The sequence below is a fragment of the Carettochelys insculpta genome, chromosome 29, assembly GCF_033958435.1.
Source record: "Carettochelys insculpta isolate YL-2023 chromosome 29, ASM3395843v1, whole genome shotgun sequence".
Classification (NCBI taxonomy): Eukaryota; Metazoa; Chordata; order Testudines; family Carettochelyidae; genus Carettochelys; species Carettochelys insculpta.
This window is the reverse complement of record NC_134165.1, coordinates 15,394,570-15,505,924: the sequence shown is the minus strand read 5'-3', so window position 1 is coordinate 15,505,924 and position 111,355 is coordinate 15,394,570. Positions and strand designations below refer to the sequence as shown.

The 111,355-nt window shown below is 66.5% G+C and overlaps 6 protein-coding genes across 6 annotated transcripts; 1 reads left to right on the top strand and 5 right to left on the bottom strand.

Annotated features, from left to right (window-relative positions):
• Window positions 1-2,869: 2,869 nt before the first annotated feature.
• Window positions 2,870-8,322, bottom strand: ARF3 (ARF GTPase 3). The gene is made up of 5 exons (XM_074979985.1): window positions 8,222-8,322; window positions 6,276-6,489; window positions 5,520-5,630; window positions 5,184-5,308; window positions 2,870-4,340 (listed from the first exon to the last, which is right to left on the bottom strand). The coding sequence occupies exons 2-5, from the start codon at window positions 6,421-6,423 to the stop codon at window positions 4,179-4,181; spliced, it is 546 nt and encodes a 181-aa protein (XP_074836086.1). The 5' UTR covers window positions 6,424-6,489; window positions 8,222-8,322; the 3' UTR covers window positions 2,870-4,178.
• A 5,866-nt stretch (window positions 8,323-14,188) lies between these two features.
• Window positions 14,189-18,211, bottom strand: WNT10B (Wnt family member 10B). The gene is made up of 4 exons (XM_074979987.1): window positions 18,154-18,211; window positions 17,118-17,380; window positions 15,207-15,568; window positions 14,189-14,870 (listed from the first exon to the last, which is right to left on the bottom strand). The coding sequence occupies exons 1-4, from the start codon at window positions 18,192-18,194 to the stop codon at window positions 14,412-14,414; spliced, it is 1,125 nt and encodes a 374-aa protein (XP_074836088.1). The 5' UTR covers window positions 18,195-18,211; the 3' UTR covers window positions 14,189-14,411.
• Window positions 18,212-31,057: 12,846 nt separating this feature from the next.
• WNT1 (Wnt family member 1) lies at window positions 31,058-37,051 on the top strand. The gene is made up of 4 exons (XM_074979637.1): window positions 31,058-31,140; window positions 33,189-33,442; window positions 34,991-35,256; window positions 36,447-37,051. Exons 1-4 carry the CDS (start codon window positions 31,058-31,060, stop codon window positions 36,933-36,935), a joined length of 1,092 nt encoding a protein of 363 aa, XP_074835738.1. The 3' UTR covers window positions 36,936-37,051.
• Window positions 37,052-48,278: 11,227 nt separating this feature from the next.
• DDN (dendrin) lies at window positions 48,279-51,169 on the bottom strand. The gene is made up of 2 exons (XM_074980096.1): window positions 51,093-51,169; window positions 48,279-50,756 (listed from the first exon to the last, which is right to left on the bottom strand). Exons 1-2 carry the CDS (start codon window positions 51,164-51,166, stop codon window positions 48,875-48,877), a joined length of 1,956 nt encoding a protein of 651 aa, XP_074836197.1. The 5' UTR covers window positions 51,167-51,169; the 3' UTR covers window positions 48,279-48,874.
• A 6,296-nt stretch (window positions 51,170-57,465) lies between these two features.
• On the bottom strand, window positions 57,466-66,040 carry PRKAG1 (protein kinase AMP-activated non-catalytic subunit gamma 1). The gene is made up of 12 exons (XM_074979501.1): window positions 65,951-66,040; window positions 64,341-64,389; window positions 63,979-64,085; window positions 61,484-61,565; window positions 61,354-61,412; window positions 61,111-61,156; window positions 60,859-60,913; window positions 60,234-60,360; window positions 60,005-60,170; window positions 59,512-59,549; window positions 59,099-59,245; window positions 57,466-58,208 (listed from the first exon to the last, which is right to left on the bottom strand). The coding sequence occupies exons 1-12, from the start codon at window positions 65,957-65,959 to the stop codon at window positions 58,104-58,106; spliced, it is 990 nt and encodes a 329-aa protein (XP_074835602.1). The 5' UTR covers window positions 65,960-66,040; the 3' UTR covers window positions 57,466-58,103.
• Window positions 66,041-66,561: 521 nt separating this feature from the next.
• Window positions 66,562-108,513, bottom strand: KMT2D (lysine methyltransferase 2D). Its single transcript, XM_074979556.1, has 55 exons — window positions 107,648-108,513; window positions 103,040-103,118; window positions 102,176-102,293; window positions 101,644-101,864; window positions 101,205-101,314; window positions 100,564-100,726; window positions 100,065-100,230; window positions 99,627-99,741; window positions 98,896-99,056; window positions 98,628-98,764; window positions 98,125-98,205; window positions 97,078-97,982; window positions 96,767-96,880; window positions 96,273-96,383; window positions 96,058-96,162; window positions 95,761-95,942; window positions 95,525-95,689; window positions 94,927-95,036; window positions 94,786-94,833; window positions 93,909-94,124; window positions 93,325-93,468; window positions 93,108-93,224; window positions 92,748-92,872; window positions 92,400-92,589; window positions 92,155-92,235; window positions 91,132-91,236; window positions 90,231-90,395; window positions 89,675-89,756; window positions 89,273-89,517; window positions 88,857-88,930; window positions 88,708-88,758; window positions 86,912-88,576; window positions 83,099-83,272; window positions 82,584-82,732; window positions 80,154-82,105; window positions 79,868-79,991; window positions 79,696-79,783; window positions 79,334-79,400; window positions 78,976-79,208; window positions 75,810-78,638; window positions 75,454-75,597; window positions 75,085-75,249; window positions 74,730-74,886; window positions 74,426-74,507; window positions 74,112-74,287; window positions 73,691-73,824; window positions 73,457-73,577; window positions 73,232-73,359; window positions 71,975-73,112; window positions 71,381-71,517; window positions 71,089-71,219; window positions 70,610-70,895; window positions 70,429-70,502; window positions 69,789-69,897; window positions 66,562-69,479 (listed from the first exon to the last, which is right to left on the bottom strand). The coding sequence occupies exons 2-55, from the start codon at window positions 103,086-103,088 to the stop codon at window positions 69,387-69,389; spliced, it is 15,012 nt and encodes a 5,003-aa protein (XP_074835657.1). The 5' UTR covers window positions 103,089-103,118; window positions 107,648-108,513; the 3' UTR covers window positions 66,562-69,386.
• Window positions 108,514-111,355: the final 2,842 nt, after the last annotated feature.

The window sequence follows — 111,355 nt, the reverse complement described above, 5'->3', positions numbered from 1 at the left end:
CAGTGCCAGGCCCTGCCAACAAGGGTGCTAGGAGCTGTACGAACTGCTGCCCCCCTCACCAGGGACAGCTCCGCCGCCCCACGCCCAGTCGGCTCACTCAGCAGTGCCCATCCCAGGTGGAGTGCGGCTCTGGGGGGGCACCTGGGCTCAGCTGAGGCGGAGGACTGGCACTCCAGCCTGTGGGCGTGTCGCCTTTGCCAGGCCAAGCAGCGTGGGGCTGGGCCAGCAGCTGGCTGGGAGCCTGCCCCTCTGCCCACAGCACGAGGACCCGGGCCCAGCAGGGGACAGATTGCTCCTGGGAGTGTGGTCTGAGCTGCGGTGCCGGCTCCCAGGGCGACGGGATCGGCATGCCGGCTATTCCCCCGCCAGGAGGCTGCTCCCATTGTCTGGGCTGCGCCTGTCATTCCCCAGCCACGGCCCCGCCGCCTGCACCCACATACCAGCCCCGGTTGCCGTGATGTGCCGAAGACGGGCTGGCGGCTCAGGCCGTGGGGCTGTAATGGGATTACGGGTGTCAGAGCGGCTTGGGCTGGGCCCCCTCCCCTCCCTGCCCCGGGACAATTGGAACTGGACGGGCTGGTGGGAAACCAGACCCAGCCTGGGGCAGGGTGGGGGAGACTCCAGCTGTAGGGGCCCAACAGCCCCCGAGCAAACCTGGGACCAGGCAGGGAAACAGGATTGGGCCCTGTCACATCACAGTGGCTGCAGCCAGCGTTGATACTACAGTGCTATCAGGAAAGCAGGAGTCCGGGCTCCCCACCCCCTGAGCTCACTCCTCTCCCAGAGAGCAGCAGAGCGAACCCAGGAGTCCAGGCTCCCCACCCCCTGAGCTCACTCCGCTCACAGGGCAGGGCAGAGAATAGCAGTAGCTCTGGTGAGCGTGTGAGGGGAGCACAACAGCCCCCAGCCTGTCTCCAGGCACACGACTTCTTAAGAGACCATCTGCTGCCCCCTCCTAGCCCCCATCCTCACCACTCACCCCATGAGTCCCCCCCACATGGCATGATGCTGCTTGTATCAGGTACAGCCCCTGCCCCAGCAAGCATGCAGCAGGACAGGACCCCAGGCAGCTGCAGGGCTCCCCCTGCCCTGCCTTCAGGGGAGGGAGCCGTCTGTCTTTCACACCATACAGTGCTCCGCATCCCCGGCTGCCTCCTTGACACCCGCCACCCTGCCTCATGCACCAGCCCTGCGCAGGAGAACCCAGGGGCCATGCGCTGGGCAGGGTCAGAACTGCTGGGCCCTCATGCTACTGGGGCGGGGCTGGGCTGGGCCCCAGGAGGAGCTTGGCCAAGGCCCTTTGGTCTCCCCAGCCCCGGTGCAGCAAGGCCCTGCTGCCGATCCCTTGCACAGGAGCTGGCCTAGGGCAGGCTGGTGCGGTGGGACACAAACCCCTTGCCCCAGGGCTGCTCTTGCGCTTTGGTGGGGAGGGAGGTGGCTTCCTCAGCCATGGCAAAGCAGTAAGAGTCCTAGAGCAGACACAGCTCAGCGGCCGGAGCGGGGTCTGGCCCAGCAGAGCCGAGAGCGGGTGCGGGACGTCCTGGTCTCCAGCTGGGCCCCGTCAGAGGGTTCTCTGGTCAGATCCGACTGGCAGAACCCAGGGCTGGTCCCACAGCCCCCTGCAGCACCGTCTCAACGAGAAACAGCTGGGACAGAGGTCAGTGGCAGGGGGCCACAGCACCCACCCATAGGGTGCAGGCAGCAAGCCCCTGTGAGTGCCTGGGGGGCGGGGACCAGCTCTCCCTTCTGTGCACCACCTCTGTCCCGGCTCCTGGGCCAGGCTGGTCTCACCAGCACCTCTGTCCAGGCTCCTGGGCCAGGCCCGGCTGGTCTCTCCCTGCCTGGGAGCCCTCATGCCACTGGTGGTTTTCATTTACCCACTGCCTGCTGTCCCACGACCACCGGGGCTCTCGGGCCCAGCAGTGCAGCCTCACCCGGGGCCAGCCAGGGAAGGTCCCTCCTGTCCCACGGACAGGCCTGAGGCGCACCGCTGCAGGGGGCAGCAGGACAGGGAACGGGGCAAGTGAATGCCCGAACCTCCCCCAGCCCAGCTCAGGATCCCACAGGCAGCAGGGGGCAGAGCTGGAGTCCTGCACCAAGAGCTGTGGGGCTGGCTGCCAGACCCTGTGCTGCAGAGGCAGCCCCCCAACCCCCAGGGCTGGGCTGGGCACTCAGTGCCTGCCCCCACTTGTTTCAAATCAGCATGTGGAACGGCTCCGCCTGCTCCCCCAGCCAGGATTAGAGCTAATGGGATTTACCATCTCAGCCAAGATCCCCTTCAAAACGGGCCGGGGCGGGGGCTGAGCGAGCCGAGGCACCAGATTTCCCTGCCCCTTCTGCGCCCCTAAGCTCTTTCTAATTAAAGTCAGCCCCAGCCTGTCCATCAGGCGGCCCAGCCGCTGGTGCTGGAGGCTTGCGTGGCTTGGGCTCAGTTTACGCCAGATCCGGGCCCTCGCCGGTTCAGCCCAGCTGGGAAGGGAGACACATCACACAGCTGGTTTGGGGCTAAAACCCAGGGGTCCCAGTGACCCCACCCCCGCTCTAACCTGCTTGATCCCCCGCTGGCCTCCAGAGCTGGGGAGAGAAGCTGGGGTCCCAGCAACCCCCACATTGCCCCTGTTCTAACCCGCTGGCTCCCCCCTCCCTACCCAGAGCGGGGGGGGGGTGGGACCTAGCTCCCTCCCCCACTTTTACCTGCCAGCCCCCTCTCCGAGCCAAGACTAAAACCCAGGGATCCCAGCTCCCCCCCACTTCCCTCCCAGGGCTGGGGAGAGAAGCCAGGAGCCTGGGCTCCTGCCCCCAGAGCAGCACTTGGGGCGGCCGTTTCTCTGGCAGCCAGCGGAGGTGCAGGAAGCGAGGGGACCAGCACTACATAAAACATGTTTAATATTCAATGGGGTACAGGAGTCCTCGTGTGGCCAAGAGCTCGAGAGCAGGGCCAGGGCACTCGACACATGGGCCACGTCCCAGGGCGACACGTCACACCGAGCACAGACCGGGGTAGAAACACGTGCTGGGGAGGAGCTGACAGTACGAGGCTCTGCACCCAGCAGCCCCCGGGGCAGACCTCTTGGTACAATCACTGCGCTGCCCGCGGGGAGTGGGGGCTCTAAGGGCCGCCCCTGCTGGCCGGGGAGGCGGCTGCCCGTGCGGGGGAAGGAGCATGCATGGCTAGTGGGGTGAGCGCACTCCTCGCTAAGCAGCCTGCCAACCACCACCACCACCCCCACGGGCCCAGCCTGAGCTCAGGCTCCCGCCGCCAGGCCTGCGCACGCCCCGCGGGAGGTCCCCCGCAGGTCCTGCTCAGCCAGACAGAGCCCACTGCCGCCAGGCGGGAGAAGGGGGAGCCCCCCACTGCTGGGGGCACAAGGGGGTGCTGCTCTGGAAGTGACATGGTGGTGGAGGGGCACGAACCTCAGGCCCCGCTGAGGTTGTTCGCTCTGGGGCACCACCCAGCAGCTGCAGAGGCTGTCGGGGGAGCCGGGGCAGCGCAGGGGCCTGAGGTCAGGCTGCATTAAGCAGTTGGCAGCTTCTGAGGCCGTAGGGAACGGGGCAATTTACCATGCTCCTAATTCTGCCGCTCCCCCCCTCCAGCAGGGACTGCGTGAGCCAGCCCCAGCGACTGGCGTCTGGGGGAGGCCACGCAGCAGTGGGGCTGGGACAGAGCCAAGCTGCCAGCAGGGGGTGATGCTCCAGCAAGCGATTCCAGGCCCCCGCCCCTGGGGGGTTGGAAGATGGAATGTGATGAGCCGCCCCCCCCAGCACAGGCCCGGGAGCCCCCACCTCCCAGAAAGCTTAAAGCTGCCTTGAGGAATTCACCTCCGTGTTTAGAGTCACATCACAGGGCACCAAGAACAACATAAAAACAACACAAAAGAAAGGCCACGGCCACGTGTGGGGCAGCCGTGGCCCCCCAGCTGCAGCCCCAGGCAGCAGGGAACCTGCCCCACACGGCAGCAGACACCCCTGCCCCCATATATATTTATATATCTATATAGTCATCACACGCGCACACACACTGAGATCCGTGCAAACCCCAGGGGGACCAGAACCCAGACCCCAAATCAAACCCACAGCAACCGGTGCCAGACAGAAAGCAAAACCCAACGAGAGGGGGAGGGGAAGAGACCCCACAGGTCCTGCCAGCCTGAGAGGGGGTGGGGACGGGCAGCTCTCGCTCACTTCTTGTTCTTCAGCTGGTTGGCCAGCCAGTCTAGGCCCTCGTAGAGCCCGTCCCCGCTGGTGGCGCAGGTGGCCTGGATGTACCAGTTGCGGTGGCGCAGGGAGTGCAGGCCCAGCTTGTCCGTGATCTCTGCCGCGTTCATGGCATTGGGCAGGTCCTGGGGAGGGGGCAGAGTGTGTGTGGAGGTTTATGAGCCAGCCCGACAGGACTCCATGGTGAGGGGCACCCTGCCTAGAGAGAGTTCAGCTCTGCCCCTCCCCGTGATAGGGGGCCAGCCAAGGGCAGGGGGGTTACACGCCAGACTGCCCCACAGGACTCCACAGCACTGGTCACTTTACAGCAGAATGGCCAGGTGGGCTCAACCCAAAGGCCCGTCCAGCCCAGCCGCCCGGCTGCCGACAGCGGACAGTGCCAGGAGCCGGCAGGAAGGGAACAGCACATGTCGATCCCTCTCCTGACACCCATTCCCAGCCCAACAAGCAGAGGCCAGGGACTCCATTCCTGCCCAGCCTGGCTAACAGCCACCGACGGACCCACCCGCCCTGAATCCATCTGGTTCTCGTCCGAACCCCAACACAGTCCTGCTCTGCCAACCCCCTCTGGCGAGAGTTCCACAGGCGCCCGACCGCGCCCCGCGCGAAGGGAAACTCCCTTTGCTTTGTTTTAACCCGGCTGCCGTCCGTGTCATTGGTGACCCTCCTTCTTAGGCCCTGGGAGCACGTACGTAACGGTCCCGTTTGCTTCCTCCACACCTGTCATGACTTTACAGGCCTCTGTCGCCCCCCGAGCCTCCTCTTTTCTAAGCTGAACAGTCCCCGTCCTTGCACTCTCACTGCATACGGCACCCAGCCCAAACCCCTCGCCATTTCTGTTGCCCTTTTCTGAACCTTTACCGACGCCAAGCTCTCTTCTGGAGATGGTGGGTCACTGCCTACGGAGAGTTGAGCTCTGCCCTCCACGCTAGGCGCAGCTGGGGGCCGGGGCTGGGTGGGGAACCCACCTGCTTGTTGGCGAAAACAAGGAGCACAGCGTCCCGCAGCTCGTCCTCGGCCAGCATCCGCATCAACTCCTCACGCGCCTCGTTCACCCGCTCCCGGTCATTGCTGTCCACCACGAAGATCAGCCCTGGGGGAAGGGGTGGGACTCACTGACCCCCAGCTGAGAAGTTCTACCCCACGGCAGGGCAGCACGTGCCAGGCATGCTCCCCTACCCAGCCCATCCCCCCTTGCCCCCGCAGACTCAGCCAGCTGGAGCTCACTGCTGGGCAGGGGAGGGGCACAGGACACCCCCCCACCCCGGGTGCATGCTGGGAGTCGAGGGGGGTGCCCACAGTACCCTGGGTGTTCTGGAAGTAGTGCCGCCACAGGGGCCGGATCTTGTCCTGGCCTCCCACGTCCCACACGGTGAAGCTGATGTTTTTGTACTCGACCGTCTCCACATTGAACCCTGCGGGGGGTGGGGGAGAGAAGAGTTAACCACAGACTGGCCCTGCCTGTTTGGCCCAAGGATTTCTGCCGGTGAAGGGCCCTGCTCAGCACCAGCCAACGCAGGGTCTCTAGGCTCTGGTCTCAGATGCAGCATGGGAAGAGGGGTGGGGTGGGGGGCATGTTTCAGGGGCCAGAGGAAAAACAGGCAGGGCCATTGTACAGATGGGGATACTAAGGCACAGATCAGCAACTTGCTTCCAAAAGGGCAGCGCAGCTGAGCAAAAACACAGGAGTTCGGGCTCCAAACTTCCCACCCCTGTCCCCACACTAGCCACTAGACCCCACTCCCTGCCCAGAGCCAGGGACAGAAATCAGGCATCTGGGCTCCCACCCTCACTGCCCTAACCACCAGACCCCCATCCAGTTCTATGAGATGGGATATGGACATCTCCATGTTTCCCTCCCTAGAGCCGGGAGTCCTGGCTCCCAGCCTTATCCTATTCTAGCCACCAGCCCCCACTCCCACCCCCCGCACCGCAGACAGGACGCAAGAGCCCTGATGAATGTTCTGTGGGGAGCCAGACACCCCAAGAAACCAGGCAGAGCATGGGGGCAGGGCTGGCAGGTCCGAGCCCCCAGCGCCTGGCCCCACTCCCAGCCCTACCTATAGTGGGGATGGTTGTGACGATCTCGCCCAGCTTGAGCTTGTAGAGGATGGTGGTCTTCCCAGCTGCATCCAGCCCCACCATCAGGATGCGCATCTCCTTCTTGCCAATGAGGCTCTTCAGCAGGGTCCCAAAGATGTTGCCCATGGCGACAGCAGGGTGCAGGGGCTGTGGGGCTGGCTGGAGGTGCGCTCCTGGCTTCGAGGCCGGTTCCTGGGCAGTGGGAAGGGCAAGGCCAGCTGGCATCAGGTGCATGCAGGGATGACACCTCCCAGTGCACCTGGCTGCAGGGGGCGCACGCCCCAGGAGCCTGGCTCCATGACATGGTGGGTCAAGCCCGACTCCACATGGATCGCTAGGGCTAAGCTGCCAGGGTGGGGCCCTGCTGGCCACAGGCTATGCCAGCCCAGCCCCACAGCCAGAGCAAGCAGGGAGAACTCCAGGCAACTTCTGAGAAGGATCGGTCCAGACGCCAGGCCAGGGCCGCAGTCCCACAAGGGGGCTTTCTGCCTGTGGCACAATACTGAAAGACAGAGCTGGGGGTCGGCCGTGCCAGGTTACACCCAGCGCCCACCAGGGCCAGCTGGATCAGCCGCCCATTGAGTGTCAGCCCCAAGGACCCTAGGAGCAGGGTCACAGCCATGCTGCCAGCACAGGTGGGCTGGGGAGGGTTCCTGGGGGGGGGGGGGAAGAGGGGCCCATCACACAGGGGGTGCAAAGGCAGCTCCCACTCCTACCACTGCACACCAGCCAATCAAAGCACATCTCCTCCCAGCGTGTGCAGACCTGAGCCCCCAGGAGGTGGGTGCAGCCCAGGCACAACACGCTGCACGGATGGGGAAAATGAGGCATGGAGGCAAGGGCTTGTCCAAAGCCATGGAGTCAGCAGGAGAATGCCCCACCTCCTGGCCCCGGCAGAGCTAGGAATAGAACCCCGGAGTCCTGGCTCCTACTTCCCGTCCTTGTATCCAGAACACTAGGCCTTTATGTGGGGCACTAGTGATAAGGGCAGGGGCGCCTCTCACTCTTCCAGGGCATTTTCCTCTTGGTGTTGCAGGTCACCCCATACTCTCAGGATACCAGCTCCCCCTGCCCCACTCAGGTTCCCTCAAACCCTGGTACCCCTTTGCCAGCCACCTGATCCTTCCCTTCTGCCTGTCTGCATCTCAAGCCAACCCTGGGCAGGTGCTGCCAGGGCCCCCTCAGATGCCCCCTGTGCCCGTGAGCTCCCAGCAGCCCCACGCTAAGGCAGGGCCTCTCCAACATGACTAATACCGAAGCATGATACAGGTCCCTGCCTTCCACCCCCAGCTCTTCACACGGGATAATGGAAGGAAGCCCCCCAGGGCCTCACTCACTGAGCCGCCTGGGGGCAAGAGTGCAGCTCTCTCGGCCTCCCCACTGGCCCCCCTGCCCCTCACCGGGGAAAGGAAGGACCCCAGGAGGAAGGCAGCCCCCAAGCCTCCAGAGAATGGGGCAGTCCCCGCCTCTCAGGCTCCTCCATTCGGGGGGTCTGCAAACAAGACCCCAAGAGCAGCCTGCCCAGCAGCAGGGGGGAGGCCTGTGGCCCCCACTGAGGTGCTGAGCTCCCCCCTCCCCCATGGACGCTGCCCCGACACCCAGCTCCGGAGATGAGGGACGACTGGGCCCAGTTCCTCTGCTGGGTACGGGACACCCCCGCTCCCAGGGCCCCATGGGCAGTGACATGGGCAGGCCCGTTCCCCCCGCGCTTCAGCCCACAGGCTCCCCGCCCCGTACGGGCCCCACTGCAGCGCGTGCGCCCCCCACCTGCCCCCCCCCGGTACGGGCCCCACTGCAGCGCGTGCGCCCCCCACCTGCCCCCCCCCGCTACGGGCCCCACTGCAGCGCGTGCGCCCCCCGCTACGGGCCCCACTGCAGCGCGTGCGCCCCCCACCTGCCCCCCCGCTACGGGCCCCGCACCTACCTGTGCCGGCTCCGGCTCCGGCTCGCGCTTTTGCTCTTCCTCCCGCCCCCTCCTCCTCCCCAGCTGACTCCGCAGCCCACCCCCCGGCCGGAAGCAGCAGGCCCCGGGCACGCACCCGCTGATCTCGCGAGAGCTTCGCCAGGCCCTGGGGAGGGGGGGCGGCAAACCTCGCGAGACCTGCAGCCCGTCGCCATGGCAGCGGCTGCAGCAAGGCGCGGGGGGCGCTGCGCACGCGGGGGCCGATTGCATTGGCAGGAGGGTGCGTGGGGGGGGGTCCTGCAGCACGAGCAGCTGCGGGGGGTGACCCCTGGCGGGGGCGACGCACACGGGGTGACGCAGTACAGCGGGGCTGGCGGGGGCCCTCCGAGGTCACCGAGTCCGGACCCCTGCGCTCCCAGCGCCATCCGGCAGCTTTAGTCCAGGGGGGGCTGTTCGCCCCCCATCCCAAACGGCCCCTCAAGGATTGAACTCACGACCCCGGGCTTAGCAGGCAGCGAGCCGCCCGCCCCCCATGCTGCATTAGCGGGGTGAGGTGCACGGGGGCTGTGGTGCATTAGTGGGGGTGACGTGCACGGGGGCTGTGGTGCATTAGCAGGGGGTGTGCACGGGGCTGTGGTGCATTAGCCGGGGTGACGTGCATGGGGGCTGTGGTGCATTAGCAGGGGGACGTGCACGGGGGCTGTGGTGCATTAGCGGGGTGAGGTGCACGGGGGCTGTGCTGCATTAGCGGTGACGTGCACGGGGGCTGTGGTGCATTAGTGGGGGGACATGCACGGGGGCTGTGGTGCATTAGCAGGGGGTGTGCACGGGGCTGTGGTGCATTAGCCGGGGTGACGTGCACGGGGGCTGTGGTGCATTAGCAGCGGGACGTGCATGGGGGCTGTGGTGCATTAGCAGGGGGACATGCACGGGGGCTGTGGTGCATTAGCAGGCTGTGTGTGTGGTAGGGTCTTGGTGCATTAGCAGGGAGCGATGTGCATGGGGTGGGGTGGATTGAAGCAAGCAGGGAGGGGCCAGGGTGCCTCTTGGAGGTGGGTTGAAGCAAGCTAGGAGCAGGCTGTCCTGCAGTATAAGCAAGGGAGGAGGCCTGGCCCCCTTGCTGTGTACACACAGGTTCATCCCCTGGGTGCTGCTCACCAGGACAGGGCCCCAGCCTGGGCAGGTAGCTTGCCCCAGCTCGCTCTGACAGGCCCATGAGGCACCGCAGAGCCAGAGTTCCCCCGGCTCCTCTGGGAAGTGTTGCAGCAGGCAGCGTGGCCTCGTGCAGGAGTGAGCAAACTGTTTACTTTGGGCCCCACTTTTCGTCCCTGCTATTTACAGCTCCCCCCCACCATCTAATGTCATCCAAACCGAGGGGACTGTTGGGTACGTTCATGTGAAATAAATAAACAACTAGCCTTTCCAGCAGGCGTAAGAAAATAAGTCTGTAGAATGTGACGTGTTAACGGTGTCGAGCCCTGACTACAGCAGCATCGAACCAGTAACTTACTTCAACGTTTTTAATGAGATGAATGAGTCTGAGCCCCACCAGCTGACCATGCTGCACCCCCCCCTTATGAAATTTCATGCCCCCCACTTTGTGCACCCTGACCTAGTGCCCAGGGCATTGGACTAGCAAGCTGGATTCTAGTCCTGTGTCTGCTGAATAGTAACAGAGAGGGAGCCCTCTTAGTCTGTATGCCAACAAAACCAAACCGCAGTCAGGTTCCTAAATCTAAGCCAGCCTTTTTAGGTGACAAATCTGAGGAACTCACTCAGATTGAAGTGACATTAGAGGAGGTTTTGGAGTTAATTGATAAGCTGAATAGTAACAAGTCTCCAGGACCAGACGGCATTCACCCAAGGGTTCTGAAAGAACTCAAATGTGAAATTGCGGAGTTAACAACAGTGGTTTGTAACCTATCCTTTAAATCCACTTTGGTACCAAATGACTGGAAGACGGCCAATATAACACCAATATTTAAAAAAGGCTCTAGAGGAGATCCTGGCAATTATAGACCGATAAGTATAACATCAGTACCAGGCAAATTAGTAGAAACACTAGTAAAGAATAAAATTGCAAGGCACGTAGAAGAGCACGAATTGTTGGGCAAAAGTCAGCATGGTTTCTGCAGAGGGAAGTCTTGTCTAACTAATCTATTAGAATTCTTTGAAGGGGTTAATAAACATGCGGACAAGGGGCACCCAGTGGACATAATATACCTAGATTTCCAGAAAGCCTTTGACACGGTCCCACACCAAAGGCTTTTATGTAAATTAGGTGGTCATGGGATAGGAGGAAAGGTCCTTTCATGGATCGGGAATTGGTTAAAAGACAGAAAACAAAGGGTGGGAATAAATGGTAAATTTTCACAATGGAGGAGGGTAACTAGTGGTGTTCCCCAGGGGTCAGTCCTGGGACCGATCCTGTTCAACTTGTTCATCAATGATCTAGAAAATGAGGTAAGCAGTGAGGTGGCAATGTTTGCAGATGACACCAAGTTCAGGACAGTCAAAACCAAAAGGGATTGTGAAGAACTACAAAAAGATCTCAGCAAACTGAGTGATTGGGCAGCAAAATGGCAAATGAAATTTAATGTGGGTAAGTGTAAGGTAATGCATGTTGGAAAAAATAACCCAAATTACACGTACTACATGATGGGGTCAAATTTAGCTACGACAGATCAGGAAAGGGATCTTGGAGTTATAGTGGATAGTTCTCTGAAGACATCCACGCAGTGTGCAGCGGCAGTTAGTAAGGCAAATAGGATGTTAGGAATTATTAAAAAAGGGATCGATAATAAGACAAAAGATATCATACTTCCCCTATATAAAACTATGGTATGCCCACATCTTGAGTACTGCGTGCAGATGTGGTCTCCTCACCTCAAAAAAGATATATTGGCATTAGAAAAGGTTCAGAAAAGGGCAACTAAGATGATTAGGGGCTTGGAAAGGGTCCCATATGGGGAGAGGCTAGAGAGACTGGGACTTTTCAGTCTGGAAAAGAGGCGATTGAGGGGCGATATGATAGAGGTATATAAAATCATGAATGGTGTGGAGAAAGTGAATATAGAAAAATTATTTACCTTTTCCCATAATACAAGAACTAGGGGACACCAAATGAAATTGATGGGTAGTAGGTTCAAAACTAATAAAAGGAAATTTTTCTTCACACAGCGCACAGTCAACCTGTGGAACTCCTTGCCCGAGGAGGCTGTGAAGGCCAGGACTCTATTAGGGTTTAAAAAAGAGCTTGATAAATTTTTGCAGGTTAGGTCCATAAATGGCTATTAGCCAGGGATAAAGTATGGTGCCCTAGCCTTCATAACAAGGGCAGGAGATGGATGGCAGGAGATAAATCACTTGATCATTGTCTTCTGTTCTCCTTCTCTGGGGCACCTGGCATTGGCCACCGTCGGCAGATGGGATGCTGGGCTGGATGGACCTTTGGTCTGACCCAGTATGGCCGTTCTTATGTCCTTATGTTCTTAGGTAGCACTTTAAAGACGAACAAAATAATGTATTAGGTGACGAGCTGTCGTGGGACAGACACGTGATCTGCAGAAGTGGGTCTGTCCCACAAAAGCTCATCACCTAGTAAATTATTTTGTTCGTCTTTAAAGTGCTCCCTGACTGCTGGTTTGCTCTGTTCTGCTGGGGAACCTGGGGCAAGCATCAGGCCCACCTGTGTGCCTCAGTTTCCCCACATGTAAAAGGGCCAGGTAAGAGCTGGGTGTTGATTGGGTGTTGCCCTCCTCCCCTGGCTCTGCCGTGCCCCTCAGGGCTGCACTGCCATAACACAATGCCCTCACCGTCGCAGGGCCGTGGAATGGTTAATGCACGTTGCTGGGGACTAGGACTCCTTGGTTCTCTCCCAGCTCGGGGACGGGGGGGCCTAGAGGGTTCAAGCAAGGGGGCAGGCGGCCAGGACTCCTGGGTTCTCTACCCAGTTTGCGGACCGGGGCTAGTGGTTTGGAGCTGGGGGACAGGACTCCTGGGTTCTGTGCTGGCTCTGCTGCGCCTCGGAGGGAATCGGCCGCACCTCCCTACTCAGAGGCCCCGGCCTTGCGTGTGCCCCTGTGCCCCGGCGGGACGGTGGGGGCCGGGGAGCTGCCTGTGCAGCTCTCCCCCAGCAGGTGGCGCACTGCACTTGGCCGTGAGGTGCAGGCGCACGGGGGAGCCGCAGGGTCCGGCCACGCGCCCCCACGGCCGGGTCGGGGCACAGGGCGCCGCGGGGAGAGGCGGGGCGCAGCAGGGGCTGGGAGCCAGGCTGCCGGGGTTGTTTCGGTGTAAGGGGGGGCGCCACAGCTGCAGCCTGGGAGGCAGGCTCTGGGGGTGCCCCCCCCCGCTGCATGGGAGCCCCCACGCCCCACTTGCTGCATGTGAGTGTGTGCACAGCCCGGCACGCGCGCGCACACACACCCCTCAGCTCACCCCGTATACGCCTACACACACAGAGCCTGTGAGCCCCACTCACTGCAAGTGTGCACACAGCCTGGTACATTGCACACACAGCGCCATGCACACACAGCCCCCTGCACGCCAGTCACTACATGTGTGCACAAAGCCCCCCCCCACTGTACGCGTGCACACACAGCTGTGCTCCCTGCACGGGTGCCTGCCCCCAGCCTCGCACGCTGTTTGCACGCACGCAGGGCCCTTCTCAATGCAAACACACACACACACCTCAGCTCACCCCATATACACCTACACACACAGAGCCTGTGAGCCCCACTCACGGCAAGTGTGCACACAGCCTGGTACATTGCACACACAGCCCCCGCACGCCAGTCACTACATGTGTGCACAAAGCCCCCCCACCCCACACTGTACATGCGTGCGCGCGCGCACGCACACGCACACACACACAGAGCCCAGCACACTGTGCGTGCACACACAGCTGTGCTCCCTGCACGGGTGCCTGCCCCCAGCCTTGCATGCTGTTTGCACGCAGGCAGGGCCCTTCTCAATGCGCGCGCGCACGCACACACACGCACACGCACACGCACACAGAGACACTGCTCCCCCAGCGGCCGGCGGCCGTGCTGTGTGGCTGGCGGCTGGGCTGGGCTGCAGGGCAGGCTGAGGTCAGGGCAGGGCCCGTGTGTTTGCAGCGTGAGTCAGAGCGTGGGGCTCCCAAGGAGCGGCCCAGCTCGCCTGCTAGTAGAGAAAGATGCTGGCGAATGGGGCCTCCCCAGGGTGGGTGCAGCTGCCCAGCACCCCCAGCCCTGCTCTGGGGGTGGGGGGAGCACAGGGCAACGTCCTGGCAGCATGGGTTGCGCCCCCCCAAAACCTTACAGCATGGCGGGGTTCAGCCCCAGCCCTGCCAGTCTTTCACTCTTACTGACCCACCAGCCTGTTGGCCAAGGACCTAGCCTGCCTGGCTCACCTGCCCCAGATCCAGCTCTCAGGAGTGTGACGGCGCGTTGGGGAGCCTCCCCCACCCCCCAGCACCCCATCTGCAGGCAGATGTCACTCAGCCGGCCAGCGGAGCAGGAGGTTTTATTTCCACATGTAGCACAGGAGCAGCACTAGCTCAGGGCCAGGGCAGGCAGCCATACGCCTCTCGGGGGAAGGGCTCACAGGCCCCAACCCCCCTTTCCTGCCCCCGGCCCGCTGGCCTCATGCACCCCGCAAGACTGACTCCACTGCCAGCCCCCCCACCCAGTGGCACCTCTCATCTCTCGCTGGGACTGGGGGTCTGAGGGGTGAATCAGCGAGAACCAAACCGAGCCATGGAGCTCAGAGCTGAGAACCAGCCATGCCCAAGCAAGGCACTGCCACTAGGGAACTCACAGTGCTGGGGGAGGGAGGTCCAGGCACTGCTGGGAGGAAGCTCGCAGCCCCATCCAGAGCACTGCCCTAATGAGATGTGCAAGGAGGGCTGGGGTTACTGCTGGGAGGTAGGGTGCAGCGCTTGGCAACATGGAGCCCTGCCTGGGGGTTCCCAAGGAAGCCCTGTGACTGCCCTGGCACCAACTTTCCACTGCAGCCCCTCGCTGCACCCTGGACCCCAGCCCAGCCCAGACACAGGGCACGTGTGGGCCCATTCGGCTTCTTCCATGCAGGCCTTGGCGCTGACCCACATCAGGCGACTTGCAGGGACCCCTGTGCCGAGACCCCAGGCGGCGCCCAGCCAGCCCCACCACGGCGCATGGCAGCAGGTCGCCGCGGCTGGGGGCTAGCTCCACTCCTGCCCGCAGGAGGCTCACTTGCACACGCCGACCCAGTGGCTGAGCCGGCACTCCTCGCACAGCACGGCGCAGCACCAGTGGAAGCGGCAGCGGCAGCGCTCACGCAGGGCCTGGTGCAGCAGGTTGTGGCCGCGGCCACAGCAGAGGCTGGCGCAGCCGTCCGGGCCGGGGCTGGTGAGGTTGCAGGCGCGGCCGTGGGTGCCGGGGGAGTCCAGCGCCGGGTCCGGCTCGCAGAAGTCGGGCGACAGCTCGAAGTAGACCAGCTGGCGGGCCAGGCGGCGCTGGCCCAGGCGCGGCCCAAGGACGCCCGAGTTGCGGTTGTGGGGGTTGACGAAGACCGCCTGCTGCAGCCGCTCCCGCAGTGCCGAGCCCACCAGCCGGAAGTCGGGCGCCACCAGCCAGCACGTCCGCAACTGGCAGCTGCCCGACGGGCCATGGCACCTGCATTTGCGCTGCATGTGCTCCGCCACCTCCTGGCCGGGGACAAGCCGGGCACTGTGAACTGGCTGCACCCCCTGGCCTGGGCACTGGGCGGCTGCTTGGCCCTGGCTGCTCCTGCGCGGGCTGGCCCTAGGCATCTGCCAGTGGCCTCAGCAGCTGTGCCCTGCCCCCAGCCCCCACCCCCCTGCTCTGCTGGCACCTTCCTGTCATCTCAGCTCCCCCTGCGCCCCTCCCCCCATGCCCTGGAGCCACCGGGCCCCTCCCCCCGCGCCCCTCCCCCCATGCCTTGTGCACCCTGGCCCTGCCCCCCCCCCCCCCGAGTGCCTGTGCTCCAGCCCCCGCCCTGCCCTGCCCTGCAGACGCCGTACCTGCCGGCCCACCCAGTTGTTGTGGAGCCTCATGCGGGCCTGGATGTCACGCGATGCCTTGCGGGCGTCCAGAAAGTGCCGGGAGAAGCGCTCCCCGAAGCTCACGTCAGGGCCGCAGCCGCCCCACTGCCAGGTGTCCTGTGGGCTGGGCTCCTCCAGGGCCGAGGCCAGGGGAGTGGGGAGCCCCTGCCCTCGGGACAGCGCCTGCAGCTGGCTCAGCTTCAGCCGTGGCTGCTCCTGGCCGCCGCGCCCCGCCCACGTGCAGCCACAGCCCTGCAGCTTGCCCAGGCTACAGGCTGTGGCCACCGAGTGCATCACGCCGGCAGCCAGCAGGGAGAAGGCGAAGGCGCTTTCCCGGAAGCCTGCGGAGCACAGGGGAGGGGTGAGCTCCCAGGACACAGGGAGGGAGCCAGCACCCGAGCGGAAGTGCAGCTGCTTCTGGGGTGGAGCATGGGGCAGCTTCATAGGCCAGGGCCCAAGGGGACACAAAAAACCGGATGGAGTCTGACGAGGGGAGGGGAGGGTGCCGGCGTCACCAGAACCCGATTTCACCAGGGCGCTTTCCAGGCGCATCACAGGAGCTGGACCGCCCCTGCAGGCAGCTCAGCTGGTCCTGAGTTCTGGGACCCCCTGGCCATGGTGCAGCATCCCCCTCACTGCACCCCCTTCGCTGCTCTGGGATCCCTCCTGCCCTCACTGCATTCACTGCACCCCTCCACTGCTCTGGGACCCCTCCTGCCCTCACTGCATTCACTGCACCGCCCCCCACTTCTGGGACCCCTCCTGCCCTCACTGCACCACTCCACTGCTCTGGGACCCCTCCCGCCCTCACTGCATTCACTGCACTGCTCCATCCTTCTGGAACTCCTCCTGCCTCCTGTCCTCACTGCACCGCTCTGCCACTCTGGGACCCCTCCCACCCTCACTGCATTCACTGCGCTGCTCCACCCTTCTGGGACCACCTCCTGTCCTCACTGCACCCCTCTGCCCTGAACGACCCCCTACAGCTCTGCTGGTGCCTCTCGCTCCCGAACTGCAGCCCCCATTATCCCTCTTCTCATTTTGCCCCGTCAGAAACCACTAACTGCGCTGAGCCAGCTGCACTCACTTCACTGGCGACCACAGCAGGTGTTTGAGGCAGGCCCCCAGAGTCGCTGGCCTCAATACCCCCATTGCTCATGCTCTGCTCCTGAAACCTGCCCCCCCCAGCCCAGCTGCCATAGGCCACAGGCATGAAAGTGTTACAGGTGTCAAGGACCCCTCCCCTGGGCTGCCCTTGCAGCCCCAGGGGCCCCTCTATTGTGCAGAGCTGACTGGGAGCTTTTCCTGCCAGCCCCACCAGCCATGCACTTGGCACCCTGGGGTGCCTCTGCTGAAGCTGCCCCATTAGCACCAGCTGGGACTGGGGCTGAGACCCACAAAACTCACTGTGCCCTGGGAGCTGCCCCACCCCTGCAGGAGCAGGCATGCCGGGGCTGGCTCCAGCTCCCTCGCTTTGATCCTGGGTTTATTCTTAGCTCCTCTCCCCTTAGGCAGAGGCCAGGCAGCAGCAGAGGCTGCTCCAAGGTGCAGAGGAGCAGGGAGCCGGCAAGCGGCAGTGGAGGGGACAGCAGGGTCTGCACAGAGGGGAGCAGGACAGATTGGAAGGTGGGATGTGGCTGCTGCCAAGGCGGTGAGAGGCCAGGGAGCAGCACAGAGCAGAGGGGAGAGCAGGTACCTGGGGGGCAGCACAGTCCCCCCCCCAGTTCCCCGGCCGCTGGCCCCTGCCCTGGCCCAGAACAGCCTCCTAGGCCCTGTCTAGGCAGGCCAGAGCATGAGGGGCACTGGGCTCCCCACCTCCGGTGCCCCGTGTGGGTCCTGGCACAAGTGCCACAGGGCACAGAGCCGCTGCAGGGAGGGGGGGTCCCTTACCTCTCCGGAGGATGGCACTGCCTTGCAGCACTCTGCCCACGCCCTGAAGGCTGGAGCAGTCCCAGCGCTGGTCCCGCAGCTGGTGCTGGCACTCATGGATGGCAATGAGGATGCCCTGCAGGGCTGAGGCCATCACGTCGGGGCTGCGCACGCACAGCCCCAGCTGGTGCTTGCTGAGCCCTGGCAGCGTCAGGCACACGGCGTTGGGGGTCAGGACAGGGTCGCTCGGCATCTTAGGACCTGGCAGGTCGTCACCCAGGGCCCTGGCAGGGAGCAAAGCATGGGAGAGTGGAGGAGAGAGAACCCAGGAGTCCCGCCCCCACCCCACCCCCGCATCCTGCTCCAGCCCAGCAGACCCCCCTCCCCTCCCAGAGCTGGGGAGCGAACCCAGGAGTCCCGCCCCACCCCACCCCCGCATCCTGCTCCAGCCCAGCAGACCCCTCCCCTCCCCTCCTGGACCTGGACCTGGGGAGCAAGCCCAGGAGTTCAGTGCTCCAGGCACACACCAGCCCAGTGGAGGGTGCACAGGTCCAGGACCTCCGCCCCACAAGCGCTGCCCTGGCCCCTTTTGCAGGGGAAATTCCCTCTGCTGTTGGGACCCAGCTGAAAGGGGTTTGAGGATTAGGTGCCTCAGCCTGGGAGGGGGCACGGGAATTCCCCAGGGGACCTGACATCCCCCTGCCCCCCAGGTCTAGCACAGGGGTTTCCATGGCAATGGAGGGAGGGGCACAAATAACCCAGGAGGCCACAGAGAACAACCTGCAGGAGAACTAGCAAAGGGGGAGCATGACCCGCACAGGCCCCGCCCCCCAGAACCGCCAGCTCCCCTGAGATCCAGTCCATGGCTGTCTCCTGGCTCCCAGCCCCACTCCCTTCTAACCGCTAGGCCCCAGTGCCTCTACAGCTGGGTTGGAACCCAGGCCCCTGGCGGTGGATAACCGGCTGTACGCCCGTAGGCAGCCCCCTGGACTGAGACAGCCTGGGGCCCTGCAGTGTCTGCCCCCACTGCCCCCCCGGCCTGGTACCCCCCCCTTACCGGCTCCAGAGGCAGAGGGCGAGGAGCGGGGTGAGCCCCATACTGTGCTGTGGTGGGGCTGCTGAGGTGGGCCGGGCAGCACCTCCTCCCTCATGTCCCCCTGGGGTGGGGTGGGGGGGACAGCTCCTGCTTGGGGCAGCCGTGGGCTGGGGCAGGAAGGGGGAGTGTTAGTGGTGGGAGGATGTTCCATACCCCCCCCACCCCGCTTCTCCTGCAGCCTCCTGTCATTCCAGGGCCTCAGCCCCTCAATGTTAGGGAAACTGAGGCTGACCAGGGGATTGGGCCCCGCCCTCCCCAGTGCGCTTCTAGGGGGGGGATACCCCACCCCAGTCTGCCTATGGGCTCACAGGAGCAGTAAGGTGGCCCAGAACCCAGCACCGAGAGCTCCTGACCCCACCCCCCTCAGTCGGGGTCACCACCCTAGGGTGGTCTGCTGTGGGGAAGGGCCAGCTTGGTCCTGCCGTGCTGTTCTGGGTGGGCCTGGCAACATGTCTCCCCCCAACCCCCAGGCAGCGGGGCCTGGACTGTGTCTGCTAAGCTGGGCAGGTGCAGAGCCTGCCCCACCTTGCGCTGGGGCCAGGACACTGCACCTCACTGTACACACTCCCAGCATGCACACTCCACCATACAGCCACAGCTCATAGTGTATAGACACTGCACACACACTCCGGCTCTGTATGTCACTGCACCCACATTGTACACACACACACACACACTGCACCCTTTCACTGCACCACACCTCTCCTAACTTATATTGTATATGCACTGCACACACAGTCCAGCTCTGTATGTCACTGCACCCACATTGTACACACACTGCGCCCTTTCACTGCACCACCCCACCCCAACTTGTATGCGCATTGCGCACTTGCAGATCAACACTGCATGTCACTGCACACACAGTATGTACACTGCCCTGCACCCCACCTTGGCTTATAGTGAATAATCACTGCACACACATCTTCCCCCTTGCAGCAAGTTCCACACACATTGAACGCACATTGCACCCCCCCCACAGTGTGTATTGTGTACACACTGCAGGCACAAGCCAGCACTGCGCAGCACTGCAGCCACATTGCACACACGCTCTGCTCCACGCAGTGTACCTGGTCTGTGCACTGCACAACACTGCGCTTCCTCCTCTCCGCCCCCCGACCCAGTGCGCTGTCTGGGCTGCGCCCCCCCACACCACCACTTCTTCTCCAGAACTTCAGGGCTTCCCCTCCCGCTCCCGGCTCCCTTCTGGCCCACTTGTGTCACCCGCCCGCCCCCAACACCCCTGCGGGTCTGTCTGTCCGGCCACCCGCCCCCAGACACCCCCTGGCGGCCTCCTGCCAAACGGGGCGCGGCGGACCCGCTCCTCCCCCGGCCCGCAGCTCACTCCGCCTGGCCCAGCCGGGCTCTCCGCTCGGCCGCCGCGCTCCGCAGCTGGGCGATGCGGTTCTGGGTCCCCGCCCCGGCTCGGCGGGGGGCAGAGGCTCGTACGCGCCGGCAGAGCCGCCCGTAAGTTATACTTGGGCCGCAGGGAGACTCAGCCACTCCCTGCGCCGCGCGGCTCCGCTCCCTGCCGGTGCCCACCCAGCCCAGAGGCCCGAGCCAGCCCCGTGCGCCCACACGCTCCCTCCCCGTGCGCCCCAGCCGGCCGCCCCGCGCCCCATACATCCCCCCCCTCCCCGTGCGCCCCAGCTGACACTGCCCCGCCCCATAGATCCCCCTCCCAGAGCGCTCCCGCCGGCCACCCCTCGCCCCATAGACCCCCCTCCTCGTGCTCCCCGCCTGACACTCCCCCGCCCCATAGACCCCCCTCCCCGTGCACCCCAGCTGACACCCCCCCGCCTCATAGACCCACCACCCCGTGCGCCCCAGCCGGCCACCCCCCGCCCCATAGACCCTCCCTCCCCGTGCTCCCCACCTGACACTCCCCCACCCCATAGACCCCCCGTGCGCCCCAGCTGACATCCCCCCGCCCCATAGACCCCCCTCCCCGTGCACCACAGCCGGCCACCCCCCGCCCCATAGACCCCCTCCCCGTGAGCCCCAGCCGGCCACCCCCCGCCCCATAGACCCCCTCCCCGTGCACCCCAGCCAGCCACCCCCCGCCCCATAGACCTCCCCTCCCCGTGCTCTCCAACTGACACCCACCTGCCCCATAGACCCCCCCCCGTCCCCGTACGCCCCAGCCGGCCACCCCGCGCCCCATAGACCCCCTCCCCGTGCGCCATAGCTGACACCCCTCGCCCTAGACCCCCTCCCCACGCGCCCCAGCTGACACTCCCCGCCCCACAGACGTTCTCTCCCCGTGCGCCCCAGCTTATACCCCCACGCCCCATAGACCCCCTCCCCGTGCGCCTCAGCCGGCCGTCCCGCGCCCCATAGACCCCCCCTCCCCATGTGCTCCCCCCCGTCCCTACCCTCGCCTGGGCAGTGGGCGCTGGGGCGGGGACGCAGCTCTCGGTTAGTGAAGACGGGGACCCCAGTGCCTGCGCTCCCTAGAAATCGGGGGCTGCAGTATGGGGAATGTTCCCCCCGCCGCTCTCGGTCGGGCCCGTCTGGCGACTCCCGCCCCACAGCCCGGAGAAGGGGGCGCTGCTCAGGCCCGGCCGAGAGGCGGCGCCCTCGAGCTGCTCCTCCCCGGCCAGCGCCCCGCCACCCCACGCTAGTGCGCTGGGCCCCCGCCGGCCGCGCCCCCGGGGCGCTACGCGAGCAGGGCAGCCCTAGACGGCGCGTACAGCCCAGCCCAGCCCAGCCCAGCGCCGGGACTTGCCAGGGCGGAGATGCGCCGCTCGGCTCCCTCGCTGGTGGGCAGGGCCCGGGCGGGGCCGCAGCGTAGGGCGCAGCCTTTGGCCGGATGCGCAGCGTGGGGCTCAGCCCCCCCCCCGCACCCCCCCCGCTACCCGTGCAGCCCCCCTCCCGCAGCTCCCCCCCCTCCCGGAGCGCCCCCCCGCTACCCCCGCGCCCCCCCCGCTAACCGTGCAGCCCCCCTCCCGCAGCTCCCCCCCTCCCGGAGCGCCCCCCAACCGCTACCTCTGCGCCCCCCCCTCGCTACCCCTGCAGCCCCCCTCCCGCAGCTCCCCCCCTCCCGTAGCGCCCCCCCCGCTACCCCTGCGCCCCCCCCGCTACCCCTGCAGCCCCCCTCCCGCAGCTCCCCACCCTCCCGGAGCGCCCCCCCACCGCTACCTCTGCGCCCCCCCCTCGCTACCCCTGCAGCCCCCCTCCCGCAGCTCCCCCCTCTCCCGGAGCGCCCCCCCCATTGCTACCCCTGAGGACCCCTCACCGAGCGCCCCCACTGGTACCCCTGAAGCCCCCCTCCCGGAGCCCCCCCCTTTGGTATCCCTGAGGCCCCCCCCCACCACTACCTCTGAGCCCCCACCCCACCCCGGAGCGCCCCCCCTCAGTTCTCCCTCCCGGAGCGCAGCCCCCCCTTGGAGCTTGCCTCCCGGAGGGGCAGTGGGCACTAGAGATGGGTGGGGCAGGGCGGGGGTCGTGCCCCACATCTGCTGCTCTCTCCCCTCCCCGCTCGCCCAGCGAGACTGCCTCCGCTGGGGCGGGGGATTTCTCTGGCAGGGGGGAGGCCTCGGCCGTGTCCGGCAGCTCTCAGTGCATCTGCGCCGTTGTTGCTGGCGCTCGGGACGGGTGGCCGGGAGAGAGGAACCCCTGGGGCTCCCGCGGCTGGGCCCTGGGCTGGCGCCGGGGGGGGGGCACGTGGCTGGAGCCCCTGAATGCAGAGGGCGTGAGCTGCACCGCGGGGGGGGCAGCTCCCCAGCGCTCACCCCCTGGCCAGCCGGGGCCTGGGGACGGGGCTAGCGAGGGCAGGGGACACGGCGCATGTGCCTGTGCTGTGGGGTCCCCGAGCCCTGCCCCCCGGCCGCAGGCAGCAGAGACGCTCGCCCGGCGGGTCGAACGGGGCGGTTCTCAGTCGACAGAGACAGTGCGAGGGGGGCGGGGCGGGCACCTCTGCGCTACGGCTCTGTCGACTAATAAATTTCCTGTTCTACCTGCCGAGTGAGAGTCGCTCCTGCCTGCGGGCGGGGGGGGGCAGGGCCTGGGGACCCCCGAACCCCAACACACACAGCCAGAGGCAGTCAGTCCAACCCGTCCTGGGGAGAGGCGCCTGAGGGGGGCCCCTCTGGGGTGTGGCTTCTCCCCCAGCCAGGCTGGCGCCTTCCCGCTCTCCCTCGGCTTCCAACTGCCGCCCCCATTGAAACCCCTCCCGGCTCCTCCCTGCTCTGGGCGCAGGTCAGAGGTGTTACCTGCCAGCCCAGGTGAGAGCCCCAGGGGTCAGCCCCGCGTGGGAGCTGCTCTGCCTGTCACACACACATCCAGCCTGACTCGCACCCGCCCCCCATGGGTCACTGCCCCAGCAGCTGGCTCCTTCCTCCCCCGGCACCAAGGAGCAGGCCCAAGGGGGGCAGGGAAGGCGAGGCACAGAGGGCAGAAGGGACACACCCCAGGCCATGTAGTGCGTCAATGGCAGAGATGAGTCCCCAGCGTCCCAACACGAGGGGCTTGGCGAGATCGTGGGAGAAACACCCGGTCAGCCGGCAGCCGCAGCTGAGAGAGCACAGGGGAGTGTTGGGAACCCCCAGAAGGGGCCAAGCAATGACACGGAAAATACCTTGCAGCCACCATGGCTGGCCATGGCACTCCCACGCCTGGACCCTGCCTGCAGGTCTGGGCCCCTCACCTCGAGGGAGATGGTGTGCAGGGGGCTGCCCAGCTGTTGGCTGAGGGGAGAGTTACAAGCCTGGGACATCCAAGTGGGCAGAGGCCAAAGGGCTCCAGCTCCAGGCCTGCATGTGGGGAGATGGGGGGAGGCTGGAGAAGGGCTGCAGGCAAGGGGACCTGAGTGGGGGGAGGGCGGCAGAGCCGGGCTCGTCTGGCGGCTGAGCGGGAACACAGCAGCAGCTGTCCTGCACTGCAGCGAGGGCAGAGGAGGAGGGAGACGGACTGGCCCCTCGGCCACCGAGCCGGGCAAGGTGCTGCCAGGGACAGCGCAGCTGGGACTAGGGAAACTCATGCACAGGGTGGCAGGACATGGGGCAGGGCGGCGGTGGGACACGGGGCAGGGGCCGGGGCGGCGGTGGGACACGGGGCAGGGCCTGGGACAGCGGTGGGACACGGGGCAGGGTCTAGGACGGCAGTGGGACACGGGGCAGGGGCCGGGGCGGCGGTGGGACACAGGGCAGGGCTTGGGAGGTGGTGGGACACGGGGCAGGGTCTGGGACGGCGGTGGGACATGGGGCAGGGCGGCGGTGGGACACGGGGCAGGGGCCGGGGCGGCGGTGGGACACGGGGCAGGGCCTGGGACGGCGGTGGGACACGGGGCAGGGTCTAGGACGGCAGTGGGACATGGGGCAGGGGCCGGGGCGGCGGTGGGACACAGGGCAGGGCTTGGGAGGTGGTGGGACACGGGGCAGGGTCTGGGACGGCGGTGGGACACGGGGCAGGAGCAGTGGAGGTGGTGGGACACGGGATGGCAGCTGAACACAGGGCAGGGCCGGGGCAGTGGTGGTGTTTCCATCGCTGGAGATATTTCCGAGCTGGTCGGAGAGACACCTCGTGGGGATGGTCTAGACCCGGATTCCCCAAACTTCATTATATAGTTGGGACCTGGGTTTTTCCAGTACCTTTTTTGTGGCCCAAAAATCTAAGTGCACATAAAGAAAAGAGAAATGAAACTTCACTGGTTATTATTTATTCACAAAACCAACAGTCCAGAGCGAGAGTTTGTCTCTTTTCTATGGCCTGGTGGTTTTTTCCAAGGACTGGAACTGGGCTCTGGACCCCACTTTGGGAAGCGCTGGGTCCTGCCGAGAGGCAGGGACTGGACTCAGCGAGCGCTCGAGGTCCCTTCCAGTTCTAGTGCTCTCGGATTCCACGCAAACCTTGACTGCTGTGGAGTGAGGCGGAGGGTGCCCCCCACCAGGGCCAGCCACAGACGCACACAGGCAGCGGGTGGCCACAAAGCAAAGCAAGGAAGTGCCACTTCCTGCGACGCCCTGCCAGCCGGCGGGTGGGACCCGCCAGGAGATGCTGGGAAGGCTTCAGTCCCACTGGGTTTCAAAGAAAGCGTGTGATCAGTTGCCAGCAGGCAGGTCTGCCAGGGGCTCTTAGCCAGGCTGGGCAGGGCCACAACCTCAGACTGCCAGGAGCTGGGACTGGCGCACAGGCAGCAGCTCACTTGCTAACTGCCCTCTGGGCACCCGGCAGCGGCCGCTGTGGGCAGACGGGATGCAGGGCTGACCCAGTGTGGGCCGCTCCTCTGTTCGAAAGGAGCAGCTGCGGTAGTGAGCAGTGACAATAAGCTGTTACCCGGAAGGAGGCCAGCCCCTGGAGGGGCCCAGGACGGCCACACTGCCCTGAACGTCAGAGGGAACCAGCAGCACCGCCCTCCCCTCAGGGTGCTGACCTGGGCCCCACTGCATCACCCAGGGAGGTGTGCTAAGCAGACTGCACTGGTCCCACTGCACCCCGCAGGGTCCCGCTGCTGCGACTGCCATAAATAGCCAACATCCCCAGTCAGCCCCGGCCCCTAAAGCTGCCCGTGAGCAACACTCTTCCGGCAGTGGGTCTCCGTGCAGGCCCTTAGAGCCGCACCCGCGCTCACACATGCCCCTCCAACGTCTCCACGCACAGGCAGGAAGTGCTCCTAAGTGCAGCCGGGCGTGTGGATGTGCCCCTTGCCTGCTCTGCTAACCCACTGGGCAGCACCTGAACCTCCCTGGGGCAGCTGCCCCAGTGCTCAGCCTACAGGGAACACAGGGGGCTCTCCCACACGCCCCCTGCAGTGAATGTCTTTAGCTTCTCCCAAGCGGCCTTGTCCCCCTGGAGTGCCCCTTAGCACGGCCGGTTGGCTGGCAGGGTCCCTGCCTCTCACCAGCTGTGGCTGGGCCGGGGGTGGCCAGCCTGGGACTCAGAGCCCGGCGGCGTGCGTGCAGGTGGTGGCGGAAGTGGGGGCACTGGCCGTGCTCATCCGTGGCTCATTCCGGAGCCGCGCCTGGCAGCCCAGCGCTGTCCCCCACGTGGTTCTCCCTTGTGTGTGCGCGTGGGCATCTCTGCTGCCCAGGGACAGGTATCCCCGCAGGCACGAGCCTCCAGGTCTCCCCAGTCCCACATGTCCCCGCACTGCCGGGCCAGATCTGTCTGAACTCATGTGCGGCCTGAACCCCCCAGGCTGGTGGGAGCCAGTAATGCGAAAGAGAGACGCTCTAGTGAGATCTGCTGGGGGGCAGCAGGAGGAGGAGCCCATGACCCCGAGCAGGCAGGGGCCCTGGACTGATTCCTGCAGGGGTGCAGGTCATTTCCCTGCCCCAGCCTGCAGGGGGGCTGCAAGGAGCTGGTGTGCTGGACGCCAGGGGCGGGACAGGAGACAAGGTGGGGCTGGTGTCACTATCCCAGGGGCAGCCCGGCCCCACCTCCTGGCTCCCTGCAGGTCATTCACAGCAGAGCCGAGGGTCACACCCGGTTGGCCCCCGGGCATGGAAGCTTCTGCCAGCTGCGAGCATCTCACTGCGTTCCAGAGACAGGAACCAGGTTTCTGAGCTGCAGAGTGAAGGGTGCCCAGCCCTGCCCTGCCCTGCCGAACCCAGGGCCGCTGCCTTTGGGAACCCAGGGTCACAGTTCACCGGCCTAATCTCTGCCCACCTCGGCCTGGGCAGTGCCACCGGGAAGGGAGCCCTACAGGCTCGGGAGATGACTCGGGCGCTGAAGCTGGGTACAAACAGCCAAAGAAATGGGCTGGACAGCTGCTGCCCAGCACAATGATGCAGCTTCACAGGCTTGTGTCAGGGCCTGGCCAGCCTCAGCCGTGGCCTGTAAGCTGCAGGCAGGTGGCAAGGGCATGGGGGGCTCCTCCAGAAGGGAAAGAAAGGCCTAGATCCACCTCCCAGCTCACCCCTGTGGGCAGGCCTGGCCCTGGGCCTCATCAGAACCACCGCTGCTTGGCTGGAAGAGGCCACCCTCAGCTTGGCTCAGCAGGGGCTGAGCTTGGCCTGACAAGGAGGCCCGGAGGTCAGCAGCTGCCTGTTACCATTCCTGCCTGCAAGGGGTGGGGATCCACCAAAGCTGCCCCTATAGTCTGGGCCCAGTGCAGCTGGGGTTCTCCCCCTCTGCCCCCCTTCGGACCCGGTCCTGGAGCTGCAGGCCAGAAGGGCCCACCAGCTCACGGAGTCTGACCGCCTGGTACCCACCCCAACCCAAAGAGCCCCCAGGCTGTGAGACTCTTGTGAGCCCCGGGCAGAGGACAGGCAAGAGCCGGGTGTGCCAACACCCAAGCCCTCCCCCTCCCTTCGTAGCCCTGGGCCAGAGCCCCACTGGGGAGCTGCCTGCTTCCTACAGGCCTTGCCCAGCAGCACAGCCTGGCTGCTAACACCTGAGCCCCTCAGGCCTGTTCTCCGGGCAGTGGCAGGTAATTTTGGCCCGGGTGCAGCTGGCCTGATGTCCCAGAAAGGGAGCACGGATTCTGCCCCACCCCCACTGTTGCCTTAGCCAGAGAGGGTGCTTGGCTTGCCCCTCCTTTGCTCACAGGCTCTGCCCCCAGAGGGCCCCCGGCTAGGCTAGTCTGTGTGTTACTGGTGTGACAGGGCCGCACTCGAGGGCAGAGTTAAGGTGATGCCAGTAGAACTGGGTTCTCCATCCCCCTCCTCCTGTGCCTCCATCCCTGGTTGGGGTGAAGTCCTAGCTGGTCTTGTGGCGCTGGACTGCTGGGGGTGGGGTCTGCACCGCCATTTCTCTGCCCTTGGAGGAGATGCAAAGAAGACCAGGAGGAGGGATCTGCCCTATTTCCCAGCAGCCCCCTAATGACCCAGGGACTGGGGGAGGGGCTGCTGGGCCCCAGGCCGACCCATCCAAGCTCAGTTTGGCAAATGCAGAGTACAGCCACAGGGGGCCAGCCCACAGCTCCTGGGGGCTTAGCGGGTGGTGGGCTGTCACGTGCTAGAGCCAGCGACCCACAGTGAGGCCCCCATGCTCTGGGGGGGAGCAGCTGTGTTCCTGTTGGCTGAGTGCTGAGGTGGCCATGCAGCTGAACAGCAGCACCCTGGCTGGGCTGTGTGCTTCTCCTGGTGCTGCACGTCTCCACGGGCCCCAGTGCAGGAGAAAATTTACTCCGCACACAGCTGGAAAGGGGCCGAGGGCCCGCTGGGCAGTGGCTGCAGAGCGGGGCCCCGGGGCTCGCGGGAGGAGCTGGGAAGCAGAGGGTCCTGTCCTGGCGGAAATGAGGGTCACTGGGGGAGCCTTTGTCTGCCAGGCCCTGGAATGTAGCGATGCCCCGCTCCGGGCGTGAGAAGAAAGGGCCATTTCCAGCGGTAAAGGGATTGAGTGAGGCTAATCCATCCCGCGCGCATGACTGACCCGGGGCAACGCCCGGGGTGGGGATTAGCCGGGGGGGCTGGAGGCGGCTGTGGAGCAGGGCCTGGGGACTGCTCATTTCACAGCCAAGTAAAGCCCCATTCAGCGCCTGGCCCAGCGCTCCCAGAGCCAAGGTAGAGCTGGGATGAGCCTGGAGCAGCCAGGGGGCAGCAGCACTGACCCACTGGGGGGACAAACTCCTCCAACAAATACCCCATTGCCAGAGACCTGCCAGACACTGTCTGCATGTCCCTTACAGCCCTACCAGCCTCACAGAATCCCAGGGCTGGAAGGGACCTCAGGAGGTCATCTAGTCCAGCCCCTGCTTCAAGTGGGATCAACCCCCACTAAGTCATCCCAGCCAGGACCTTGTCCAGCCGGGACTTAACCTCAAGGGATGGAGAATCCACCACCTGGCCTCACCCCCCCAACCCACCTCACCCACCCCCCACACCCTCACCTATCAGCCTCACCCCACATCCACCTCCTGGCCTCTCCCCCCCACCTACCGGCCTCACCCACCCCCCACCTACCAGCCTCACCCGCCCCACACGTCACCCCCCACCTACCGGCCTCAACCCCATCCACCTCCTGGCCTCACCCGCCCCACACCTCACCCACCCCCCACCCCCTCACCTATCAGCCTCACCCCACATCCACCTCCTGGCCTCTCCCCCACACCTACCGGCCTCACCCACCCCCCACCTACCAGCCTCACCTGCCCCACACCTCACCCCCCACCTACCGGCCTCAACCCCATCCACCTCCTGGCCTCACCCGCCCCACACCCTCACCTATCAGCCTCACCCCACATCCACCTCCTGGCCTCTCCCCCACACCTACCGGCCTCACCCACCCCCCACCTACCAGCCTCACCCGCCCCACACCTCACCCCCCCACCTACCGGCCTCAACCCCATCCACCTCCTGGCCTCACCCGCCCCACACCTCACCCCCCACCTACCAGCCTCACCCACCCCACACCTACCAGCCTCACTCGCCCCACACCTCACCCCCCCGCCTACCGGCCTCAACCCCATCCACCTCCTGGCCTCACCCGCCCCACACCTCACCCCCCACCTACCGGCCTCAACCCCATCCACCTCCTGGCCTCACCCGCCCCACACCTCACCCCCCACCTACCGGCCTCAACCCCATCCACCTCCTGGCCTCATCCCCACACCTACTGGCCTCACCCCCCCCAACACCTCACCCCCCCATCTACCAGCCTCACCCACCATCCACCTCCTGGCCTCACTCCCCCCACACCTCACCCCCCCGCCTACCGGCCTCACCCCACATCCACCTCCTGGCCTCACCCCCCCAACTCAACCTCCCACCTACCAGCCTTGCCCACCCCACACCTCACCCCCCACCTACTGGCCTCACCTGCCCCACACCTCACCCCCCCATCTACCGGCTTCACCCCCCCATCCACGTCCTGGCCTCACCCATCCCCTCACCTGCCTCATCCCTGCACCCCGCAGCCCCGCCCGATATCTCCCTCCGCTGCCCCCGCCATAGGGCCCGTCTCCTCCAACAGCTGCTCAGCCCCGACCCCTGCCTGTGTCGGGGCACGGGGGGGACTCTCACTGCGTGGGCGGTTCCCGCGGGGCCCTCTCCTTTTCCCCGGGGAGCACCTGCCCCCGGCAGCCCCCCGGCCCCACGGCCATAGCCGAGCCGGCAGCAGCCCCTGCTGGCCAGACGCGGAACAGCAGCTGCCTGCGAGCCACTTGCCGGGCTGGGGAAAGGGGGTGCGGGAGGCAGACCGTCCCCCCCCCCGCCCCTCTGGCTCCTGGAGCCCCCGCGGAGCCGAGCGTCCGGCAGCGCTGCCCGCGGTCCCTCCGCCCCACGCCGGCACTTCCTGGCACAGCCCTGGGACGGAACCGCCGCATGTGATGGAAACCTCCGCCAGCCAGGGGCGCACCGGGCCTGGGGGGCCCGATCTACAGCCCCCGCCCGGGCCCGGGCCCGGGCCTCCCACAGCAGGGTCAGCAGCCCCTGGCCCAGGAGCGGACTTTCGCTGGCGGGGAGGCGGGAGTCACCCCACCCTTCTTCCCCCGCACAGCCGGGAGCTCGCTACCTGCGACCAGCCCCGCGGCCCCAGGACCAGCCTCACGGGCCCGGCCTGCACAGGTCACACGTGGGCACTGGGCCCGGCAGGGCTGCTGGGCCCATGGGCGCCCTGCCCTGGCCGAGCACATCACCTCCCCGTCCCGCAGGTCTCCCGGCTGCCTTAAGGGCAGCGACATGAACCTGCCCGCCCTGGGCAGCTCCGTGGCACCCGGCCCCGCCCCTGCCCGCTCCAGCCCTGGCAGGTGAGGGCAGGTGGAGCCCCAGGATTTCCCAGGAAGCGGGACCGGCCCGCTGCGAATGCCGCGTGGGGTTAGCTGGCCCAGGGGCCCGGCCGCGGGTGCCCTGTGCTGGGCTCCCCGATCGCCCGCCAGCCCCTTCCTGGGAGCCCAGCCAGGACCCCGCCCGAGGCCACAGGCCCCAGAGCCGCCTGCGGGAGCCTCCGGCTGCGTCCGCCCGTGTCCGCACCCGGCGCCCCAGGCCAGGCCAGGCCGGCTCCGCGGGCGCTGCAGCGGAGCTCGCAGCGAGGCGGCGGCTCCCCGGCAGCGCTGCAGCCCCGGTCCAGGGCCCCTCCCGTCGCCCCCGGCCGCCACGTGTGGTTTGCGCTCCCCGCGCAGGGGCGCCTGGAGGACGGGAGCGCCCCGCCAGCCCCAGCCAGCCGGGCGGGCGTTCGCCGAGAGCAGCCCCGGGGACCCGAGCGGCCGCGCGCTCGGAACCCCCGGGGCCACCGGAGGCCGGGCGTACCCGCGAGAGCCGGGGGAGCGGCCGCAGCTGAGGCGCCGGGCCGGGCCGGGCCGCGCCGGGCCGGGGGACCCAGCAGCGCTGGGCTCCGGCCTCCGACGCAGAGACCGCCGGGCGCAGGGCCGCCCCCTGCTCCAAATTCGGCCGTTGCGGGGCCATGCTCTGGAGGCCGCCTCCCGCCTCAGCCAGCGGCCGCCCGGCCCGGCCCGGCCCGGCGGGGGGCCGCGTGGGGGTGGGGGCGGGGGGCGTGTGACTGACACACACGAGCGTTCGCCCCCTGCCGGGAGGGGGCTCGGAGGGGGCGCCGGGCCCCTGCACGGCCTTAATCTCCGCCCGGGTGATGGACAGGCCGGTGGCAGGGGAGCCCCGCCGCGGGCTGCCCCATAAGAAGTGATGCGCCTCTTCCCCGCCGCACTGTCCGCCCGAGCGCGCAGCCCGGCCCGGCGCAGGTACCGCTCCCCGGAGCCCCTCCGCGCGGCCGCTGCTGCAGGGACCCGGCCCGGCCCGGCCCGGCCCGGCCCGCGTTGTCCCCCTCGGGGGACCGTCTCCGCGCGGCCGCCGGGAACACGCGGGCTGCAGCCCTTCCCCCGCGGCGCTCGGCCCTGACCCGGCTCCGGCCGGGCTGGGCTTCCCTCCGAGTGGCCGCGGCTCGCCGGACGGAGCAGCGTCTGCTCGCCCTCGCCTCCCCCGGCCCTAACCGGGGCGTCCCAGCCGCCGCCCGAGAGCGAGCGAGGGAGACGGTCATGCTCGGGCTCCGGACCTGGTGGGTCTTGGCCTTTTCCGCCCTCTCCAACACGCGGGCGGCGAACAACAGCGGGCGATGGTGGTAAGTCTCCGCTCGGGCCGGGCTCGGCCGCCCGGGAGCCGAGCGCCGAGAGGGGCTGGCCCGGCCCGGCCCGGCCCCGCACCTGCTCCGCGCGGCGTCCGGGAGGGCGGGCCAGCGCCCAGGTGGCTGCGGCCGAGGATGGCATGAACCGAGAGTGAAAGGCGCCTGGCCGGGGCCGGCACCCCGGGGACTCTCGCTGTCTGACACACACACACACACACACACACACACACACACACCTGGCTGGGGCTGGGACCCCGGGGTCTCTCTCGCTCTTTCACTCACTCTCTCTCTCTCACATACACACCACCTGGCTGGGGCTGGGACCCCGGGGTCTCTCTCGCTCTTTCACTCACTCACTCACTCTCTCTCTCTCACACACACACACCTGCCGAGGCTGGGACCCCGGGGTGTCTCTCACTCTCTCTCTCTCTCTCTCTCACACACACACACACACACACACCTGCCGGGGCTGGGACCCCGGGGTCTCTCTCGCTCTTTCACTCACTCACTCACTCTCTCTCTCTCACACACACACACCTGCCGAGGCTGGGACCCCGGGGTGTCTCTCACTCTCTCTCTCTCTCTCTCTCTCACACACACACACACACACACACACCTGCCGGGGCTGGGACCCCGGGGTCTCTCTCATTCACACACACACACACCACCTGGCTGGGGCTGGGACCCCAGGGCTCTCTGACACACACACACACACACACACACACACACACACACACCTGGCCGGGGCCGGGACCCCGGGGTCTCTCTCGCTCTTTCACTCACACTCACACACACACACACCTGCCGGAGCTGGGACCCGGGGGTCTCTCTTGCTCTTTCACTCACACTCACACACCACCTGGCTGGGGCTGGGACCCCGGGGCTCTCTGACACACACACACACACCCCTGGCCGGGGCTGGGACCCCAGGGTCTCTCTCGCTCTTTCACTCTCTCTCTCTCTCTCTCTCACACACACACACACACACACACACACCCACCCCTGCCAGGGCTGGGACCCCGGGGTGTCTCTCGCTCTTTCACTCTCTCACACACACACACACCTGCCAGGGCTGGGACCCCGGGGTGTCTCTCGCTCTCAGACGCATACACACACACACACACACATCTGATGAAGTGAGTCTGTGCTCACGAAAGCTCATGCTCAAAACTTTTCTGTTACTCTATAAGGTGCCACAGGACCCTTCGTTGCTGTTACACACACACACCTGGCCGGGGCTGGGACCCCGGGGCTCTCTGACACTGTCTCACACACATACACACACGTCGGGGCTGGGACCCCGGGGCGCTCTCTCTCTCACACACACACACACACACACACACACACACACACACAGAGGTCGGGGCTGGGACCCCGGGGTCTCTCTCGCTCTCTCTCTCACACGCATACACACACACACACAGGTCGGGGCTGGGACCCCAGGGCTCTCTGACACACACACACACACACACACACCTGGCCGGGGCTGGGACCCCGGGGCTCTCTGACACTGTCTCACACACACACACACACACACACACCTGGCCGGGGCTGGGACCCCGGGGCTCTCTCTCTCTCTCTCTCTCTCACACACACACACACACACACAGGTCGGGGCTGGGACCCCGGGGCGCTCTCACACACACACACACCTGTGTGTGTGTGTGTCCGTCCTTCCGGGCTTTTCTCCTGTCCCCGGGGACAGATGTGTCCCTTTGCACCCAGCCTGTCCCGTCCCGCCTGAGGTGCGCGTCGGGGGCCGGCGAAAGACCTCGCCACAACCCGCAGCCCCACCCTCCGCCGAGCCGGCTCAGACGCGCCCCGGGCCGCTTCCCCAGGGGCGGCCGCTCGCGCACCCGCCGGGCGCTGGACTCGGCGGAGCAGAGGCGCGTTTCGCTGCGCCCCCGCCCCCCCGGCCCGCGGCTCCCAAGGTCGGCGGCACCAGCGGGTGTAGCGACCGAGCCGGGCGCACGTGCGGGTCCCGGGGGCGCTGCCCTGACCCCGGCTGCGACTGGGGGTCTCAGCGCCGGCCCTGTCGCCCGCAGGGGGATCGTCAACGTGGCCTCCTCCGCCAACCTGCTGACGGACTCGCAGGACGCGCAGCTGGTGCTGGACCCCACCCTGCAGCTGCTGAGCCGCCGGCAGCGGAAGCTGATCCGCGAGAACCCCGGCGTCCTGCACAGCATCAGCAGCGGCCTGCAGAGCGCCATCCGCGAGTGCAAGTGGCAGTTCCGCCACCGCCGCTGGGACTGTCCCACCAGCCCCGGGCCCAGCGTCTTCGGCAAGATCGTGCACCGCGGTGAGGCTCCTGCCGGGGCGGGGGGCGGCCGAGGCCTTGGCCAAGGAGGGGGGGAACTGAGGCCGAGCGGGCCGCGGGCCCAGCCCCGCGGGTCCCTAGCTGAGCCTTGGGCGGCCCCCGCCGGCAGCAGGCGGCACCCCGCCCCCGGGCCGGACAGCTGGAGGGGACCCTGCCGGGCTCGGGCCCCCCTTCGGCCAGGTAAGGGACCTGACGTCACCTCTCCTGCCCTGATTGGACGAGCTGCCCTGCCACGTCCGCCCAGGGGATCCCTCTCCGCTGCACGTGGCTCCCTGGCCTGGTAGCGAGGGCTCGGCCCGGGCAGGGCTATGGCCTCAGGTCCCTGCAACCAGATCAGCCTCTGTGGCCTCCTGGGTGGAGCCTGAGTTAGCCCCGCCCCGACTCCTGGGCTCCCTCCTGGCTCTGTCACCTTCCCCCCACGGGCCGCTGTTGTCCCTCCCAGCCCGCGCCCAGACTGGGGGCTCCCCAAGGAAGCCTGCAGCGCCCTGGTCACGCCGAAGGGCAGAGCCGGTGCCACCTCTGGGAGCTGTTAGAGTCCGGGGAAGGGCGGGCGCCCAGGGCTGCCCCCAGGCGGAACGAATCCTGTCCTGTGCACCACCACGAGAACCAGGCGCTGCTGGCGGGGCGGCACCTGACGGTCCCCGAGCGCTGAGCGGACACGGAACGTGGCAGTGACCTGCGGGGGGGGCCTCCGAACTCCGGCACTGCCGGCCTCCACCCGGCCCCCCTCGTCTCCCCCTTCCCAAGCCCCGGGGCCCGGCCTGCAGCCAGCTTCCTCCCAGGAACTAACGCCGAAAGGTCAGAGCCAGGGGACCCCCACCCCCCAGCCCAGGGCGCCAGGCACAGCCTCTGCCAAGCCAGCCTGGCACCCAGAGCTGCCCAAGCCCAGCGCTCTGCCCGCCACCGGCCCCACCCAGCTCCCCAGGGCTGCAGCCGCTCACCTGGCTGCGGGCGCTGCAACTTCCGGCACCCACTGCATCACTTCCCGCTCCCCACCGCTAGGGGGAGTCAGGGAGCGCAGCGTGCACAGGAACCCGCCCCGGGTGGGAACTCACCGGCCACGCCCCCCCCGCCCCAGGTGTGTTCCCTGCCCCGCCCAGTCACCCCCCCGCCCCAGGTGTGTTCCCTGCCCGGCCCAGTCACCCCCCCGCCCCAGGTGTGTTCCCTGCCCGGCCCAGTCGCTCCCCCGCCTCCCCCGCCCCAGGTGTGTTCCCTGCCCGGCCCAGTCACCCCCCCGCCCCAGGTGTGTTCCCTGCCCCGCCCAGTCACCCCCCCCCGCCCCAGGTGTGTTCCCTGCCCGGCCCAGTCGCTCCCCCGCCTCCCCCGCCCCAGGTGTGTTCCCTGCCCGGCCCCGCCCCGCCCCGCCCCGCCCCAGGGGTGTTCCCTGCCCGGCCCAGTCACCCCCCCGCCCCAGGTGTGTTCCCTGCCCCGCCCCGCCCCGCCCCAGGGGTGTTCCAGCAGGCCGGGCCCGCCGCCTCCCCGTGCTCTGGGGCCGTCCGCACTAGCCCTGAGGGCCTTCATGCCCCGCAGGCTGTCGGGAGACCGCGTTCATCTTCGCCATCACCAGCGCCGGCGTGACCCACTCCGTGGCCCGGTCCTGCTCCGAGGGCTCCATCGAGTCCTGCACGTGCGACTACCGGCGCCGCGGCCCAGGCGGCCCCGACTGGCACTGGGGCGGCTGCAGCGACAACATCGACTTCGGCCGCGTCTTCGGCCGCGAGTTCGTGGACTCCAGTGAGAAGGGGCGGGACCTGCGCTTCCTAATGAACCTGCACAACAACGAGGCGGGCAGGATGGTGAGTGCGCGCGCGCGCAGGCGCCGGCGCGTGTGTGGGGAACGTGGAGGTGACCCTGCTGGGGGGCGGGGCGGGGCGGGGCGGGGAGGCGGCGCATGCGTGTTCACGTGTCCAGACACGAGTGTGTGTCCCTGTGCGTGTTCACGAGTGTGTGTGACCATGGGTGTTGACATGTCCAGGCATAAGTGTGCATGTTCACGTGTCCAGGCACAAGTGTGTGTCCATGCGTGTTCATGAGTGTGCGTCTGTGCATGTTCACGTGTCCAGACACGTGTGTGTCTATGCATGTTCACGAGTGTGTGTGACCATGGATGTTGACATGTCCAGGCATAAGTGTGCATGTTCACGTGTCCAGGCACAAGTGTGTGTGCCAGTGTGTGTGCGCCCAGTGGACAGGCATCACCTCTGAGGCCCTTTTCCATCCTGCGTGGCCTCTGTTTTGCAAACAGGGGCTCAGGCCCTTGACCCAGCCAGGCTCCGGCAGTCACAGCGCAGTGTGGAAGCCTCAGGGTGGGGCACCTTCCTGTCTTGCTGTTTTTCTTCCTGGGGGACTCAGCTGAGGGCAGGAGCAGCTGCAGCCTCTGAGAAGAGGCAGGGGTAGTGAGGGCACAGAAGACCTGGAGGGATCTGTCCTGCCTTCCTTGCACCAGTGCTCATTAGCTTGTGGGCGCTTGAGGGGTGTGGGACCAACCAGAGCCCAAGAGAGGGGGAGGTGGGAGAGCTGGAGCTGGGGAAAGGAGGCCAGAGGTGTGATGGGTGGAGATAGACTGGGGCAGAACCAGGACCTGCCAGCACCGCTGGCAATGCCGAGGCTCCTTGGCCGGGTGTGCTGCTGTGCGTGGCCCTGCTGGTCTCCAGCACATGCGGGAGGAAATGAGGCCAGTTCCTGTAATTGCAGTACCCCCGCTTCCCCCGGCTGGCAGCCCTGGGAGCCTCTGCAGGCTGCCTTTGCACTCCAGCAGGGGGGCCGGCGCAGTGCTGCAGGGGCTGGTGGCGGCTGCGGAACGAGCAAACCGCCTCTGGCCAGACAGATGCTGGCTCACGAGCACGGGCTGGGGGGCGCACTTAACAGCGACTGACATGGGCACTGGGTTGGGGTTCTGCCTGGGCACTGCTGTGGGGAGCTCGCAGTGTTGGGCCCTGGCATGGGGGCTCCCTGCCCTGCTCACCGAGCCATGTCTGTCTCACAGACCGTCTTCTCCGAGATGAGGCAGGAGTGTAAGTGCCACGGCATGTCGGGCTCCTGCACCGTCAGGACCTGCTGGGTGCGGCTGCCCACCTTCCGCACCGTGGGTGACTTCCTCAAGGACCGCTTCGACGGCGCCTCCCGCGTCATCTACGGCAACAAGGGCAGCAACCGGGCCTCGCGGGCGGAGGGGCCCCACCTGGAGCCCGAGAACCCAGCCCACAAGCCGCCCTCCCCGCAGGACCTCGTCTACTTCGAGAAGTCGCCCAACTTCTGCACCTACAGCAGCCCGGCGGGCAAGGCAGGCACAGCCGGGCGCATCTGCAACAGCTCCTCCCCCGCCCTCGATGGCTGCGAGCTGCTCTGCTGCGGGCGGGGCCACCGCACACGGACCCAGCGTGTCACCGAGCGCTGCAACTGCACCTTCCACTGGTGTTGCCACGTCAGCTGCTTGAACTGCACCAGCACACAAGTCTTGCACGAGTGCTTGTGAGCCGGGGCCAGGCAGGAGGAGGGCTGAGAGAAAATGCCCTTCCGTGGGGGGGGGTCGGAATCAGGGCCCCACCCCCACCCTGCCCAGCTAGAGCTCTCACAGCCTCCAGGACTTGGGGCAGCCCCACTGCCTCCACTCTCAGAGGCAGACCTGGCTCAGGCCTGACCCGGCCCCAGCCCTCAGAGCCCTGGCAGGCTTGCATGGAGTGCTGGGGAGGGGTTCTGGAGGCCCAGAGGAAGGGGAAGGGCCACCTCCCCCTTCCAAACTCTTCCAGCCAGGACCACCTGCAGGGGAGGCAGAGATCACCACCCCCAAGGCTAGCGTGCCCTGTGCCACCCAGCACGTCTGGCCCCTGGGCACCTGTGGGTGGGATGAGCAGCTGGGCCTGTCCCCTGCTGAACACCTCCCTGCCTCTGCTGGTGCCCCTCCTGGGAAGGGGGTGACCTCTGCAGCCTGGGATGCCAGCCCCCTCCAGGCTGCTCGGTCACCCCCAGCACCAGGCATGATTCCAAGCAGTGGACCACAGAGGGGCCTCTGATGCTGCCAGGCCCAAGGCAGCTTGCCAGGCACCCAGCACCTGCCAGCCTTTGCAGCTCTCACCAAATGCCAATTCTGGGCCTGGGAGTGTTTTGCCCAGAATCTGGGGGGGAAAGGCTGCTCGGCCAGGGGGCCAGTCCATCTCACATGGCAGCAGCGTTGGTGACATGGTTTGGACGCACACGGGGGAAGAGGTCAGCCTGGCGAGTTTGGGCTTGTAAATAGAATATTTATTGTGAACGGTTTTCTCCCCTTAGCGCCTAGTGATCCATCCCCAACCTTCCGCTTCTAAGGAAACTCACAACAACGCTGCTTGGTGCGGCTCGTGCTCCGAGCAGGCCGGAGGAGAATAAAGCATTTATTTTTATCAGTCCACTGGAGAGTCAATGCGGGGTGGTGAGGTTGCTGACACAGGCACTTTGTCCAAGCCCAGCACTGTGCACAGTGTGCAGGAGACCCGGCCCAGACATAGCACTTTCAATTGCTGTCGCACTAGGGTAAGTGAGGACACAAGAGGCAGGACATCAGGGACTCTGAGGTCATAAGGATGGAGGGGACCCTTTGGATTATGCTGCCTGGGTATCTGTAACACAGGCAGGGACCTTTACAGCGCCACCTACATTCAGTCCCAAAGCTCCTGCCGGGGAACCTGGCGTGCAGTGCCAGCTAAGGCCCCCGCACCAGCTCGCGCTGCCTGATGTGCAGTCCCGGCTAAGGCCCCCGCACCAGCTCGCGCTGCCCAGCGTGCAATGCCAGCTAAGGCCTATGCACCAACTCACACTGCCTGGTGTGCAATGCCGGCCAAGGCCCCCGCACCAGCTCGCGCTGCCCGATGTGCAATCCCGGCTAAGGCCCCTGCACCAGCTCGCGCTGCCCAGCGTGCAATGCCAGCTAAGGCCTATGCACCAACTCACTGCCTGGTGTGCAATGCCATCTAAGGCCCCTGTGCGACATTCTTGGGTTTTAGGATGAATGGGCAAAACGTTAATGCCACCACTGTCCTAGGTTTGCACCAAACCTTGCGCCAAGTGGGCCACATGTGGTGTCTGTTGGAAGCTGGTGGACACTGGACTGGTGCACATTGCTCACGTCTGTACCGTTTAATGCAGAGTTACCAGAACTGGCTCTGCGCTGGTATGCGAAATGCTGGTTTATGGGAGAGCTCAGCAGGTGGCTTGGCGACCTACTGTGAGAGGGTCCCAGTCAAACAGAGCCAGATGTGACCAACAAAGAGCATCCTCAGGTTCCAGGCCACATCTGAGGAGTTTGGCTGTGAACAGGCAACTGAACAAAGAGGCCACAGCTCTCCTCATGGACAGGCGACCTGCCCAGGCGACAGGCTCCATCTCAGACCTGCTCCTACACAGGGAGGAACAACGGAAATCCCTCCAAGGGGATAAAGGGGGCCCTGAGGTTCCTCCATCTCAGTCATCAGTGAAGCTCCTCACTTCAGGAGCATCTCTGCCAAGAGCTGAGCTGTCCAAACACAGGACAAGCCCCAGGGATGTTTAACATAACAGTTTATTCCATATGCTGCGGCTCTGCACAAGAACTTTGTGACTGGAGTATGTAATGTGAGTGCCTTAACAATTCTGCTCCCATCCTGTTCTCTTACTAATAAACCTCTAGATGTTAGAGTCTGAAGAATTGGCCCGGCAATGCTGGCCAAGGCCCCTGCACCAGCTCACGCTGCCTGGTGTGCAATGCTGGCCAAGGCCCCTGCACCAGCTCACACTGCCTGGTGTGCAATACCGGCCAAGGCCCCTGCACCACCTCACGCTGCCTGGAGTGCAATGCCGGCCAAGGCCCCTGCGTCACCTCACGCTGCCTGGAGTGCAATGCCGGCCAAGGCCCCTGCGCCACCTCACGCTGCCTGGTGTGCAATGCCGGCCAAGGCCCCTGCGCCACCTCACGCTGCCTGGTGTGCAATGCCGGCCAAGGCCCCTGCGCCACCTCACGCTGCCTGGTGTGCAATGCCGGCCAAGGCTCCTGCGCCACCTCATGCTGCCCAATGTGCAATGCCGGCTAAGGCCTGTGCACCAACTTACACTGCCTGGCGTGCAATGCCAGCCAGGGCCCCTGCACCAGCTCACGCCGGCCTCCATTCCACCCGGGCCTGGAAATAGCCGCGTGGCGGGCAGCGGGACGCGACACCCCCGGGCACGGCGGGACTCAGTTTTTCCAGCGGGATCCCCGGGCCGGGCCGGGCCGGGCCGCAACGCCCCTTTCGCAGCCGAAGCCCCGGAGAGCTGCGCGCCCGCTGCAGGCTGCAAATTACCTGGGCTTTTAATACACCGGCGGCTTTAAATAGCGCGTCCGCCCCCGGCCCCGACTGTGAAGCGCACTCGCGCCCCGCCATCCGCACCCCTTGGCCCTGACCGCGGGCGGAGACGCTGCCGCTCAGTCGTGTGCGCTGGTGTTGCACGCGCCGTGTGACCTCCACGCTGCGCCACGGGGGGCGGAGCGAAGCCGGGCGGCGAGCGCCTCCTGTCGGCCTGGCGTGGGGGGGGGGTCCTCCGGGCCAGCCAGTACAGGGAGCCCATTGCGGGGGGTGGGTGAAAGGCGCCTGCCATGGGGGCGCGGGGGGGGGGGGGGGGCGGCTGTTGCGCCTGCTCTCTCCCAAGCCGGTGGCGACCTGTCCCTGCGCGGAGTGGGGGGCACGTGGGGGGGCGCCTGCCTATCAGACGGACCAGCCACGTGCCTGCGCCCCGCGGGCTCCTCTCTGCCCCAGCCCCTCGCTGTAACCAAACCGCTGCCGCACTCCGGCCCAGAGGGGGCTGCTCGCAGCCGCGGGGAAGCGGCCCCCGGCGGCTCCCCCGCAAAGCAGATCCCCCCCGTTCCCCGAGGGGCTCAGGCCAAGCAGCCCCCCCCCCCCCCGGCGGGTGCCCGGATCGGGACCGGTGTCCCAGGGCGGGGGAGGGGCGGCTGAGTCCTGGCTCTGGGGGCTGCGGTGGGAACACCCCGCTCGACGCAGCCGGGCCCCCGTGAGCCTCGGAAGTCGCCCCCCGCCTGGCGTCTAATTAACTCCTAGTGCTGCGGGCGGGGACCCGGTCAGGCCCCGCCGCTTCCCCGCCCTGGGGCATTCCCGGCCCCGCGGGCCCAGCGCCCCGGCAACAGGGCCCGGCCCGGCGCTAATCCGCGGCGCGCAGGGGAGCGGGGCCCGCAGGAAACAAAGAGGCGCCCGGGGGCACCACCGGCCCGGCCGGGCGGCTCCGGGCCTTGTCCAGCAGCGGAGCAGCCGCTAAGCCGGCGCCTATTACCGCCAGTGGCACCGAGGGAGGGTCGCTGGCTGGGCTCCAGCGCCCCGGCAACGCCGCTGTCCGGCCGCGCCCCCCCGGCTTAGCTCCCGCAGCCCAGGCGGCATCTCGGGGCGGGGGCCCAGGCCGCTGGTTCTCCCCGGTGTCACGGCCTGGGGGGTTCCCGCCCCACCCCGCGCAGGCGGAGGCGGCTCTCCCTGGGGGGAGAACGGGGGTCACGGGACGACGGGGACCCGGCGCGGCTCAGACTTGTCAGCACCGGGCCCAAGAGCCTCAGAACCATCGGTCTTGGGGAGAGGGGCGGGGGGTCCCCGAGCCGGGCCCAGCAACCCCGTTCGCAGTCAGACCAGCCCTGCCCCCCCTCCCCTTTGACCTGTGTGGGGAACAAAGGGGTCACGGGGTGCCTGGGAGACAAAGGCCCTGGAGGCCTCACGCCGCCCCCCCCTGTCCGGCTGCGCCCCGGCGCTGTGCCCGGGGAAACTGAGGCACCGCCCGGCGTTACCGCAGCACACCAGGAACGCCACCCGCCAGGGCAATGAGTCCCCATACGCCCCCTTCGGTACCCCAGGGGTTCAGGGTCCGCAGCTCCAGGGCAGGGCCCAGCCCACGATTCTCCAGCCTGCGCCTCTCCCCTGCAAGGGGTGAGCGCCCCCCAGTTCCCGGGGCAGCCCCCGGGCCAGGAGGGGCTGGGCTGGGCTGGGCTACTGCACGGCGACATCTTGTGGCCATCCGCGGGTACTGCGCCGCAGAGGCCCGCCTGCGCCCTGGCCCCAGTGCAGCTGCAAGGACAGACCGGCCTCGCCCGAGCCCCTCCGTTATTTGCCCTTCTCCTCCCCACTCCCAACCGCTGCTGCCCCCCCGTCCTGGCCAGCAACCCCACTTCTGCCCACCCCGAAGGCTGATGCCCAGCGTGGGGAGCTCCCAGCCGTGGGGGACAGGGGCCAGTGAGGGAGGGGATTATTGTCACAGCCCCAGCACCTGCTTTCCCCGTCCCCCTGAGCTCCCGTTCCCAGCTGCCGAGAGCAGCCCCGACCCCCCAGCTGGCCCGGCCAGCCCCATGGAGGGAGGTGGGGGAGCAGAAGGAGGCTGAGAACAGACCCAGGCCTGCCAGTGCCACCCCATGGCTCACGCATCATGGCCTGAATGGGGGCAGGGAAAGGAGTGCCCATGCCCCCCCCCACCCCTCCAAGGTCCTCCCATCTGCCCTGCCGGCTGTCCCTGCCCTGGTGCCCCACACAGCAGAGAGGCCGGTGCTGCAGGGGAAACCGTGGCCAGGCTGGGCCAGCTGCAGAATGCTCAGCTCCAGGAGGACCTGGCATAAGCTTGCAGGCCTGCCCAAGTGTGTACTCACACTCCTCCCCCCACGGATATGTGCACCCACATGCCACTGCCCTGAGGAAGCTCACAGCCCTGGGGCCTCCAGAGGGCACTGCCCTGAGGAAGCTCATGCTACCAAAGCGGAAGCTTTTCCCAGCCTGATGCTGAGCAGAGGCACCAGCTGCAGCATGGGGAGAGGCGGGGAGGGGGGGGTTGGAGACAGGGCTGGCCCAGCAGGACCCCCATCCCCTGCCTTGTGGGGGAAAAGGGCAGCTTGGTGCGGCAGGGGCAGGTTGGGCACGTTCCAAACAGGTGTCCCTGAGTGCCCTGGGCTTCCCCCAGCCTGGGTTTGAATGGCTGGGGAGGGGCTGTCCGTGGGCCATGGGGTGTCTCCCAGAGCCCCCCACCCAGTCACCATGGCCTAGGCACCAGCACACACAACTGCTTGGTGCAGCCCCAGCACTGCTGCCCCATGCTCAGCACCAGGGCTGGCTCCACCTCACCAGGTCAGCCCCAGCTGGGCCCCACACAGAAGGGGCCGGCTGCCCCATCCGCTCTCAGGCAGGAATCAGCTCTCCCGGGCAACGCTGCAGGGCACGCCAGCAATTCCAATGCAACTTTAACAAGGGTTATGTCATGTGCCGACAGCTCGGGGGGTACAGCCAACCCCCATCAGCTCCCATGTCACCAGCACCCCCCAGGCTTCACTGCCCCACCAGCCCCAGGCCCTGCACCCTGGCCCCTTGTGCACGACAAGCAGGCAGACTGAGACCAGAGCAAACAATGCTTGTGGTGGGCTGGCAGCCAGGGCTTCTCCAGCGGCACCCCACAGCACCCTGCCCCCTGGCTGGCGCTCAGCATACAGCCTGGACCTGTATCCAGTATCCCTCCCCAGCCTGGTACCCAGCGATTCCTGGGCCCTGTCCCCAGCCTGGCACTCAGTGATCCCTGCACCCAGCTCCCTCCCCACCCAACATACCCCCATCCCCCAGCTATCCGTGCACCCCATCTTCCAGCATCCAGCTAGCCCTGCAGTCATCCCCCAGCTATCCCTGCACCCCATCCCACAGCTATCCCTGCACCCCATCTTCCAGCACTCAGCTAGCCCTGCACCCAGCACCCCCACAAGGGCCCGGCTGGCTCCCTGCTGTGGCCGAGGCCTGGTGGCCGGCAGGGTGGGGCTGGGAGCGAGCCTCAGGCTCAGAGGGTGGCTGTGGTTGAGCAAGCAGCTGTTCCCAGCTGTGGCAAGCCGGAGCCCCGGGCGTGCCGCTCACTCGTGGGAGCCGCTTGCTCGCGCTGGGCAGGTCAGCGAGAGGCCAAGCCCGGCCCTGCCCTGCCCTGCCCCCAGCTTGTGTGGCCAGCGGGGCAGGCGGTCGGGGCTCCCAGAGCTGGGGACTGCAGGGAGGAGGCCGGGCCTGGTGAACTGCTCCAGCCTGCAGGGAAGCAGTGCGGAGCTGGGGCCAGGCCCTATCCCCAGCCAGCTCCCAAAGCTAGTGCTGGCTGGGACCCCAAGCTCCAAGACTCATTACAGCCAGAGTGCATCGTTCATGGACACACAAGGGAGTGCTAAGCCTGGCAATGTGCATGCACACACATGTGCACACAGGCACACACCAGTGCACCCAAGCACACAAGAGAGTAAACACTGGCACATGCACATATATGGGCACACGTGCACACACAAGCGCAAGCCTGCACAGGCAAGTGTGTGCACACAGGAGAGTGAACACACAGGCACATGCAAGAGCATGCACAGACGTGCCCATGCATGCCATAGGGAATGGCCCAACTTCCTGGGGTAGGGGGTAAGCCCTGCTGTGGTTCCCACCCCGTCAGCACCTGGCAGCAACCCCAGTGTGCCCCAGCTGGGGATCGCAGCAGCGGCAGCAGCGACAACACGACCTTCCCGTAATCAGGGCCAGATTGCAGGCTGGGCCCTGCTGGGAAGGAGCCGCCCTGGCGCGCTCAGGGCAGAGCCACTCCAAGCAGGGGAGGGCTGGGCCTGGGCCAGTGGGGTGGGGGTGGGGGCCTGGGCCTCGGCCGGGAGATGGGGTGGGGGGCTCTCGCCCATCTCCGGGCTCTGGAAGGCAGCTAAGACCCAGCCCAGCTCAGCTCCTCTCCCTGCTCCCAGACGGCGAGGGAGGCCTGTGGCTGCCGGGCTGTCCTGCAGGCTGCGCCAGGCAGATTGGAAGCAGACTGCCAGGCCAGCCCGGGGCGTCACAGGAACAGGGCGGGCGGCCGCCTGCTGTGACTCAGGAGCTCCTGCGGCGGTGGCCCCGCGCCTCTGCGGGCAGCAATTTCACATCTGGATCCCCCCTTCCCGTCTCACCACAGAACACCTCATCTCCCCCTCGGCTAGCTGGGCCCCCCCCCGCTAGTCTCTGTACCGCAGAGAGCCAGGATGAAAGACAGCCCCTGCCAGAGAGCAGCGAGCAGAGCACAGGGCCAGCATGGGGTGCTGGGGGCGGGGCAGGAGGGCAGGCTGCAGGGGAGCTCCCTGCTCGTCCAGCCCTGGCCGCACCCAGCAAAGGACACTGTCGGGGGCAGGGCAGCAGCATGGACTGGGGGCGGGCAGCTCCCAGCAGGGGGTGCCATGGGGGGCAGGCGGGAATTCCAGGGGCAGCTCCCAGCAGGGGGCGCTGTGGGGGAGGTGGGAATTCCGTGGTGGGGAGGGCCCAGCAGGGGGCGCCGTGGGGATGGGGCAGGAGCACTGGCTGGGAGGGGGCAGGATGTTAGTTACCCAAGGGGCTGTGGGGCTTTTTGTGTGTTTAGAAATTCAGCACACAGTGGCTGCCCCGGTCACATCAAATGGCACAACCAGGGGATGGGGGCACCCCTGTCCCACTCGCCCCCATATTGCCTGGGATGGCCATTTCCCCCACCTGGGGTTGGGCTGCCAATGGCTGGGCCCGGACACTTGGGGTGGCCTGGGCTCCCCCTCAGTGAACATGCAGGAGACTCCTCCTGGCACCTGGGACCTTTCCCTTTGGGGGAGCCCAGGCTTTGGGCCAGCGGGGACGTGCCAGTCTGGACGGGCCAAGAGTACAGTGGGGCCCAGAGGCCCCTTCCTCTGCCCCATGGCAGAAGGTGCAGCTGTACTGGGTCTCTCTTGCTGGCCCGTGGTTGCCCCCCCCGGGAAGGAGGGTTCCCACCTGGGGGGACTGCAGTGGAAATGCGGCAGACGCTGCTCTGCAGAGGCCGTCCGGTGACGCTGCGCTGCCCCGGGCATCCCAGACGAGAGGCCCCCGGCTGTAATTTGGGGCTTGTGGTCACGCTGAGATCTGTGCTAATTGCAGGTCTGCCAGCCAGCGCGGGCAGCTCCTGTGTCACCCGGCACAGTCAGAGGCTGCATGGCTGGGGCCCTGGGCAGCTCGCCCAGCCCACCTGTGGGCACTGCCGCTGGTTCACCCCCACCACCATGGCGGGGTCAGGGGAGCCTGCAGGTCCAGGCCTGCTCGCAGAGACAAGGGCAGAGCTAGTCAGCCCCTATCTCAGCCAGGGTCTTGTGTGACCCCGCAGCACCACACGGTGGGTCACATGCACAAACCTACCCCCCCACATTCACACACAGCCATGAGCGCGTACACACACACATCCAAATATGCGATCCATGCACATCCCGCTAGTGACAGGCACACACCACCACCGTGTGCACACACACAAAATCCATGAGCACACACACGTAGTGACTTGCACACCAATATGTGTACACACTCATGTAATGACTCACCCAGCAACGTGTGTGCACACACACACCGCGTGATGGGAGCTTTCTGTGGCTGGCCCAGTCCAGGCCTCGGTCAGCAGCTCTAGCAGGTTTTCCATCTGATGGTGCTATGAGTCGAGTTTGGTGGGTCTCAGCTCACTCCAGGTATCGGAGGACCCACCCTGGGCTGGCAGATGAGCCAAGGGGGAAAGAGCTGCAGCCCACGCAACCCCACCTGTCCCTGGGCAGCCCCCAGCCCCCGCTTGCTAGCTGGGCTCCCATCAGTGGAGGCTGGGGGTCTCCCAAGTGACCCTGGTTCTCAGGGAGGCTCAGCTCTGCCCAGGGGCAGGGCTCAAGGTGGGGCCCATGGCACCACGACACCCTGGGACCTCAGGCCCTGCCATCTCAGCCCCAGCCCCACAGCTGCTGCACAGCCCCTGGCATCTGGGCATGCGAACACATCACCCTGCACCATGGGGTTCAAACTGCTACCACCGGGCTTTGCATTCTGCCCTGGGGCCAGTGACCCCAGCCGGGATGCGGGGAGGGGGCACTGCAATGCAGGACTCAGACCCTTTCTAGGTACAGCTCCTTGTACATGGGGGCCCTGGCTCTGCCAGACGCCCCCCTCAACAGCCAATGCGCACCACAGCCCGAGCGTCCACTGCAGCTGTCCCAGCAGGGCTTGTCCACACTGCGTGCCGAGGTGGGCAGCCCCAGTGGGCAGCAGAGGAGACACGCTGGGACACGCCAGCCCGGGGGCACAGAGCTTTTCCTGTGTCAGAGCCCGGGCCTGTGGGAAGATGAAGGTGGGAGTGTGCATGGGGGGGGCGCAGAGGCCAGACCATGGGGGCAGCCTCTGGCTGCTGGGCACAGGCAGCACCTTTGGCTTTCCCTGGCTCTCAGGCACGTGGGGCTCCCAGGCCCTGGCAGCCAGGGTCACCGTCTGGGATCGCCAGCCTGGGTGGTGCCAGGAGCAGACAACTGGGCCAGAGTTCCCAGCTCTCCCTGGGCATCTGGAAGGGGCAGTGGGGTCCCAGGCACCCAGAGAGCTGTGGGTGAGCAGAGGAGCCCTGTGCTTACTGTGGCAGGGTGCACTCCACCTGGGGGCGAGGCAGGGGGTTCACCTGCCAGGTCCCTTTAAAAGGCACCCAGGCACGGGAGGCAGGGCAGGCCTGAAATAGGGCTGGGCTGGCCCGGCAGGGGCGGGAGGGTGACTGCTGCCAGGCCTTCGTGTTCATGGGTGGAGCCCACCTCGAAAAGGCGCCTTAAAAAAGGAAAGTGTGAGTGGCCGGCAGCAGGGTCCCGCGCTGGGGGTTATATTTACCCGGCTGACTCAGCCCGAGCTCACCCTGTCCGGAATGTGGGCCGGGGGTTGGGGGGGGGCACCGGCAGGCTGCCTCCTGGGATGGGGTGAGTGAAAGGGCATCAACAGACATGTCCTGGCCCCAAGCCCCAGGGAGGCAGGAATCTGGGGTGAGAGGGTAAGCCTTGGGGCCAAGGGACTCAGGACCTGCGGGGTGGGGTCTGGGACTGGAAAGGGCAGGTGATGTGGGAGTAGGCCTAGGACACCTGGCTTCTATTCCCAATTACAGGAAGGGAGTGGGGTCTAGTGGTTAGAGTTGGGGGGCTGGGAGACAGGGCTCCTGGGTTCCCCAGGGAGTAGGGTCTAGTGGTTAGAGCGGGGGGGTGTGGGAGGCAGGACTGCTGGCCCATGGCTGCCCAGCCTGTCTGTGCGCGGCTGGAGCGCTGCTCAGGCCAGGCCGGCGAGGGGGAGCAGCTGGTTTTAAATAACGTGCAAATTGGAGACACTGGCTGTGCGGTTTGTTTTCTTTCCAGCTGGGGGATCCTCCCCCCACGGGCAGCATGAGTAACAGGTGGGGGCTGTCCCAGCGGGGGGGCCTTGCTGCCGCCCCCCCCCCCGTGACTCACTCACTGGAGTCCCAGAAGCAAACCCCCCCCCCCCCCACCAGTCAGAGACCTCAACCGCGGCCCAAGCCCAAGGCTGGGGCAGGACTTGCGCTCTCCGGGGCTTTGCCAAGGGCCGCGCCCCCCCTAGCGTCGAAGCCACACAGCTGTGGGGGGGAGGGCAGCGGGGGCTGGTGGTTAGAGCAGGGGCCTGGGAGCCAGGACTCCTGGGTTCTCTCCTGGCCTCCACAGACTCACGCTATGAATACAGGTTTGGGGGTGGGGTGCCTGGGCCTCCCCAGCCCCACAGCGCGGCGGCTGTTAGCTGGGGCTGAAAAGTGGGTGCGCCGCGCCCCCTGGTGGAGGCTCAGGGAGAGGACGCTCCAGACACCGCCCCGTTTGTGGGGTGTTGGGGGTTCCCGCCTCCACTCTCTCGATGCCGGGGCTGAGCCTCTCCCCCCACCCCCCCGCGCTCCAGCGCCCCAGTGTTACCGGTCACGTGTTTCTCTTTCCCGGGAGCCCGACGTATGAAATGCAGCCAGCTCTGGGGCGGAGCCCGCAGGCCGCTGATGACTCGCAGACACAGGCCGGGGCAGAGGCGCCCAGGGCGTTTATTTGGCTGCAGAACACGTGACAGCAGGTCGCGCTCACAGCCAGCCCAGGCTGCCCACCCAGGGGTGCTGAGGCCTGGGGAGCCGGGCAGCCGTCCTGGGTGCAAAGCCGCAGGGGCAGCGAATGATGAAAACCCGGGGGGCGCTGCCAGGGTCTGGGGTCCAAGTGGCACAAGTGGGTGCCCCACCCCGACTACACCGGGGGCAACAGGGAGCCCAGCCGGCAAGTCCCAGCAGGGCCTAGGACGGTGCCCTCCCTCCAGCCAGAGCTCTGTGCTCCCACTGCCGCCTGGCTGGGCTGGGGCTCACAGGGTCACTTTGGGGTGAGCCTTTCTAGGGGATCAGCTTTGTCCCCCTAAAATAACGGGTATTGGGCTTGTCCAGCACAGCCACAGCCCTAAGAAGCCCTGCCCCCATGGGTTGCTCGCCCAGGCCCCACCCTCTCCTGGGGCCCCACCTGAGCCCACGCTGCAGGGACCCATGAGTGAGGGGAGACACAGGGCACAGGAGAGGGGCAGGGACCCTCTTACCCTCACCCCTTCTGGGCTCTGAGGCTCTGCCCAGCTCCAACCCCCTGGGCCTCTTGTCCTGGCACCCCACCCTCTAGGCTGGGTCCCGCCACCACCCTGGGGGGCCCCCCTCGCCGGCAGGGATGATGGTGGCCTCAGAGTCGCTGCTGTCCCCGCTGCTGCTGCTGTAGGCCTGGGCCGCCCGCGGGGCCATGGGGCTGGGCAGGGCCAGGCCCTCGGGCTCCTCGTCCGTGTCAGAGTCGGGCGCCGTGTGGCGGCGGATGCGGGACACAGCCTCCCGCAGGTCACGGGCGCACGAGGCCGGGCGCTGGGCGCAGGGCTGGGCCGGGAGGGGCAGGGCCCGTGTCTCATTGTCTCTGGCAGCCTCCCTACCGCAATATGGGCCTGGCTCCGTGGGGGGCTTGGCACCAACGCCCAGGGCCCTCATAGGGGTCTCCCTGCCCCCCAAGGACCCAGGTGGCTCTGTGTGAGGCTTGGCGCCAGGCTCCAGGGGCTCCATGGGGGTCTCCCTGCCCCCCAGAGGCCCAGGCAGCTCCGCGGGGGAAGGGGCCTGGCTGGGCAGCCCATGCGCTGTGGAGTCCCTGGTCAGTGGCTCCAGGCTGCCAGGGGGGACCTCTCCTGCCCGCTGGCCCCAGCACTTAGGGGGCTCTTGCCGGACACCGGCCCCCTGAGGCTCCCCCAGGCCCAGCTCAGCAGCCTGGAGCCCTACAATGCTGGCTGCCCCCTCCCCCAGGGAGCTGTGGCCAGGGGAAGTGGGTGGGGGCTCCGCTGCCAGCTCAGAGTTCCCTGTGTGGGGCTGGTGGGTCAGGGGCAGCCTGTGGCCTGGAGAGGCTGGGTCCCGAGGCAGGGGGGACCCCAGGAGCCTCACCTGTTCCCGCTGGGGGGGTGGGATGTACTCGGCCCGAATCACCACGCAGGTGGCGTCAATCACAAACACGCCCCCCGCCTGGCTTCGGCCTTTGGCTGGGGGGCGCTGGCTGGGCGCCTTTGGCATGGGGCGGGGAGAGGGTGGTGCCCCACGCCCTTCCCGGCCCCTCGGCCCCCCGCCCTCCACAGGCCTGCTCCTGGCGCCACCTGCAGGGCTGGGTGCATAGCCAAAGCCCCAGCCCATGGGGAGGCGCTGCCAGCCTGGGGCAGAGATAGGCCCTGCAGCGTCCCAGCCGGGGGCCTTGGCAGTGCCCCCCGTGGCCCGGGGCAGAGTGTGGCTGCCGCCCGCCAGGCTGGGCAAAGGGCAGAAGAGTGACTCGGCCGAGTGGCCCCGGGCCGGGCACCGTGCGGCCCCCCCCAGTCTGGGGCAGGTGGGCCCCCCTCCAGTGCAGCGCCCCAGGGAGCCCGACCCGGCGTGATAGGTCCAACCACCCAGGAGCTCCCGAGGGGGCCTGGGCAGCCACTGGCAGGGGATGCCTGAGCTGTGGGTGGGATCTAGGCTGCCCGTGGGGGGGCTTTTCCTGGGGGGCGCTGCCCGGCCTCGCTTCGCAGCTGGCGGCTTGGGGGTGGCGCGGGGCCGCTTGGCAGGGAGGGTGCGGTGAGGCCCGTCGTAGGCCGGGGGAGAGATGTAGGGAGGGGGCTGCCGCTCACTGGGCTTGTGCCCAGCTGGCCCTGCCCGGAGCCGCCTCAGCATGTGGGTCTCGTAGCTGGGGGGCCCAGCTGGGAGGGGGCCCTCCGCCAGCTGCCTCCCGCCTGCACAGCCAGTCCAGGCCCCCTGCCCCAGCCTCTCTGGGGGTGCTGCCCAGCCCAGGTGCCGCCTGCTCTCCGAGCTGCCTCTGGGCTTCCTCTTGTGGGGGACAGCCTGGTCTCCTCCTGCCCCTTTCCCCAGGTGCTGCAGGTCCCGGGGGTCGCAGCCAGAGGGCAGCGGGCGCAGGGGCAGGGCCTTGCTCCACGGGGGGTCCTGGCGCGTGCAGGGCCCTGGGGACCGGGCTGGCCACAGCTCCGTGGCAAAGTGCTTCTCCAGGCACCTGCAAGGCAGAAACAGCCCCGCTCAGGGCCCAGCCTGCCAGGAGGGGCCCACACGCCCTGGCTGGGGCTGTGGGAGCTCTGGAGTTCGCGGGCAGTGGGGTGACTGACGGGGGGGGCAGAAAGTCTTGGCCCGGGGGGGGCGATGCCAGGGAAGGGGAGATGCTGACCCACAGGCGCCACCTAGCCCCACCCTGGACTCCTCCAAGCCCTGCCGGTGCCCCCCCACTTGCAACCCGCAGCCCCATGCTTGCTCAAGGGAGCCCAGGGAGAGTTGGCTCACAGTGCCCTCTGCCCCCGCCTGGATGAGTGATCCAACGAAACAGGCCCGGACTCACGCGTACTCCCCCGAGATGCTCCGGTAGATCCAGGGGGGGCCGGTGCCCCGCCCGGGCCGGTGCCCCGGGTCCATGGCGCTTCCCTGGCTGCAACAAGAAACTGTATTAATCTCAAGCACCAGCAGGTCCGTCCGCTTGCAGATCTGCAGGCGCCTGGGGCCTGGGGCCCCCAGCTGCCCATGACTCCCCAGCACTGGGCAGCCCAGCATGGCGCCAGGGGACTGGCGCGTCCAGCAGCAGGAGCCGGGTGTGCTGCAAGCGGGGGGGGTGGGGGCTGCCTGTGCCCACAGGCTGCCGGTGAGCCTGGGAGCTCCGCGCCAGGGCTGTGTCGGCAAGAGGAGCAGTTCTGTGCGCGGGCGGGGGAGTGCCAGCAGCCGGAACAGAGCGTGCACACGGGGAGACAGGCAGGCAGCGTGTGCTCACACGCATCCGGCACAGAGCTGTGCACCCCCCCCAGCTGGGCATCACGGGCACGCCCAAGCCAGCCCCCCCACCCCTGGCCCAGCACCTGCCACTTCACCCCCTGAATGCTGCCTGCTCGCCCACAGCTCTCCAGGCCCCCTCGGGGGTGGCTGGGGACGCCCCCTCTCCCACGTGATGCCCCAGACCCCGGGCTGCCCCCACATACCTGCCAGTGGCACTGCCGACAAGCCCAGCTGGGCAGAGTTCAGTGCAGCCAGAGGCCCCAGGGGTCACTGCAAGTTAATGGGGCCTCTGCCAGGTAATGGGAGCTCAGCAGATGCCCCTGTGACAAGGGCTGGGGTGGAGGCAACCCTGAGGGAGGGACGTCTGCCTAGTGGTTAGAGCTGGGACTCCTGGGTTCTAGCCCAGCTCTGGGGTTGGGGGGGCCAGCACAGCCTGTGCATGTGGCTGATGGGGCGCAGCTGCATGAACCCACCGAGGGGGGCAGGGCTCAGACCCCCCCATCGCCCCCTGAGATGCAACAAGCTCGCAAATTACAAGCTATGGCACAACGTGCAGCAGCCCACGCGGGCTCGGAGCGAAACCTAGCAACGAGGCGCCGGCATGGCAACCAGCCCAGCTCCGGGCACTAGCGAGGGCGGCACGGCGCTGCCGAGTGGGGCTGGGGGCGCAGCCTCGGGCATGAAGCAGCTGTGGGGCAAGAGGGGCTCCCATGGGCCCCTGCTCTGCATGGCTGCCGGAGAACCCAGGCGATCGGGACAGCTCAGGGCTGCCAGCCAGGCCCCAGCAGGACCCGGTCCCCAGGGCACAGCGGTGCCTGGTTGGGCCCAGGTCAGACGTCCTGTCCCCTGCCCCAGCAGCAGCCCAGGGGTCTGGCTGCATTTCAGTCCCACCCTGGGCTGCAGCAGAGCCCCTCACTGCCACCCTACCTGCAGCACAGGCCTCGGCACCGACCCCGGCTGGACGGCCTGAAGCTGGGCCAGCACCACTCACGCACAGGCGGCTCCAGGGCCATTCGCACTCAGCCCCTCGCGCCCCGGAGCCGCCCACCCAGCTGGGAATGTGCCTCGCTCAGCACTGCCAGGGCGGCGCAGGGGCGGGCGGCCAAGGGCGGGGGAGCCGGGCACGTGGCTGCCAGAGGCGTTGGGGGGGTGGGCTGCAGGGCCCCCCCGAGACCCCTGGTCCAAGCCAGCCTGTCAGCGACCTCTCACCCTCACCCGCCCCAGCCAGCAGTGTCACAAGGCCCCCCGCCACGGTCTGCTCTGCCCTGTCTCCTGCACCCATCACCCCCCCACCCCCTCCAGTCCCCAGCCCCAGCACCCATCAGTCACCCCCCGACACGCCAGCTCTGCTCCCCAGCTACCCCCAGCCCCCATCACCCCCTGTGCCCATCACCTTCAGCCCCCAATCCCTGCATCCAGCATCCCCACTACACCCATCAATCACCCCCAACACGCCAGCTCTGCTCCCCAGCTATCACCCTGCGCCCATCACCTCCAGCTCCCAATCCCTGCATCCAGCATCCCCACTACACCCTGCACCCATCAGTCACCCCCCGACACTCCAGCTCTGCTCCCCAGCTATCACCTGCCCCCAGCCCCCATCACCCCCACCCCCTGTGCCCATCACCTTCAGCCCCCAATCCCTGCATCCAGCATCCCCACTACACCCATCAATCACCCCGACACGCCAGCTCTGCTCCCCAGCTATCACCCTGCGCCCATCACCTTCAGCCCCCAATCCCTGCATCCAGCACCCCCACTAAACCCATCAATCACCCCTGACACGCCAGCTCTGCTCCCCAGCTACCACCCCCACCCCCTGTGCCCATCACCTTCAGCCCCCAATCCCTGCACCCAGCACCCCCACCAATCACCCCCGACACACTAGCTCTGCTCCCCAGCTATCACCCCCACCCCCTGGGCCCATCACCTTCAGCCCCCAACCCCTGCACCCAGCATCCTCACTACACCCATCAATCACCCCCGACACACTAGCTCTGCTCCCCAGCTATCACCCCCACCCCGTGCCCATCACCTTCAGCCCCCAATCCCTGCACCCAGCACCCCCACCAATCACCCCCGACACACTAGCTCTGCTCCCCAGCTACCACCCCCACCCCCTGTGCCCATCACCTTCAGCCCCCAATCCCTGCACCCAGCACCCCCACCAATCACCCCCAACACACTAGCTCTGCTCCCCAGCTATCACCCCCACCCCCTGTGCCCATCACCTTCAGCCCCCAATCCCTGCACCCAGCACCCCCACCAATCACCCCCGACACACTAGCTCTGCTCCCCAGCTATCACCCCCACCCCCTGTGCCCATCACCTTCAGCCCCCAATCCCTGCACCCAGCACCCCCACCAATCACCCCCGACACGCCAGCTCTGCTCCCCAGCTATCACCCCCACCCCCTGGGCCCATCACCTTCAGCCCCCAATCCCTGCATCCAGCACCCCCACCAATCACCCCCGACACGCCAGCTCTGCTCCCCAGCTATCACCCCCACCCCCTGGGCCCATCACCTTCAGCCCCCAACCCCTGCACCCAGCACCCCCACCAATCACCCCCGACACGCCAGCTCTGCTCCCCAGCTATCACCCCCACCCCCTGTGCCCATCACCTTCAGCCCCCAATCCCTGCACCCAGCACCCCCACCAATCACCCCCAACACACTAGCTCTGCTCCCCAGCTATCACCCCCACCCCCTGTGCCCATCACCTTCAGCCCCCAATCCCTGCACCCAGCACCCCCACCAATCACCCCCGACACACTAGCTCTGCTCCCCAGCTATCACCCCCACCCCCTGTGCCCATCACCTTCAGCCCCCAACCCCTGCACCCAGCACCCCCACCAATCACCCCCGACACGCCAGCTCTGCTCCCCAGCTATCACCCCCACCCCCTGTGCCCATCACCTTCAGCCCCCAATCCCTGCACCCAGCACCCCCACTACACCCACCAATCACCCCCGACACGCCAGCTCTGCTCCCCAGCTATCACCCCCACCCCCTGGGCCCATCACCTTCAGCCCCCAATCCCTGCACCCAGCACCCCCACCAATCACCCCCAACACACTAGCTCTGCTCCCCAGCTATCACCCCCACCCCCTGCGCCCATCACCTTCAGCCCCCAATCCCTGCACCCAGCACCCCCACCAATCACCCCCGACACGCCAGCTCTGCTCCCCAGCTATCACCCCCACCCCCTGCGCCCATCACCTTCAGCCCCCAATCCCTGCACCCAGCACCCCCACCAATCACCCCCGACACACTAGCTCTGCTCCCCAGCTATCACCCCCACCCCCTGCGCCCATCACCTTCAGCCCCCAATCCCTGCACCCAGCACCCCCACCAATCACCCCCGACACGCCAGCTCTGCTCCCCAGCTATCACCCCCACCCCCTGGGCCCATCACCTTCAGCCCCCAACCCCTGCACCCAGCATCCTCACTACACCCATCAATCACCCCCGACACACTAGCTCTGCTCCCCAGCTACCACCCCCACCCCCTGTGCCCATCACCTTCAGCCCCCAATCCCTGCACCCAGCACCCCCACTACACCCACCAATCACCCCCGACACGCCAGCTCTGCTCCCCAGCTATCACCCCCACCCCCTGGGCCCATCACCTTCAGCCCCCAATCCCTGCACCCAGCACCCCCACCAATCACCCCCGACACGCCAGCTCTGCTCCCCAGCTATCACCCCCACCCCCTGGGCCCATCACCTTCAGCCCCCAACCCCTGCACCCAGCACCCCCACTACACCCACCAATCACCCCCAACACACTAGCTCTGCTCCCCAGCTACCACCCCCACCCCCTGTGCCCATCACCTTCAGCCCCCAACCCCTGCATCCAGCACCCCCACTACACCCTGCCGACCTCTCCTTCCCACAGGCAGCCCTGGTATGCCCCAGCAGCCTGCACCCATCACCCACCCCCTCCCCCCGGCAGCCTGCATCCCACCTGCCCTCCTGAGAGAAGCTGCTGGTGTTGGCTTGTGCTGCTCCCAGCCCTGCCTGTCCCCCGCCCCCAGGTCAAACGCGGCACCAGTCCAAGGTGGGGATGGTGGCAGTTGGGGACCAGGCCCCAGCTGCAGCAGGCCAGTGCCTTCAGTGAGGTTGGGAAGTGGGATGTGAAAAGCAGCCTGAGGGCTCAGGGATGGGGCTCTCCAGCCTCTACCAGTGGGGCCTGGGGCCCAGGCGCAAGCCCTGCCAAGGGGCTGGGCCCCCATGAGGTTTGTGTGAACAGAGGAACCCAGGCGTCCGGCCCACTCGCATGTACGTATCTCCAGCTCCACCCACTAGTCCCTGCTCCCTCCCTGCAGACACCCTCGGCCCCGGCTGTCCTGGTCGCCCCTCCCTGCCGCCTGGCTCCAGACCCAGCGCTGGCGGGAGGGGCACAGCAGCCCCCCAGCCCTTTGAGAAAAGCCAACGGTGGAACAAACAGGGATTATGGCTGGACAGTGGCACAGCCTCGCTGGCTCCCAGGCCCCCCTCGCAGGGGAGGGGACGCTGGGGGTGGGGGCTGAAAGGCCCCAGTCACACACTGGGGCTCTGGGGCCAGGAGGCTCCAGCTAGGCCAGTTCCCAGGGCACCTCGCCAGGGAGAGACATGGGTTCGAATCCCCCTGCAAGTGGGGGAGGGGACACCAGCCCACCCCCCAGGGCCTGGCCCAGGAGCGGGTGCAGCTCCAAGCGCGCGGCAGGGCTGCCCCCTGGTGGCCGGCCTGTGGGTTGGGAGTGAGGGGCACCGGCTGAGCTGGGGAAGCCGAGCTGCAGGGTAGGAATGAGGGGGTGACGGTGCGCCAGAGTCCCCCGCCCCCCATCCACAGGCAGACGCCACTCAGCCGGCCAGCAGAGCAGGTGTTATTGCCCCACGTAGCACAGGGCCAGGGCAGGCAGCTGTGCGCCTCTCGGGGGAAGGGCTCACTGGGCCAACCCCCAGCCTGCTGTCCTCATGCACCCTGCGAGACTGACTCCACTGCCAGCCCTGCGTCCTCAGCCCCCACCTAGCCCAGGTCCAGGCGGCTGGGCCACTTCCCCCGCTGACCCAGGCGCAGTCGCCGCAGGCCAGCCCAGGGCATAGGGATCTCACACAGCAAGCAGCCCCCGCAGAGCAGAGCGAGTCCAGGGCCACAGATGGGCAGCACCCCCCCAACGGCACGGGCCCTGGCAGAGCTGGTCAGGAGTGAGGGGCACCCGCCAAGCTGGCCAGGCTGCACGGGGCTACAGGGCCACATTCTCTTCGGCTCCATCCGGGGTCTGATCCCATTCCCAGCCCCCTGGCACTGGGCAAGGGGGCCACGCTCTGGTGTGGGGGTGTCGCTCCTGCGTGGGAGGGGCAGGTCCAGGAACCAGCCCAGCCTTGGCCATCGCCACCCAGATCTGGGGACTCCATGAGACAGAACCGGTTCCTGAGCTGAGCTGCCTTGAGCCCCACAAAGCATCCCCATGGGAGCCGCCAGCGGCACCGCACTGCAGCCACGGCCCATGGTCGGTCCTGCCTCCGGGGGCTGCAGAGAACCACGGCTCCGCAGCAGCCCCAAGAGCAGACAGCGGCACCCCCACCCCCTCCCAGTCTGAACCATACCTGCCAGGCCAGGCATGGGAACCCGGGCTCCTTCCTGCTCCCCTCTGGCCTACCCGGCTGACACCGGCCCTGCAGCGGTGCGGCGGCGGGAGCAGTGAGTCAGGGGGTTGGGACGTGTTGCCAGCACCCCCGGCCACAGCCCCACGCTCCAGGGGTCCTGCTGCAGGGCCGTACTCAGCCTGTGTCTGCACTGGCAGCAACCCAGCTCCCCCCTGCAGAGGTTACGAGCACCATTGCGCCTGCCTGGCAAACAGGGACCAGCAGCACCCCCAGGCCAGACACCCCAGGAGCCCTGCTAGAGGTGCCCCACATTTCCCTGCCCCCAGCCACCGACACGAGGCCCCAGGCTCAGCAATCACATGCACCCGCGAGCTGGTTTTTATTATACACTCACAATAAAGGTGCAGGGGGCACAGACTCGGCTGGGGCTGCGGCAGGGGCCCAAGGCCCTGGGAAGCTCCTCACCCCCCCGCAGTGCTCCCGGCCACCAGGCATGAGAGGAAGAGTGCGAGGAAGGCCCCTGGCCCAGATACACTACCACCACTCGCTAGAAACAGCCCCAGCCTTTCTGAGGGATGCCCGGGAGGTGCCGCAGGGCAGGAGCCGGCTGAGATCCGCCCCCCTGGGGCAGGATTGTAATAGGGAATGGTTCTGCACGTCCAGCCCTGAGGGCAGCTGATCACAGTGGTTCCCTGGTCATTTGCGGGTGGGCCTGGCAAGGAGCCGCCCGGCCCAATGCACAGATGCTCTGGCCCCCCTGCCCTGGGGAGGGAGCAGCCCAGCCTGCCTGGGACGGGGGGCAGTTTATTGCTGGCTGTTGGTTGGCATGAAGCCCCCACATCCTACCGGCTTGTGGGGGTGTTGTTGATGGAGCCCTGGCAGGGCCAGCAGGCAATGTGTGGCTGGGGGGCCTGGAAGCCTTGGTCCCTGTGGCTCAGACACCCACTTCAGCAAGAGCCTCGCAGCAGACGCTGGGTGAGTGGGGAGGACCCCCTAGGGCTGGGGCCCCCCTGGGAGCACCAGCGCCTGCAGGATGTCTGAGAGCGACACGATGCCCTTCACCACTTCCCTCTCATCCACCACCACCAGCCTGTGGACCTGCGCACACAGAGAGAGAGAGAGAGAGAGAGAGAGAGAGAGAGACAGACGGCCGTCAGGGGGCAGCTGCAGCCCACTGCCCCCCAGAGGCACCAGCGCTGCAGTGCCAGGAGGAGATGCACTGTCCCTCCCCGGGGTGTGCCGGAGAGAAGGGGCGGTGGGCCCAGCCCAGCAGGGTGCGGGGGTGGGTACGGCCTTAGACCCTGCGGTAGTTGTCCTGGGTTAGGACAGCGCTGGCCTGGGTGACCCGGCTGGTGCGGATGGGAATGTGGAGCGTTGGGTAACAGTTGTTCAGGGAGGGGCTGGGCCGGGCGCTTGCCGTACACCCACACACAGGGGCACACGCGGCCGCTGGGAAGGTGGAAGCCCCTGTCAGCAACGGCCATTGGCTCCGGGGGCCGGTTGGTGAGAGACGAGAAGAGCTTCAGGGAACGGGGAGACGAGCAGAGCGCTCGGCCCCAGTACAAACCCGCGGATCCCTCTCGGAAGGGGGCTCCTTGGCCCGGCCCTGGGGTCTCAGCCTGGCCTGACAGGAGCCCGGCCCCGGCTTGGCCGACTCGGACAGCGAGCGCCAGCCTGGGAAGGAGAAGGCGACTGGCGCGTGTGCGGGAGCTGATGCTGTTTCTAGTCCCAGTGACCCCGGGCACCAGCCCGGCTTGTGGACTCGTCAGTCTACTGCATTTTGTTCTATTTTTCTGCCTCCGTTACCAGCCCCAGGGCTCGCCTGCTCCGAACGGGCAGGTCTGCCCCAGGAGAGCCCGTCAGCCTGAGGTTTGAGGGCACTCCAGGCCGGCCTGGTCTTTCCTACAGCGTTCTCAGTACCGGCCACGTCGCCTCTCCCCTGAGCTAGACCCAACCTGGCCGGGCGCACCGGGACGGGGGCACGTTACCTCGGCCTCCACCAGGCGGTTGATGATGGTCTCCAGGGTCTCGTGGCCGGAGCAGGTGCGCACGCCCTCGAAGTACTGCGAGCGATGCTGCAGCGCCTGCGTCACTGTCACATCCAGGTTGTTGTACGTCTTCTCAGCCGCCAGGTTCTGCGGGCAGCAGGGGGTGAGCTGGGCAGAGCAGACCCTGCCCGCCGCGCTCCCTGCCCCACGGCAAGGGACGTATTTGGCCGCGGCCAGCAGGGACAGGCACCGCCGCAGGGGAGTCGGCACGCAGCAGCCACATGCCAAGTGGGGGTGCCCCATCCCACCGGCCAGCACAGGCACCCCCAGTCCCATGGGGTGCAGATGTGCCCCCTGGAGCCCCACTGGCTGCTGCAGGAGCCCCCCACGCTCTGCACGGGGGCAGTACTCACAATGACGTCGAACTTGGAGTAGATGTCCACCACGCGGCCTGAGGAGAGGAAAAGACGGGCTGATGGAGGAGCTCAGCGCAGGACTCCCGCTCGTCTTCGCCATCCAGGTTCTGTCGGGTGAGCCGTGTGCACCAGCAGGAGACACAAGCCGCCCCGGCGGCGCCCTGCTAACCACCCGGTGCCACCTGAGGCCCTCGGAGGGGCTGCCCGAGCGCCCAGTTCCCAGGGAGCCTGGCAGAGCGCAGCCGCTCCCCTGCCCAGAAGGGCAGCTACGTGGGGCCTGTTCGCGCCCCGCAGGGCCTGGCCAAGGTGCGGGAACTCAGGGCTGGCTGGGACTGGCAGCAGTGCGGGGTCAACTCTTGGGACCTGGATCCCTGGGGGCCATCGGTTCGCTTCCCGCCAGCGCTCAGCCAGGGGGGAGCAGGGGAGGGTCTCAGCTCAGCAGGGGGCGGAGGCTGGGCAGAAGCTGCAGGCAGCCCGTCCTGCCCCTCACCTGACTCGTCCACCACGGGCAGGGCGGAGACACGGTGCCGCACGAAGATGCCGAGGGCCCGGTAGAGCGGCGTGCCGGTGCGCACCAGCGCTATGTTGCTGTACGTGCCGATTTTCAGCTCCTCCAGCGTCTTGGTCATGAACTCCGGCTTGGGGACCTCGGCAATCTGCGGGGGAGGGGAGCTGTGAGAGCGGCCGGGGGAGGGGAGGGCCGGGGGGGCAGGACTTACGAAGAGCTTGAGGAACTTGAGGATGCGCTTGTGCGTGAGGATGTAGAGCGTGTTCCCCGAGGCCGGGTCGATGACGGGCAGCCGGTGGATCCGGTTGCGGATCAGTGAGGAGACGGCGTCGAAGAGGCTGTGAGACAGGAGTCGGGGTAGGCGGCAGGAATGCTGCCGGACTCCTGGGTTCTCCTCCCAGGGGGGGCCGGGGGGGGGGGCACCGGCTTGTCAGTTCTCTTTGCCACTCTGCCAGGAACAGCCGCCCCCCAGCAGCCCCAGAGCCGCCCGCCTCCCGCCCCCCACGGCCCCAGAGCCGCCCGCCTCCCGCCCCCACGGCCCCAGAGCCGCCCGCCTCCCGCCCCCCACGGCCCCAGAGCCGCCCGCCTCCCGCCCCCCACGGCCCCAGAGCCGCCCGCCTCCTGCCCCCCACGGCCCCAGAACTGCCCATCCCCTGCCGCCCGCCCCCCACAGCCCCAGAACCGCCCGCCCCCCACGGCCCCAGAACCACCCACCTCCCGCCCCCCACAGTCCCAGAGCCCCTCACCTCCTGCTGCCTGCCCCCCCGCAGGGGCAATGCAGACAAACACCCCCCTTTCCCCTGGGGCACCAGGGCTGCCAGCAGCAAAGGCCTTACCTGGCGCTGGGGGAGATGCAGACCAGGGGTTTGAAGGAGTCCTGCAGGTACACCTCTGTGGGGAGCAAACCGTGCTGAGCGAGCCCGAATCACAGGCCTCTGCCCTGACACAGCCGGCACAGGGGGCCCTCAGCCATGGCAGGAGCCGCAAGAGCCAGGCCAGGGGCAGCCTCTGGCCCTGCCCGGCCCTGGGGGTCCCAGCCCCCGCCCGTGGCACAGTGCCCCCTGGCAGCACCGCACCGCCCGGCTCACCTCGCCACGTCTCGATCTTGTGCTCCTCCAGCTCGTAGATCTGCACCTGCGGGGGGGGAGCGGGGGGGAGTTACCACGGCTGCAGCCCCAGGGCGAGGGCTTCGCTCTGCTGGTGGCGCAGCCATTGCGGGGGGCCCGGTTTGAACCCCCAGCCACCGGGAAGGGCGTCCGCAGGGACCAGGGCTGGCGCAGGGTGGCAGAGGGCGTGGGCCCACCCCAGCTCTGCGCCAGACCCAGCCTTACCAGGGCTGACTTGTAGTAGCGGTGCAGGATGTTGATGAAGTCGGTGATGGTCAGCATCCCTGCAGGGCAGAGTGCGAGTGAGCGGGGGGCGCCGGCAGCCTGGCCCCCGTCCCTCGCCACCTGCACTTACCCACAAAGCTTTGCTTCTTGCTGTCCCAGAGCGGAGCAGCCCGCACACCGTTGGTGACCAGTGCAAAGAAGGCTTTCTTCACCTGCAGCCCAACACAGGCCCCAGGTCAGACTTGGGGGACAGGGCCCACCACAGCTCCTGGCTGGGGGAGCAGGCGGGGGGCGGAGCCTGTCTGCAGGTCGGGGCAGGATGACCCATCAGAGACTGCGAGAATGGGGCTCCCTGTGCAGCTGCGGTGCTGGAGAACAGCAGAACGGCCAGGCGGGCTCAGCCCAAAGGCCCGTCCAGCCCAGCCGCCCGGCTGCCGACAGCGGACAGTGCCAGGAGCCGGCAGGAAGGGAACAGCACACGTCGATCCCTCTCCTGACACCCATTCCCAGCCCGACAAGCAGAGGCCAGGGACTCCATTCCTGCCCAGCCTGGCTAACAGCCACCGACGGACCCACCCACCCTGAATCCATCTGGTTCTCGTCCGAACCCCAACACAGTCCTGCTCTGCCAACCCCCTCTGGCGAGAGTTCCACAGGCGCCCGACCGCGCCCCGCGCGAAGGGAAACTCCCTTTGCTTTGTTTTAACCCGGCTGCCGTCCGTGTCATTGGTGACCCTCCTTCTTAGGCCCTGGGAGCACGTACGTAACGGTCCCGTTCGCTTCCTCCACACCTGTCACGACTTTACAGGCCTCTGTCGCCCCCCGAGCCGCCTCTTTTCTAAGCCAAACAGTCCCCGTCCTTGCACTCTCGCTGCATACGGCACCCAGCCCAAACCCCTCGCCATTTCTGTTGCCCTTTTCTGAACCTTTACCAACGCCAAGCTCTCTTTTCTGAGCTGCAGTGACCACATCTGTACGCAGGATTCGAGAGGTGGGTGTACCAGGGATTTCTATCGAGGCAGTAAGAGAGCCTCTGCCTTATTCTCTATCCCCTTGTTAACGATTCCTCGTGTTCTGTTTGCTCTTTTAACCGCCCCTGTGGTTATAGCTGATTTGGTCCCCATCATTGTGTACAGAGAGGGGGGATTATTTTTCCCCTGTGCGTCACTTTACATTTATCAACGCTACATTTCATTTCCCAGCTTGTTGCCCAATCGCTCAGTTCTGTGAGATCTTTTTGAAGCTCTTCCCAGTCTGCTTTGTTCTGAACTCTGAGTACCATCGCCACTTCGCTGCTTACCCCTTTCTCCAGATCACTGTAAGGAGACTGAACAGGACTGGCCCCAATACAGACCCTTGGGAGATACCACCAGCTACTCCTGCCCACTCTGAAAACTGACCATTTACTCCTGTCTTTTATACCAATCCATGCGAGGCCTTTCCCTCTTACCCACGACAGTTTACTTTACTTCAGAGCCTTTGGTGACGGAACTTAGCAAAGGCCTCCTGGAAATCTAAATACACTCTACCCACTGGGTCCCCCTTCCTTACATGCTTATTGACCCCCTCAAGAACCCTCGTAGATCGGTGAGGCAAGAGTTCCCCTTCCAGAAACTATGTTGACTTTTTCCCCTACAAATTCTGTTTTCTACATCTGACAATTCTGCTCTTTGCTGTAGTTTCAACTCATTTACCTGGTACAGGCATTAAACTTACTGGTCTGTAATTGCCAGGGTCACCTCTGGAGCCCTTTTAAAAGACTGACATCACACTAGCTATCTTCCAGTCATTATACACAGAAGATGATTTGAAGATAAGTTACAAACTCCAGTTAATAATTCTGCAATTTCACATGTGAGTTCTTTCAGAACTCTTGGGTGAACCTGTAATGGAGTGGGGGGAGTGCATGTGTGAGTCAGGCTGGATGTCTGAGGCAAGCAGCAGCTCCCAGTGGCTGAGGATGACCCTGGGGCTACAACTGGCAGGTGACACCTCTGCCTGAACAAAGAGCAGGGAGGAGCTGAGCTGGGGTTTTGAATCGGGGGCGGCAGTTAGAGGCTAAAAAAAGGGAGAGCTGGAAGGCAGCCAGCCTGAGGAGGGGGAAAGCTACACCCCAGAGGGGCCCCCCTCGGGGTCTTCTCCCCAGGACAGGTTGGAAGGACTGTCTCTGGCTGCTGTGCTGTCGCTTCTGTGAGAAACTGGACATCTGTTGCCTAATAAACCTGCTGTTGTACCTGCTGAGTGAGAGTCTCTCCTGCCAGCGGACGGGGTGCAGTGCAGGGGGACCCCTGAACCCCATCACAGAACCCCATCTGGTTCCAGTGACTTGTTACTATTAAGTTTCTGGATTTGCTCCAAAACCGCCTCTAACGCCAGCTCCACCTGGGACTATACCCCAGATGCACCACCTGAAAAGAACGGCTCAGGTTTGGGAATCTCCTTCACCACCTCAGCTGTGCAGACCGAAGCACTTGGAGTGCTCTGGTAGCAGCCAGTCCTGGGGCTGTGCCCAAGGAAGACCTTCTCCAGCCTCATGGCCCTGGTGAGAGCTAATCCATGCCATGGGGGACTCACACACCCACCACCCAGCCTGCTGCCATCCAGGTGCCAACACCCAGCACCCACCTGCAGGGAAGTGTCAAAGACGACCAGCTTGGAGCTGGTGGGGATCAGGTCATAGCACCGATGGGACTTCATGAAGCATGAGTACACCCCGTTGCCAGGCTCCACCTCTGTGGGGGAAAGGTGCTGTCAGGAGCAGGGGAACGCAGGGGCCAGCAGAAGGGGTGATAAATCCATCTTCTGCACCGAGGGCAGGACAGGACAGGCCTGAACTGCAGTGGTCAGGACTGGAGAACCACCCTGCCTGGCACATCACTGGGGCAGGCTATAGGATCTTGGCCCCAGAAGGTGGCCACAGCACTGGGGACTGGATGGGAGAGTCCTTCCAGCCTGACACCTCCCACCCCCACCACCCCAGCCCTCACCTTCCGGTGCCAGCGGGCACTTCTCGGCAGCGCTCTCAAGGACCGGGCCCTGCAGACAGACAGAAGTCAGAGACTCCCCCACAAATTGCAGCCCTGTGCCCCAGCCCCTCCCTAGAGCACAGCCACATGGGAATGAGATAGGCAGCTCTCCTGCCCCGTCACACGCTTTGGGAGCACCGCCTCTCCCATCTTGCTGCTCCAGACAACCCTCCCCTCAACTCTGCTGTGGGTAACCTCCTGGCCCTGCTCCTGCGGGGAACCTCCAGAGCCAGCCCTGCAGAATGATTCATTGAAGGGTCAGAGTGGTTTTTAAAGGCTCCTCCATGCCCACATGCAGCTGCCCTGTGCCCAGCTGGTTAGGACAGTGACTTGCTCACACAGTGAGGCAGTGCAAAATGCACCCAGGAGTCCTGGCTTCCTGCCCTTAAGCTGACCTGCTGCTGCCCTAGTACCAACCGTTAGCACCCAGCACTGTGGCTGGGCCCATAACTGCCCCATCTCTGCCCCTTGGGCTCAGGCCACTCTGTCAGGGAGCTGGTGGGAGAGAGCCAAGCCACACGTCTCACTTTCCTCTGCAGAGAGAAGCTGGCTCGGCTCTCGAGGAAGTTGCCCAGGAACAGCTTCTCGCACCACTGGGGCAGAGCCTGGCAGCTGATTACCAGCAGGCTGCAGCACTGCCCAGCCATTCGGGCCAGGGAGGGGGATCAAGGGGCAACAGAGGGAGAAGGGAGCCTCAGCTAGCATGTGTCAGGACACCGGCCTGGCACCCTGGCCGTGCTGGCCTCATACGAACCACTGCTGCAGAATGAGCCCAAGAGCTGGTCAGCCCTAGACAGTCCAGGCCAGAGACCATGGGGAGGCTTTAGGAATCTGGATGAGTCTCCAACAGGAACCAGACTGGGGGCCCTTAGCTCATCCCACCAGGGCCACTGCCACGCAGGCAGGATTTACACTAGACTTGGCAGCCCAGCCACGATCTTGTAACCCCTAGAGACAGTCACTAGCTGGGCTCTGGGCTCCGGCTGACTGCAGCACTGCCCCTTGAAAATGGGTGTTGCCCCAGACAGCTCCCAGAGCTGCCCCACGCCCCCAGCCTCCCCTGCAGAGGGGAGCCCAGTGCTCCCCATGTGCTGGTGGGCCTGAGAGGGGGCCAGTCACAGGGTCTCTGGTGGAATCCCCCATTGTAGGGCACCTCACAGTCCCCGCTGCACGAGGAATTACTGGGGGCACTGGCCGGGACGCCAGCTCACGCCGTGCCAGGAAAGGGCCAGATTCAGGAGAGGACAGAATACGTGGGCCCGATCCGGGGTCGGGAGAGACGCGAGAAGGAGGGAAGACCAGGTCCGGGGGAAGCCGAGCGATACGGCAGCGGGGTGGAGGGGCCCGATCCTGGGGGAGAGCGGGACACGTGGGCCCGATCCGGGGGAAGCCGAGCGATACGGCAGCGGGGTGGAGGGGCCCGATCCTGGGGGAGGGGTAGACGCAGGAAGGACCCGATGCGGGGAGGGGGGGGGGGATCGAGGGCCCGATCCGGGAGGAAGGAGGGACGCGGGAGGAAGGGACCGAGGACCCGAGCCGGGGGGCGCCCAAGTCCCAGGCCCGGCTCTTACCCCCTCCATGTCCGCTCCGGCCGCGGCTCGCCTCGCTCCCGCCAAGCAGCCGGGGGGCAGTAGCGGGGCCGAATCACTTCCGCCCGGATCTACTTCGTCCACTTCCGCCAGCAGAGGGCGCGTGACCGGAAACGGCCGCGGAGAGAGGAAGCAGGAAACCTGGGGGCCCTTGACCCCGAGCGGAGCCCGCATCAACTTCCGGGTCAGGGCCCGGCCGCAGCGGGGCGTCCCACGCGCTCGTTTCCCTCCGACACCTGGGCCCGGCCGGGGGCACCGCCCTTACCCCCCCCCCACTCTTACCCCCCCCCCGCCGGGCCCGGCCGGGGGCACCGCCCTTACCCCCCCCCTTACCCCCCCCGCCGGGCCCGGCCGGGGGCACCGCCCTTACCCCCCGTTACCAGCGCAACCCTGTTCCCCACCCACTAACACGCCCCTGGCGCTGGGCCAGGGGGGCTGCCGCAATGAATCCCCCCTTACCAACATGCCCCTGCCTGCCAGTGCCCCTCCTTCAGGGCCCGCTGGAGGTGGGGGCTGTTCTTGTCCCCCCCCCTTACCTGAACAACCCCGCCCCCACCAAGGGCCCGGCCCAGGCACACAGGCTGTAGTTTTATTTTAAACTTTTATTTAAAAAACCAACAGAATAATAAATGGTTATTTCAGGATCATAAAAGGTAAAACTTAATCTGCACTGTAAACAAACAGGAGTATTGGACAAGGCTTCAAATGCAATTTTACAAGCAGAAAACTTTTAAAAAAAATCAAATGTCAGCTCCAGGACTGGATTATAGTTTATATAAAAATTAAAAACTGTATAGGTTTGCCCCCCTCCCCAGCTAAAATCTACAGGACTATTTTATACTCTAACCATCCTCTAAAAAGTCGGCCAACCTGTTATAGTCTGTTCTTTTCTTTCCTCCTTTTTGTAGTACTTTTTAAAATTTTTATTTTATACACTTTACAGCTTCCAAGTTAATGGAAAAAACAAAACAAAAGTTATACTGGCTTTTTCTCTCTCACACATCTTTATTTTAAAATAACATCCAGTGGTTTTATTATTGGTAAAAACGTTTTTTCTCTCTACACAGCTCCCATTTTATTTACAATTTTAAATTTAAATTTTTTGTCTATTTTTCATTTTGCTACTCCCTGCCCTCACCCCAAGTTTTAACATTTCATTTTAAACCTTTTGCAGCTTTGAATAGTTGCGGAAGCAGCTTTTATAAAACACGCCAGCTCTTCTCTCTCGCTCAAAAGCTTCTGCTTTAAAAACGTGAAATGCCCTGACGCCCCCCCCCCCCCCCCGCACACCCAGAGAGTAAGGGAGTTGAATACAAAACAGACCCCCTCCTCAGCTGAGGCAGCCATGGCATGGGAGAGCAGAGAAGAGCAATGGCAAAGTTTTCCTTCTGCTTTAGGGGGTGGGGATGCATCATGTCTTTGTGCGCGGAGATGTCAAACCCTACAGCTTAATGGAAGGGGACAGCTACAGTGAACTCCTCCTGCCCCATCAGGTTTACAGCAGTCTTAGAAAGTCCCTCCCGGCTGAGCACTGGGGTGCCATGGCAGGGAGAGGCTTGAGGGGTGAAATGGGTCCTTGTTTGTAATGCCCAGCAATCCTCTCCCCAGGGAGCCCAGCCCTGGCAGGAGACCCCATCACATACGGGTTCTTTCTACCAATGAAGACAGAAGCTGGGCGTGGGGAAGATGTTGGCTCCCCCTGTTTAGTTATGGAACATGACCCCACCCAGCTCTCCCCTCTCCCAAAGCCCACAACGGAGGAGAGCCCCCATAGATTCTAATATATACAAGCTAAGGTATAAATAGATAAATATCCCCCATACCCTGCCGACACTACAGACACAGAGGCCAGCCTAGAGCAGCAGTTCTGGCAGCAAAAGGAGAGTCAGTGGGGGATCAGAGGGCTGGGGAGCACCCGGAGCAGGGCAAAGCCCACAGCCAAGCTCTAGAGAACAGCCACAACAGCTGTCAGCTCTTGGCCTGAAACACGGCTCCCCCAAACCCAGGGACTCGAATGCCAACACTTGTGTCTTGTCCGGCCTCCCCCAAACAGTGCTCAGTCCGGGCAGGGGTGCCAGCAGCAGTTTGCAGAGGCTGCTTGTGTTGTGCTGGGAAGGTGGGTGCAAGCAAGGCCAGGGCCTCAGCACATTCTAATGAAAACCTCGAACCACCCCCTCTCCCGGGCTCTGCCCCTGAGCTGGCAGCGCAGTACCAGCCTTGTGCATGGTGGGGGAGTATCCAGGAACAGCTGTGCATCCCTCTGGGCCGGGCCCACCAGTGAGGAGCAGGGATCCTGGGAAAGTCCCAGCGAAGGGGGATGGGAGATATTTCAGGGTCTCTCTCATGGAAGAACCAGGTCAGCATTCAAGGCTGCAGTATCCCTCAGGCTGCCCCCAGCGCTACCCACCACCACCCCTTGGGTTCTCCAGGCTCCGCCCACTGCTACTCATTGGTCTTCCCAGGCTCCACCCACTGCCACTAGTCCTCATTCAGAACTAGGGAGGCTGCCTGTGGCCCGTCTCAGAGGGAGGGTCACGTTGAGAACAGCAGAATCTAACACTTAAAATGAGGTAGGTTTGGGTGCAGATGCTCCTTGCGTTGGGGAGAGGGGTGGGTAGGAGAGGGGGCATTTCTGCACACAGCTCTCCCCAGCTCTGCTCCAGCAGCCGACGCCTCCTTCCCACGCTCATGGTGCTTTCATTACAGAACGAGAAGTAAAGCGAAACCCAAGCGAGCTCTGTAACTCCAGAGCGCCTGGCAGAGCAGGGCTGGGAGCTTTGGGATTGTCACACTCAAGGAGGCTCTTTGTTACCTTGGTAAGTTAGCGAGCAAATATTATTAGTTTTGTTTTTTTAAAAAACCAGACTGGATCTGACCTCCCTGTGGTCTGAGAACTCGGCTGCCCCACCCCCGATCCGAAGGGGAGCCCCCCTGAACGCCCCGCATCCATCCAGTTATTTACAGGTGCTTCAGTGAGCAAGGTGGACAAAGCTGGGGTGGTGCTGCCGCCACATGCCCTATCCTCCTCACAAAACAAAACAAAGAAAACCCTGAGTTGCCAGTTCATCAGTTCCACGGGTGGCCTGCAGCCGCCCGCCCAGGGAGAGCAGCCACTGGCCGCAGAGACCCAGGGCCGCCGTGCGCAGGGCTGGAGCGGCTATGGAGAGAACCAAGGTCCCTGCTCTTTCCCCTAGGCCTGCAGCGGACCTTCAGCAGGCGTGAGCTGGGACTGGAGCCACCTGGCTCTGGCTGACCCACCTGCACAACCTCGCTCCCTGGGCTCCAGACGGGCGTTTCCCCTGCGCCCTCCCTGCTTCCCCCTGCTCCAGCATGGCTCGGGGGGGCCTGCAGCAGAGGCATCCTCGCAGCAGGCTCTGCTGCACACCAGGGGCTGCCCGCGACTGGCGGCTCGGCGCACCTAGTTCATCCACTTCCTGCAATTCCAAGCTCCGCAGTGGCAAGCGATCTTATGCTGATCGTCTTCAAAGTCAAACTGGTAGTCGTAGGTCAGCTGGGAGGAAGAGGGGCAGTGTCACACGGCCAGCAGCTGCCAAGCCACTTCACACCTGCCTCGCCCCCTGCCCCCTCCTCACCAAGCCTGCTCCGCTTGGCCTCCCCAGCCGCTGCCTCCACTCTGACCCTTTGGCCCAGCAGCCCAGTTCCTCCTGGCGCTGGAGTGCCCCGATGGCGATGCTCTGGGGCCGAGCAGGAAGGTGCTACCTGGGGCCCCATGACATGCCAGACCAACACTGCTAAGAGGACCCCCACTTGCTACACCAGGAGCCCTAGGCCAGGCTGGGAGCCTGACCCCAGCCCCTACCTCCTCCCCTTTGGGAATCCGCCGGCTGGAGATGATAATGATCTTATCTTCCTTGTCAAAGGTCACGACCTCGGCCACACAGTTTGGGGCACACGAGTGGTTAATGTACCTGGTGGGAGGGCAGAGAAGGCGTCAGAATGGGGATTGGGGGCAGGCCCCCCAACAGTAACGTTCCATTGGGTGGGCACAGCTCGGGGTCTGACAACAAGACTGGATATGCTGAATCAGTGGTAGAGACCCGCGAAGCAGCGTGGCTGGGGAGACAGGGTGCAGGACTCCCGGGTTCCAGCCACTGCTCTGCCACTGCCCAATCGCTGCCTCACTCTGCACCTAGTTTCCAGCAGTGCCCAGCCCACTGGGCAGGCGCAGGGCAGCAGGTTCACCAGGAACAACGGCCTGTGATCATCTGACCAGCCAGGTAGCCCCTGCGCAACTGCCAGGTCAACTCAAGGTCTGGTGACACTCGAACCCACAACCTTTGGGACTGTAGCCGAGGGCCAGAGCCCCTCTGCACAGGAGGGGGATCAGTGTTGCAGAGCACCCCAGCTGGACAAAGCCACAGGAGCAAGCGGCACTCCAGGCGGCATCTCCCTGAAGGCAGCCCTGGCGCCCCACACCTGAGCAACGCTGCTCCCCTCACCTGGCTGGGCCCCCTGTCAGCGTGGCGTCAATGACGTGCTCGTTGTTGATGCGGAACATGTAGATACCGCGATTCTGGGAGACGGAAGAGCAGAGAGCCAGTCAAGCAGACGCAAGGCAAAGGGGACTGTGGGAGCAGCCTGGGCTCTGCAGGCCCCCCGCCCTTCTCCCTGCCCTCCCACCTGCTCCTCGTAGATCTTCTCGCGCCGGTTGGCCACCTCGTTGCGGATGATGGTGCCGATGTACTCAATGACCATGGTGTGCTTCTCCAGGTCCTTGGCCGCGTAGAGCCCCAGCCCCTGGATGCGGGAGCGCGCCAGGTACACGTTGTTCTTCCACTCAGTCTTGAGGCGGCGGTACTGCGAGGACTTGGAGTGCACGAACTGCTTGCTGTAGGGCGTGTTGGTCTCGCCCGTGAAGGTGCTCTGGTAGGCCTTGGACATGCTGGTGCTGTTCAGGGTGTGGGGCCTGAGGCGGGCAGCGAGCGCATGGGCACTCCAGCACTGGTCCCAGCACATCAGGCCCCAGGAGGGTGGCTGGGACAGCTCAGCCTGTTGGGCCCCATTTCCAACCCCCGCCTGGGAAACCCCCAGGGTAACCCAGGCCATGGCCCCTCCCTCAGCGGTGCCCCCAGGGGCGTGGCCTCCCCTCCCCTACTCACCGCTTGTAGTGGGTGAGGATCTTGGGCTCGGCGCGGGCGCAGCCCGTGGGGTTGATCATGAGCGGCAGCTCCATGAGCGGGTGGCGCCCGTAGCGGAATAGGTAGTTCTGGCAACTCTCCACGCCCGGCAGCTGGAAGGCACCAAGCAAAGCCTCATGGGGCGGCTGGCAGCGCCACAGGCCCAGTGCCCAGAGGGGCCCACTGAGAAAGGCCCAGCCCTGCCTGCAGCCCCATCTCCTCGAGGTCCCACCCGAGGGCCTCGGCGCGCAGAGCCGGGGCTCCCCGTACGTACCGACTCAGCGATGCGCAGCACCGCGTGCGCAGTGAGGCCAAACAGATCCTCCCCCTTCAGGTACTCAGGGAAGAGCCGCAGCATATCGGCCTCCTTCCTCATCGCCGCCACGGGCTCGATGATGCGGTTCCAGACGGCTGGGGGGGACAAACAGGAGACAACTTCCTGACTGCTGCCTGCCAGTCGCCCAGCCGCCACTCCCTGGGGCTGGGCTACCCAGCTCTCCCCCTCCGCAGCCAGGGGTTCACAGCCGGGACGCCCCAGCCCCCCAGCCGCCACTCCCTGGGGCTGGGCTACCCAGCTCTCCCCCTCCACAGCAGGGGGTTCACAGCCGGGACGCCCCAGCCCCCCAGCCGCCACTCCCTGGGGCTGGGCTACCCAGCTCTCCCCCCTCCGCAGCCGGGGGTTCACAGCCGGGACGCCCCAGCCCCCCAGCCGCCACTCCCTGGGGCTGGGCTACCCAGCTCTCCCCCTCCGCAGCAGGGGGTTCACAGCCGGGACGCCCCAGACACATCACCAAGTACTTGAACGCAGACAGCTGTATAGGCAGGGCCCTCCGGGCAGCGGGGAGGAGCAGCCGGCCACCAGCCTCACCCTGCGGCGAGGAGTCGGTGAAGAGCAGGTCCTCCAGGCCCTGCTCGATGACCTGCACCACGAACTCGGGGCGGCCGTTGTTCTCGCAGATGGTGCAGCGGTAGCAGCAGCGGCGGTTGTTGGTCCGCAGGCTCCAGTAGATGCGGGTGGCCTCGAAGCCCACGGGGTAGAGGGCGGTGACGCTGTGGAAGTCAGCCAGCTGGTGGGGCAGCAGCTGGCCGATGGCGTGGAAGAGCAGGCCGCCCACCCGGAACATGTGCAGGCGCTCGCCCCGCTGGATGATGCTGGCGATCTGCTTGACCTCGTCGCGCTCGATGTAGACGCGCCGGAAGACGGTGAAGGTGCTGAGCTCCTGCTCGCAGGGGCCCTTCGGCTTGTGCAGCGGGCACAGCATGGTCTTGTCCTTGAAGAACATGCACTTGGCCCGGATGGCGCAGGCAAAGTGGTAGACGCTGGGGCAGCGGATGCGGTTGCAGCTGTTGGTGGCGCCCGTCTTCTGGCAGAGGGAGCACTTGGTGAGCAGCCCACGGTGCAGCGCCCCCTCCACGTTGATCAGCGCCCCGCCCTGTGTCTCGTACACCTCGGTGGACCACAGGGCGCAGTTCAGGTGCACCCAGAGGTCCAGGTCGAGGTTGAGGAGGCGGGCGGGCCCGTCCGTGGCACCGTCGCCCTCCTCGTGGCAGAAGCAGCACTTGCGCAGGTCTCGTGGCACTTTCTCCGGGCGCAGGGTGGTGCCCAGGCGCTCGATGAACTCCGAGAGCTCCTTCTCGCCCTCCGCCCGGGCGCCGCCCTTCTGGATTGTGACCAGGAAGCGCAGCCGCTTCCACCGCACCCCCTTCCACTTCTTGAGCCGGGGCCGGGACTCCTCTGCGTCCTCCGGGGGCCGGGAGCGCTGCTTGAGCTTGGGCGACGCCCGGGCTGCTTCGTCCCGGGAGGAGGGGGAGGGGGGCACTTCAGGGGCCGTCTGGGGCGGTGCCTCTGGGATCCTGTCCCCGTCAGCAGGGCTGGAAGGGGACGGGACGAAGGGGGACAGAGGCGGGGACGGCTCCTCAGGCAGGATGGAGAGCTGGCGCACGTCCAGGTTGGCAACGTTGTTGACGTAGCCGTGCTGCACGGCCTTGTCCAGCGCCGGGCTCTCCTGAGGGCACAGCGCGGGATGGTTCAGGGCGCAGCTGGAACAGCTCCCCCGCCCTCCGGAGCCAGGCACCACACCCTGCCAGCAGGCTGCCCGCCCCACCCCAGAATCCCGGCGCTGACCTGTTTGAGCAGCGTCAGGATGTCCAGCTCGTTCTTGAGGCTGTAGCCCGGCAGCCTGGCATCGAACTGCCGCAGCCACTCGGGGCCCTTCCCGGCCAGCGCCGCCTTGTCCTTGCTGCTGAGCGCCCCTAGGCGAGGGAGAGAGAGGGAGAGAGAAAGATGGGCCCAATGGCTGCGCTGCAGCCCCCAGCACCGCCAAAGCCCCGGCCCAGGGCCAGCACTCACCACCGCCCTCCGGCTCCACCTTCTTTGCCTCGGGCCCAGCGCCCGGGAACAGCACCTCGTAGGAGCTGGGCATCTTCACGCGCAGCAGCTCGGCCATGGCCACCATGACGCTGTTCAGGTTCTGAGGGGCGAGGGGAGCTCGGTCAGAGCCACGATGGCGCCAGGGCCCCGGCTCCCCGGGGCTGGCAGCATGGCCAGCAGGAGCCCCGCTCGCCCACCAGCAGCGCCCCCCACCTTAGCAGCTGTGGCTGAGACGGTCAGCATGACGGAGACCTCGCCGCTGCCCTTGCCCTTCTCCCAGGTGAGGCCCTGGGCCAGGGCCGCCTTCGCGCCGCGCTCCCCCAAGGGCTCCAGCGCCTCTGGGAAGACTGAAAACAAAGACGACCCGTCAGGTGCACAGTGCCCCTCCCGTTTCCAGGCCCCCACGCGCCACCCCCAGCCTCCCATCACACCCAGCCAGCCCTGCTCCCGCCCTCCCTGGGCCCCTGCCCACCCACAGGCCCCCAGAGCCCCTTCACACCCAGCTGTCCTCCACGTGGCTCCCCTGGCCCCGCTCCTCTCCCCACGCGCCCGCCCCGCCCCCCGTGGGCACTCGCGCACCAGGCTACCCCGGCCCCGCTCGCTGGGACTCCACAGGAACGGAGCCGCTGCCCACCTGGGATGCTGGCCTTGGGGATGATGGGGATGGCGGGTGACAGCGCCCGCTCCAGCTGCTTGTGGGGCATCTCGGCCAGCAGGGGGAAGCGGGGCGGCTCCTCGCCCAGGACGCTCTCAGGGGACGAGGCCGGGACGATGCTGTCTAGAGAGTCGCTCTCCTCGTCGCTCTCCATCCTGTGGGGAGCACTGGTGAGCCCCAGGCCCTTGACCGCTCCCCACAGCCCTGGCCCCCAGGCCAGGGACAGCCCCAGCCTGCCCGAGGTACCAGGGGGCGGCAGAGCAGCAGTGGCAGCACCAGCACCAGCCTCTCACCTGACATCCTCGGTCTGGTTGTGGGGGGGTGTGGGCAGGGCAGCCAGCAGGTCCAGACTCTTCACCTCCACTGCAGGAGCGTCTGGGTAAGGGAAGAAGGAAGCATCAGGGCTGGGGACCCAGCACATCGGCCCACCCGCCCCGCACGGCCTGGAGCCCCGCCCCTGGCGTCTGTCGGCTACCCCAGCCTTGCCTCCCCGCTTGGGGCACCTCCCACACACCTCATCAGTGCTGCTCCCAGGCAGCAGAGCTCAGAGCACCCCCAGCTGCTGCTCTCCTGGGGAGCAGGGCAGGCTGGCCTTACCCTTCCGGCCTTCAGCTTCCCGGGCCTGGCCTGGCTCCTTGCGCTGCTCAGCCAGCTCCTCTGAGGAGGTGACGCCGTTCACTGTCTTCTGCTGCACCGAGGGGGGCGGGGTGGGGGGCAGCGAGGAGGGCGGGGTGGGGGGGTTGCTCATGTTGTTCTGCTGGGAGAGGGCCCATCACGGTTAGGGAGCATCCTGGCCCCTCCTTTCTGTCCCCCAACCCCACCCCACGCCCAGAACTGCTCCCAGCCCACCCCCACCCCAGCAGGTGGTGCAGCTGTCAGATCAACCAGCAGCAGAGAGCAGGGCCAGGACCACCCCTCGGCTCGGCTCGGCTGGGCTGGGCTGGCACGCTACCTTGGTAAGCAGCTGGCTGTAGTAGTCAGGGACGCTGTCCAGCACGGCGCTGCCGAATGCCCCCTTCAGCTGGCTCTTGCCGTTGAGCGGGCTGCTGCCGAAGGGCGCAAAAAGGCTGAAATTGGCGGTGATGGTGGGCTCCACCAGGGGCAGCAGGGAGAGCTCCTGGAGGGACGAGCCAGGTATCAGGAGGAGACCCTCGCAACAGCCCAGGGCACAAGCCAGCAGGCAGCTATACGCCCTCTCAGCTGGGACGGACCTGGGAGGGGCCCTACCGGCCTTGGCTCCCAACCAGCTCAGTACAAAGGAGAACACCCCATCCCCAGCGGAGGCCGGGGACACCGGCCGTCCCAGGGCACGGGGCATTACCTGCTTCAGCTGCTTCATTAGAGCCTCGCTGGGTTTGAGCCCATCCTCCTTACGCAGCTTCTTGCGGGAGGCAGCCACCCGCTCCCCACTCTTCTGGGCCCGTTTGGGCTTCGGGGCCGGGGGCTTCTTGCTGGCACAGGGATCCTGCGTGGAGATGACGAGTTGTGGGGGTGCCGCAGTGCCCCACTTGGCCCCACTGCCTGCAGAGCGGGGCAGGGGCGTGCGCTCTGGGCCCCACTATATTTACCATCCCCCATACACACCCTCCCAGACCCACGTTCCTCCCCAAGTCCACGCCCGAGGCAGGGATCCGCACACACTCCCCATCAACCCCCGGGGCTCTGCCCCCTGCTCACCTCTCTGCCAGGGAGAACCGCCTGCAGCCTCTGCCCCAGCTGGCCATCCATGTGCCCGTTGACCTCGGCGTGCAGCCCCTCGACCGAGCGCTGTGACGCCAGCTGCACGTTCTTGGCCCGCAGAAGCTTCTGCAGCAGCAGGTGCCCGGCCTCGGAGCGGGTGCCCGCCAGCAGCGGGCTGCCTGTCAGCAGGTTGTTGCCCGGGATGGGTGCTGCTTCACCGTTGGCCTCGTGTTTCACAGCTTGGCCCCCACCAAGCACACACGGTGCCGTCTCCTCCTTCGGCTCCTGCTTAATGCAGACCCTGGAGGCCTCTGCTGGCAGGGCCCTCGCTTCAGGAGAGGCCGGTGGCCCTGGCTGTTCTACCACCTGCCCATTGATGTGGCTCCTGGCCGGGCCCTGCTCCGGTGGCTTTCTCACTGCATCCGGGGGCTCCACACTCGCAGGAGAGTTGGGGCCCTGCACAGCCGGCTCCCAGGGACCAGGAGTCCTGGGGAAGGGCTCCTCCCCCGTTTGGCTGGGAAGCAGCTTGGAGACAGCAGGCACTGGCTCTGCCAGGAGGCTGTTCTGGGTGGGCGTCAGCCTGGGCTCGGGGTGCACCCCAGGGCTTGGTGCCACGATGGGGGGCTTGGCCAGGCACGGCGGGGAGGCCTCCTTTGGCTGTTTGGGGCTCTGGGCATGGCTGGGCGGTGGGTGCTCCTGCCCAGAGCCCAAGCTGACCACGCTCACAGGCGGCTGCACTGGGGTGGCCGCTGGCGGGGCTGAGAGTCTGAGCACGCCCGGCTGCGGGCTACGCCCCACCAGCGCTGTGTCTGCCAAGGGCTGCTGGGGGGCACTGGGCACCTGGCTCAGCGGTGCCCTCTGCTGCCCGGCCAACGCAGCCTCCACCACCAACCCTGGCAGCACCTGCTCGGCGGCAGCGGAGGGGCCCGCTGGCCGGAGCTGGAACACTGTCCCTGGCTGCCTTGGCTGCTGGCCCCCCATGGAGCCCTGCAGGCCTGCCGGGGGCTGCTGGCCCTGCTCAAGCACAGCTGGGGCCTGCCCCGAGAAGGGGCTGGCTTGCCTCAGCACCTGGCTGTGCTGCAGCAGGATGGCCTGCAGCTGCTGGGGCGTGAGGTGCCGCAGCTGTGGGTTTTTGGAGATGACCCCTTGCAGCTGAGCTCGGATCTGGCCCATCACTGGCGCAGACACCTGGCTCAGGATGCTCTGTGCAGGGCAGGCTTGGGGGCCCAGCCCGGTTTTGTGCTGCCCTGGGGGGCTCGGGAGCCGCTGGCCCAGCGGGCCCTTCGCCTGCTGCTCTAGGCTTTGTACTGGAGACTGACCCATGACCCTTTGTGGTGGCTGCTGGCCCACGAGGCTTTGCACCTGGCTTGCCACACTGCCCGGCTGGGCTTGCTGCTCCGCCAGCGGGTGAGGCCCCTGGGCAGGCTCCGGGTGTGGCTGATCTTGGCCCCCGCTGCCCAGGGGCAGCTGAGGAAGCAGGGCGCTCGGCTGCTGGGCCCCTGGCACACGCGACAGCGAGTTCATCCCGTTTGACTGGGGCGTGGGCAAGAGGAGGTGCGGCTGCAGCTGCCCCAGCTCGGCCTGCTGCTTCGGAGCCTGCTGCTCCTGGCTGGCCAGCGCCAGGGAGTGGAGATTCTGAAGGCCCTGCTGCTCCTGGGCACCCACAGGCAGCTGCCCCCCAAGGTCCTGGCTGCCCAGCCCCCCCACAGTGGCTGTCAGCTGAGCCTGATGCTGCCCCCTGCCCTCGGCACCCTCAGGGGGCAGCACAGAGCTCTCAGCCCCTCCCTGCTGCTCCTTGGCGGCAGCACCCTGTGGGGCTGGCTGAACTCCCTGACTCAAGTGGAGCACGGAGGGGGACTGGCCCAGGGTCCCGTGCTGTGGAAAGTGCTGCATCGGCTGCTTGACGGCTGGCCCCGGCCCTGGCCCTGGCCCTAGCAGGGCCTGATGCTGTGCTATAGAGTTCTGCTGCTGCTGCGTCAGCAAAGTCCGCCCAGGCTGGCCCAGGAGTCCTGCCTGCTGCTGCTGCTGCTGCTGCTGCGGCGACAAGATCAGCCGGTGGCTCAAGAAGCCATGAGTCTGCGGCACGAGCTGTGGCGAGCTCAGGACCCGCTGCTGGTGGGGTGCCAGCAGCACCTGCCTCGGGGGGGTCTGGTGGGCCGTGGCGCCCTGATGCTGCAGCATGGACACCTGCGAGTGCCCCATCATCCCCGGCTGCGGCTGAGGCGAGAGCTGCTGGACCAGGATCCCCGGCGGCTTCGCAACCATGGGCTGCACCCCAGGGCCCTGCTGGGGAGCAGGCAGCGGCGGTGGCTGCTGGAGCGACACTTGTCCCAGCATGCTTTGCTGCTGCTGCTGCAAGGACACCTGTCCCAGCATGCCTTGCTGCTGCTGCAGTTTCTGCGCCAGCTGCAGCCTCTGCAGCTGCCTCTCCTGCACGAGGCGCGAGTCGGCAGCCAGCCCCCGCAGCGCAGGGCTCCCAGGGAAGAAGCTGTTGGACGTGCCGGGGACAGCTGTGCTCCCCAGCTGCTGTTGGCCCAGGAAGGACAGACCCTGCTGGACTGCCACAGAGGCGCTGCCCGGAGGCAGGCGCAGGCTGCTTGCTTGTCCTGCCAGCTGGCTGGGCTGCTGACCCACGGCCCCAGCTTGCTGGGGGAGCTGCTGCTGGACCCCGTGGGTGGACAGCAGCTGGCCCGGGAGCTTGGCCATGAGCCGGGGGCTCTGTGAGGGGCTGAGGGCCAGGGCTGCTGAGCTCTGCTGCTGCTGCTGCTGCTGCTTGTTGCGGTACTCGGCCATCAGGTTGGTGTGCTCCTTCTGCTGCTTCCGCACCTGCCAAGGGCAGGAAAGAGAAGGGGGGTGGCAAGTAATGTACCGGCCAGACTACCTGTGCGCCCCAACCCGCCCGGCACGGCCCCCCCAGCGTGCCCAGAGCCCCCCAGCCCGCCCGGCGTGCCCAGCCCGGCCCCCCCAGTGTGCCCAGAGCCCCCCAGCCCGCCCGGCCCCCCCAGCGTGCCTAGAGCCCCCCACGACCCGCCCGGCACACCCAGCCCAGCCCCCCCAGCGTGCCCAGAGCCCCCCAACCCACCCGGCCCCCCCAGTGTGCCCAGAGCCCCCCAACCCACCCGGCCCCCCCAGCGTGCCCAGAGCCCCCCAACCCGCCCGGCACCTGGTCCAGCTGCTTCTGGATCTTGCTCTGCTGCTCTGTCACCAGCTTGAGCTTCTCGGCGTCGGCCTCGGGGAACTCCCGCCCGGCCTTCTTGGCGGTGCGCTGCTTGGCGCACAGGGCCTTGCGCGACTTGCGGTGCACGCCGATCTGCTCCTCCAGCACCTTCAGCTGCATCTGCAGCAGCTGCTGCGTGTGGAAGAGCCACTCCTCATACTGCCGCTGGTCGGCCTCGTCTGCAGAGAGGGGCGCAGCCGTGGGACCAAGCCCCCCCCGGAGGCACAGCAGCTGCACTCCCAGGCCCCAGCCCCCACCACCCTGCCAGGGGCCCTGCGCAGGACCCCCAACACCAGCTACTTACTGATGACGCCCTGAGTGAAGGTGGGGGGGTTGGGACGGGCGGTGGGGGGCTCGCTGCCACTTCGCTCCTAGGACAGGTGGAGAGTGTTGTGAGCATGTGCCCCCCGCCAGGATCATTTCACCCCCCGTACAACCCCACCCTCCCTGCCTGTCCCTGCTAGCCCCTCGCTCTGCCCCCGCCCCCACTGCTAGCCCCACTCTGCTCCCTGCCCCCATGGCCCTCGCAGCCGGTGTCTGCGGCAGCTGCCGAGAGCCCCTGGCGCCCGGCTGGGAGGGCTATCCTGAGGGCACACGCACACGAGCCCCAGAACAGGGAGCCGACGAGCTGGCGCTGGGTATGAGCTCCAAGGGCCAGGCGCTCACCTGTCCACTCCCAGCCGGAAGGTGGTTCTGCACGTCGGCCGTGGCCGGGGCCCCTGAGAGCCGCTGAGCCAGGAGGGACACCTGCTGCCTTTGGAACCAAACAGCAATAGAGGTGTGAGCCAGGCACTGCTCCCCACAGCCACCCACCTACCCCTGCCTCTGCCCCCATTACCTGCTCATCCCCGGGGCCACCCCGATGCTGCCCTGAGCCATCACCTTCTTGATGCCTTTCAGCGCCACCATCTTCGCCTTGGCAATGGGGTCCATTATGTCGTCTGCAGCAAACTTGTCCAGGTCTGCAGGAGGCACCCAGCAATCACCCACTCCAGCCAGGCCTCCCTCCCACCGCACACCGCCCGGGCCGGAGAACCCACTGGGTCGGCCTAGGGCAGCCCAAGCCGTACTGAGACTCCCCACCCTGATCCTGGCCGAGCAGGTCCCCAGCCGCCACCTCCTACCTGTGTCGGGGAAGAAGCTGCTGGCCAGCTGCTGCTGCTGCTGCATGACGAGCTGTGGTGGTTTCATGCCCAAGGGGGCTGGCTGCACCCCAGACATCTGCTTCTGCACCAGCACCTGCTGCTGGCTCTGCTGGGGGGCCGGCGGGCCGTGCTGAGCTGGCAGGGCATGGGGCTGAGGCTGTGCCATCGCCATGTGGGGGGCCAGCCCCTGGCCCGGATGGGGTCCCACTCCTCGCTGCTGCTGTGGTGGCGGCATCAAGTTCTGCTGCCGGGCCACTAGGCCTAGCTGCAGCGGCTGCTGGGGCCCCCCCAGGCGGGGAGCCTGTCCGTCCTGGGGCGCCAGCATGGCGTGTGGCTGCAGCCCTGCCTGGGAACCCCCCGGCAGGTGGGCTGTCATCTGCTGCTTCTTCTGCAGCTCCTTCTTCTCGTGCTCCAGCAGGTCCTCGATGAGCAGCGGCAGCTCGCTGGCCACCAGGGAGCTCTCCATCTTCTCCAGGTCGTCAGCGGGCGAGGGCTGGGCATGGCCCAGGCCCAAGGCCCCGCCATCCAGCTCCAAGAGGGCAGCACTCTGGCCAGGCCCCAGCCCGCGGCCTGGGGCAGTGCAGGGGCCCTTGTCGGAGCCTGATGGGGCAGCGTGGCCATTGGGAGGGAAGGGGGCTGGGCTGAGCCGCACAGGCCCTGCTCCGGGCCCCAGCAGGGTGGGGCTGGGCTTGAGGGCCAGGCCGAGGGAGGCAGCCATTTTCTCAGCCCCCTGGAGGGCCTCCACCTTGATGGGGCCCGGGAGGCGGTCAGGGGCACTGGCATTGAACTGGCACGGGGAGACCTTCAGGCAGCCTCCTTCCGGCTTGGGCTGGGTGCTGGCTGGCAGGGAGGCTGGCTGGGCTCCCAGGGCGCTGGCCTGGGCCTTACAGCTCAGAGCAGGGGCTGGGGCCGGGGCCGGGCCAGGGGCCGCCAGCTCCTTGGGCTCCCTGGGACCCTTGGGACAGGATCCCACCGGCTCCCTCTTGAGCAGGGCCTCACGCTCGGCCTTCTCGTTGGCCGACTCCACCAGGCGCAGGTGCTCGTGGAAAATGTCCTTCTTGTCGCCTGTATCCAGCTCAGGGTCCGTGTAGGCCAGCAGGTCGAACTCCTCACTGTTCAGCAGGTCGTCCAGGTGGGGGTCGGTGGTCTCCAGGCTGTCCAGGGTGCCCAGGTCATCGTCCCCCTTGGCCACGTCCGGGTCCAGGCTCAGGTTGGCCAGGTCGTCGTCATCCTCTAAGTCCTTGTGGGCGTCAAAGTCGTCGTCCAGGTCAGGCTCCACCGGCACCTCGCAGGGCAGCCGCCCACCCTCCAGGGCCAGGTGGCTCTTGCCGGGAGCAGGGGCCAGCGGGGGCTCCAGGCCAGGGCTGTCCTTGGGGCCGTTGGGACGCAGGCTGGAGCTGGAGGACGACAGCGGGCGGGGTGGGAGGTGCTGCAGCTCCAGGCTGCTGGGAGGCGGGTGGCCGCCTTTGAGGGGAGGCTGGTGGCTTCGCTCAGGCCCCTGCGGGGAAGCAGCCGAGGGCGGCAGCTTCTGGGGCACCAGGCCCGGGGCTGGCAGAGGCATGATAGAGGCGCGCATGGCCTGGCCGGAGCCCTCGTCGCCGGGCAGGAAGAATCGAGGCCGCGCTGGAGGGCCCTGCTGGGTGAAGGGGGAGCCCATGGTCCCAGCTGCTCCCTTCTGGGCGTTGTGCCGCAGCTCAATGAACTGGGCCCCCAGGGCACTGGGCGAAGGTGGGACGGGCTCGGCAGGGCCCCCCATGCGCCCTGGCGCCGCCCGGCTGAGATCCTGGGCAGGTGGCTGCTGAAAGCGGGAGGGGCCAGGGAGCCGCACAGCCGCCTGCTGCTGCCACAGCTGGTGCTGCTGCTGCTGCGGAGAAGGCCCCTGGAACACGCTGCCACGCGGGAAGAAGGTCTGAGAGGCTCCCACAGACGGCCTGCAAGAGACAGAGGGTCAGGGAACGGCCCAGGGGAGGCCCAGGCCCGGCCCCAGCCAGCCGCCCTCCCCCCAAGCAGACGCCCCAGGGAACAGTAGCTCTGGAGGGGCCATGCCCCAGCACCGCATCGCCCCACTGATGGGCTCGTCCCTGCACCCCTCAGCCCTGCTGACCGCTTCCCCGGCTCGCACCTGCTCTCAGAGGAGGGGACAGCGACCGCAACCTGCCAACTGGGCCCCCCCGAAATCCCACCCCTCCCCTTTGAGGGGCTTCAGGAGACAGGAGCCAAGCTCTGGGACCAGAATGGGCCACAGTGAGGATGACAGGGTCCTATTCCCGGTAGGGGCGGATGGACGGATGACGTGCGCCTCCGTGTAGATGCAGGGCGGGCCGCATGGGCCAGCCGTCTGTCCCCACCGCCCTTGTGAGTGCAGCAGCTGAGGCCTGTGGAACCCCCGCGCGCCCGGCCTGCGCTCACCTGCCGCTGAGATCCAGGGAGGAGGGTGTGGCAGAGGGGGGAGGGCGGCCAAGCCGCTCCTCGGGCGCGAATGCCGCGGGCACCATGACCGGGCCGGAGAGTTTGCTGCTGCTGGGGGCCGTGGGCCCTGTGCCAAGGCTGGACTTGTCCTGGGAAGGAAGAAAGTGAGCGAGTCCAGCTGCAGATCTCCCCAGCTCCCTCCTGGCCCTGCTGGCAGGCTCCGGTTACTGCTCCGCCGAGTCTCACAAGGCACTTTGCCTGGACACCCTGCAGCCGGCGGGAGGCCTGGCGCACGTCCTACCGCCGCAGGGCAGTGGCGCGTACCCCAGCAAGCCCCTTCTGGGGGCTGGGGCAGAGGCTGCTCGTGAGCCCCCGCGACAGGCTGCAATCCCTGAGGGGCCTCGCGGGGATGCAGGACTTGGCCGAGGGCTGCGATGAGCCTTGGGGACAGCTCCGACTGCCAGCCACACACAGCCCCTGTGACTGAGCAGGGGGTTGCGTGCCACTGGCCCTACCTGCGCGGGGGGGTAGGCCACCAGGCCTCGGAGCTGCTCGAAGGCCTGGCCGCTGGTTTCTGTGCTCCAGGCGGCTTGGGAGGAGCCAGGGGCAGCAGCCGCGGTCTCCTTCTCCTGCCGCAGGTTGTTTCTCTGGATCTGCTGGCGGATGAGGAGCTCACGGAGTCTCTGGCGCTGGGAGACAAGGGAGGCGCCATCACAGCAGGGCCCAGGCAGCACCTGAGTGCTGGGGACAGGGCCCCACTGGCAGCTTGGAGAATAGCTGCCTCACATTGGTGGACAGATGGGCAGGAGGGGAAACTGAGGCACAGAGCTGCAGCAGCCAGCAGACCAAGGGCACGGCCATGAATGGAACCCAGGCCAGGCAAGTAAAGGAGATCAGGGAGCAAAGAGCCATTTCCCTGGCTCCAGCTCTGCCCCCCGGGCGATGTTCGGGGATCAGCCCCACCTCTACCCCTGCCAGAGCTCCTGAGTTCTGTGCCCAGTGCTGGGAGGGCAGTGGGGGCTGGTGGTTAGAGCAGGGGACAGGGAGCCAGGACTCCTGGGTTCTCCCTGGCTATGGGAGGGCAGTGGGGGCTGGTGGTTAGAGCGGGGGACAGGGAGCCAGGACTCCTGGGTTCTCCCTGGCTATGGGAGGGCAGTGAGGGCTGGTGGTTAGAGCGGGGGACAGGGAGCCAGGACTCCTGGGTTCTCCCTGGCTATGGGAGGACAGTGGGGGCTGGTGGTTAGAGCGGGGGACAGGGAGCCAGGACTCCTGGGTCCTCCCTGGCTATGGGAGGGCAGTGGGGGCTGGTGGTTAGAGCGGGGGGCTGGGAGCCAGGACTCCTGGGTTCTCCCTGGCTATGGGAGGACAGTGGGGGCTGGTGGTTAGAGCGGGGGGCTGGGAGCCAGGACTCCTGGGTTCTCCCTGGCTATGGGAGGGCAGTGGGGGCTGGTGGTTAGAGCGGGGGGCTGGGAGCCAGGACTCCTGGGTTCTCCCTGGCTATGGGAGGGCAGTGGGGGCTGGTGGTTAGAGCGGGGGGCTGGGAGCCAGGACTCCTGGGTTCTCCCTGGCTATGGGAGGGCAGTGGGGGCTGGTGGTTAGAGCGGGGGGCTGGGAGCCAGGACTCCTGGGTTCTCCCTGGCTATGGGAGGGCAGTGGGGGCTGGTGGTTAGAGCGGGGAGCTGGGAGCCAGGACTCCTGGGTTCTCCCTGGCTATGAGAGGACAGTGGGGGCTGGTGGTTAGAGCGGGGGGCTGGGAGCCAGGACTCCTGGGTTCTCCCTGGCTATGGGAGGGCAGTGGGGGCTGGTGGTTAGAGCGGGGGGCTGGGAGCCAGGACTCCTGGGTTCTCCCTGGCTATGGGAGGGCAGTGGGGGCTGGTGGTTAGAGCGGGGGGCTGGGAGCCAGGACTCCTGGGTTCTCCCTGGCTATGGGAGGGCAGTGGGGGCTGGTGGTTAGAGCGGGGGGCTGGGAGCCAGGACTCCTGGGTTCTCCCTGGCTATGGGAGGGCAGTGGGGGCTGGTGGTTAGAGCGGGGGGCTGGGAGCCAGGACTCCTGGGTTCTCCCTGGCTATGGGAGGGCAGTGGGGGCTGGTGGTTAGAGCGGGGGGCTGGGAGCCAGGACTCCTGGGTTCTCCCTGGCTATGGGAGGACAGTGGGGGCTGGTGGTTAGAGCGGGGGGCTGGGAGCCAGGACTCCTGGGTTCTCCCTGGCTATGGGAGGACAGTGGGGGCTGGTGGTTAGAGCGGGGGGCTGGGAGCCAGGACTCCTGGGTTCTCCCTGGCTATGGGAGGACAGTGGAGGCTGGTGGTTAGAGCGGGGGGCTGGGAGCCAGGACTCCTGGGTTCTCCCTGGCTATGGGAGGGCAGTGGGGGCTGGTGGTTAGAGCGGGGGGCTGGGAGCCAGGACTCCTGGGTTCTCCCTGGCTATGGGAGGGCAGTGGGGGCTGGTGGTTAGAGCGGGGGGCTGGGAGCCAGGACTCCTGGGTTCTCCCTGGCTATGGGAGGACAGTGGGGGCTGGTGGTTAGAGCGGGGGGCTGGGAGCCAGGACTCCTGGGTTCTCCCTGGCTATGGGAGGGCAGTGGGGGCTGGTGGTTAGAGCGGGGGGCTGGGAGCCAGGACTCCTGGGTTCTCCCTGGCTATGGGAGGGCAGTGGGGGCTGGTGGTTAGAGCGGGGGGCTGGGAGCCAGGACTCCTGGGTTCTCCCTGGCTATGGGAGGACAGTGGGGGCTGGTGGTTAGAGCGGGGGGCTGGGAGCCAGGACTCCTGGGTTCTCCCTGGCTATGGGAGGGCAGTGGGGGCTGGTGGTTAGAGCGGGGGGCTGGGAGCCAGGACTCCTGGGTTCTCCCTGGCTATGGGAGGGCAGTGGGGGCTGGTGGTTAGAGCGGGGGGCTGGGAGCCAGGACTCCTGGGTTCTCCCTGGCTATGGGAGGGCAGTGGGGGCTGGTGGTTAGAGCGGGGGGCTGGGAGCCAGGACTCCTGGGTTCTCCCTGGCTATGGGAGGGCAGTGGGGGCTGGTGGTTAGAGCGGGGGGCTGGGAGCCAGGACTCCTGGGTTCTCCCTGGCTATGAGAGGACAGTGGAGGCTGGTGGTTAGAGCGGGGGGCTGGGAGCCAGGACTCCTGGGTTCTCCCTGGCTATGGGAGGGCAGTGGGGGCTGGTGGTTAGAGCGGGGGGCTGGGAGCCAGGACTCCTGGGTTCTCCCTGGCTATGGGAGGGCAGTGGGGGCTGGTGGTTAGAGCGGGGGGCTGGGAGCCAGGACTCCTGGGTTCTCCCTGGCTATGGGAGGGCAGTGGGGGCTGGTGGTTAGAGCGGGGGGCTGGGAGCCAGGACTCCTGGGTTCTCCCTGGCTATGGGAGGACAGTGGGGGCTGGTGGTTAGAGCGGGGGGCTGGGAGCCAGGACTCCTGGGTTCTCCCTGGCTATGAGAGGACAGTGGGGGCTGGTGGTTAGAGCGGGGGGCTGGGAGCCAGGACTCCTGGGTTCTCCCTGGCTATGGGAGGGCAGTGGGGGCTGGTGGTTAGAGCGGGGGGCTGGGAGCCAGGACTCCTGGGTTCTCCCTGGCTATGGGAGGGCAGTGGGGGCTGGTGGTTAGAGCGGGGGGCTGGGAGCCAGGACTCCTGGGTTCTCCCTGGCTATGGGAGGACAGTGGGGGCTGGTGGTTAGAGCGGGGGGCTGGGAGCCAGGACTCCTGGGTTCTCCCTGGCTATGGGAGGACAGTGGGGGCTGGTGGTTAGAGCGGGGGGCTGGGAGCCAGGACTCCTGGGTTCTCCCTGGCTATGGGAGGGCAGTGGGGGCTGGTGGTTAGAGCGGGGGGCTGGGAGCCAGGACTCCTGGGTTCTCCCTGGCTATGGGAGGGCAGTGGGGGCTGGTGGTTAGAGCGGGGGGCTGGGAGCCAGGACTCCTGGGTTCTCCCTGGCTATGGGAGGACAGTGGGGGCTGGTGGTTAGAGCGGGGGGCTGGGAGCCAGGACTCCTGGGTTCTCCCTGGCTATGGGAGGGCAGTGGGGGCTGGTGGTTAGAGCGGGGGGCTGGGAGCCAGGACTCCTGGGTTCTCCCTGGCTATGGGAGGGCAGTGGGGGCTGGTGGTTAGAGCGGGGGGCTGGGAGCCAGGACTCCTGGGTTCTCCCTGGCTATGGGAGGGCAGTGGGGGCTGGTGGTTAGAGCGGGGGGCTGGGAGCCAGGACTCCTGGGTTCTCCCTGGCTATGGGAGGGCAGTGGGGGCTGGTGGTTAGAGCGGGGGGCTGGGAGCCAGGCATCCCAGATCTACCTCAGAATCACGGCGTACTTTTCAAGCCAAGCCACCCGCAGGGCTCAGGAGAAAGCTGCGTCCTCACCTGCCTCTGCTTCTCCAGCTCCGACTGGCTGATGCTGCTGAGGGGCTCCTGGCTGACGGGCAGCTCGGGCAGCTCCCGGCTAGGGAGAGCAGAGACCCCTGATGCCACCTCATCCCGCTTGTCAGCTGGCAGGGCCAGGCCCGCTCGGGGCGCGTAGGCCAGGGAGCTGTCCGGCGGTGGCTGCGGCAGCACGGATGGGGGCCGCAGGGGGGAGAGGCTGTAGGTCTCCGCAGGGCTGCCAGCCGGGTGGAAGCTGGGGGAGGAGGCGTAGCTGGCGGCTGGGGGCTTGCCCAGGGGCTGGCCAGAGGTGAAATGGCTGTTCACGGGGCCATGGGAGGGGGAACCCTTCAGGGGCTCCGAGGCTGCAGGAGGGAAGGTGAAGCGCATCTGGGCGGGGGCAGCAGGGAAGGGGCTGGCGCCGGGAGAGCGAGCGAAGGGGGGCTGCTGGCTGCCCGGCCCCTTGGCATGAGGGTCAGGCAGTGATTTGAAGGCAGAGTCAGGCATTTGGGGCCGGGGGGGCTTGTGCAGGGGAGCGAAAGGGTCGCGGGACTGGGGGCGCGAGGGCGGCCTGGAATAGGGGTCGGGCGACTGGAAGCGAGGGGTGACGGGAGACTGGCAGCCAGCCTCGGTGGAGAGTGGCCGGGGGGTGAGAGGGGACTGGGAGCTGGACTGGGACTGTGGGCTGGCCGGCACACGGGAGAAGGGCTCGGACCTGGCGGGCAAAGGGCAGCAGCTGTCGGGGGGCTGCGGCCGGGCCGGCAGGGGATAGGTGTCAGAGTAGCAGGACATGGAGGGTGACTGCCTGTAGAGGTCGGGGTGGCTGGGCGGGGAGGGGGCCAGGGACTGGGAGTGGGAGTGCGCCAGCCCTGGGCTCTGGGGCTCTACCTGAGCAAGCCGTGGGGTCAGGGGGGCTTTGAAGACATTGGCTGCCTTCAGCTCGGCGGAGGAGAGCTGGGACGGGGAGTCGGCGTAGCCCATGGCAGCCCCATAGCCAGGAGAACACACTCCCAGGCCCCCTTCCTCCTTCTTCCCTGACACCCCAACAGCCTCCAGGCTCCTCTTCTGCTCCCCAAAGGGAGGGGGTGAGAGCAGCGGCTCGGGGGGCCTGGCCCCGGGACTCCCTGGCACCGACAAGTTGTCCAAGGAGCCGCTCAGGCAGCGAGGTTTCAGGAAGGGGTCTGGGGTGGAGGGCTGGTGCCGGGGGATCCCGGGGGAGGTGGGGTGGAACTCGGGGGGCTGGGGGCCCAGGGCTGGCCGGGAGGGGGGCAGGAGCTGCTGCTGCTGCTGCTGCTGCTGCTGGGTGGGGAAGGGCTGGAAGGCAGCTCCAGCCGTGGGGCTCTGGCCCAGGGGCGAGGGGAAGCGCGACTCCAGTGCATAGGCGGGGGCCATGCCGTAGGGGTCGTGCGAAGGCACTTGGGCTGGGGGCTGGGGAGGAAGCTTGAGGAAGAGGTCGCTGGCCTCAGCCCCTGCTTCGGCATCAGCCGGGGCCTTCAGGAATCCATCGGCGGAGCCGGGCTGGCCCACTGGGCTGCCGATGTAGACAGGCTGCCCCGGGGCGCCAGGCAATGCCCCCTGCTGGGGTGGGATCCTCAGGTGCAGCGAGGGTCTCTCGGGCTTGTGCAGCACCTCCACTTTGGTCTGCTTGTTGATCTGGCTCTCAGCCTGCTGCAGAGACAGCGCAGGGCAGGGTCAGCCCCCTCTTGGCACCAGCGCGGGCGCAGAAAAGGACCTGGGGCCGCCCCTGCTCCTCCCCCATCCTTTGGCCAGGCGACGGAGGGGGCCCAGGAGGCACGTACCTTCTGCACCTTGTTGATGCGATGAGCTGCCCGGTTATCTTTGGCCTTTTGCTGCACAAGGAAGAAATTGGTGCTCAGAGGTCAGCCAGGAGCCTCCAATCATCCCCTGGCCGCAGCCCCCAGCGAGTCACAGGCCCGCCCAGACTTACCAAATAGGGAGCTTTGTCCGGGGCAGGCACCTTTCTCCAGAGCTTCATGATCTGTTTGCAGCGACTGGACCAGTCTAGGGGTGGGGCGGGAGAGAGACTCACGTTACAACCAGCCTCTGGCTGGGAGCATCCAGGGTTTCCAGCCCCAGCCGTGGCCAGGTCTGGGGACATGCCCCCAGCCTGGACGCCCCAAGGTGCAGGACGAGGGGCTCCATGCAGCCAGAGGGGCCTACGGGAAAGAGCATCTGAGCCAGCATGGAAGTTTCGAGCCATGAGGATTATAGGTGAAGAACTTCAACGCCAAAGGCAGCAATGACTCAGGGCTAGAGCCTCAGCCAAGGAGGTCAAGACAGGCCCTGCCCTGCCAGCACCACTCCCTCCCCCCAGCAGCCAGAGAGACCAGGGCAGCTGCCTACCTGGGTAATCCTGCTTGAGGCTGGGGAAGTTCATGTTGGCATAGAGAACAGGCGAGATGGTGGACAGCTCACCCAGCTCCTCGTCCTTCTCCCAGCGCTGGAGACTCCGCTGGTTGTAGGAGAGCCCATCCCCCTCACCCTCCGTGGTAGGGGTGGTGGGCGTTGAGGGGGTGGTGGCAGCTGAGCTGCTGGCCCAGGGGCTCTCGGGCTCACAATGGTCTGGGCTGAAGAAGCCACTTCTCTCCCTGCGCCAGAGAAAAAGCCCACGGCTTGAGTCACCGGGGCTGCGGGCAAGGCAAGGGACCATGCCAGCTGGGACACAGTCCAGTCCCCAGCCCAGGGACCCATGTTCACTCCCCCCCGATGGCATCAGCACTGCCCGCCGGACATGCGCCAACGTACCTGTTATCAAGGAACGGGGACTGGCAGACTGCCGAGTAGGGCTCCATGGGCACAGCAGAGAGAGAACCCAGAGAAACGCTCCCTATGAGGGACAGCAAACCATGGGCCAGAGAGCAGACACTCAGCGACAGCCGGCCCTTCTTACCCCAGCACCCCTCCCACATGCCCCAGGCGTGGGCGTGGCTTACAGAGATGCCAGGGGCGGGCCTGGCTCCTGAGGACGCCTAACACCAGTGCCTCCTTGCTCAGGAACCATGAGGTTTACTGCGCACCTTGGAGAAGCTGAGGCAGGGCAGGGAGACATGGCACACGGAACGCTGGAGCCCGGCCCCCCAGCCGCTAGATGGTGATGCTGCTGCTGCCCAAAGGGGGTGAGGGCAGCCCGGCTCGGCCCGGCCCAGGTTCGCTTTCTCCCACAGCCACACACAGCACCCCTGCAGCCCTCCCTCACAACCGGCCCCAGAGGGCAACGCCGCCACACCAGGACCTTCGTGAGGCCCAGCCAGCTGCCTTGAGGGCAGCGCGTCCCCCACCACACAGGAGACCGACGGCTGACCTTGCAGGAAAGGCCTTTGGGACAGCTGTGCCCGGCTGGGATCTCGCCCTCCCATGCCAGCCTCCAGACCTGCTGCCACGCAGTTCAGCTGCTGCTCCCGCTCGGCAGAGCCCAGCACGTCCTTGAAGAGCTGCTGGACGTCCTTGCTCTCCATCTTGGGCAGTTCTGGGGGAGGAGGAAGGGCTCCGTGAGCACGGGGCCAGGGAGCCATCTGGCCTGACATCCGGGTGAGATCCACCCCACTCTCCCATTCTCACCACCGTACAGGGCCACTGAAGTGCAGGACGTGCCCAGCTGGAAGAGGAACCCAGGAGTCCTGACTTCCCCCACCCACCCCAAGCCCTTTCCAAGCAGGCCCCCGGTGCAAGCTGAGAAACCAAAGGCACCACCACGCCCTGCTTGCGTAGCAGCTGTTTTGTGTGCCGAGCTGCGGGCACGGGCAGCAGGCAGGGGAGGCACACAGACATGGTCAGGTCTCCACTCTACCTCATCTCCCGCTTTGGCTGTGCTGCTGGGGCCGCAGCACCCACCTTCCCAGGCTGGGGGCCTGCAGTGAGGTCACCCCGCAGGCAGAGGGCTGTGGGCAATTGCCAGCCTGGGCAGGGGCTGGTGGCAGCAGTGGGGGACTCCGGATTCAAAGGAGCATGGAACAGGCAGGGCTTGCCTCCTGATCCATCAGGCCCCTCACATGGAAGCCCTTGGGAATACGCCACTTCACCCTCCAGGGGAGCGGACCCCAGGCTGGCAGGACATGTTTTGGGCTCCAGTACATTTGCTGGGGCCCACCACCTCCCACTGACAGACACTGGGAAACCTCGAGCTTGGGCCCAGCTGTGCCTGTTCCCCCTTCTCGCCGGAGCCGTGAGGCAGGGAGGTGTGAGGGGGAGCCCAGAGGCCTGACCTTCTGTGGGGATCTTGTCGAGGTCGGAGCTGAGAGCACCCTCGCCTGGCGTCGCCGGCTTCTCGCCATCCCCAGGATCCGGAGAACCTTTCGGCTCCTCTGCCCCTGAGAGAGCAACACACACACCACCCCATCATCACCAGCTCTGCACCCAAGGCCAGGTGGGAGGCGGCTGCAGCTGCAAGTATCTTCCCGCCCTGCCCCACACCCAGTCCTGGGTCGTCCTCCCTCTCGCCCGCCAATGGAAGCAGACATGCCGCAAGGACATCTGGGTCCTGCCCCCACGCCCACCCGGCAGAGGCCCAGAGCCCATCTCCAGCTGTCAGGGACGTGCCTGAGACCCCCACCCCCATGCCCAGCCGCCAGGGGCAGGCGTGCTGAGGCCAGGACCCCCACCCCCCAGAGGCAGGCACACTGGGGCTGTGACCTCCATCCCCATGCCCAGCCAACGGGGGCAGGACCAAGCCCGCCCCCGCCCAACCCCCTGCCAGCAGGGCTGTGGGAGGACCACCCCCTCCCCCCGCAGTTGCTTGGAGCCTCCCCATAGCGCAGGAAAGGAGAGTGACGATCTAGGCTACAGCTCTATGGTTCCAGAGGAGGAAGAATCACTCTAGGACTTCAAGCCATAGAGACACCCGAGTCCTCCAGGACCATAGACATGCTGGGCCTGGCTAACAGCCCACAGCCATAGAGATGTGGCTAGAGTGGCACAGTGTTATGGCCACAGGCGGCTGGGGGGACACTCTAGCCAAGATCTCAATGGTCATGGCAGCTGGTCAAGAAGAGGGGCACTCCAGGCTGGCTGGGCTCCCACAAACGAGGCCGTGCATATTCAGATATTCAAATAAGAGAGTCGCATCATTTGCATAACCTCTCCTGCTCTGTGCCAGCCTGTCCGCATGCAGAGACCCACCCCAGAGGGCGCAGCCCCCCCCAAGCCCTGGGGCCCAGCTACAACCCAACCCCTCCCGGGCCCCATGGCCCAGACAACCCCCACCGGGCAGCCCACCAGGTGGGGCTCACCTGGGTCCTCGGCCTTCGCCTCTGCCCCTTTCGGGTCCTCCTCTTGGGCAGCCAGGGTGCTGCTGTCCATGCTGTCATCCCCTGGGGAGTCACAGGAGGGGGACGCTGAGCCAGCCCACGGCACATCCCTCACAGGACACCGATCAGCAGCTCCTAGCACCACCCACCCCCGGGGCAGGCACCTCCAGCCCCACAGACCCTCCCCTCCAAGCAAGGCACCCTGGCGAGCTCATCAGTTCCTTTACCTTTCAGATGGGTGGGAGTCTCCTTCCCTTCTCCGGAGGCCTTCTGGAGTGTGCCAGGCAACCCAGGCTCCACCCGGGCTCTGGGAGCCCCCTGGCCAAAGGGGGGGCAGGCAGCTCCATCTCCCACCCCTCCTGCAGCCAGCAGGGCCTTCCGGCTCAGGTCCAGAAGTGCCTTCCCAAAGAACGCTTCCTGCCGAAGGAGAGGGAAGGGGGGCGAGGGGACACATTCCAGAGTTAACAACTGAGGACCTCTGCCCTGCGTGGAGCCAGACCCCCCCCCACCCCCACCCCGAACTCCTCTGCCCAGAGACACTCCCCAGTCCCTTGGCCCTCAGCAGCTTGGCTTACCTGGAGGTAGGCTGGGAACATATCCTCCAACTTGCTCTTCTTCCTGCCTCGGCGTTTCTTCTTCTCGTCCCCCTCTGTGGCACCCTGTTCTGCAGATCCCTCTGCAGGGGCCTCGGCCGGCGCCCCTGGGAGTAGCAACTGCCGTTACTTCTGCCCTGCCCTGAAGGGAGTCCAGGAACCCAGAGACCTGGGGCTCCCCTGAAACCAACCAAGCCTTGGGCAGGGCTTATCCCCTCCACCCCACCCCCAGGAAATCCCCAGAAGTAAGGGGGGTGGGTTGTGCTCCAGCCCAGCTATGCCCTGCAATCCAGAGATTAACACCACAGTGTCTGGTACTGCCTGGGCACACGCGGCTCCTACCGTCCTCTGGGTGTCCCTCGGCGCTCAGCACCTCGCGACACGCCTCCACCAGCGCCGTCGAGCCCTTCCTGAGGCGGGTGTGGGACTTCCGCTGCCGCACCATGAACCCGCCGATGCCTGGCAGGAGAAGGAGGGGAGAGGCCTCAGCCCACAGAGCCCACCACAGCTGAGGCCCAGTGGAGCCCCACTGATCAGCCAAGGGCACTGGAGCACTCACCAGGCCGGTAGGGCTTCCGCTTCCTCTTCTTGCACTCCTCCAAGTCCTCCAGTCCCTTCCCCGAGTCCACGTCGGCCCCTGCCTCCCGGTCAGGGCTGGCAGCAGCTTCCAGTTTGATTTCACACTCCATGTGCTCCACGCCCCCTGCGCACAGCAGGGGAGATGTTAGCGCCCGAGGCTCCCCTCTGCCCCCCCGAGGGGGAGGGAAAGTCACTGGCGACCCATCCCCCGAGCCTGCACCTGGCCCCACACATTGCTGGACCCTTCTTCCCATGGCATTGACCCTGGAGGAGCTGGTTCTGGGCATCAGCGACAAAGGGGGGCCCCAGGATCCCGCTCTCTGGTGTGCCTTCCCCCACAGCTCCCTCCCCCTCCCCCCTGCAGCTCTGCCAAAGGGCCAGGGGGCTTTAAAGGGGCCCCCCCGTGAAAGTCCCTCACCCCGCGCTAGGGGTCCCTTGCAGCAGCAGCCTCCAAGCACAGTGCCAATGACCTGGGTGCTGAGCAGAGAGCTGCCTCGCACGCCCGTGGGTGCCCCCGGACACGCGCCAGCCAGCCCGCAGACTCCGAGGCCGAGGGGAGCGTACCTTCCCCCTTCAGCGGGTCGTCGCCTTCCAGATCGCCGTCCTTCTTCTCGTCCGCGCCCAGGGGGTCGCCCCCCTCCAGGCCGCCCTCCCCACCCAGCGTGCCCGGGCGTGTCTTGCGCTGCCGGCGCTTGTGCAGCGGGGACATGGACAGGTTGCGCAGCACGGCCATGCCAGTCTCCGTCAGCCAGACGCCTTCGAAGCGGAAATACTGGGGCTCTGCGGGGCGGAGACGGGGCCGCGCGTCAGGGCTGGCCTTCCTGCCCCCGCGCCGCTCTAACCTCTTCCTGGCCCTGCCCCGGGGCGTTGCTTCCCCCACGGAGGTGCTGGGTAACCGGACAGGGCTCTTGGCAGAGGCTGTAACAAAGCTGCCGCCCAGCCCCAGGTACCTATGGCAGCTTCTGTACGTCCCGACTTAGCCCTTTCCGATCTGCGCTGGGATTACACAACCCCGTCTCTACACCACCCCGCCAGGCTGCCGTCAGGGGACGCCAGTTTCACGGCACTGCGCAGGCCCCATAAACCCTAAGGCCGGCCCTGGCGCCAGGTTCTATTCCAGCTTCTCGACAGACCCTGAGGAGCCTGGGGCAGGTCCCTGAGCCCCCCTGTGCCCTTCCCGCCCCCACTCAGCCTGGGGGCTCTTCAAGACACCCACATGAGTCCTGGCTCACAGCCCACCCTCAGGCAGACCCCAGAGCCTGGTTTGTCCCACCCATCCCAAGCCCTGGTGACACGGCTGGGAGAGCACAGCCCCCTGCTTGCCCCCGGGCTGAGGGTCCTGTTTGGCCGGAGCCCCTTGGGGGCACGTGTACAGGATATGCGCCACCGCCGGAGGGAAGCCCCAGCAGGGCAGCGAGTGCGGCCCCCCCCTTGGGCGTACCCGGCTCCTTCATCTTCACTGGGATGATCTCTGGGGGTGCAACCGGAACTGGGGAGGAAAAAATGCAGCGGTGAGTCCCCAGAGCTCCCGGCCCCCTGCCCCCAGCCACCCCAGCCCTGCGCCGGGGAGGCCTGGACGCACCAATGGGTTTGACCACATAGGGCTGGCAGGAGCTGCAGTCGAATCCCTCGTCCGCCGCCTGCTCCACCTCCTCCTCCGTGACGAGATTGTTGCACAGGGCGTGCAGCCAGCTGTGGGGAGAGGGACAGGTAGCGGGGGGTGCAGCGTGGGGCTGGCCGCCAGGCGCTGGACATGGCCAGGGCAACAGAGCTGTGCTGCTCCTGGCGGGTGGGTGCCCCAGGCGCTTCAGGGAGCCCTCCCAGCCGACTCCATCGGCGGGCAGGTGCCCCAGCGCCCCCAGGGAGCAGCTCGACAGAACAAGTCTGCTCTGGGTCAGCCCCTCCCGCGGCCCAGGGTGGAGCTCTTCTCGGTCGTGCGCATTCGGAGACCAGCTAAACCACAACCCGCCCAGGCGCCGGCAGCCCAGGGCCAGAGCGTGCAGCCACAGCTGAGCCGAGCCGAGCCGAGCCGGCTCTTCTCCGCGGCTGACAACTCCGGCTCCCGCAGCTGCCCCGGGGCGCACGGAGCAGGGAAGCCGCACGCCACTGCCGCGGGCGCCGTCCATCGGCCGCCGCAGCGCTGCAGAGCTAATGGGGGCAGCCCCCGGGCTGGGCCTCACCGGTCGCAGTGCCGGCACTGGATGAGCAGGTCGTCCTCCACGTACGTCGCCCGGCACACGGGGCAGGCCACCAGGCTGGCGCAGGGGGCGCAGTGGGTGTAGTTGTTCTGCCACTCGCAGTGGAACCCAGGGGAGACGGCCCCACACTGCACACAGCACACGCACCTGCCGAGAGAGGGGTCAGCACAGGCCCCCGCAGCCCCGCCCCGCCCCGCCCCGCCCCGCCCCCGGCTCACCACTTGCACTTCCAGCCGCCCTTGGGCACGGTGTGCAGCGGCGGGTCCAGGCAGTAGGTGTGGTAGCTGATGTCGCAGTCGTCACACAGCAGCAGGCGGGAGGGGTCGGAGGCCTTGCCGCACACCTCGCACACGATGCACTCCACACAGCGCCAGCCCTTCAGCAGCATCACCTTGGTGATCTGGGGACACAGCAGGGCTGGCGTGGGAGCCTGCCGGGGCTAGGGGCCCAGGCCCGCAGCCCGTGAAACCCGCCCGCGGGAGCCAGGAAACCCAGCGCCTCCCACCCTGCCTTACCTTGCTGTTGACGCAGTAGGGGTGGTAGCACTGGGAACACTGGGAGCAGGCCAGGAGGTGCCCCTCCGCCCCGCGCCCAAAGCTGCCGCACACCACGCACATGTCCTGCCGGGAGAGAGGGACGTTGGGGCTGGGCAGGCGCACGCAGCGCCCGCCGGCTGAACCCGGCACCGGCTGCTCCCCTCCTGCACCTGCAGGGCCCAGCCGCTCCCCACCTGCATGAGGACAAACTTGTCCGTGTTGGAGAAGAGCACCACAGTGTTCTGCATGGTGTCGTCCTCCTCCTCCTCGTCCTCCTTGCTGGGGGAGCTGTCGATATCCGCGAGCTGGCGGGTCAGGGCCGGGCGAGAACACGTCACCGAGGGCACGAAGGTGGGACATGCACCCCTGAGCCGGGCGCCTGGGAACGCTGCCCAGGGCTGACCCCGCTGGCCGAGCAGAGCCGGAAGCACCACGTGCCCCAGCCCTCTCCCAGCCAGCGCCCCCCCGAGCTCTGCCTTTCTGCCCTGGGATCGGAGCCGGCACTCCCCAGAGGGCAGAGAGCCCCCAACCCAACCCACCACTGCCCAAGGGGAGGGTGAACGTCCTCACGACCATCAGCAGCTCTACCCCGCCCCAGGGAGTCGCTTCCCAAACCAGCACAGGCCTGGGCCCCACAGCCCCCACCCTGGGGGGCCCCACAGCAGCCGCCGCTAAGGGCCAGCCTTACCGCCAGGGTCTCAATGGACGAGGTGGTTGACTTCAGCCGGGCTCGGCCCCGGCCCCGGCCCCCCTGGGTCCCACCTCGGGGGCGTCTCCTCCCCGGGAAGCTGCTGCTGCGACCCTAGGCCAAGGGGACGGGGCTGTTACAGCAAAGCCCAGGCGTCCAGAGCCCGGGACTCAGCAGGGCTCCAGGAGACCCCCCAGGAGCCTACCCCCTTCCCCACAGCCTGTTAATAGCCCAGCAGAAGAGCCAGCCTCTCCCCGCCCCACAGTGTGGCTGGGCTGGTGCACGGGGGGCTGGCAGGAGCACACGCCTACCTGCTTGACGCGGGAGCGCCCTGGGGAGCTGCGCCGACGCCCCTTCTCGCCCTCGCCCTTGGCCCCGGCGCCCGGCTCGAAGAGCAGCGAGTCGTCCGTCTCGGCCAGCGAGTCGGTGCAGTGGGGCAGGGAGGCGGCATCGTCTCGCTGAAGGCTGATGTCAGTGGAGGTCAGGCCCAGCTCCATGGAGAGCGAGCCCCCGCCCTCGGGGTCCGGCGAGCCCAGCAGGGGCTCCGAGCCGGGGAAGCTGCTGCTGGTGTCGCCCTGGCTCAGGTTGGAGATCTCGTTGACGATGTCCGACTTGATGAGGGTGGGGCGAGGCCGCAGGACGGGGGGCGCTGGGCCCCCCTCCTCCCCACGTTCCACCAGCTTCCCGCCCGCCCCGTAGGCCTCCACAGGCGTGGCTGGGCCCAGCTCCTCCGGCTCCAGCAGCATGGGGGAGCCCCGGGGTTCGCTGATGAAGCTGACCGGGGTATGGCTGGACTCGGGGTCCCCTCTGCCCCGGCTCTCCTCCAATCCGTCCTCACTCAGCTGAGGAGAGCAGCTCCCCCTGGCCTGCTCCAGCCCAGGCACTGCCGCCTCCTCCTCCGGGGCCAGGCCTGGGTCGGGCTGGGCCGCATCCCCCCCCGGGCTGGCCAGGGAGGCCGCCTCGCCTCCGGCTGCGTCCATTGCCTCCTGCTCCCCACACTCCATGGCTTCCCCGGCCTCTGAGGGCGCCGCGGGGGGTGGCTCTGTGCAGGGTGGGGAGGCAGAGGCAGAAGCAGGCTCCTTCTCTGGGGGGCTGCCCACAGGCTCCAGCGGGGTAACAGTGATGGCAGGGGGTCCCACCAGCTGCTCGGGGACTGGGTCCTTCTGGGCACCTGGCGGCAGCTGCTCAGGGCGGGGAGGCGATGGGGCAGAGGGATCTGGGGAGAGAAACGAGGGGATGCACATCACTCTCGGGGGTGCAGATGCCTCAGGCCTGGCCGGGGCACCCGTCCCCAGGGCCCCACTTCGCAAGGGACGGGCCTGGCCTGGCTTCTGGCGAAGTTTGCAGGCTGCCCTCACCGGCTGGGGGTGGGACGGGCGGGTCAGGCGACCTCGGCTCTGTTGCCTCCGGACACGTCTCCTTCCCCTCTGCAGCAGGGTCTGCGGAACAGGACGGCTGGTTGCGGGGAGCAGAGGCTGTGCCGCGCCCACAGATCAGCAGGGCCCAGCACCACCACCTAGTGCCTCCTGGAAGGTAGCACCGCCCCCCACCCTGGGCTTGGGCCACAGGGCCACCAGCACAGAGGCCGATACTCCCCTGGCTTAGAGAGGAGGAGGACTGGCCCAGGGCCTCACAGCAGAGCAGAGGCTGAGCCACGACGAGCCAGTGGCAGAGACAGCTGGACACTTCTGGCTCCACGAGAGCATTCGGACAGGCCTGCGCTGGGGCTGGGCACCCCATCACCCGCAAGTGGGGGAGGCCATGGACAGGAGAGGCAGGACCTTGCTAGGGCCAGCCCCGCCCCCCCCAACACCCTGGGGCCAAGCACCCCGACACCCACGGGGGGAGGGCCCACTCTCACCTAGTGGTTTGGCTTCGCACTCTGCGGGCGTCTCCTCCGGGGACACGGCCCCATCCGGCTGCGGCTGCTTCTCTCGGCCCTGACAGTCTGCGCATGCGGAATCCCCCGTCGCGTCGCTGCCGTCTGGGGGCCAGAGCCTGCGTGGGGGGTTGATTGAGCCACGTGAGGCACATCTGAGAGCCTCCGCCCCAGCCAGAGACGCTGTGAGGACGGGGCAAACGCCCCCAGCCCTCCCCTAGCGGGGCCTGGACCCCCCTCCACAACTCACATCTGGCAGCTGGGGCAGCGCCGGGTGGCAGTGATGGCTTCGGTGTCTCCCGCCATGCGCCGGCGCTGGCAGCCCTCGCACACCGAGTAGTTCTCGTACCAGTGGCACCCAGGGGCGAGCGCGGCCGGGCGCGAGCCGCAGTCAGAGCACACCCGACAGTTCTGGGGGGAGATGGAGCATCAGCCGGGGGCCAAGAATGGGGCCTGGGACCTTCCCGGGGGGGGGGGGGGGGGGCCCACTGGCTCTGACCTGGCCCTGAGGCAGGGGCTGGCTGGCTCTGCCAGGGAGCAGTGGGGCCTGGCCCCTCTAGGGCCTCTGGCTCTAACCTGGCTGCAGGGGGTCGAGGAATGGGACCAGGTTTGAGCATTGGCCTGCAAGACCCAGGGCTGTGAGCTCAGCCCCAGAGGGGCCCATTTATCGATCTGGGGCAAACAGCGTTACAAAAAGGAGGGTGCTGGGTCCTGCCCGAGGGCAGAGGACTGGACTCGATGACCTCCCATGGTCCCTTCCAGCTCTAGGAGGTGTGTTTGAGGGGCCTGGCCCAGCCCCGCCCCAGCAGGATGGGAGACTGGCTGGTGCAGGGATTTCTTCCCTGGATTAGGGGCTGGGGGCCTGGGACACTTGGGGGCCCTCACCCTCCTCCGGGGCTGGGGGTGAAGCAGCGCAGGCCAGGCGCCATGGGGTGAGCCCCCAGGCTGTCTCTGGATGCAGAGCGGCAGGGGGGGTCCCACCTTGCATTTCCAGGAGTCCGTGGGGAGCCTCTCGATGGCCGGCTTCAGGCAGAAGGTGTGGTAGCCCTTGTCGCAGGCCTCGCACACCAGCATCATGGAGTCCGCACCAGGCTGTCTGCGGGGGACAGGCTGCCATTACCCCAGGGCTGCCCTCACCTCCACCAGCCCCAGACAGGCCTGGCACTGGGTGGGGCCCTTCCCAGCTGGGCTAGGGCAGCACTGAGAAGAGAAGCCAAGAGCCCAAACTCCCAGGCCCCCCTCAATTCCAACTCAGACACCCGCCCACCCCAGAGCTGGGGCCAGAACCCAGGAGTCCTGCCCCACCCCACTCTGCTCTAACCAACAAGAGCCCAGCTCCTCCCTGAGCTGGGCAGAGGTCCCAGGCCCTGCAGGCTGGTGCAGGTCACACAGGGCCACACCTGTGGCCACGCCACCTACCTGCACGTCTGGCAGACTTTGCATTCGGGGCACTGCCAGCCGGAGCGCTTGCGTGGCGTGACGGTGAGCTCCAGGCAGGCGCCATGGTAGTGCAGCCCACAGCTGGTGCAGAAGAGCAGGTCGCACAGGTCCCCATGCCCGTCGCACACCACGCACCGCGAGTCCTCTGGGGGAGGGCCGGGGAGTCAGGGAAACAAGCCCACCACCTCTGCCACTGCCCGCCCACAACCCTCCTTCCTGGATCCCCCCCACATCCACCCGGAGCCCCAGGCCCATGTCAGAGCAGAGCTGGATCCTGCCAGGGAACCCAGGAGTCCTGGTTCTCCACCCCCGCCTACTCTAACCACTGAACCCCACTCCCCCCGAGCCAGGGACAGAACTTGCCCCCCGGCTCTTACCGTGAGAGCCCCTCAGGTCTTATCCCCCCAGACCCTGCCAGCCCCGTGGCCCACGCACCCAGGCAGCCCCACAATGCAGAGCCCCAGGCAGCAACACCCACCCATCTGCACCGCCTCAGCCACGTGCTCCGGACACAGGAGCCGGAGGGTTTTCATGGACTGGAAGGAGCCGCTGGCAGCCGCACATGGGAAGTGGTAGCGCCGCAGACACCCCTCCGAGTGGCACTGAATGGTAGCACCCATCCTCTGACAGTGTTCACATGTCTGAAAGCAGCAAGGACCCGCCCGGGTTAGAGATGCGGACGGACGCGTCACAGCTGGGCTCCTCTGGGGCGAGCCCCAGGACCCCCCAGCCCAGAGGTGCAGCCACCTCTGGGGCGGGGCGCAGCAAGCATCCCTCCTCTGGGGCAGAGATGCAGCCACCTCTGGGGCGGGGCGCAGCAAGCATCCCTCCTCTGGGGCAGAGATGCAGCCACCTCTGGGGTGGGGCATGGCAGCAGCTCGCACAGCACAGTTTAGGACAGGAATTGAAGGAGGAGCCCTGAGCTGGGCACAGCCAGCGGGTGGGAAACCGCAAACAACCCAGGGTCATGTGGATAGGCCCGGGCAGGGCATCCTTCTGACGCCCCTCCTGGAGGGGCACAGGCCAACCCTGCCCAGCCAGACCCCCCCACCCCACAAGTACAGCCCAAAGGGCTGCCGCACCCCTGTGCCAGGGCCCCTCCCTCCCTTTCTCACTCACCTGTGAGATCCCTGAGAAAGCAGCTGTGCCCACGTCCTGCGTCCCGGCTCCAGCCTGCAGCTCGGCCCCCACTGCCCAAGCTGCACACCAGTAGTGGGCCCAGCAGTGCCCTGGTGGGGAGACAAGGAGTTAAGTGGGGGCAGGGCAGGAGCCCCCCACTCCCCTGTCCAGATCTCTGCCTAGGGGCCCTGGGGAGCACAGTGTGTCCAAAAAGGGAGGCCTGAGCCACCTTCCAGCCACATCCCCAGGGTGGGGGAGCCTAGAGCTGGAGGGGTGGGGGGCAGGGAGCCGAGAGTGGGGGTGGGCAGAGGTCTGGGGTCGCAGGGCGGGGGTGGCAGCTGAAGGGCAGCCTGGGGGCAGAGGTCTGGGGTCGCAGGGTGGAGTGAGGCGGGGGCCCCAGCACACAACCAGGCCTTGCAGAAGGAAGGAAGAGGCTCACCTGTTGGCTCGAAGAGCTCTCCTGGCGACACCCCCTCGAAGAAGCCGATCAGGGACAGGTCGTCCCCAGGGACCAGGCTCTTGCCCTGACCCCTCCCATCCGGCAGCCCCCAGGGGAGCTCGGTCCAGTGGGGTGCCGGCTCAAAGCGCTGCAGCTCCCTCTGCCCATGCAGGCTCCACTCCCCACAGCCGCAGAAGGCGCAGCAGTGCTGGGGCGGGGTGCTGGGAGCAGAGACGAGTCAGTACGGGGGGCAGGCAGCAAATCCCCTCCCCCCACAGCACCACCCCATCACATCACATCCCCTCCCCACCACCAGGCAGATTTCCACTGGCCAGGGGACCCTGCACCCAAGTCCCCTTCCCGTCAGGCTCTGGGGTCCAACCCCCCATGGGGCAGATCCATTCAGCTTCCCTACAGACCAGGGACCCAGGTCCTGAGTGCCCTCTGCAGCATCGCCCCTGGGCTGCCACACGTCACCGCACCCAGGGCCTGGCTCTGCCCCACCAGCATCCCAGCCCCCAACTGCTCCCACCTGCAGGTCAGGGGCAGCTCCTGGGCCTCTGGCTCCTGGGCAGCAGGGGCCCCTTCCGGCGGCTTCAGGGGGTCTCCTTCCACGCCACCCCGCTCCTCTGAAGTCGCGCCCCCGCCAGCTGCAACAGGAGAGCTGCCCCATCAGGGCCCAGCAGCACCGGTGCCCCCCTCCCCGGTTACACCCCTCCCTGCCTTCCTAGCAGCGCCCCCACAGGACAGCCCCGCCCCACCCCACCCCACCCAGGCCATAGCCTGGATCCCCACACGCACACCCCATGGCTTTCTGGCACATCACCCCCCAGGGACATGGAATGGCACCATAGGGCCCCTAACAGGGCAAGGCAATGCCTTCTGCTCACCAGCTGTGTCCCTGCATGGTGTGGCTCATTCCCCCTTCTCCCGCAGCTCACTGCTCCCCCTGGTGACTGGGCCGGGCCAGCCTCAGACCCATTGCTCTGATGGGAAAACTGAGGCACGGGCTCAAGCTCACGCAAGACCTCAGACTCCCAGCACCTCTGCTCTTATCGCCTGACCCACCCCTTCAGGGAAGGTGTTCTAGGTCGGCTGGGGTCGTTTCAGAGCAACTCTTAGGTAACAAAGCCTCAAAGCTCCCAGTGAAATGCAGCCCCCTTGGCTGGTCTCATGGGATGGAAGGGGGGATGTGTGCCCCCAAAACTCAGCACAGGACCGCAAGGACGAGCCGAGGCAGCCCCCTTCCCACACACACACAACTGTCTCGGTGGGTACGGCCCATGTCGCCGGGCCGGGCCACACCGCAGCTCTTAGTGCCGGCTTGGGGCAGCCCCCAGCCCCGGCAGCTCTGGCGTAACTGCAATGGGTGCCCCACCCACTGCCCCGGACTCACCTGGCGCCTCACAGTCTTTGGCCTGGTTGGGCGGTTTCCGATCATCCATCCCGTCTCCTGCTGTCCCTCCCAGAGAGACCTGCCCAGGGAGGAAGGGACACGTCAGCTGGTTAACACTGGCCCTGGCGCAGCCCGCAGCTGCAGGCCAGGCTCCCGCCAGCTGCTGCTGGAGCAGGGGAGGGCTCAGCCCAGCTCCTGGGAGAGAGCTCTAGCCAAGCCCCTGCCCTGCCCCACAGGGATCCACTCGCCCACGTGCCAGCCCTAAGGCCTGTCTACACTGGCTGGGCTGGGCGGGTTGCTCTAGTGGAAACACAAGTGGCAAGGTGACAGGTGCTTGGTGAAGGCCCTTTCTCCAGGATGAGAGCTCCACCGGGGCTGGCCCCGCCAGGTCCCGCCCAGCCCTGAGTTTCTAGGGGGAGCTTCACCATCCAGCTGTGGGCCCCCTGCACACCCACTGCAGCGCAGCCCAGTCCAGCCCAGCAGCTCCCCCAGCAGAGACCCCATCTCTGCACCCCCAAACCGTGCCCCGCCCCCGTTCCCAGCCGGCTCTGGCAGTGACAGTTCTGAAGCATCGGCCCTGCCTCCAGCCAGGTCCCAGGGCAGGAGCAGACACCTGCTGCTGGGGCTGAGGGCATCATTAGCAGAGCACTCGGGTTTAAAGGCGCAGCGTGGCGAGCCCCGGGCCTGGGGCAGGGCCAGAGCCGCAGGCCAAGAGGCTGCAGCTCTCTGCTTAGCTAGAGCGGGTGCAGCCAGGGATGCAACACGACAGACTAACCTGCCCCACGTGTGGTCCCCTCCCTGCCCCTGCCCCTGCCCGCTGAGCACCAGCAGGACTGGCCCCGTTCAGTCCCACCAGCCCCACAAGGGTGTATGCCCACGGAGGAGCAGGTCTGGCCTAGCCCCAGGCTTTTCCAAAACCAGCGTGGGGGCAACCAGCACGCTTTGCTTTCCAGGGGATCCTCCTTCCAATGGCACGTGCCCCAGCAGCTCACGTACTGAGGCCCTGGCCGGTCCAGAGCCCCAGCTGCCCACTTCCCCCATGAGGCTAGGGAACCCGCTGTGGCCTGCATCCCATGCACTGTGGGACACGTCGCTGTGCCAGACCCCCGCCACGGCTCCTCACGTGGGCCCAGGGACGCTGCACGACGGGCAGGGGTCGGCACGGCCTGTCTGGGCAGGGTGGCGTCTGCACAGACTGACCACGACAGCCACTGCAGAGGGCAGGAGCCAGCTTCGTCGCCAGCTTGGCCTGCAGCCGGAGCGGGCGCTGCCAGCTGGCTTGTGGAGCTGGGGGCACAGCATTGCCGAGAAGCCACTGGCCTAGTGGGTGTGCTGGGCGAATTCATCTTCCCCTCCACACTGAGACCAGCACCATGCAACCGCCGGGGGAAGCCAGGAGTCCAACTAAAAACGAGGGCTCCAGGGTTACATCCCCTGCTATGGTCAGATCATGGACGAGCTGCCACCCCGTGCCTCAGTTTCCCCCACCCAGCAGCCACTAACAAGAAGTGGAAAGCTCTTCAAGCGCCTCTGACCTGAGAGCAGCGTTTGTGTGACCTGCCACAGGAGCTGGATGCACTGACTCTTGTCAGGAGTGCGAAGGGATTGCTCTGGGGCAGAGCTTCCTGGGGCAAAGTCCCCCGGGGCCGACGGCGGAAAGGGAAGAGCAGGCCCCCAAAGTTCTCCAAACTGGTCTCCCATCCAGGCAGACATCAGGCCTGACCTGACCCTAGGACACTCCAGCTGGTGCGGGAGGCAGCACGGCCTAGTGGTGGGAGGAGGAGAGCCGTCCAGGCTCTGGCAGCACAAGGGGCATGGGTGAGAGACGGGGGCTGGGAGCCAGTACGCCTGGGCTCTCCCCAGCTCTGGCGGGGGTCTTGTGGCTGGGGGTGGGAACAACTGGATTCCGTCTGGGCTCCCTTTGGCCCACTGGCTTCTGCACACCTCAGTCTCCTCCTTACTGTACCAAATGGGTTGTCGGGGCCCCGGCTGGCCCGGGGCTCCCCCAGACCTTCACCCACTGCTTTGCGGTCCCCTAAAAGAACATCAGCAGAAACAGGGCCAGGTGGGACCGAGCAAAGCAGGACAAGGGTACGGGGACCCTATTTCAGACTGGCAGGGCCTGGCGAGGCCCCAGACCCCTCACTGGTGCCCCCCTGCTCCACAACAGACAGGCCCAGAGAGCCTGGGCTGAGGAGGAGCCATCCCGCTGCCACCGAGCTCAGGGAGAAAATGGGCCCAACCATCCCTGGCCATTTCCACCAGAGGCAAAAGACCCTGAGGCATCAGGGAGAAAAAAAATTAGAACGCACCAACCCCTTGAGCCACGGACACATCCCCAGACCCTCAGTGCCTGGGCTAGGGTTCAGCCTCCCAGATCCCTCTGCAGCAGCAAACCCCACTGAGTCCAGAGCCGTACCCATCAGGCGCCTGGGGCTGGAGCACCGCCCCCCGAGCCCCAGAGACAGCTCCTGGAGCTCCTCTGAACAGGCCTCAAAACAGACACTTTCAAGAGCTTGTGTCAAGGCTGGTTTCCCGGGAGCCCCCCGAGAGCATCACCCCTGCTCCCCAAGGGGCAGTATTCTCATGCAACAGTTCTCAAACTGTGGCTCGTGACACGAGCTCAGTGGGGTGTGGGTTAGACTCGCTGGAGCCCGGGCAGCTGCAGCCTCCCCGCTGGGGGCATGAGCCAGTCCAGGCCCCGGTCTCCCTGCCACCTCCCTCCTGGGGGTGCAGGAATGGTTGTCAGAAGGGAGTCACGCTGCACAGAAGTTTGAGAACTGCTGGGCTGGGGGGGCGGGAGGGGGTGAAGCTTCGAGCCCCACTGGACCTCACCCCAAGGGGAGTTTGTTCTGGAATTAAATTAGATCCTGCAACACCTCACCCTGAACAGACCAAGCCAGAGAGGGGAGCCGGACCCCCACCTGCCACCCGCAATAAAGCAAGAGGGCTCACAGAAGCTGTATGGCAGCACACAGGGTGGGGCTGAGAGAGAGGCAGGCACTGGATGGAGCCCACGCTCCAGAGGCCTACTGCAGTGCTGTCTAGTGGTCAGCACAAGGACCTGGGCATCAGCAGCCCAGACGGGTGAGAAGCCTGGCCAAGGAGCCTGGCGTAGGTAAGGTGGAGCGGGGGCCGGGGGGGCTGGGACAGAAAGGGCTGATCAGGCCCAGAACAATCCCTTCCCTCCCACCCGAGGGCTGCCAGCGTACAGCCAGAGCCACTCCAGTATCACAGCAGTCAGACGCAGAGCTGAGCCTGCTGCAATTTGAGCCCGGCATTCATTTAAGCAGCACACGGTGTCTTTTTCTAATTTATTGGGGGGTAGGGGGGGCTTCGGGCCTGGACTCTGGAGGTGAACTGAAATGAGCAGTCAATTCATCTCCCCGCTAACCCTAAACCAGCAGAGAAAGCCCAGCCCAGCCCAGCTCCAGACCTGTAACTGCAGCCCTTGGGGCGCCTGGCTGCTGTGTCTGTTTACAGGGGGCAAACCAGCATGACTCCCACTGTGTGCCCTCCCAGACCTTCCCCTCCCCCCACACGTGAGGGGGAGGCGGCAGGAGGCCTGGGAGCTCTGGAGGCCGGGTGGCACCCTTGGGGAACCGCGAGAGGGCCAGCACACACAGGGAGTGCAACAGGTGCGGCCGGTCCCGAGAGCGGAGACAGAGAAAGTGTTTGTGGACTTGCTGGGGCAGAGGGTGTCGTCTCACCCCCCCACACACACATTCGTTCACTATTCCACAGCACAAGTGACGCTCAGAGAGGAGCTGGACTTAACTGGGGGAGGGTGCAGAATCTGGCCCCCCGCCCTGGGGTGCCAGTGGTGGGGAAGGCGTGGGAACTGCCAACTGGGCCAGAGAGAAGCTGCCTTGGAACAAAAGCCCAGAGCCATATTTCTGCCTGGGAAGAGGGAAGAAGTAGCCAGAGGGCTCCCCCCAACCCCCCACTTTCTGTTAAAGCAAATCTCACAGGACTCCCTGCTAATCTGCTGGGGATTACACGCATCCCAGGAGGCTGGCGGAAGGCTGCCTAGACCGCACTTGGGTCACACCGTTTGGGGGGGGGGCGGACCCCTGCCCCCGAGCCTAGGCTGCTAGTGAAGGGGCAGCATGAGGGGGGCGCAGCTGGAGTAGGGGAGCCCACTTCCCTCACCCCCAGCGCGTTTACAGGAAGCGGCGGCGAGAACAGCCCAGGAGCGAAAGCGCAAGAGCGCACGGGCAGGGAGCAGCCGGCCCCCCCATTCCCCCAGCACCCCACTTCCGGCAGCCGGCAGCCCCCCCCCCGCACACGCCGCACAACGGGGCGGCCCAGGGCCCGGACCCCCCCGAGGGAAAACTCCGCCTGGGCCCTAGATCGGGGCTTGTAAATAAAGGAGCTTCCCGGCCTCCAAACCGGGCCACGCCGCCGCCCCCCCACCGCCGGCCGGCCGCCCCCGCGATCTGTCCCCCGCCGGGGCTCGCCAAGGACGGCGGGCCCCGGGAAGGGGGCGCGGAGCCGGAGGCCGAGGCCTAGGAGCTGGAGGGCGCGTTACCCCGCTCGCTTCCTCCCGGCCCGGCCCGGCCCGGCCCTGCCCTGCGAAGGGGCCCCGATCCCGGGGCTCGCACCTACCTCTTCACCAGGCCGCCCCGAAATCCCCGGCCAGCCGCGTCCCTCGGCCGGCGGCCGCCGGAAGCATCGTCCGTAGAATAATCACCCGCGCGGCGGGGGGCGCCCGGGCCCCCACTGACAATGGCCGGGGCTCGCCCAGCGGCCGGGCCGGGACGGGCCCTGCTCCGCTCCGCTCCGCTCCGGCGGGGGGGTTCACGGGCGGGGGGCCCCGCGGGCAGCCCCCCGGCCCCCGAGCCGGACACAAAGGGCGCTGCTCCGGCTGCGCCTTTGATCTCCCGGCCGCCGCATCCGACGGCCGCTGCCTGGGGCGGGGTGGGGGGGCCGAGCGCGGCGGCGGGGGGAGGGGGGACGCTCCCTGGGCGGGGGGCCGGGAAGTTTCTCGCCCGGGGGAAGGAAGCGAGCGAGCGCCCGCCGCGGGCTCTGCTACATTGTAGCGCCCGCCGCGGGAGGGGCGGAAACGGAGGCGGGAGCCGCGCGGCACCGGGGACCCCCGCCCGGGCCCGGGCCCGGCCCTGCTCTGCTCCGGCGGCGAAGTGGGGCGGGAGGGCGAGCGGGGGGTCGCGTCGCGCCCCGGCCCCCCTCCCCCCGCGTGGGCTGCTCCCCGCCCCCCGCTCCAGCCAAGGGGGGGGGCTCAAAGAGGCATCGCGGGCGGCGCCTCCCCCCCCCCCGCCGGGGCTTCAGGGAACGGAGCGGAAAGGGTCCGCCGAGGCAGCCATTTTCGGAGCGGAAAGTAGTCCTGCCGGGCCCCGCCGGGCGCGCCCCCCCACGAGGGCGGGTGGGATCCCGCGTGGGAGCCGGCCCGCGGCCTGCCGCTGCCCCGGGGCTGCCCCGCGCAAGGGCCGGGTGGGCTCGGGCTGGGGGCTCCGCGGCGGCCCCGTTCTCCGCAGCTGGGGGGGGAGGGCGGGGGAGAGGCGCTCTTTGGTGTGGGGCCCGGGCGGAGGGACACGCTCGCGCAGCCTTGCGGGAGCGGGGCAGGGAGGGATGTGACGGGACGGAACCGCAGCGCACGCTCGCCGGGATCCCTCCGCGCGCGTTAACCCTGCCCTGCCCGGGCCGGCTGGCGGCGAGCACGTGGGATGAACGGAGCGCGCCGCTCCCTCCTCCCGCGGGGGGGTCGGGCCTGCGCGTGCGCGCGCCCGGCAGGGAACTGCAGGGAGGGGGCAGGCGCACGGGGCCCCGCAGCGGGCAGAGCGGCGCCGCCGGGAGTGGGAAACACCCCCACCCCGCAGCGGGCACAGCACGGTCACGGGGGGGAGGGGGAGCGCCCGTCGTGTGCCCGTTGCACCCCCCGCATGGGGGGGCAGAGCTGGGTCGGCGGCGGGGTGGGGAGCGCCCCCCAGCAGCCGGGCCGGGCTAAGCCCCGGGGTGCTCTGCCCTGACACATGGCTCGGGCCCCAGCGAGCTCCAGGGGGTCCAACAGCGCCGCCTAACCCCCGTCCTGTGACGTACATAGGAACTGCTCGGCCCTCCGCTGACATGCAGCCACCTCTGGGGTGGAACGCGCAACTGTGCGACAGCAGCACTCTAAAGCAGGAGGCGGCGTATTCTACGGTATCCAACGGAAGTGCGGCGGGAGGAGAAAGGGCAGGGACCGGGGAGGGGAGCCAGGAGAGATTAGATAGGCGTGCATGGGATAGCCAGATGGGATAGGATGGAGAGTGAAACCTGGAAACGTTGCAAAGCCCCACCCGCTAAACAGCCTCGCCTGGTTAAAATGCCAAGTAAGGGCCCAAGCAGGTCGCACAGATGTTCAAAGTACGATTGTGCAAGCGCTGGCTCCTCGTGCATTGCACTGAGGGCACTCAGGTGCCCACGGGCCTGTTGGGCTTGGCTGGAGGGAAAACCAAATGTGTTCAGCGTGCTCCAAAGCCCCTCCCCACACGGCCGAGCTGTGACCCAGAGGAGATTTTGCAGCCAGCCCTGCTCCTTGGTGCCAGAGGTTTCGGGGGCAGCGGGCTGGGTAAGAGCTGGGATAGAGAAAGGGTCATTTTTGGCATTGGTGTGAGCCAGGACTGGGATGAACAGGGCAGTTCACAGCTGAGGTCCCAGGCAGCCCTTGCTGCCCAGTTACAGCTGCGTGACATTTCCCAGGGGAGGCACGGGGCTAGAAATCTCATCACCCAAAGCAGAGATGGGGGGGACGTTGGGCTGATCCATGGGACAGCCACAAACTGGGCCAGTTCCAGCCTTGGCTGGACAGACAGACAGACTGAACCACAAGGGCCAAGTCAACCAGCCTGGGAGTAAATGGCAAGAATACACAGTGCAAATTGCTCTCCCTGGAGCAGAAGTCCCAGTGGACACAGCGGCAGAGGGACACAATCTCAGCCATGCCCAAGGGAAAGCAGAGCACTGGGGCTAGCAGAGAGCCAGGGGCTGGAGCTGAACAGGGAGCCACGGCCCAGGCCCAGATTAGCACCTACAGCCGGCTCCCTTCTCCTTGCCAGGCTCTGCAGAGCTGGATTAGCACGGCCGCCATCTGCCGATCCCACTGCATGGGGATTTCCAGGCTCAGGAGTGGATCCCAGCAGACTGGCAGCCTGGTCCTGCTCAGGACAAGTCACCCCCCCCGGTTCCTCTGCCTGTGGCTGGCCACTGCTGCACTGAACAGCCAATGCACATACCCCCCCACAGCTCTAATGCCACTGCAGGCAGGCTCTCCTGTGATCACCTCTCCGCCCAGGCTCCGGGGCTCTCCCCAGCCCCCTTGGGATGGCAGACTTCTGCTGGAAGGTCCAGTTCTTATGTGGCTCCTCACTTTGCTGACCCAGTTGCCAGAGGGAGACAGGACGCCTGGGTTCTATTCCCAGCTTCACTGCGGGAGCAGAGGCCAGCTGCCGGCAGGGGAGGCAGGCCCCTGGCCTTCCATTTCCTACTGGGTGGGGAGCTAGAACATCAGGCGGGCCCATCCGGACTCCTGGGTTCCATTCCTTTCTCACATGCTTTCTGCATCGTCCTGCATGAACCCCTTCTCTGTGCCTCAGTTTAGCTGCGTCTACACGTGCACGCTACTTCGAAGTAGCGGCACCAACTTCGAAATAGCGCCCGTCGTGTCTACACGCGTCGGGCGCTATTTCGAAGTTAACTTCGACGTTAGGCGGCGAGACGTCGAAGTCGCTAACCTCATGAGGAGATAGGAATAGCGTCCTACTTCGACGTTCAACGTCGAAGTAGGGACTGTGTAGACGATCCGCGTCCCGCAACGTCGAAATTGCCGGGTCCTCCATGGCGGCCATCAGCTGGGGGGTTGAGAGATGCTCTCTCTCCAGCCCCTGCGGGGCTCTATGGTCACCGTGGGCAGCAGCCCTTAGCCCAGGGATTCTGGCTGCTGCTGCTGCTGCTGCAGCTGGGGATCCATGCTGCAGGCACAGGGTCTGCAACCAGTTGTCAGCTCTGTGTATCTTGTGTTGTTTAGTGCAACTGTGTCTGGGAGGGGCCCTTTAAGGGAGCGGCTTGCTGTTGAGTCCGCCCTGTGACCCTGTCTGCAGCTGTGCCTGGCATCCCTATTTCGATGTGTGCTACTTTGGCGTGTAGACGTTCCCTCGCTGCGCCTATTTCGATGTTGGGCTGAGCAACGTCGAAGTTGAACATCGACGTTGCCGGCCCTGGAGGACATGTAGACGTTATTCATCGAAATAGCCTATTTCGATGTTGGCTGCACGTGTAGACGTAGCCTTTCTGTATCTCCAAAACCAGGGTGATGACAGC

Bases quoted from the DNA above. Each gene is read 5' to 3' on its own strand.
- ARF3 (XM_074979985.1), bottom strand. From the start codon at position 6,423: ATGGGCAACATCTTTGGGACCCTGCTGAAGAGCCTCATTGGCAAGAAG. The intron at 5,309-5,519 runs GTACTGTGGGCA...CCCTTCCCCCAG, and splicing joins CTACTTCCAGAACACCCAGG to GGCTGATCTTCGTGGTGGAC. The intron at 4,341-5,183 runs GTGGGTTCCCCA...CCCCCTCCCCAG, and splicing joins TTGTTTTCGCCAACAAGCAG to GACCTGCCCAATGCCATGAA.
- WNT10B (XM_074979987.1), bottom strand. From the start codon at position 18,194: ATGGGGCTCACCCCGCTCCTCGCCCTCTGCCTCTGGAGCCG. The intron at 17,381-18,153 runs GTAAGGGGGGGG...GCTCCCTGCCAG, and splicing joins GCCCTCTGCCTCTGGAGCCG to GGCCCTGGGTGACGACCTGC. The intron at 14,871-15,206 runs GTACGGCGTCTG...GTCCCCGGCCAG, and splicing joins ACAACTGGGTGGGCCGGCAG to GAGGTGGCGGAGCACATGCA.
- WNT1 (XM_074979637.1), top strand. From the start codon at position 31,058: ATGCTCGGGCTCCGGACCTGGTGGGTCTTGGCCTTTTCCGCCCTCTCC. The intron at 31,141-33,188 runs GTAAGTCTCCGC...TGTCGCCCGCAG, and splicing joins AACAACAGCGGGCGATGGTG to GGGGATCGTCAACGTGGCCT. The intron at 33,443-34,990 runs GTGAGGCTCCTG...CATGCCCCGCAG, and splicing joins CGGCAAGATCGTGCACCGCG to GCTGTCGGGAGACCGCGTTC.
- DDN (XM_074980096.1), bottom strand. From the start codon at position 51,166: ATGGACCCGGGGCACCGGCCCGGGCGGGGCACCGGCCCCCCCTGGATC. The intron at 50,757-51,092 runs GTGAGTCCGGGC...TCTGCCTTGCAG, and splicing joins AGCATCTCGGGGGAGTACGC to GTGCCTGGAGAAGCACTTTG.
- PRKAG1 (XM_074979501.1), bottom strand. The intron at 61,157-61,353 runs GTAAGGCTGGGT...CCCCCCCCGCAG, and splicing joins GCTACTACAAGTCAGCCCTG to GTGCAGATCTACGAGCTGGA. The intron at 60,914-61,110 runs GTGAGCCGGGCG...TGCTCCCCACAG, and splicing joins CAAGATCGAGACGTGGCGAG to AGGTGTACCTGCAGGACTCC.
- KMT2D (XM_074979556.1), bottom strand. From the start codon at position 103,088: ATGGATGATCGGAAACCGCCCAACCAGGCCAAAGACTGTGAGGCGCCA. The intron at 102,294-103,039 runs GTGAGTCCGGGG...CTCCTGTTGCAG, and splicing joins CAAAGACTGTGAGGCGCCAG to CTGGCGGGGGCGCGACTTCA. The intron at 70,503-70,609 runs GTGGGAGGGCAG...TCCGTCTCCCAG, and splicing joins AGAAGATCTACGAGGAGCAG to AATCGCGGTATCTACATGTT.